Consider the following 144,179-nt stretch of genomic DNA (forward strand, 5'->3'; position numbering starts at 1 on the left):
TTTGTGTGTGTTTTCTTAATCCCTTCACCTTTTTCCTCAGCCCAGCAATCTCCTTCCCTCTGACAGTTGTCAGTCTGTTCTCTGTATCTATGAGTCTGTTTCTAAGTTTATTTTGTTCATCAGATTCCACATATAAGTGAAATCATATGATACTTGTATTTCTCTGACTGATTTATGTCACTTACCATAATATTCTCCAGATTCATCCAAACTTTTGTAAAAGATAAGATTGGTGAAGCCACTGTGGAGAACACTATTGAGTTTCATCAAAAACTTAAAAATGGAACTGCCATATGACCCAGAGACTCCACTTCTGGGAATATATCCAAAGAAACCTAAAATTCTAATTTGAAAAAGTATATGCACCCTTATGTTCATTGCAGCATTATTTACAACTAGAGGCCCGGTGCACAAAATTCGTGCACTGGGGGTCCCTCAGCCCAGCCTGCTCCCTCTCACAGTCCTGGAGCCCTCAGTGAATGTCTTACTGATGACTTAGACCTGCTCCACAGTCTGGCAGCAGAAGCTCGGAGCAGTTGCCCTGTGGCGTGTGTGTGTGTGTGTGTGTCCCTGCTGGTGGCCTGCTCCCAGCCGTGTCAGAGGCTCAGAGCAGGCACCCCGTGTGTGTGTTTGTGTCCACTGAAGGCCTGCCCCCAGCCACATCACAGAGGCTTGGAGCAGGCACCCCTCTGTTTTGATCTCTCAGGCTCCTAGCCGTGCCTGCATGTTGTTCTCTCCCTTGAAGGGCAGCCAGGGAAGATGGGAAGCTTGCCTTCCTCCATCACCAGGGAAAACCCAATCCTCTAGCTCTGTGGCCTCTGCCATCTTTGTTGAGTTAATTTTCATACTCGCCCTGAGTGGCTGGTAGGTGTAGCAGAGTGACATCAATTTGCATGTTTCTCTTTTATTAGTGTAGGTAGCCAAGATTTAGAGACAAGCCAGGTACCCATCAGTAGGTGAATGGATAGAAGAGTGGTGGTACATTTACACAATAGAATACTACTCAGCTGTAAAAAATAAAAAGGAAATCCAATGATGACTCTTATAATAACTATTTTTTATAATTTTAATTAAAATCTAAATTTGAATATACAAAGTCATTTGCTGTTGATTCCAGATGTGATTGGAAAGTTTGATGATTCCCATATTCTGGACTATACATGCTTGTTGATGATGTTTGAATTTTTAAGGCACTAAGAAGACCATGATCATTAGCACACCTAATAAAATAATATTAGAACAGAAACATTAGATAATAGTGTGGTGATGGCCAGTGGGAGGGGGCTGGGTGGAGGTGGATAAAGGGGGGAAATATGGGGAATATCTGTAATAGTGTCAACAATAAAAAAATCTAAAGCACTTAAACTACTCAGGTATTTTGCATGATTCACAATGATTTAGTCAAAAGAACCTTCAAAATGGAATAAATGTTTTAAATCAATCATTTCTCTTTTTATTGTAAAGTAGTAATTGATTATGAAATTGAATTCCAAAGTCTTTCCATTGTGTCTCACTGTCTCTGCTGTTACCTCCCTACCTCTGCCCCAGTTAATTTTCAGTGAAGTTGCTGGAGTAAAATTTTTAAAAGGAAAATTTGGCTGGAATTCTTCAAGGTTTTCCCATTGCACTTGGGGTTAACTCTCAGTTCCTGATTATGGCATGTCAGGTCCCAGGTTGTCGCTACAGCCTGGATCTTGATCGCTTCCACAGCTCAGCTAATAAATCATGGGCTGAACTGGGTGCATTTCCCATGAAGGTATGTGGCTGCCTGTGCTTTTCCATCTGCCTGGAGGACTTCCCCCTCCTCAGGCCATAATTGCCGCCCCCCCCCCCTTTTTATTTAATGTATTAGGGTGACACTGGTTAACTAAATTATACACGTTTCAGGTGCACAATTCTATCACATCATCTACACACTGTATTGTGTGTTCATCATTCCAAGTCAAGTCTCTGTCCATCGCTATTTATTCCCCCTATACCCTCTTCTACTTGCCCTCAACCATCTCCTCCCAGCAATCACTACACTGTTGTCCATGTCAATTAGTTTTTTTCTCTTTTTTTCCCTTTTCTGCTCAATTCTCTACCCCCCAGGACCCTCACAGTTGTCAACCTGGTCTCTATCTCTGAGTCTGTCTCTATTTTGCTTGTTAGTTCCTTTTGTTCATTAGATTCCACATATGACTAAAACTATATGCTACTTTTCTTTCTCTGACTGGCATATTTCACTTAGCATAATAGTTGTCTTTCAAGGCTTAATACAAGTGCCATTTAATTTATGATGTATGTCCTAGAGATCCCAATTAAAATAACTCTTTCTCTTCTTTCAGCCTAACCATTTCTGCCCTAATGCACTGGACATTTATCATTCCACTTCCCCACCTATACACCCTTTCCTCTTTGGGAGACTGTACATTGTTGACACTAGCTGGGGCTAATGGGCACTGGGATTTAGGGCCTTCTCATAGCTTAGGCACGCTTGTCTCATGTGCTGACCAGAAAAATTAGTCCAGTGAATCAGTAGGTGAACCATTGTGTTTAGTGTTATTACTATATTTTTTTCAAATAAAAGCTTGGAATCCAGAGAATCTGGAAAGATGCAGGATGGGTGTGCTGGGAGCCAGGATTTTAGCTTTGTGAATTAAGTAAATGTTAAAGAATGAAACTTCCTGAGGAAAGGAACAGACAAAAGATACCGAGAGAATCACGTTAACTTTTGTTCCTGGCTCTAATATCTATGCCCTTTTCTGTTTTGTCACATGACTCAGTGTAGTATTCCTTTTCCAAATTAAACTAGTTTGAGTTGTGTTTATTTTAAAACAAACAGAATACTCAGGACACCAGTCTGTGTGGACTTTTGTCATGACTATTAAAATATTTTATTAAATACATTTATCTTTATGCTTCGGGCTTTCAGCATTTCAAAGTCTAAAATTAGCTACTTATTTACTTTAAATTAAGGTATTTATTTCTGAAATAAAAATTGAATTAAAGGAACATTAGACTTGCCACACTTATGGCTAGATCAAAGTATGTGATGAATGGTATGACTCTAAGGATGCCCTTGAACACCTGTGATAACATCACCACAATCTCATTAACTGTGAGACATCCCTGGACATGGATACAATCTGGGGTGGTCAACAAAATAAATGTGGACCCATCCAAGTTCTAACCAGGCCTGACCCTGCTTAGCTTCTGAGATCGAGCTGGAGAGCACTATAGTAAGTGAAATAAGTCAGTCAGAGAAAGATAAATATCACATGATCTTACTCATTTGTGGATTATAATGAACAACATAAACTGATGAACAAAAACAGATCTAGAGACAGAGAAGCTTCGATCAGATGCTCAAACCTCAGAGGGAAGGTAGGGGAGGGTGGGGGTAATTGGGAGAGATCAACCAAAGGACTTGTATGCATGCATATAGGCCCAACCAATGGACACAGACAACAGGAAGTGAGGGTGAGGGCAGGACTGAGGGGATGAGGGGACAATGGGGGGATAAAGATACATTTGTAATACCTTATATAAATTTAAAAAATAATGATAAATAAATAAATAATGTGGACCCAGAAAAGTGAGCATTTATACCGTCACATTGTTTCTCTGGCCGGCTGTACTCCCCTGTGCTAAGCCTATGCAGTGGGGAAGTCATTCGAGTTTCTGCAGCAAGACTTGGGCTCCCATCTCTAGTGAAGGCTTGCTAAGGAGGACTAACATGGTGCTTACCTCTTCAGGCTGTTTCTTAATGGGGAAATATGAGACTGCAAACTTTCAGATGGTAGACAGAGGAGCAAAGGGTTACTGCTGAGTTGTCAGCAGGTGCCCAGGGCAGGTGGCGGAAGTCATCACTGCTGTAACCCTTGGTACTCATTAGCCTCCTCCTCATTGATCACATGCAGTTGTCCATGGACCATTGTGTATGTACTCAAGCTTTCAAAGAGCATTCTCCTTTTTTTGCGATGTAATCATAGTGTCATATAACACACAAAATAATACTAAGTATGTGATGGACATGCTTCTTTGCTTCAGAATATGAACACCTTTCTAAACAGGATGGGCGCCTTTTGAAGCAATGAGTTTTCCGTTAAATTTCAGTGGAAATGAGGTTCAGAATGTAGCTCAGGCAAGGGAGGTGGCCAGGTGATGACTGTGAAGAGCTGGGATGTGGTAGCGTTTCCTAATTCAGATTGCTGGTTAAGGCCCCGGTGTGCTCTCACTGCCCATGCCACAAACACATAGCCAGTGACTTCTGATATTGACCGTTGACAAACCTCATTTAGAGCAAAGTCTGAACAGTGTCTGATGAGGAATGATGATTTTGCATACTTAGAGTAAGTGGCTTTATTCAGATCCAGGATGGGTCTCATAGAAAATGTTATTCTGATTTCTGCCCTACAAATGGGTAGCAAGAGAAATAAAGACATTAGGCAGACAAGCCAACATGCACACAGCTGTTTCATGACATGGTTGAAAAAATAAACAACCTACAAGAAACACACTAGCAGCACCTCCTCACACCTCTTTCGGAATCTTGCTGTGTTAATTATCTTCCACTGTCAACATTTTGAGTATTTCCTTTTCTGCTTGAGACTCCTCAGAATTCCCACATATTCAAATGGTTTTTTTTAAAGAACTAACCTTGATCTTATATCCTCCCTCACCAGCTCTATTCTATCAATGTTTGTTCTTACCCCAGTGTTTGCTACATCTACACTGTGCTCATCTTCCTCCACCCTATTCCTCTCACATACACTCAACTCCTAATTCACTGGGTCCAGTCTCCGTCACAGCCCCTGTTACCCCAGTGACCATTATTTAAAAGCCAAGAACATATTTGTACATTCTTTCTGGATCTCTAGATGCCACTGTTGGGACTGCTGATTACATTAATCTTAAAACATTCTTGGTTTCCCATGAGCAATTCTCCTTATGTGTTCTTTGGGAAAGTCTCCTTCAGGTTCTTCACAGAAACCACCTGTCCCTTCCTCTGCATTAAGTACTGGTTTTCCACATCTGTTTTCATTCTTTCTGTCTTCTTGTTGCATTCATTTATCCTGTATTAGGCTTCAACAAACCCAGATTTGTTCTTGGAATCTGGGATACTCTATGCAGTTGCTAATTTGCTGTCTGCACTTGGGCAATATTCACACACACACACACACACACACACACACACACACACACACACACACACACAAACACTATATACAGAGTACCTCAAACACCATAGACAAAAATTAAAGTTGTTATTTTCTCTTATCCTTAAACTCCAAACTATCTTCTGAGTGTAGCGTTGTTTAAACGTATCATTATTTATACATTTACCTAACGTAAGCACCTCCCTCCCATCACCCATTTGTCCCATATTCTGTTTATTATTCCATTGAAATATCTTCTGAATGCTCTCCTTTCAAATTCCACCCCGAGCCACAATTGCTCCCTTACTGCAGACCTTTGTTGTATCTTGACTAAAAATGATCATTACTTCCTAATGATTTCCCTATCTACCACCTTACTTATTATAAAAATAGTCTCTACTACAGAGAGAAAGAGAAATAAAAAAATATGCCCTGTGCCCACATAAAACCTTCAGTTCCAGGTTTTGGGTTCAGGTCAGTCTGTCACTTCAGCAAAACTGAGCTTTGTCATGACGTCAAATCTGAATGCTTACTAAGCTTCCTGTGATTGGAAACATCAGCTCCTTTTCCCCGAATTTCCTGCAGGGAGAATCAACCAGCTGTGTGCCCTGAAGACCACTCATGTGATGATAGTAGTGCACTAGCAACACTTTAGTGCTGGTGTCTGTGTCTCTGTCATCTTTCCTCAGTGTATGGTGCCTTTGATGGCTGGGGCTCTGTGTGTGTGCACATGCATATGTGTGTGTACATGTTTCCCATTTTACAGTGTAACTTTTGTCACACTGTAGGTTTTAAAAAATTGTTTTTGGATGATGATGAATGGATGATTATGTATATCTATACATATGTAAAGACATATTATATTACGTGCATCTATACTAATAAACGGGTAATGTGCAAATTGGTCAGGATGCCCTCATGCAACAATTGAACAACAGGCTGCATGGGGCAACCAGGCCAGCGGGGGGGGGGGGGGGGCAGTGAGGGGTGACCAGGCTGGCAGGGGGGGTCAGTGAGGAGTAACTGGGACAGCAAGGGGGGGTGAGTGAGGGGCGAACAGGCCAGCAAAGCGGTCAGTGAGGGGTGACCAGGCCAGCAGAAGAGGGCAGCGAGGAGCAACCAGGCTGGCAGGAAGAGCAGTGGGGGTGATCAGGCCGTCAGGGGGAGCAAACAGGCTGGCAGCAGGGGGCAGTTGGGGGCAACCAAGCTTGCAGGGGGGGGGGGCAGTGTAGGTGATCAGGCTGGCAGGGAGGGCAGTTAGGGGTGATCAGGCAGGCAAGCAGGTGAGTGGTTAGGAGCCAGTGGTCTCAGATTGTAGAGGGGTGTCCGACTGCTTGTTTAGGCCCAATCCCCAGGCAGTCGGACATCCCCCGAGGAGTCCCAAATTGGAGAGGGTGCAGGCTGAGCTGAGGAGATCCCCCCCATGCACGAATTTCGTGCACTGGGCCTCTAGTATATATATTTTTATTTATCAACTTATACACTATTTGTTCATCTCATCTTGGCCTCTCCCACCTCTCAAATCAGCCATCATACAGACAGCACCTCTGTGGGGATCTGTGTAACTTCCAGCAGTAGCAACCTGCTAAGGCCTTGTCTCGAGGTTGGCTAAGCCCCTCTTATCTCACACTGTGGACATGGGTCTGCTGGGTACCCATGCATAAATAACCTGGAAGTGGGGGTGAGGGCACCTTAGGTCTTCAGAAAGAAAAACCTTTGACCAGTGGGGATGGGATCCCATGGATAAATGTATCCTCTTTCTGTATCTGGGATTCACCTCTATACTTTATTTCATGTGTTTTCTCTGAAGGTAATGTTGGAGCAGAGCACCTGCAGTGGTGGGCACACGTTTAACTCATCCTTATATTGGTTCTCTCTCCATAATTTTCTATTATTACTTCTATTCCTGGGAATTACATTCTCCATCAATAATCAGACCTATGCTATCATCACATGCTCTATTTTGGGGGAAACTTATGCTAAAATAGTAATTAATGGTCACAAGATAGAAAAACAGCTACAGATTTTGTTAGATAAATTCTGTTCTTATTACAATTTTCCAGAAAAACATTTCTGGTTTTATAAAAATATCTATACTAATAAAAGCATAATGTGCTAATTAGACCTGCCAGCTGAACAACCTTCCAGATGTCATTCTGGACATTCTTCTGGACTAAGCCACAGTGGCAGGGGGCAAGGAAGAAGCAGTTAGGGGCAATCAGGAAAGCAGGGGAGCAATTAGGGGCATTGACTACGCAGGCAGAGGCAGTTAGGGGCAATCAGGCAGGCAGACAGAGTGGTTAGGGGTAATCAGGCAGGAAGGCAGGCCAGCAGTTAGGAGCCAGTGGTCCCAGATTGTGAGAGGGTGCAGACTGGGCTGAGGTACTGCCCTATTCCGTGCATGAATTTCATGCACTGGTCCTCTAGTGTATTATAAAAATACTAGAGGCCCGGTGCACAAAAATTTGTGCATGGCGGGGGGGAGGGGTGTCCCTCAGCCTGGCCTGTGCCCTATCACAGTCTGGGACCCCTCAGGGGATGACCACCGGCTGATTTAGGCCTGCTCCCCAGGGGATTGGGCCTAAGCTGGCAATCAGACATCCCTCTGGCAGCCCAGGAGCCCTTGGAGGATGTCCACTTGCCAGCGGGGAGCAGACCTAAGCTGCAGTTAGACATCCTTAGCACTGCTGAGGAGGCAGGAGAGGCTCCTACCACCACCGCTGTACTGGCAGCTGGCAGCCTGGCTTGTGGCTGAGCAGAGCTCCTCCTGTGGGAGCGCACTGACCACCAGGGGGCAGCTCCTGCATTGAGCATCTGCTCCCTGGTGTCAGTGTGTGTCATAGTGACCAGTCATTCTCAGTCTTTCTGCTGTTAGGGTCAGTTTGCATATTACCCTTTTATTATATAGGATAGAGGCCTGGTGCATGGGTGGGGGCCAGCTGGTTTACCCTTCAGGGTGGGAGTCCCCACTGGGGTGCCACTGGGGTGCCTGGCCAGCCTGGATGATGGGTTGATGGCTGCTTGTAGCTGGTCACACTCCCTTCAGGATGGGGGTTCCCACTGGGGTGCCTGGCCAGTCTGGGTGAGGGGCTGAGGGCTGTTTTCAGGCTGGTGGGCGACTGAAGCTCCCAACCCCTACTTTTTTCTTTTTTTTTATTCTGGGATTTATTTACCTTCTATAGCTGTCACTGGAGCTGAGAGTCGGCTCCAGCTCTGAGGCCATTGCCGGCTGAAAGCAGGTATCTGGGTTTGTTTAGATTCTATAATTGAAACTCTGTTGCCATTACTGGCCGCTCTAAGCTCTGAGGCCGCGCTGGCTGAAAGCAAGTACCCAGGGTTTGTTTAGGTTCTATAATTGCAACATTGTTGCATCCAGAGCTCAGAGCTGGGCTGCGGCAGGCGGGGAACCTTGGCTTCTTCCATCACTGGAGCAAGCAAGCCTCATGTTTGCTGCAGCTGCCTGGCTGCTGGCTGCCATCTTGGCTGGCAGTTAATTTGCATATCTCGCTGATTAGCCAATGGGAAGGGTAGCAAAGTTATGGTTAATTACCATGTTTCTCTATTATTAGATAGGATCTTTGTATTTCCCTCTTTAATGGCTTAAGTTTACTGATTGTGATCTCATAGAAGCTGTGGAGTGCTTGATCAGCATAAAATATGTTGCTTTTTTTGTTGTTGTTGTTTTTTTTACTTTCAATTGTGTTGGCTTAACAGACACAAAGTTCTCATCACTTATATCAGCACTTTTATGTCTTCATTTTTTTCCTTTTTTGTTAAGTTATAAGGTAGAATTCAAAATCATTTCCAAAAACAGTCCTGAGCTAACACATGAAAATAACCATCAAATAACCCAATGGACAGCAGAGTACCAATCTGGAATGACATGAAATGTTGATTCACTAACTAATGTACAACAATTTGAATTCAGCATATGCAAGGAATTTGATACTATTCCATTTAAAATGTATGAGACTGTAAGTTAAGTGCACTTCATTCCAGACCTACATATATTTGCTCTAAAACAATGTAGCTACTTTATCTTTACAACAATAATAATTCTAATTCAATTTGATAGCAATTCCACTTATGTAAAGTGTTCCACTTATACTATTAAATGGAGCTTTTTCTTGGATTGATACAAAAAGAGCAATTGTTTTTGTGTGTTGTGTTTTTGATCTAAGTTATTGCTTAATAATATCTTTGAGAATACTACTTCTGACTTAAGTATTTGCCATATTATCTTAGGTATAGCCACTTTGATCCTCAAAGTAATATGCTTTACTAGTTCTTAATCTACTTGAAGCCCTTTACTATCACAGAGTGTTTGGCTCCCAGAGGTTGATGTTTATAGCATATGTTAATGAACAAATATATCACAAATGTTGCATAAACGGTGTGTGACGTCTTTGCTTTGAGCCAAATACACTTTGACACTGCTCAAACATATGCTGTAGAGCTTGTGACTGCCACATGGTTAATTGTGAAAACACTTCTCTACTTCTAAAAAGTGACAACATCATACTCTCCGTATCTCAGCCTACACATTTTGAACCTTCTTTTTTCTTTGTCACTTATACTTACCTTATTAGTTTTGTCATTTCTTTCTTTAAAGGGTCTCAAATTCACCAATTCTTTTATCTCCTTGTAAACTTCTTTATTCAGAGCCTGCATACCTCTTGTTTAGATGGTTCTAAGTATCTACTATAAGCTCTCTTTTCTGCCTTTATTTTTCTTCTCTGTCACTCACCAGAGAAGGGATTTTTCTCATTCATTAACTCTATTGAGAAGCCCATACTGTCTCTAGCCTAAAAATGTCTCCACTTTGTTATTTTTGTTTAAGTTGGTCAGCTACTGAAATGTATGAAGAGTAATATTTGAAACTCCCAAATTTCCAAGACATCCCTCATTATATGGGATTCCATTTCCGAAGGATACCAGTCAGATGCCTCTTGTCACACACCATACTATAGCCTTCCCAAAGCCTGCCTTCCTTGTCAACATTGAAAATTACATTCCTACTGCAATAAATTATTTTCATTAATCTTAACATGACTTTATTCCTCTTGCTTATTTTGATTTCTCTAGATATTTTCCCATTTTTCTCACTCTACATTCTAGTTAGTCCATTAAATCCTATTTATTTATTGAGTCATAACATTAGACCTAATTGTAGCCATTCTAAAGGAGTCAGGTACATCACCGTCATATTTCCTTAGCAGTTTAAAGCTAACACCTTTCATAGACCTTATTATTTGTAATTTTCTCTCCATTTTGGGGGGTTATTTGTTAATACCTCAACTGAGAGGCCTGGGCTTTGCCTGGTTTGCACTCAATCCTTTGCCATAGAAATAAGGCAACAAACCAATCAAAGACTGTCAACTCTTAGAAAGTAAAAGCCATTTCTATCTTTAATTTTTAAAAACAAATTTTAAACCACTGTATTCCAGCAGCTTTTCTAGTCTTCAGCTCAGAAAACACTTAAGGAATGTGAGTTGAATTATTGTGACTGGATTACTGAATATGAGTAATTATTTCAATTTGTATTACATTATGATTTGCGTTTCTCTTACCATGAAAACTCTTGGGAAAAACCAGACACATCTAAATGATATTCAACTGTATAGATATATTTTACTTGTTTATATTATTAAATATCTCACTTGCCTCCATATTTTACTTTAATAAATAATTTTAGGCATATGATTTTATTTGTATTTCTAAATACACCTTTAAATTAGATTCCTGATTTTGAAATTATCAAGTCAATAACATACATTTTTAACACTTAAGTAGTACTTGATTATGCTTTCCTAAAAATGCAAAATTTCTTATATCTTAGCAAACAGCAGATGCAATTGTTTTACCACATCCTTTTTAAAAAGTGTGTATTTTAATTGATTAAAAGATTTTTCATTAAAAAATTAGTTCAAAAAATGCCAAGGGCAAAAGACAAAGAGAGAATATTAAAAGCAGCAAGAGAAAAACAGTTAGTTACCTATAAGGGAGTACCCATATGACTGTCAGCTGATTTCTCAACAAAAACTATGCAGGCCAGAAGGTAGTGGCAAGAAATATTCAAAGTGATAAACAGCAAAAACCTACAACCAAGATTACTCTACCCAGCAAAGCTATCATTTAGAATTGAAGGTCAGAAAAAGAGCTTCACAGATAAGAAAAATCTAAAGGAGTTCATCACTTCCAAACCAGTATTATATGAAATGCTGAAGGGTATTCTTTAAGAAGAGGAAGAAGAAGAAAAAGCTAAAGATAAAAAATTATGAACAATAAAGTGACAACAAATATATATCTATCAACAAGTGAATCTAAAAATCAAGTGAAAAAACATCTGACAAACAGAATAAACTGGTGAATAGAATAGAATCAGGGGCATAGAAAGGGAGTGGACTGACAATTCTGAGTGGAGTGTAGGGGGTGTGGGAAGAAACTGGACAAAAATCGTATACCTATGGACGAGGATAAATCGGTGGGGTAAGGTGGGAAGGTGGGGACAGGGTGAAGGGGAGCTACGGGGTGAAAAAGAAGAACAACTTTAATAATCTGAACAATAAAGATTTATCAAAAAAATTAATTAAAAAATAAATTAAATAAAACAAGATCGTCCATAAGTGAATTGATCCTTGTTGAAGCAGGGTATGGGTACAACTTTGCTGACTTTTCAGTTTTGATCTAAACACATGCTCCCTGGATGTTTTTGTACTTACATCTCCAGGCACCTAGTACTAGATGAGGCCAGCCTTTCTGAAACTCACATGAATAATTGCCAATAATTGATGTACTAAATGAGATTTTTTGGTTGTTTGTTTGTTTTTTGTTTTTTTATCACCAAACCAGGATTGCAAGGAATGTTTAAGAGACTGCTTTAAGAAGAAGAATAAATAGAGAGTGAGAGGAATGCAGGCACAAAGAATAAAAATGGCAATAAATAGTACCTGTCAAAAATAACCTTGAATGTAAATGGATTAAATACTTCAATCAAAAGACATAAGGTAGCTGAATGGATAAGAAAGCATAAGCCATATGTAAGCTGTCTACAAGAGACTCACCTGAGAACAAAAGACTGACATAATCTAAAAATGAAGGTATAGAAAAAGAAATCCATGCAAACAGGAAAAAAAATAAAACTGGGGTAGCCATACTTATATCTGACAAAATTGACTTTAAAACAAAAGCCATAACAAAAGACAGAGAATGTCACTACATGATAAAAGGGATTGATCCAACATATATGCACCCAATATTGGGACACCTAAATATATACAAAAGATTATTGGAGGACTTTCAAATAGAGATCAATAGCAACACAGTCATAGTAAAGTAATTTAATAACACACTGCCATCACTGGATAGATCTTCCGGACCCCTCTCCCCCACCACAAAAAAAGTCACGGAAATAGTGACCATAAATGAAACATGATATCAGATAAATTTAAATGATATTGACACAACATTTTATCCCAAAGCTGAAGAATATACATTCTTTTCAAGTGCACATGGAATATTCTCAAAGATAAACTACATCTTAAGACACATTCAAAAAGATTAAAGGCATGTTAAGTGTCTTCTTGGATTACAATGGCATGAAACTAAAAATTAATTAGAATAAAAAAACTAAAAAAACATTAAGATATATGGAAGCTAAATAGTATATTATTAAACAATCAATGGATTAGCAATGAGATTAAGGAAGAGATAAGAAAAAAACTTCCTAGAAACCAATGAAAATGAACACATAGCAACCCAAGATCTATGTGACACACAGAAAATAGTCCTGAGAGGGGAATTCATGGAATTACCAGCCTACCTCAAGAAACAAGAAAAATCCCACATTTATAATCTAACCCTGTAACTAAAAGAAGTAGGAAAAATACAACAAGAAAAGCCCAGAATAAGTAGAAAGAAGGAAATAATATAGAATAAAATAGAAATAAATGACATAACAACTAAAATGCATACTAAAGATCAATGAATCAAGTATTTATTCTTTGAAAAGATAAACAAGATTGATGAACCTTTAGCCAGACTCACCAAGAAACAAAGAGAGGACCTAAGTAAATATAATCAGAAATGAAAGAGGTCAAGTAACAACCGACAGCACAGAAATACAAATGATTGTAAGAAAATACTATGAACAATTATATGACAAAATTTGGACAACCTGGGTGAAAGGGTAAATTTTCTATAAACATACAATCATCCAAAAGTCAATCAGGAAGAATCAGAAAGCCTGAATAAACCAATAACAACTAATAAAATTGAAACAGTAATCAAGAAACTCCCAACAAACAGAAGTCCTGATTCGGATGGTATACAGAGTAGTTTTACCAAACTTTCTAAGAAGAACTAACACCTGTACTTAAACTATTCCAAAAAAATCAAGAGAAAGGAATACCTCCAAGCTCATTTTATGAGGTCAGCATTATCCTAATTCCAAAACCAGATAAAAATTTTGCAAAGAAAGAAAAAATATAAGCCAATATCCCTGGTGAACATAGATGCTGAAATTCTCAAGAAAATATTAGCAAATCAGATTCAACAATATATTAAAAAGATCATATACCATGACCAAGTGGGATATATTCCAGGGATGCAAGGTAAGCTCAATATTCACAAATCAATAAATGTTATATATCACATAAATAAAGTATAAAAATCACATGACTATATCAATAGATGCAGAGACATCATTTGACAAAATCTAGCACCCATTTTTTATAAAAACTCTCAGATAAGTGGGAATAGAGGTATGATACCTCAACATAATAAAAACCATATATAAAAAACCCTACAGCCAATGTAATACTCAATGGGAAAAAATTAATAGTGTTTCCCTTAAGAACAGAAACAAGATAAGGAGACCTGCATTCTCCACTCTTACTCAACATAGTGCTGGAATTCCTAGACACTTTGATCTGAGAAGAAGAAGAAATGAGTCATCCATACTGGAAAGGAGAAAGTAAACTAATCATTCCAAGGTGACATGATCCACCAAAAAACTACTAGATATAATAAATGAATTTGGCAAAGTAGCAGAATACAAAATTAATATTCAGAAATTGGTGCATTTCTATACATCAATAATGAACTCTCAGAAAGAGAAAGCAAGAAAGCAATTCAATTTATCATTTCAACAACAACAAAAATAAGGTACCTGAGAATAAACTTAACCTAGGAGGTAAGAGACCTACACTCAGAAAACTATAGGTCACTAACAAATGAAATAGAGGAAGATACAAACAAGTGGAGACATATACTGTGCTCACGGATTGGAAGAATTAACATCATTAAGATATCATACTACTCAAAGTAACCTATAGATTCAACATGATCCTTATTAAAATACCAATGGCATATTTCACAGATCTAGAGCAAATATTCCAAAAATTTATATGGGACTAAAAAAGACTGACTAGCCACAGCAATCTTGAGAAAGAACAAAGTTGGAGGGATCACATTACTGGCTATCAAACTATACCACCAACCATTGTAATCAAAACAGCCTGGGACTGGCCAAGAACAGGCATATAGATCAATGGAACAGAACAGAGAGCTTAGAAATCAACCCATGCCTTTATGGCAAATTTATATTTGACAAAGGAAGCAAGAGCATAAAACGGAGTAAAAACAGTCTTTTCAATAAATGGTGATGGGAAAATTGGACAGCAACATGCAAAAAAAATGTAACTAGACTATCAACTTACAGCTTACACAAGAATAAACTCAAACTGGATAAAGGCCTTAAATGGAAGCCACAAAACCATAGAAATCCTAGAAGAAAACATAGAAGTAAAATATCAGACATCTCTTAGAACAATATTTTTGCCAATATGCATCCATAAGAAGGGAAAATACAGGAAAAAAATAAACAAATGGGACTACATACGACTTAAAAGCTTCTGCACAGCAAAAGAAACCATCAACAAAACAAAAAGGGAACCCACCATATGGTAGTATATATTTGCCAATTATTCATCAGATAAAGGGTTAATCGCCAAAATATATAAAGAACATATACAACTCAACATTATGAAGACAAACAATCCTATAAAAAAATGGGCAAAGGGCCTAAATAGATACTTCTCCAAAGAGAACATACAGAAAGGCAATACATATGTGAAAAAAATTCTCAATGTCACTAGTCAGAGAGATGCAAAATACAACTACAATGAGGTATCACCTCATACCTGTCAGAATGCAACTATCAGTAAATCAACAAACAAAATGCTGACAAGGATGTGGAGAAAAGGGAACCCTAGTGCACTGTTGGTGGGAATGCAGATTGGTGCAGCCGCTGTGGAAAACAGTATGGAGTTTCCTAAAAAAATTAAAAAGGTAACTGCCTCTTAACATAGTTATCCCACTTTTGGGTATATATCCAAAGAATCCTGAAGCACCAATCAGAAGGAATATATTCACCCCAATATTCATAGCAGCACTATTTACAGTAGTGAAGATTTGGAGAGAGTCCAAGTGCCTATTAGTAGATGAGTGGACACAAAAGCTGTGGTGGATTTACACAATGGAATACTAAGCAGCTGTAAAAAAGAAGGAACTCTTATCCTTTTAAACGCCATGGATGGAGCTGGAGAGTATTATGCTAAATGAAATAAGCCAGTCAGAGAAAGGCAAATATCATATGATCTCACTTACATGTGGAATTTAAAGAACAAACTAAACTCAAGAGAAAAAAAAAGGAGCAGAGGCATGGAGGCATGGAACAGGCTACTGGCACTCACAGAGGAGGGAGAGGGGGATGGGAAGAGATCAGATAAAGAATATATGCTCAATCCATGGACACAGCGAGGCAAAGGGAGGAGGGAAACGAGGGACATCTGTAATAGAGCCAACAATAAAAAACAGCTTTGTTGACCTAAAAAATGAAGAAATGGAAGCTAAAGAATAGTGTGTATTATATGATGCTATCTCTCTATATAAAAGGCTAATATGCAAAGTGTCCCCTAGGGAGTTCCACTGGGAGACTGGAAGTCTGATTGCTCGCTATGACGAGTGATAACCACCAGGGGGCGGCACAGAATGAAGGAAGGCCTCGGCTGGCAGCCAGAAGGCCCAAATTGGCCCTGATTGCTGGCCAGGCCTAGGGACCCGTGTAAGAATTTCGGGCAGTGGGCTTCTAGTTTCTATATAAAAGAAAACCCTGAATAAAAAGAATTGACATGAAATGGAATATGACAGAACAAATTTAATGATATGAATATCTAAAATTCTCAGTTCATATGTGTGTTTCTCAAAGATGTTTAATGAGATGGGTATCTCTGTGGGAAATCAGATGTGTCCAGGCCCTGTAATGAGATGCTTGTCTGATAAGCCATAATGAGATGCTTGTCTGGGGCTTTAATAAGATGCCTTGCTGGAAGTGTAATTAGACGTTTGACTTGGAGTGTGCAATGAGTGGTGTGACCAGGAGTGTAATTAGTTTGGGTGTTAGGAGAGGGTGATGCCGTGTGTGGCTGGACTGCAAAGAGAAGCTGAGGCAAGCCTGGTGGGAAATGCATGCGGAATGTGATGATGTGCACTCTCAGAGGGAAATGAGTCACACACATGGGGACTGCTCCACTGGGTCTCTTATTAGTATGTAGCTATTCATTGGGAAAAAATAAAATAAAATGCAGGATGTGGCTGTGGGAATAGACTTACCTGTGTGGCATAGAGGCCTGAGCATCGACGCTGTTGCCAAACCACCAAGATAGAACCCTGCTTTATCACTACCAGTACATCCTCAGGCAAATCACTTACATCCTCCCTGTCCCCAATTTTCATCTTTACATTTTGGATTACAAGGCTACTTATTGCTTAGGGCTGCTGTGAGGATTAAATGAGTCCATCTATGAACAGTTTAAAGCAGTGCCTGGAACAAATGCAAGTGCTCTGCCTGAGCTTCAGCTGTTGTGCTCGCCAGGAACTCTGAGTACATTATTGGATTTCATCCTTATTCGGATTCTGTAAGAAAACAGAGGCTCAGAGACCTTCACTCACGTGCCCCAGATCACCCAGGTAGTAATGAGCCAGAAGGGGCCCATGGTGTGGCAGAGATGATTTCTGGCTTAAAGAATATGAGGCTCACTGCTGAAAAGATGGTTGGGAGCCCATAAACCAGATTCTCTGGGGGAGCTATGAGGAGGAAGAGTGAGCAACAAAACTGATCTGATGGGTGTGTGGGGGGGAGTGACTGCACCCTGGGCCTCAGCGTACTATTCTGCATAGTCGGGAATAAGAGCCCCTTGTCTTAAGAGCTTCTAAAAGGTAAAAGTGAAAAATATGTTAAACAGTTTAGAACAGCCCTAGCCAGTTGGGCTCAATGGATAGAGCGTCGGCCTACAGACGGAAGGGTCCCGGGTTTGATTCCAGTCAAGGGCACATGCCCGGGTTGAGGGCTCCATGCCTAGTAGGGGGACATGCAAGAGGCAGCCGATTAATGATTCTCTCATCATTGATGCTTCTCTCTTTCTCATCCTCTCCCTTCCTCTCTGATATCAATTAGCATGTATATATATATAATTTAAAAGTTTAGAACAGTAAGTTACATGCTAAGTTTTGGTCAGTTAGGATAGGTATTTGTCTGTAGGAAACAAATAATATTACCTAAAGTGACTTAAACAAATGAGGGGACAGATTAGTTATTACTCAGCTAGGAATCGGGGTCAGATAAGGTGAGTCAATGGGTATCCCACTGGTGTCCTTGTCACTCGAGTTATTGTGCTTTTCCTGCTCTGCTGTGCTCATCCCATGGACTTCTCTCCACTGGTCTCAGCACAGGGCCCCCTCCTCTAAACACCTCAGCATTTCAGAAAGAAGCGGGAGGGGTGAGGTTTGAAGGGCAATGGGCCTCTATACATATTAGTCTGCCCCATTATAAAGCTTCCTTCAAGTACCAACCAATGCCTCCACTTACTTCTGTTGGCTTGTGGAAGTGTAAAGTGGGTTTCTTTGCTCTCCATTGTATACATGACGAGGCTTCAATGAATTTTGTGGATTGCTAGGTGTATTTATTAAGGATACTACTTTTTTTGTCATTATTTGCTCTGTGAACATTGAGGTACACCTTAATGATGTAATAATTGGCTTCGGTGCTAGTAAACCTTAGCAAATTAACAAAACCTTGGAAAAAAGATAAATCATTCTCAAAGCAGGGGTCCTGTTATTTTATATGATAATCACAGCCCTGTGATCTTCCACATTTCATGCTTTGTATAAGGTTACAAACAGAGCAAAAAATGTTATGACTGTTGTTTTTAAGCCTAAGGCATATTTGACATTTCTCCCTTTACTTCCACTTAAAACTCAAAGAGCTGTGTTTCTATGGTAAAATCCGATAATAGAGATTCAGCTTAAAAATAAGTTATTTCTGTGACTGTAAAGGGTTAAACTCTCTGAGCATTTTACCGGAGGCATTTTATAAATTCAAGGGCTCCGCAGTGCTCATTAGCTCTGTCTCTATGGAGCTATTGGTGGTGTCTTTCCTTTATCTCTTTTTTTAAGCGGTAAAAAGAAATTTATTGCACAGTACAAATTATCTGTCTGAAAAGAATCTTCACCTGAGACTGGGCACTGCTATGAATTTCTCCTTTGATGATGAAAATGTGACGGTGGATAATGTATTATTCAGGTTAGTCTAAGTTATTCTGCCATAAAATGAAACCTCCAAATTTTAGTAGTTTAACAAAATCATAGGATTATTCCTATTCATACTTGGTGTCCTAAAAAGGCACAGGGAAATCTGCTCCCAAATCCTCAGGAATACAAGTAGAAAAAGGCGCTGCCATCCTGTGAGTCATTTTGTCCGTGTCAGGGTCCGGATGCATGGCAGCATCCACAGAGATGGCGGGAGCTTCGAGCACAGGCAAGCGCTTTAGTGTGGTAGTGACATGTGTTATTTTTTCTCATATTTCCTTATCTCAAACGAGGCACATTGTCATGCATCCAGAAGTAAGGAAGTTTATATTTGTTCTCTTCACTTTCTTACTTCCACTCTGGCTGAACTTCCCTGCCTCTCCTGAGAAAGCTCTAATTCAAAGTTCACCAAGAACTGGCATAGTCACACTTCTTTGTCCTTAAAACCATAAAACAATCCTAAAATAAGTAATCTTGCTAAATACTTATTCCTTATAAAATTCTATGCACTGGATATCATTTTTTAAATATTTTTTAAATTAATTTCAGAGAGGAAGGAAAAGTGAGAGAGAGATAGAAACATCAATGGTGAGAGAGAATCATTGATTGGCTGCCTCCTGCATGCTCCCCACTGGGGATCGAGCCCGCAACCTGGGCATGTGCCCTTGACCAGAATCGAATCTGGGACCCTTTAGTCCGCAGGTTGACCCTCTAACCACTGAGACAAACCGGCTAGGGCCTGGATATCATTTTTTTTAAAATAGGTTTGCAAGCTCCTTAGTATTATCTAGTTCCATACTAATCACCTTATTTCCTTATTATCCAGGACTCTTATTATCTTTGCTTCTTCACTCCCTCCCTCCCTTCCATCCTTTCTCATTCCTTTCATGGGATTTCTTTATGTAAAGTATAGCCAAGCCTTTGCTAAATTTTGTTATTGTTTTTGTTGGAGGGGTTATAATTTTTATAGTTATTTAGGATTTCTTAGCAATCATAAATGGATGGTAATGTACGATAAGGTACTTTTTATATTTCAAGTACTTTTCTGGTATTTAACTAAAATAATTCTTTTTGTAATATTTTAACAATTTCCAAGTGTACATTTTAATGACATTAAGTACATTCACATTGTTGTACAGCCATCGCTGCCATCTAATCTACCAAACTTTTCTCCTCTTCTCAAAATGAAGCTCCCTGCTCATAACAAAACAAAACAAAACAAAACAACAGCAAAAAAATCACTCCCCATTCTCCCCTGTCCCCAGCCTCTGAGAACCACCATTCTAATTTTTGTTTCTATGAATTTGGCTGCTGAGGGTTCATCATATACTAGTAAGTGGAATTATACAGTGTTGACCTTTGATGATTGTTTATTATACTTAGCATAATGTCTTCTCATTTCATGTGTTGTAACATGTGCCAGAATTTCTTTTTAAGGCTGACTCATATTCTATTGCATGCATTTATTACATTTCATTTATTTGTTTATTTTGGTTTTAGCAGAAGATGATTTTTAATATATATTTTTATTGATTTTACAGGGAAAGGGGGGGAGAGAGAGGGGAAGAGAGAGAGAGAGAGATCAGCTGACCCCTGCATGCACCCTGACCGGGGATTAAGCCCACAACCTGGGTGAGTGCCCTGACCTGGAATTGATCCTCTGACCTTTCAGAGCACAGGTAGATGCTCAAACAGCTGAGCAACACAGGTCCAGGGCTACATTTGCTTATTTATTCATTTAATATTAGATAGTTGGGTTGCTTCAACCTTTTGGATATTATGAAAAATGCTACTGTGAACATGAGGGTACAGGTATCTGTTTGAGTCTGCTTTAAATTCTTTTGACTATATAAACAAAATGAAATTTCTGGTAATTCTATTGATATTTATTATTATGGCAATTTTAAATTTACTTTTTTGAATAATCACCATACTGTTTTCTAGAGTAGTTGTACCATTTTACATTACAACCAGCAATGAAAAAGGATTCCAAATTCTCCACATCTTCACCCATATTGTTATTTCTGTTTTGATCATTTGATTTGAATTTTTCTAATGATCAGTGATGTTGAGCATTTTTTTTTTGTACTTACCTGCCATTAGTATATTTTCTTTGGAGAAAATCTAAGTTACTTGCCATTTTTTAAATTGTTTGCTTGTTTTTGTTCTTGGGTTATAGTTTCTTATATATTATGAACATTAACTCTTATCATATACATAACTTATAAATATTTTTGTCATTTTATATGTGTTGATAGTGACCTTTGATATACAAATTTTTTTTTTGTAATTTTAATCTAGTCCACATTATCTGTTATTTTTCTTTAATTGCCTGTGTCATATTAATATATATATCCTATCTAATAAAAGAGAAACATGGTAATTAGCATACGACTGCTACCCTTCCCATTGGCTAATCAGGGCCATATGCAAATTAACTGCCAGCCAAGATGGTGGCCGGCAGCCAGGCAGCTTAAAGCGAACATGAGGCTTGCTTGCTTCAGTGACAGAGGACTCCAACATTCCCTGCCTGCCGCTGCTGGCCTCTGAGCTGCAACTCTAAGCAACTATGTTACAAATATAGAAGCTAAACAAAACCCCAGAAACCTGCTTTAGTCTGCTGAGCTTCAGCCAGCACAATCGTAACATTGTTTCAAATACAGAAGGTAAACAAAGGCCAGAAACCTGCTTTCAGCAGTGGAGGCCTAAGAGCTGGAGCCAAGCCTCAAAGCTAAAGCTGGCCCAGAATAAAAAAAAAGAAAAAAAGGAGCAATTGGGAGCTTCAGTCACCCGCCAGCCTGAAAACAGCCCTCAGCCCCTCACACAGACACCCCAGTGGGGACCCCCACCCTGAAGGGTGTGTGACCAGCTGCAAACAGCCATCATCCCCTCACCCAGGCTGGCCAGGCACCCCAGTGTGGACCCCCACCCTGATCCAGGACACCCTTCAGGGCAAACCAGCCGGCCCCACCCATGCACCAGGCCTCTATCCTATATAGTAAAAGGGTAATATGCCTCCCGGCACCGTGATCAGTGTGACAGGGGGCAGCGCCCAAACCCCCTGATCGCCCTGTGGCTCTGTGTGTGACAACCTCCCTATCCGCCCTGCTCTGTTCATGACAGGGGAAGGCGCCCCAACCCCCTGATCAGCCCTGATCTGTGCCTGATCGGGGGAGCTCCCCAACCCCCTGATCGCCCTGTGGCTCTGTGTGTGACAAGGTGTGGTGCCCCAACCCCCTGATCCACCCTGCTCTGTGTGTGATGGGGTAGAGCCATAACCTCCCCATAGGCTCTGCCTTGAGAGTGAGAGTGGCGGCACCCCAACCCCCTGATCGGCCCTGCTCTGTGGGTGATAGAGGGCGGCGCCCCAACCCCCACCCCACGGGCCCTGCTCTGTGTGTGATGGGGTAGAGCCATAACCTCCCCATTGGCCCTACCCTGAGTGTGACAGTGGCGGTGTCCCAACCCCCTGATTGGCCTTGCTCTGTGGGTAACAGGGGGTAGCGCCGCAACCTCCCCATCGACCCTCCCTTGAGTGTGACAGGGGGCGGTGCCCCAACCCCCCAATTGGCCCTACCCTGAGTGTGACTGAGGGTGGCATCGCCACCTCCCAATCCGCCTGCTCTGTGCATGACAGGGGGCAGCGCCCCAACTCCCCATCGGCCCTGCTCTGAGGCCAACCAGGGGCTGCACCTAGGGATTGGGCCTGCCCTCTGCCACCCGGGAGCAGGCCTAAGCCAGCAGGTTGTTATCTCCCGAGGGGTCCCAGACTGGGAGAGGGCACAGGCCGGGCTGAGGGATCCCCCTCCCCCCTGAGTGCACAAATTTTTGTGCACCGGGCTTCTAGTATATATGTATACACATATATTTGCCAAATAATAAAGCTTTTATTTTTTTTTGGAAAGAGCTTTATAGTTGTGGTTTGCACAATTAGATCTTTTATTCATGTTGAGTTAATTGTATATGGTATAAGGTTAAGTTTGACAGCTGGCTAGCAGGCAAAGGCCAGTAGAGGCAAAGCACGGGGAAGCAGGGGAAATTTAATGACCACGCCCTGGGCTCCAAGAAGCTAACAAACTTACTCTAGAGGGCAGATTGGCCCCTTTTGCTTTGAGCAAACACTGTGGAGACAGACACAAGAGTGGATCAGTGGATCACTTGGAGCTTCATGCAGGTTGCTGGAAGCAACAAGACAGTGACTGACAGTGGTTAGGGCCTAAGTACCTAACAGGAAGCCTGGAATCAGTAGACTGAAGAGTGGGGTCCAAAGCCAGCTCCCATAGGGCATTAAACTCAGCTGAAACAAATGCCCCTTCACTTTTTTCTTTTCTTTTTTTCCTCCCTTTTTTCTTATATTTTCTCTTATTTTACTTTTTCTCTTCCCTTTCTTTTTCCCCCTTTTTATACTTACCTTCCTTATCTATCTGCTTTATTTATTTGTTATTATTATAGTCTCTGTTGTTTCATTCGTGTATCTATTTTTCCTCTTTCCTTCTCCTACTTAATTTTTCTTTCTTTTTTTCCCCTCTTTTATTTTTCTCCTGTTTTATCATCTTTTTTCCTTTTCTTTTTTTTTAAGGTCTATCAGCTTTCTCCTCAATTTCCCTTTTTAAATTTTATTTCTTGACTTCTCATTTCTTTTCTTCCTCTTTTATTCTAAACTATTTTCCCCTATTCCCTTAATTCTTATTCTTATTTTCTTTATTTCAGCTCTACATCTACATATTCTGCTCCCATTTTTTTTGTTTTTGTTTGTGCTTTGTTTGTTTTATTTTCCACTTATATATAGTTCTTTTTTAATTTTTATCATTCTTGCTCTCTTTTTTGTTTCCTAATTGTCTCTTCTCTAGTGGTTGCTTTTTTAAGTGCTATAGGACTCTTGTGTATGTTTTTTTTGTTTGTTTGTTTTTTTGTTTCGTGTTTTGTCTCATATTTTGTTATATCCAGTCAGCACCTCCACAACAGCTTGCATAATGTGGCCAAGATGAGGTACATAGTCAGCCAGCCTGAGAGGAGACTCCATCAACATATGGGACAATAACATTCAAGACCCAACTACTACAGGAGAACCCAAATAACCAAGTAAGGGGTTTTCCTAGAACACCCAGCTTAGGAGATCTAAGAGAATGCACCACTGGGTCCATGCATAAGACCATTTCAAAGAATCTGTTTTGGAATTTACAGCAGTTTTATTTAATAAATATAAAGGAATAATTAAATGGTGAGACAAAGAACATCCCTTTAATGAAAGAAAAGGAGGAATTGCCAGAGAAGAAACTAAATTAATGGAGGCAAGTAATTTGTCAGGTAAATAATTCAAAGTAATGGTTATAAGGATGCTCGAACATCTGAGTAGGAATTACAACTAACTTGATGAGAATTATAAAAAGCTGAATGAGAAATACACCAACATGAATAAGAATGAAGAGGAAATGAAAAAACACATAGCTGTAATAGAGAATAACCTGGAAGGATTCAACAGTAGACTAGAAGAAGCTGAGGACAGAATCAGAGAGTTAGAAGACAATGTAGAAAACAAAACAAAACACCCAATTAGAGCAGCAATTTGAAAATGAAATTATAAAGCAGGAGGAGAGTTTAAAGGAGCTTTGGGACAATATGAAATGAAACATCTCATAATAGGTGCCAGAAGAAGAAGAAAATGAACAAGGAATAGAAAATGTGTTTGAGAAATTAATAACAGAAAATTTTCCTCACTTGGAGAAGAAAAAAGTCAAAGAAGTCCAGGAAGCACAGAGAGTTCCAATCAAGATGAACCCTAAAAGACCCATACCTAGACACATCATAATTGACAAAGGTTAAAGACAAAAATGAATCTTAAAGGCTGCCAGAGAGAAAGTTACCTACAAGGGATCTCCAATTAGAATACCAGTTGATTTCTCAATAGAAACACTCAGGGCAGAAGGGAGTGGTATGAAGTACAAAGTAAAGAAAAGCAAGGGACTGACTCCAAAACTACTCTATCCAGCAAGGCTACCATTCAAAATTGAAGGTGAAATTAGAAGCTTCACAGAGAAAGGAAAAGGCTAAAGGAATTTATTACCACCAAACCAGCAATGAAATAAATGCTAAAATGACTTTTTTAAAAAGGATAAATAGAAAGACACGGAGCTTCTGCACAGCAAAAGAAACCATCAACAAAACAACAAGAAAGCCCACTGAATTGGAGAACATATTTGCCAATGTTATCACCGATAAGGGTTTAATCTCCAACATTTATAGGGAACTCATACAACTTAACAAAAGGAAGATAAACAATCCAATCAAAAAATGGGCAAAGGACCGAAATAGACACTTTTCAAAAGAGGACATTCAGAAAGCCAAGAGACATATGAAAACATGCTCAAAGTCACTAATAATCCAAGAAATGCAAATCAAAACAACAATGAGGTACCATCTCACACCTGTCAGAATGGCTATCGTCAACAAATCAACAAACGACAAGTGCTGGAGAGGATGCGGAGAAAAAGGAACACTCGTGCACTGCTGGTGGGAATGCAGACTGGTGCAGCCACTATGGAAGACAGTATGGAGTTTCCTCAAAAAGTTAAAAAAGGAACTCCCATTTGACCCAGTAATCCCACTTCTAGGAATATATCCCAAGAAAACAGAAACACAAATCAGAAAGGATATATGCACCCCTGTGTTCATAGCAACACAATTTACCTTAGCTAAGATCTGGAAACAGCCTAAGTGCCCATCAGTAGATGAATGGATTAGAAAACTGTGGTACATCTACACGATGGAATACTATGCTGCTGTAAAAAAGAAGGAATTCTTACCATTTGCAACAGCATGGATGGAACTGGAGAACATTATGCTAAGTGAAATAAGCCAGTAAATGAGGGAAAAATACCACATGATCTCACTCATTTATGGATAATTAAGACCATTATAAACTTATGAACAAAAATAGATACAGAGGCAGAGCAACATTGAACAGACTGTCAAACTACAGTGGGAAGGCTGGGGAGGGTTAGTGGAGGGGATAAGAGATCAACCGAAGGAATATAAGCATAACCAATGGAAATAAGACACTGGGGGGTTGGGGAGGCCGGGGGAAGGTCAAGGGGAGAAAAAAAAGGAGACATATATAATACTCTTTGTAATACTTTAAGCAATAAAACAAAATTTAAAGAATTAAAAAAAGAACAAAGGAAAAGAAGAAATGGGTGTGTGACTATGGGAGCGAACTTGGTGATAAAAGGAAGCTGTGTTGGTTTCATCTTCTTAGTGAGTCAGGAGGTGAGGTCACCTGCTAAAGATTGTAATTGGCTTGGGACCTTAAGAATACTGGAATTTGGAATATCCACTGAGGATAAAATAAAGGTATAAATTAAAATGTAAAATAAAATTTCTGAGACATAAAAAAAAAGAAAGACAGGGAGGAACACAGGCATGAAGAATAAAAATGGCAACAAACAAGTACCAATCAACAATAACCTTAAACGTAAATGGATTAACTGCTCCAATCAAAAGACATAGGGTAGATGAATGGATAAGAAAATGTGACCCATATATAGGCTGCCTATAAAAGACCATCTCAGAACAAAGGACTCACACAGACTGTAAGTGAAAGAATAGAAAAAAAAATTCTAGACAACTGGAAATGAAAAAAATAAATCTGGGGTTACAATACTCATATCTGAAAAAATAGACCTCAAAGAGAAGGCCATAACAAGAGATAATGAAGGTCAGTTCATAATACTAAAAGGATTGAAACAACAATAGGATATAACTGTGGTAAATATATATACACACAATACAGGAGTATACAAATATATATATTAAAAAAAACATTCTGGAGGTAATCAAGGGAGAGATTGACAGCAATACAATCATAGTAAAGGACTTTAACACACCACTGACATCACTGGATAGATCTTCTAGAGAAAAATCAACAAGGAAACAGTAATTCTAGATGACACACTAGATCAGATGGAATCAATTGACATTTTCAGATCATTTCACTTCAAAGCTACAGAATATACATTCTTCTCAAGTGCACATGTGACATTTTCAAAGATAGACCACATGTTAGGAAACAGGGTAAGTCTCTACAAATTAAAGAAGATTGAAATCACATAAAGCATCTTCGCAGATCACAATGGTATAAAATAAGAAATCAATGATAATAAAAACAATGAAACACATGGAGGCTAAATACCATGCTGGTAAACAATGAATTCGTTATCAAAGAGATCAAAAAGAAATAATAAAACATCCTGGAAACAAATGATAATGAACACAACAATCCAAAACCAATGTGACACAGTGAAAGCAGAAAGCAGTCCTGAGAGGGAAGTTCTTGCACTACAGGCCTACCTCAAAAAATTAGAAAAACTTTCAATAAGTTATCTAACACTGCAACTTAAAGAACTAGAAAGAGAACAACAAGGAAAGCTCAGAGTTAGTAGAAGGAAGGAAATAATAAAGATCAGAGTGGAAATATATGACATAGAGGCCAAAAAAAAAAAAAAATCAATAAAACCAAGAGCTGGTTCTTTGGCTGGTTCTTTGAAAGGATAAACAAGATTGATAAACCTCTAGCCAGATTCATCAATAAAATAAAAAAGAGATGATCCAAATAAACAAAATCAGAAATGAAAGAGGTGAAGTAACAACTGTCCCCACAGAAATACAAAGGATAATTAAAAAAATATATACTGTGAACAACTTTATTCCAACAAACTGGAAAACCTGAATGAAATGGACATTTTCCTAGAAAGATACAATCTTCCAAATCACAATCAGGAATAATCAGAAAACCTGAATAGGCTGATAACTACTGATGGAATTGAGGCAGTAATAAAAAGACTTACAGCAAGCAAAAGCCCAGGTCTGGATGGCTTCACAGGGAAATTACACCCAACTTTCAAAAAATAACTAACACCTATGCTCCTCAAACCATACCAAAACATTCAAGAGCAATGAGCACCTCCAAGGTCTTCCTATGAGGAGAGCACTGACCTAATTCCAAAACCAGATAAAGAAAATACAAAAAATGATAATTATAAACCAATATCCCTGATTAACAGATGCTAAATTTCTCAATAAAATATTAGCAAATTCGAGCCACCAATACATTACGAAGTTCATACAACATGACTAAGTGGGATTTTTTCCAGGTAATCAAAGCTCATACAATATTAATAAATCAACAAATGTAATACATCACATAAACAGATTGCAAGACAAAAGTCACATGATCATATCAATTGATACAGAAAAAGCACTCAATAAAATCCAGCACCCTTTTTTGATAAAAACTCTCAGCAAAGTGGGAATAGAGGGATCATATCTCAACATAATAAAAGCCTTATATGACAAACCTACATCCAACATTGTACTCAATGGGCAAAAACTAAAACCATTTCCCCTAAGAACAGAAAAAAGGCAGGGATGTCCACTTTCATCACTCCTGTTCAACATAGTACTGGAAGTGCTAGACATAGCAATCAGACAAGAAGGAGAAATAAAAGGCATCCAAATTGGAAAAGAGGAAGTAAAACTGTCCTTATTTGCAGATGACATGATATTGTACATTACATAGAAAACCCCAAAGACTCCATAAAAAACTATTAGATTTAATAAATGAAGTTGGCAATGTAGCAGGATACAAAATTAACACCCAGAAATCTATGGCATTTTAATACACCAATAATGAACTCACAGAAAGATAAACTAAAACAAACAAACAAAAAAACCCAAAAAACAAAAAACTATCCCATTTACCATTGAACAATACTTAAGATATTTAAGGAAGGAGATAAAAGACCTATACTTGAAAATCAAAAGGAGGTTGCAAAATGAGATAGAGGAAGATATAAAAAAGTGAAAGAATATGCTGTGTTCATGGATTGGTAGAATCAACATGTTTTAAATGTCCATACTACCCAACACAATCTGTAGATTCAATGCAATCTCTATTAAAATACCAAGAGCATATTTCACAGATCTAGAAAAAAATATTCCAAAAATGTATATGGAACCATAAATGACATGAATAGCTGCAGCAATCTTGAGAAAAAAGAACGAAGTTTGAGGAATCACAATACCAGATATCAAATTACATTACAAAGGCATTGCAATAAAAACATCTTGGTACTGGCACAAGAACAGGTATACAGATCTACAGACCAATGGAACAGAACATAGAACTAAGATATCGACCCAAAACAGTATACTCAATTAATATTTGACAATGGAATCAAGATCATACAATGGAGTAAAGATAGTCTCTTCAATCAATGGTGTTGAGAAAAGCGGGCAGGTACATGCAAAAAAATGAAACAAGACCACCAACTTAACCTATACACAAGAATAAAGTAAAAATGTATAAAAGACTTAAATGTAAGCTGTGAAACCATAAAAATTTTAGAAGAAACCATAGGCGGAAAAATCTAAGTCATCTCTGGTAGAAATGTGCTTACTGATACATCTCCTAGGACAACAGGAACTAAGGGAAAATAAACAAATGGGACTACATCAAAATAAGATGTCTCCGTACAGGCAAAGAAACCAGCAACAAAATGACAAGAGAGTCCACTGAATAGGGCAACATACTTGCCAATGATTCATACACTAAGGGGTAAATCTCCAAAATATTTAGGGAACTCATACAACTTAACAAACAATCCAATTTAAAAATGCCAAAGGATCTAAATAAAAACTTCTCCAAAGTGGACACACAGAAGTCCAAGAGGCATGAGAGAATATGCTCAAAGTCACTAATCATCCGAGAGATGCAAATCAAAATGACAATGAGGTATCACCTCACACCTGTCAGAATGGCTACCATCAACAAATCAACAAATAACAAGTGTAGGCAAGGATGTGGAGAATAAGGAACCCTCTTACATTTCTGGTAAGAATGAGGTCTGGTGCAGTCTCTGTGGAAAACAGTATGGAGTTTCCTTAAAAAGTTAAACATGGAGCTCCCATTTTGACCCAGTAACCCCACTTCTAGAAATATAGCCTATGAAATTGGAAACACCAATCAGAAAGGATATATGCACCCCTATGTTCATAGCAGCACAATTTACAATAGCTAAGATCTGGAAACAGCCTAAGTGCCCATCAGCAGATGAGTGGATCAAAAAGCTGTGGTACATCTACACAATGGAATACTATGCGGCTATAAAAAATAACTGTTACCATTTGTGACTGCATGGATGGACTTGGAGAGTGTTATGCTAAATGAAATAAGCCAGTCAGAGAAAGATAAGTATCACAAGATCTCACTTATATGTGGAATCTAATGGAAAAGATAAACTGATGAAAAAAATAGATCCAGAGACATGGAAACATGCAACAAACTGCTGAACCTTAGAGGGAAGGCAGGAGTTGGAGGGTGTGTGGGAAGAGATCAACCAAGGAACTTGTATGAATATATGTATAACCCACGGACTCAGACAATAGAGTGGTGAAGGTCTGGGCTGGGGGGCAGGGATAGGCTAGAAGAGGTCAATGGGGGTAAAAGGGGGACATATGTAATACTTTCAACAATAAAGATTTTTTAAAAAATAAAACAAACAAAAAACAGAACATGGCATCCATGTTGTTCTTGATCTTAGGGAAAAAGCTTTCACCCTTTTCCATTGGGGATGTTAGCTGTTGGTTTTTCATACATGGACTTTATTATGTTAAGGCACTTTTTTTCTATTCTGAGTTTATTAAGTGTTTTTTTTTTTTTTTTCCCCATGAAAGAGTGCTGAATATTTTCAAACCCTTTTTTCTGAAGCAATGAAGATAATCATGTGTGTGTATTTTCTTCATTTTTAATGTCAATACATCTCAAAGATTTATTTTCATATGTTGAGCTATCCTTGGATTATAGGGATAAAGCCCATTTACTTATTATGTATAATCATTTAATATGCTTTTGAACTACAGAATTTGGTCAATAGTACTTCATTGAGGATTTTTGCATCAATATTCTTAAGGAATAATGGCCTACATTTTATATTTGTGTTGTGTCTTTGTCAGCCTATGGTATCACAGTCATGCTAGCCTCAGATGAGTTTGAACAAGTATTCTCTCCTCTTCCACATTGTGTGAACAATTTAAAAAGACAGTAGTTTTCTTTAAATGTTTGGAAGAATTCAGAAGTGAATTCCTTAAGAGATCAACCAAAGGACTTGTATGCATGCATATAAGCATAACCAATGGACATAAGACACTGGGGTATAGGGGAGGCTAGGGGACTGTCTAAGGCGGAGGGGGGGGGGATGGACACATATGTAATACCCTTTGTAATACTTTAAACAATAAAATAAAATAAAAAAAGAAGTGAATTCTTATTTTCTTTTGGGGGGAGTTTTTGATTACTGAATAAATCTCCTTAAGACTTATAGATCTGTTCAGATTTTCTCTGTCTTTGTGATTCAGTCTTGGTAGGTTGTATGTTTTTAATAATTTTTCCATCTCATCTAAGTTATCCATTTTTTGATTTATAAAGTTTTCATTAAACTCTTCTATAATCCTTTTATTTCTCTAAAATCAATAGTAATGCTCCCACTTTTACTTCTTATTTCATATATTTGACTCTACTCTCATTTTTCTTAATCTAGCTAAATGCTTGTTAATTTTGCTGATCTTTTGAATAAAAGACTTTGCTTTATTGATTTTTCTTTATAGTTTTCTCTTCACAATTTTATTTACCTCTACTTTAATCTTTTTTTCTTCCTTCTGCTAGATTTGTATTTATATTATTCTTTTTACTTCCTTAATGCATAAAATCAGGTTGTTAATTTGAGAGTTATCTTATTTGTTTGGTGTGGGTTTTTTTGTTTGTTTGTTTTTAATTTAAGCATTATAGTTATAATCCCATAAGTTGATGTATATTGTGTTTTTGTTTTCATTTACCTCAAGATATTCTAATTTCACCCCCTAGCTGGTCTGGGTCAGTGGGTAGAGCATCAGCCTGCCGTCTGAAGAGTCTGGATTCTATTCCAGTCAAAGGCACATGCCTGGGATGCAGGCTTGATACCCAGTGGGGGGCATGCAGGAGGCAGCTGATCAATTATTCTCCCTCTCCCTTCCTCTCTGAAATCAATAAAAATATATTTAAAAATATATATTCTAATTTCCCTTGTGATTTTTTTTGTTCCATTCATTATTTGAATGTACTGACCAATTTCAACAGATTTGAATTTTTCAAAATTTTCTTTCTACTGTCCATTTCTATTTTTATTCCATTGGGATGAGAAAAGATACTCTATTATTTCAATCTTTTAAAATTTATTAAACTTTGTTATCTAACATATGGCCAATCTTGAGTAATATTCCAATGTATATTTGAGAAAAAATGTGTGGTTATTAAGTGTTCTGTACATACTTGTGTGGTCCAAGTTGCTTATAGTATTGGTTAAGTCCTTCTTTTCCTTATACAGTGGGTCCTTGACTTACAAGTGTCCCAACTATCGAGTTTTTCGAGATACAAGCCATCTCTCGGCCGATTTTTTGTTTTGAGTTGCAAGCTAAAATTCGGGTTACGAGCCAGCTTCAGATACCCCACCGGTAGTTGGTGCAACAAACGTCACAGTGAATGCCACAACATCAGCCCAGCATCACGTGTCTCACTCGTTCACTGTTGATTTGACATATGAGTAATTTGAGTTACAAGCTCCATCATGGAACAAATTAAACTCATAAGTCAAGGCCCCGCTGTATATATTCTGTCCAGTTGTTCTACACATTATTTAAAGTGAGGTATTAAATTCTCTTACTATTACTGTAGAGCTTTCTATTCCTCCCTTCAATTTTGTCAGTGTTTTCTTTATATACTTAGGACTCCTGGTGTTTGGTGCATACATATTTATAATAGTCATATCTTCTTAGTGTATTGATCCTATTATCATTATATAATGTTCTTCTTTATGTAACAGTTTTTAAAGTGAAATATATATCTTCTGATATCAGTATAGGCACCTCTGCTTTCTTTTGGTTACACTTCATATGGAACATCTTTTTTATACTTTAATTCTATTTATCTATATCCCTATAGATACAGTGAATCTCTTTGTTACTACTAGAGGCCTGGATCCATGAAATTCGTGCATGGGGAGGTGGTCCCCTCAGCCCAGCCGGCACCCTCTCCAATCTGGGACCCCTGAGGGGATGTCCAACTGCTGGTTTAGGCCCAATCCTGGCAGTCGGACATCCCTCTCACAATCCTGACCGCTGGCTCCTAATCGCACACCTGCCTGCCTGCCTGGTCACCCCTCACTGCCCCCCCCCCCCCTGCTGGCCTGGTTGCCCCCAACTTCCCCCCTGCCAGCCTAGTTGCCCCTCACTGTCCCCCCAGCCAACCTAATTGCCCCCAACTGCCTCCCACTGGCCTAGCCACCCCTCACTGTACCCCCAAGCAGCTTAATCACCCCTAACTGCAGCCCCTGCTGGCCTGGTTGCCCCCAACTGCCCCCCTGCCGGCCTGGTCGCCCCTCATGGCCCCCCCCCCCCCCGCCAGCCTGGTCGCCCCATGTAGCCTGCTTGTTCAGTTGTTTAGTCGTCCCTCACTAACCCCCCAGCAAGCCTGGTTGTAGGCAGCTATCTTGTGAGGGCATGTGGGTTAATTTGCATATTAGCTCTTTATTATATAGGATATCTTTTATTAGGGATTTTTTTTAAACGTATTTTTATGTGTATTTTTCCCCATTGATTTTAAAGGGAGAGGAAAGGAAAGAGAAATAGAAACATCAATGAGAGAAACATCAACATCGATCAGCTAGCTGCCTCCTTCATGCCCCATGCTTGGGATCAGAGATCAAACCCTCAACTATGCATGTGCCCCAAACAGGAATGGAACTGGTGACCTCTCACGGAGCCACACTGGCTGGGTAAGATTAGGAATTTTAATCCATGTATATTTAAAGTTATTACTGAGAGGGAAGAGCTTAATTTTAAAATTTTTCTGTATATCTTATACCTTTTTCTTCCTTATTTTCTCCACATTGCCTTCATTTGTGTTTAGTGAATTTTTGTAGTGAGATTTTATATTCCTTCATTCCCCATGTTTACTTTAGTTCTCTTGATGACTTCACTTATTATTTTTCTGTCCTCAGACTCAGTGTTTTTCTATTACTTGTGTTTAAATTTGCAGTTTCTTTTGCTTTTTCAAATCACTTATTGAACTTCTTTACTGATTCCTTTACTTAAATTATTTTAATTATCACCTCCAGAATTTCCGTTTGGTTCTTTTTTTAAAAAGAATTTATTTTATATTTGGTGATTTGATTATTGTGTTTATATATTATTTCTTTCATTTTCTTTCAGTTTTGTTCATGTTGTCCCTTGTTGAGCATGTTTAAGACTATTATTTTAAAGCCTTTGTCTAGTAAGACCAATGCATGTTTTTACTCAAAGACAGTGTTTAATGATTTTTCGTTCTATTTATGGGTCATGTTTTCTTGTTTATTTGCATGTTTTGTGATCTTTAGTTAAAAAAATGGTCATTTTGCCCTGAAAATCTCTGCTCAGTTGTTAGAGCACTGGCCTGTGGACCAAAGGGTTGCGGGTTTGATTCTCAGTCAAGGACACATACCCTGGTTGATTGTAGGTTCCATCTGTGGCCCTGGGTTGGAACTCATGTAAGAGGCAACCGACCAATGTGTCTTTTTCACATCAATGTTTCTCTCTCTCTCTCTCTCTCTCTCTCTCTCTCTCTCTCTCTCTCTCTCTCTCTCCCTTCTTCCACTCTTTAAAAGTAATTGGAAAGAATATATTCAGGCGATGATTAAAAACAAAACACTAAACTAACAAATTGGTCATCTGAAAAAAAAAGCCTCCGATACCAGTCTTTGTAACCTGGTTTAATGCAGAGAGAAGGCCTTCTATCAGGATACAGTTTGAGCCTTGGAAACAGCCCGATATGAAGGCTTGAGATCTTCCCAGCACTTCTTGGGCACATGATGTCTCTGGGCCTCCTTGTGTGTATTTTCTTCTCCTTATACAGTTTGTTTTTTAATGTCTTATTTTCATATAGAGTCTCTCTTATTCCCTTCTCTGAGCCTTAGTTGTGCCATTGGGTTCCTCAATTGATTATCACTTTCCCCGAGCACATGCAAGCATATGATCTACTTGTGTATTCCATGAGCCTTGCCTTCACTTCTTATGGCTCTTACTAGCTGAGATCTAAGCTGTGCTGGTTTAGGTTTTTTAGCCAACAAGTTAGCTGATGGAGAAAGGAATTTCTCAGTCCCCAGACAGGTTACAATGTTGCATTTTAGGTCTGCTTTGCTTTCTCTAGTTCATTAAAGGAAATTAGGGCATAGGATGCTACTTCTCCCAAACCAAGACACACCACATGGTGTTGGGTGTGAGGCAAAAGCAATGACGTTTCCTACCGTTTTGAATGTGGTTTATTTCTCTTTTTTTCAGATCTTTTATTTTATTAATCCACAAGAGCACTCCTGGCCTCTGTTGCTGCCTTCTACAAGATGCCGTGGGTCCATGCTAAAACTGTGCCGGCCTGGGGGCGCCTGTGCAGGTAGCAGGGCTCCCTGTCTAGGAGAGCCTGCTCTGCCAATCCCTGTGACTCCTGCGGTGTCTAACTGTCCCTCACTCCGCCTCAGACACACACCACACGTCCACACGCCCCTCCTGCTCCTTTACTCACTCATACTCTCTTCCTCCCTGTCGTCCTGTTGGCTGCCATGTTTGAATCTCTCTAAAAGAATAACTCTTGGTAATTACATACTTATCTCATTCCATAGCAGTTCAAGATAGATGATAGATGGATGGATGGAAAGATAGATAGATAGATAGATAGATAGATAGATAGATAGATAGATAGGTGATAGATAGATAGATGATAGATAGATAGATAGATAGATAGATAGATAGATAGATAGATAATAGATGATATATAGAATTATAGGCAAAATGATGGGACTGGTGTGAAGGGAAGGGGATGGAAGAGGGTGTGGTTTATTTCTTGCCTGGTTTTTCACTTGGCTGATGAATATTGTTGACTGATATCCAGAGATTCTATGACATTATTTTAGCCAGTATCTGGTTGTTAATTTAATGTTTCCATTGGGACATGAGGGAATGGGGTTTCCTAGTCTGCCATCTTGATGACATTACTCCTAAATATATCCTTAAAATAAGACTAAAGCATAGGTATTATATCTAATGTTCATTTTATCTTACACATAAAAATCACTGATATAAGGAGACTGAGTACATTTGCCAAGGCCACATAGAAAGTAACCATAGAGGGTTTTGAAAAATGTTTCATGATTTCAAGAATTTTTTGGGCTTTGTTTTATTCTAAGATAAAGAAGGGGCCTTGGAGTTCCATTCTAAGATAGAGGTTGTAAGACAAAGATATTATTTTATATTCTAAGTTAGGAATCTATTTGAAGATAGAGAAGAAACCTTGACATCCCCATTCTATTTTCTAATCTTTTATTCTTACCTTAACTTTAGAAATCACAGGGGGAGTGATAAGCTGATATTTAAATGCAAATTCTATGCCATAGCTAAGCAGGATAAATAAAAGTAGAATCAGAAAGAAAAAAATGGTGCATCATTGATATGAATCACACACAATAGGAAAACTAACTTTACTAGTCAGGTGTGCGGATACCTGTGAATAATAGCTTTTATATTTTAGTTCTTCTTTCACTAAATGTTTTGAAATCCAATGAGTAGTAAGGGTCACCTTAAGGCTGTCTTGGTGGAAATTGTAAAACAATAATTTTAAAAAAGTGTTTGGTTTCAATATATATCTTATGCTCCCTGGGAAACTTTTCCTTTTTAGCATTGAGACCACGTCTGGCAGGCAGTTGGCAGGAGGCAAAGGTCTACAGCAAGGGACTACAAAACAAGACAATTACTAGAATTCAGAAAAGCAAAAAGGCTTTCCTCACACAGGGAAGTGAATGCCAAACAGCAGTTTTACCTTAAACTTTGAGTGACACTCATCTGCCTATTTCATTCTAGCTTGTATCTAAATGCCTATAGTGGGAGGTCTACTCTCAGACACTTTATTTTGTTAATATTCCTTTAAAAAGAAAAGGGTTGCCTGAAATAGGCCCAATAGCAATATTTTAGTGGACTTGTATTATAATCAATTGATAAGCATTATCAATTATTAATGGACCATTCTCACAAATTTATTAATGCCACAGAATTCAACTTAACAAATCTTAAATGAATATCTAAAATGGACCCAACACTTCTAGTTTGCTGGAACAAAGTGAAGAATAAGATATTGTTAGTGCAAGGATGTTAATAAGCAAGACTAACAGGAAAACAAATGAATGGAATATGATTTGATTCATTAATTCAGAATGCATTTGCTGAATGTTTGCTTAGTTCTTAACACTAGGATAGATGTTAGGATTAAAAAAAGTTGCATAATACATTACTCCTGCCCTGAAGGATCTCCAAGTAGGTATAGAAGACTCAGACAGAAGTAAATTAATAATCACAGTGCACTCTGGTGCATGCCAAGTTAGGAGTGCATAACAAATGAAGTAGGAGCATAGAGGTGAGGCTCTATTCACAGGAGGACTGAATTGCCTCCTGGAAAACTCAAGCCTTATTTATTGTTGCAGTTCAGCCCTGGGCTGAATATGAACTAGTGAGATAGACAAAGACTATATGGTAGCTTTAAGAAAATAGCTCAAATTAAAAGAAGGAGGCAGCTACTAAAAGATGAATTAGGAACAAAGCTTTAGTCTTTGGAATAATGCTGTACACAGCCTTTTCAGGCCTGTCTTGTGAGATCTGTAGTGAGGAGGTCTGTTACACACTCTGCCTAACTCCATTGCTGTGCATGCAGGAAGAGAGATAACTCTAAAAATGTAGCTGTTGGACTGAAGTGCAAAATACCAGTTAGCAACCATTGATGGTTACCCTAATGAAATAAAATGTGAAAGAGGGTCTTTAAGCCTTGTCCTTAAGCCCCAGTGCACATATGCGCATATATATATGTATACACACACACACACACACACACACACACACACACACATTTGGAGGTATATTATTTAATAAATAATTGAATCCTGCATTTATGATAACATGTGTGAACCTGGAGGTCATTATACCAAGTAAAATAAAGCAGAGAGAAAGACAGACAAATATGGCATGGTCAAACTCACAGAAACAAAGAGTAGAATGGTGGTTGCTAGGGCCATTGGGGTGGGAGAAATGAGGAGACATTGGTTAAAAGTTAAAAGTTTTCAGCTTTAAGTTTAATAAGTCATGTAGGTCTCATTTACAGCATGGAACCTATAGTTGGTAATGCTGCACATATAGCTGAAATTGGCTAAGACAGTCGATTTTAATTGTTCTCAACAAAAAGAAAAAAAGAGAAAGAAAAAGAAAGAAAGAAAATAAATTATTATAGAACAAGGAAAAATATATGAGGTGATGGGTATGTTAATTAATTGTGGAAATCCTTTCACAATTTATGTCAATTCATGTTTTTACATCTATTACCAGTTTAGTTGTCAGTCATACCTCAAGAAAAGCTGGGGGAAAATAAATCAGAAATTGTGAGGGATTTTTTAAGATTATTTTGGCCATTATGCATCTCTGCATCTCTATATGAATTTAAGGATCCACTTGCTAAGTTCTGCAAAAGAGGCAACTAGAATTTTGATATAAAATTTGTTGAATCTTTGGATCAATTCAGGGAGTGGTTTATCTTAACAATATTATGAAAATCCAAGTCCTAGTGGCCACATCTGTCTGAAATAGTTAAAAATTTGCAAGTCAAAGCTGGGGAGAAGGGGGGGGGTCGGTGGTCTTCCCTCCCTGAAGTGAATCTACATAGAGTGACAGCAGGTGTGGATGGGTATGCACGCACGTTCTCTGCCACTGCTCCAGCTCAGGGCTCCCTGCACACAGCTGAGCGGAAACAGAGGTGGCCATGCTACAAGTTCTCTTAAAACATATGCATCTCCGTTGTCTGGATGCTCTGAGGAAGGTTTTCAAAGATGAAATGGTTGTTTTTATTTTGTTTTTTTGTTTTGTCTGTTATGCTTTAAAAATAGTTTTCAGCACTTTTGTGATTATTTCACTGGGAAAACATCCACCAATCTCCTCAAATACTGTCCCTACCTCCAGTTTCTTCAACCGATTCTCCCTTTCCCGATGTCTATCATAAGGAGTCATCGTCGCCTTGCTCTATGGCTGTAAACAGACTAGTAAAATGTGGGCTCATCTGGACTCCAGGCAGAGTTGTGATCTTCTATGTGCACATTCTTGGAAAAACTATTATTAGTGTACTTAATAACTTAATAATATTGAATAATTCTTCTAGAACCTCAAAGCCATGACTGTGTCAAATTCTTCTGTGATATGGTTGTCCAGCACAAGCCTCAGGTGCTGTTCAAGAAGTAGCTATTGAAAGAATAAGTGAATCCATGTATCCATAAATAAGGTTAGCCAATTAAGACCGAGAAGCAATTAGGCCTTTATCGCTATAGTTAATAATATGAATAATGAGAACAATATTATATTGCATATTAGTCATCTAAATATTTTCACTGAGCCCCCTTGCATTCAGAATAAATAAAAATACCAAATCTTAAATGTGATTTCTGAATGTAATTCCTTCTCCAAGAATAACTTGGAGTTGCTGACTAACAGCTAATTAATGGTAAACTGTTTTCTAATATGGGGAATGAAGCCAGGGAGACTTTTCAATAAAGCAACAATGTGCTGTGAGAGGAATCTTAAAATCAGTAAAGTTTTTGAACTGACAAATTAGAAAATATAATTACTATTTTTTACCTCCTGTACTTAATAATTGCCAAGCACTTGCTCTAACGTGCATTAAAGTCTATTAAATCATCTCTGTGCCACCAGCATCTGTTTCTGTTATTGCACTCATCACACAGGACTGTAATTACTGCATTTACTTATGCATTTATTTCTATCATTAACTGGAGCTCCTTGAGAACCATCACAGTACTGAATATCTGTATCCCCCAGATGCATAGCGCATAATCCGTGTTCAATAAAGATTTGTTGAATATATCATTTCATGTATCATCCTGTGTGGCAATGATGTGGTTTTATGTTGATTCTCTCAAGCTCCTCAAAGATAATCTTTTATTTTTATGACAATATAATTGGATCAACAAGTCAATAAATAAATGAGGGAATTAATGACTGAATAAATATACTAAAAACTGTTTTGAATTTCTCAGCTTTGAATACAGAAATGGTTCTATTAACGCATATGCCCAAATCTCAGTGACTCTGATCTGCCTCCCGCTTGACTGTATAGTCTCATTTCTCATGAAGCCTCCAACCTGAATATTCTCAGGAGAACTCTCCAAGCTCATTCAAGGGCACTCATTACTTCCTGGTGAAGCTCCTCTGCAGGGTTCACTGCCCCTCCTACACTGAGCCCTCGATCAGACCTGTTTTAGTAGAGTTGTAATAATCCATAGGGAACTATGACATATGTTTGTTTGTTTGTTTGTTTGTTTACTCAATTTCCAAGTCTTCAAACAGAATGTTTTAAAGAAACCCACAAGTGTCTAGCTTCCATGGGATGCAAATAAACTCTACCACCACAAAACTTTAGAAAAAAGGTCATTTCCTCTATTAGTTTGGCCAGGAAAATTAAAGCTAGATAACATATTTTTACTAATTGTACAATCCTCCCCACAATGTTAAATCAGGATTGAGTGGGGTGAGAGCTGTTTAGATCCATTAAAAAACTTGTGGCATCAATGCCCCTAGGCCTTGGTGCCCAGCTGTGGAAGCTCACTGTCTACAATTCTTAATAAAATGTGCATGTTCAGTTCGCTTCTTCTTAACCATTCAGGCCCTCCATGTTAATTTCCTGCTAGTCAAGACTATTTTCAAGACTCCCATCAATAATGTGAGCTATTGTATCATCTTAATAAATCTCTTGTTTAATGTCATCGGGGTTAGTTTTTCTTACCTGGAACCCAAAATCTTGACTGACACAACATTTAAATTTTAAAGTAAACAAGGATTAAACATTTTACTTTCCAAGAAGTTACTCAGCCGCAATGCAAACTGAGAGATGCAAATTACTTTTTCAGATAAGGATATGATTTAACTCTCTTAGTGGCATGGCTGAGTCACGCTCTTTCTCAGCTGGGATACGGAATAGTGGCTTACTCATACCACCTCTTAAAACTCTTGGACACTGGCATCTTTAAAATTATGTTCACAAAATATTAGTTTCAGGAGAGTTGAGTGAGTGCACTGAGACATGTGGATTCATTGTTACAGAGCTTTGCGGTGTACTGGGAGCCAAGTTGTCCTCTGGGAGATTCACTGTGCGCTGTAGCCTATTTAAGACTCTGAAGAGTCAAAATAAAGGTGCTTGTTCATTTTTCTTTCCTCTGCTCCTGGATTCAACATATAGCGTACACTTTGCAACACACAACGAGGAGCAGCAGCTCCCTGGAATCATTTGACGACACTCATAAGGACGGTTGGTGTTCTTGATTCTCACTGGAGGGAACAGAGGCAAGAGCCTCTGACAAGGCCTTGCCCACAAATCTGCAATGCCTTGGTTGATGTCACTTCCAAACCTGTGTGGCAACATTTCTTGCAAGTCTTACCATATGCCTTCCACTGAGAGTGACCTAAAACTGAAAGGAAGGACTTATTTTAAAACAAACAAATCGTTATTGGGAAAACATGAAAGATCAAATACTCATAGAAATCTAATGCCATTTAGAAGTAGAATAAGCTTATTAATTTCCTAATAGATACTAAATAGAGTATAAATGTATTGTTTCAAATTGGATAAAAATAAAAATATTGCTCATTTCAATATTGGTTATAATAAGAAACCACTGGGGCCCACTTAAATAAAGCAAAATCTAAATATATTAGTCTAAAGGGAATCAGTAGCAAAATGGTATATGTATATGAACATAATTATAACTTTTTTATAGAAAAATAAATGTCAAAAAAGACAAAGAATAAATAGTTTAGATTATATAGTGAAAGACTATGTGTGAGTATTGCCTGTGTCTCTTTGTGTTTATGATTATTACTGTATAAACATATTCATAGAAAAATGTAAAAGCCTGTGGCATAAAATAGAAAAATAGCTGGAAGAAAATATATGTTACACTAGTAAATGACTCCAATTCATTAATTGGAAAAATAAAAAGATTTCACATTTACTTAGAAATTAAAATCAAATATTATACAAGAAAACAGGATTTAAATATTGATGTATGAAAAAGAATTTGACAAAAGAGTTAGCAGTGACAAAAAAGGACACTTTGAAATGCTGTCACAGTGAATATATTAAATCATATTAATATATTATTAATATACACTGAGTGGCCAGATTATTATGGCCACCCTATCAGTACTTTGTTGGGCCACCTTTTGCCTTCAATAGTGCAGCAATTCTTCTTGGCATTGACTCCACGAGATGTTTAAAGGTGATGCGATGGTGCTCGCTTCGGCAGCACATATACTAAGTTGAAACAATACAGAGAAGATTAGCATGGTCGCTGCACAAGGATGACATGCAAATTCGTGAAGTGTTCCATATTAAAAAGAAAAAAATAAAAGAAAGGTGATGCGAGGAATCTGACACCATGCCTGATGAATAGCACTGTCTAGTTCTGTGAGATTTGATGGTTGTGGAACCAGCTACCTGATGGCTCTTTTTTTGTCTCACAAATGCTCAATTGGATTGAGATCTGGTGATCTGTGGGGGCCACCAAAGCAAGGTAAAGTCTCCCTCATGTTCTTGAAACCACTCCTGCACAGCACGAGCACCGTGGCATGGCACATTGTCTTGTTGGAAGAAGCCATCACCATTGGGATACGCCATCAACATGATAGGATGAACTTGATCAGTAACGATACTTAGGTATGTTGTGCTATTCAGACATTGTTCCACACGAATTAAAGGGCCCAAATCATGCCAGGAAAGCATGCTCCAAACCATAACACTGCCCCCACCAGATTGAAGGGTTGTACTCATGCATGCGGGGTGCATGCTTTCATGCTGTTTCCGCCAAATTCTCACTCTGCCATCTGCATGATGCAACTGGAAACATGATTCATCGGACCACATGACTTTTTTCCAATGCTCGACTGTCCAATCCTTGTGTTCCTGTGCGAATTGGAGACGTTTTATCTTGGTAACTGCAGACAGCAAAGGTGTTCGAACAGGCTTTTGGCTGTTTTGCTGATACTCGTTCCATGGCTCCGAGCGCCAACGATCATCCCACGTTCAAAGGCTGTTAAATCGCATTGTTTATCCATATCTTCGGAAAAAAATCACTTCTACTGTCATGGTAAACAACCTGCTTTCCTATTTATAATGATCTGACCCTCTAGCAACTTCAGCGCGAAATTATAGCTAATTTGCCTACAATGTCAGGTGGTCATAATAATCTGGCCACTCAGTGTATATTTCCTCAAAGGTATAAAAGTAACTTTCAGAAATTACAGGAGACCTAAAAATAAACACATAGGTTCATATTAACAATTAATAATAGAATTTAATACACTTTCCTTAAAAAAGTTAGTTCCAAAAGACAAAAGTAATCAGTAAACATATAAAAGACCTAAAAAAACAGAAGAAAATGTCATATCTTTTAGATATACAGAGTAGAACAAAGTAAGTTTATAGTTGTGAGTATGCAAAGCACAGTTTAATCTTGTATTATAATTTACTAATTACTATATATTAATTTAAATAAAACATCCATAAATTCCAAAGAATACACATAAGTAGGATTCTATATCTCTAGCAGTCATCAATAGTACTAATAGGAAATAGTACCGTAGACTGACTACAAGACAATAAACTAGAATATAATGTTATTTTCTTTTTTTCAATTACAGTTGACAATCAATATTATATTAGTTTCCAGTATATAGCATGATGGTTAGGTCAGACATTAACATAACTTACAAAGTTATCCCCCCATAAGCCTAATATCCACCTGGCACCATACATAGTTATTGGAATATTATTGACTATATTTCCTATGTTAAACTTTACATGCCCGTGACTATTTTCTAACTGCCAATTTGTACTTCTAAATCCGTTCACCTTTTTCACCTAAATCCTCTATCATCAGTTTATTTCTTGCATCTATGAGTGTATTTCTGTTTTGTTTGTTCATTTATTTTGTGTTGTTTTTTTTAATTCCACATATAAGGGGAATCATATGTCCTAACTCATCGGCCAACTGGCACTCAGGACCCTTCACCATCTTCATGGAAAAAAAAAGGGGGAATCATGTGATATTTGTCTTTTTCTGACTTACTTCCCTCACTTAGCATAATACTCTCGAGGTCCATCCAAGCATGACACAATTTTCTAAAAGACCACATATCTAGAAATAATGCAACTTAATACTAAATATATGTGGGAGAAAAATCAACAGAATGAAAGTAGATACATTTTGATAATTATGGAAATGATAACACAACATAAAATTGATGGCATAAATCTAAAGCTGTAAGGAAGACTATACATACATAATCAATTAATTAATTAATTTATATGCTGCAGTCATGATAGCATAGTAGGTAAGCACTGTGCTTACCCCCTCCCCACAACCACATCGAAATTACAACTGAATTAAAGAGCAACCACCTTTGAGAGTTACCTTAAGGCTAGCCTAATGGAACTCTTATAACGAGTGATATACAGATGAAGCCATATTAAGAATGGTAGGAGGGGTGGAGATGCTAAGCAGTCTTGTCCCACACCTGATACTGGACAAAGTGGGGGATCCTCTTCTCCACTGGGTGCTACTGTGGGTGGGCTTCTTATGATATACCAAGAAAAAGACCGCTCTGAGACACTCATGGGACAATGAGTGATATTTGTGTGGAATTAAATCCTGTATTTTTAAAGTCCCATTTCCCTTAGTCAAGTCATAAAAGAAGTATAGCTGGGGTTTCAGCAGAGCTATACTTAGAGCCAAAGTCCAGAATTTCCATTCCATATTGGAGCAGGGTCCAATAAATACAGGATCAGGCCATGAGCCACACAGAAGAATGCCAAGAAGCATGAGCTGTGAGCTAAAGATGTCAAGAGAAACCAAGAGAGCTTACGAAAGCACACTTCTTTTTCTAGGGAACTATATACCCCAAATTTTCTGTGCACTTGCTGGTCAACTATTTCCATCCTCAGATATGGTTATGAAGCAAGTACCTTCCCTATGTCACCCCAAAATTACTGGGTATGTGCATGTCTATCTTTCCTTTGTTGGATCCTTCCCTCAGTGTTTTGCAAGGAACATGCCTATAATATCTGGCATTCCTTTTGCTCCTTTTGTATTATTAATAATTAGCTAATTATAATGGTATCACACCCACATGTGGTAGTTAAGAATTAGGAGGGATATATCAGGTGTGGAATTCCCCCCTGAAAAGTAAGGGTTCCAGCTCCATACCAGGCTCCCAGCCCAGGGTATCAGTGCTAGAAAAGGAGTCCCCACAACATCTAGCTGTGAAAATTAGCAGGGCTTCTGTCTCGGTGAGATGGGAGCTGCTATAGACCTACATGTCCTTTTAAAGAGCCCATGTGTAGACTCTGGCTCACAAACACTGCCCTAAGCTCCAACAAAGGAACAGCAGCTCGAAAAGTTACAGGGACCTACAAGGAAGAACTGACTTGGCTGGCTTCAGGGTAAGGAATAGAGGGATAGCTCCCTCCCATACAGAAGTGGTGGCTATTACCATTGTTAATTAGTTGAGCCTTTCCCCATCCAGTTTTCAGGTGAAGGGGAACACTTAATGTGAGTCTCCATCACCCTGCCTAACAGAGCTTGTCTCATCCTAGTTATTCCCTGAGACCCCAACCCAGCCAATGCGTATAACAACTGGAATCTTTTTCAGTAGCTATTCTTCACAAGCAGTGGCCTCAACACACACTGTGGACTTTCCTAAAATCTCTCAAAGATCCTCAAATCCCAGACTAGCAGTAGGTGACCTCAATGTGCCCTGTACCTCTTGCTAAGCAAATCCAAGTCTGGCACTACTGGCAGTCAGCCTCAGTTCACAGCACAGACTCTCCCAGGAACTTCCAAGCCCAGCACAGGCAGCTGCCAATGGCAGATGACTTTGTAGTTTCTGTCAGGTGACCCTGTGCTAGGCACAGGCAGCAGGTGATCTTGGCCTACACTAGAGCCTTTCTCAAGGGCCCAGAACCAACACAACGAGTAGACATCTTCAGACAACTAGAGACCACCACCCAATTAGCTTCACAAATGACACACCCAAAGGATAAACTCAGCAGGCAACAGAGCCCTGCCAAAGCAAATCCTTCTCTAATTGGAGTCAGATTTCACACAACTCATCTTCTATAGTCACAGCCAACACTCACAGCCAGTCAGGCTGAAGGTCAATCTCACCTACTATTGTGCCAATAGCAATCAAGGCTAACTTACAACAGGAGGGCACACACAACCCACACAGGAGACATCCTTAAAGCACCAGGATCAGGTAACCAGGGAGACTTTGCTACTGGGCCTCACAGGAAACCTGCTACATAAGCAATCTTGCCAAGACTGGGAGACATAGAGGATCTACCTAAAACAGAAACAAACACAAATAGGCAGCCAAAATGAGAAAACAGGAAACATGCCCTAAATGAAAGAGTAGGACAAAATTTCATAAATAGCTAAACAAAATTGAGGCAAGTAATGTACCAGATACAGAGTTCAAAACACTGGTTATAAAAATGCTCAGTCAACTTAGGGAAAGAAGAGATGAACTCAGTGAGAACTAACACAAAGAGATAGAAATTATGAAAAAAGTCATAAATGAAGAATATAAAAATGGAAATGAAGAATACTTCAGATGGAATCAATATTGGATTAGATGAAGCAGAGGGTCAAAACAGTGATTTGAAAGACAAGGTAGTGGAAAACACCCAAGGAACAGCAAAAATTGAATTAATGAAAATTGAGTTCAGTTTAATGGACATCTGTGACAATATCAAGTGTAACAACATTCACATCATAAGGGTACCAGAAGCAAAAGAGAGAGTGGAAGGTATTGAGAACCTATTTGAAGAAATGATGACTGACAACTCCCCCTAATTGGTTTCAGGCAATAGATGTATATATAAGATGAGAGAGCACAGAAAGTCCCAATAAGATAGTCCACACTAAAACACATCATAATTCAAATGGCAAAAGTTAAAGACAAAGAGAGAATCTTACAGACAGAAAAAAAAACACCAAAACAAAAACTGCAGTTAGTTACCTACAAGGGTACTCCCATATGAAAATTTTCAGGCCAGAAAGTACTGGCATTAAATATTCACAGAGATAAAAAGCAAGTATCTACAACCAAGATTACTCTACCTGGCAATGCTGTCACTTAGAATGGAAGGAGAGAGAGCTTCTTCCCAGACAAGAAAAAACTAAAGGAGTTTATAACCACCAGACCAGTATTAAGTAGAATGTAAAAATAATTCTTTAGTCAAAACTGGTTTGGCTCAGTGGATAGAGCGTCGATCTGCGGACTGAAAGGTCCCAGGTTCGATTCTGGTCAAGGGCATCTACCTTGGTTGCAGGCATACCCCCAGTAGGAGATGTGCAGGAGGCAGCTGATCGATGTTTCTCTCTCATTGATGTTTCTAACTCTATCTCTCTCCCTTCCTCTCTGTAAAAAAAAAAAATCAATAAAATATATTTAAAAAAAATAATTCTTTAAAGAACAATAAGAAAAAAAGATATACCAACTCACACCATACACAAAAATAAACTCAAAATGGATAAAAGACTTAAACGTAAGACGGGAAACCATAAAAATACTAGAGGCATCCACAGGCAGCGAAATCGCAAACATATGCCGAAGAAATTTCTTCTCTGATAATGCTCCTAGGGCAATGGAAACTAAAGAGAAAATAAACAAATGGGACTACATCAAAATAAAAAGCTTTTGCACAGCAAAGGAAACCATCAACAAAACAACAAGAAGACCCACTACATGGGAGAACATATTTGCCAATGATACCACCGATAAGGGTTTAATTTCCAACATTTACAGGGATCTCATGAAACTTAACAAAAGGAAGATAAACAATCCAATAAAAAAATGGGCAACGGACCTAGATAGACACTTTTCGAAAGAGGACATACAGAAGGCCGAAAGACATATGAAAACCTGCTCAAAGTCACTAATTATATGAGAGATGCAAATCAAAACGACAATGCGTTATCATCTCACACCTGTCAGAATGGCTATCATCAACAAATCAACAAACAACAAGTGTTGGAGAGGATGTGGAGAAAAAGGAACCCTTCTGCACTGCTGGTGGGAATGCAGACTGGTGCAGCCACTGTGGAGAACAGTATGGAGCTACCTCAGAAGACTAAAAATGGAACTCCCATTTGACCCAGTGATCCCACTACTAGGAATATATCCCAAGAAACCAGAAACGCCAATCAGAAAGGATATATGCACCCCTATGTTCATAGCAGCACAATTCACCATAGCTAAGATTTGGAAACAGCCTAAGTGCCCATCAGCAGATGAGTGGATTAGAAAACTGTGGTACATATACACAATGGAATACTATGCTGCGGTAAAAAAAAAGGAACTCTTGCCTTTTGCAACAGCATGGATGGAACTGGAGAGCATTATGCTAAGTGAAATAAGCCAGTCAGAGAAAGATAAATACCACATGATCTCACTCATTTGTGGATTATAGAGAACAACATAGACTGATGAAAAGGGACAGACTCAAAGACTGAGAAACAGCAATCAAGCTATCAATCCCCAGAAGGAAAGTAGGGGAGGGCGGGGGTAAGGGGAAGAGATCAACCGAAGGACTTGTATACATGTATATAAGCCATACCAATGGACATGGACAACAGGGGGATGGGAGCATGAGTGTGTGGGGGGGGAAGGTTGGGGGTTAATGGGGGGGATGAGGACACATTTGTAATACCTTAACTAATAATAAAAAAAAAAAAGATAAAAAAAAAACAAAAAAAAAAAATAAAAAAAAATAATAAAATTTCAGTTGGGATAATAAAAAAAAAATAATAAAAAAAAAAGAAAAAAAGATATAAAAATTATGAATAGCACAATGGTAATATCTGCATACCTATCAAAAATTACTTTAAATGTGGATAGATTAAAGGTTACAATAAAAAGACATAGGGTGACTGAATGGATAAGAAAACAAGACTCATACAAATGCTGCCTACAAGAGACTCACTTTAGATTGAAGAGCACACACAGTCTGAATGTAAATGAATATTAAAGGTATTTACTGTGAATGAAAACAAAAAAAGCTGAAATAGCAATACTTAAAATAAGTAGACTTTAAAACAAGAGACAAAGAAGTGCATTTCATAACTGTAAATGGATCAATCCAAGAAGAGGGTATAACCCTTGCAAACTTTTACACACCAAATTATATAAAGTAATACTGAAGGATATAAAGAGACAGATTGACAGTAATACAGTTGGAGTAAGGGACTTTAACATCCATTGACAATGGCTAAATCATCTAGACCAGCCGTGGGCAAACTACGACCCGCGGGCTGGATCCGGCCCCTTTTAAATGAATAAAACTAAAAAAAAAAAGACCGTACCCTTTTATGTAATGATGTTTACTTTGAATTTATATTAGTTCACACAAACGCTCCATCCATGCTTTTGTTCCGGCCCTCCGGTCCAGTTTAAGAACCCATGTGGCCCTCGAGTCAAAAAGTTTGCCCACCCCTGATCTAGACAGACAAACAACACACACACACACACACACACACACACACACACACACACAAATAAACAACAACAAAAAAAAACCAGAGACTGTAAGTAACACATTAGATCTGATGGTTTTAATTGATATTTATATAACATTTCACCTAAAAGCAACATAATATACATTATTCATAAATGTGCATAGAACATTTTTAAAAACAGACCAAATGTTAGGTCACAAAACAAGCCTCAATCAATTTAAGAAGATTGAAATTATATCAAGCATCTAATATTATCATAGCATATTAGAAATCAATTATAAGAAAAAACAAAACAAAACCTGAAAACACATAAAGACATGAAGGCTAAATAATATGTTACTAAACAATGAATGGATTAACAATGACATCAATAAAGAAATCAAAAATAATTTTTAGGCATATGAAAATGAACACATTGTGGCTAAAATTCTATGAGACATGGCCAAAGCAGTTCTAAGATTTAAAAAAAAAATAGTAGCAATAGAGGCTTACCTCAAGAAATAAGAAAAATCTCAAATAAATAACCTAACATTACTCCTAAAGGAACTAAAAACAGTAGAATAAACAAAACCTAAAGTGAATAGAAAGAAGTAAATAATAAATATTAAAGTAAAAATAAATAACATAAAATCTAAAAACATAATTCAAAGGATCAATAAAAGTAAGAACTTTTTCAAAAAGATAAACAAAATTGATAGACTTTTAACCAAACTCATAAATAAGGTATATATGTAATACTTTGAACAATAGTATAAATTTGAAAAAAAGCAAAAAAGAGAGAGGACCCACATAAATAACATCAAAAACAAAAGACATAAAATGACTACTGACATCACAAAAATACAAAAGATTATTAACAAAATAACACAAAAATTATATGTCAACAAATTGATAATCAGGAAGAACTGGATCAATTCCAAGAAACTTAGAATCTTCCAAGATAGAATCAAGAAGAAACAGTTGACTACCAAAAAATTTGAATCATTAATCCAAAAACTTATTACAAATAAAAGTTAATTTTACCAAATATTCAAAGAAGAACTAATCTTATCTTTCTCAAACTATTCCAAAAGTGTAGAGTGGCTCCCAAACTCATTTTATGAGGCTAGGATTATTCTGAGTTCAAAACCAGACAAAAATATACAAAAACTAGGGCATTATCTCTGATCAACAGAGAGGCAAATATCCTCTCCACAAAGTAGTAGCAAACCAAATTCAGCACTACATTAACAATATCATAGAACAGGATCAAGTGGGATTAATTCCTGAGATGTAATGTTGGCTCAATATTTGCAATGAATTATGAAAAACCACATTCACAAAATGAAGGCTAAAATCATATGATCATATCAAATTATGGCTATATAGTATTAAACCTTTATCAAATGAGGCAAGAGTAAATAATGTAGCAAACACATTTGACAAAATCAGGCATCAGTTTATGATAAAAACTCTCAGCAAAGTTCAAATTCAGGGAATATGCCTCAACATGATAAATGCCATATATGACAAAACCACTGCTAACATCATACTCAACATTGAATAGATAAAAGCATTTTCCATATGATCAGTCACAAGACAAAGATAGTAACTTTCACCACTTTTATTCAGCCCTAGAGGCCTAGTGCATGAAATTTGTGCACAGGGGTGGGTCCCTCAGCCCGGCCTGCACCCTCTCACAATCTGGGACCCCTTGGGGAATGTCCGACTGCTGGTTTAGGCCTAATCCTACTCACCTGCCTGATCACCCCTAACCACTCTGCCTGCCTGCCTCATCACCCCTAACCACTCGCCTGCCTGCCTGATGCCCCTAACCACTCTGCCTGCCTGTTTGATGTCCCTAACTGCTCGCCTGCCTGTCTGATCACCCCTAACTGCTCACCTGCCTGCCTGATGCCCCTAACTGCTCACCTGCCTGCCTGATCGCCACTAACCACCTCTGCCTCGGACCCCGCCACCTAGGCTTCATCCAGAAGGACATCCAGAATGACATCTGGAAGGTCTTTCAGCTGTCCGGTCTAATTAGCATATTATGCTTTTATTATTATAGATTGTATTGAAGGTCTTAGCTAAAGCATTCAGATAAGAAAACAAAACAAAAGTCATCCAAATTGAAAAGAAAGAAGTAAAACTGTCATTGTTTGCAGATGACATGATAGTATACATAGAGAACCCTAAAGATTATATTAAAAAGCTATTATAACTTATAATTAAATCCAGCAAAGTGGAAAAATACTAAATCAATATTCAGAAATCAATTTCATTTTTTTTAAAGTAATTTTTTTTTATATTTTATTGATTTTTTACAGAGAGGAAGGGAGAGAGATAGAGAGTTAGAAACATCAATGAGAGAGAAACACCGATCAGCTGCCTCCTGCACATCTCCCACTGTGGATGTGCCCGCAACCCAGGCACATGCCCTTGACCGGAATCGAACCCGGGACCTTTCAGTCCGTAGGCCGACGCTCCATCCACTGAGCCAAACCGGCTTTGGCATCAATTTCATTTTTATACAACAATAACAAACTATCAGAAAAGGAATTAAGCAAACAATCTTATTTATGATTGTATCAAAAAGAATAAAATACTCAGGAATAAATTTAAATAAGGAGGTACACGGCCTATACTTAGAAAATTGTAAGACATTAACAATGGAATTTGAAGAACATACAAATAATGGAAGCATGGATTGTGCTTCTATATATATATAAAGAATTAACAGACAACAGACAACAAGTGAGGGCATGAGTGGGGGAGGTGGAGGGGTAATGGGGGGGTAAGGACACATATGTAATATCTTAATCAATAAAGAAATTAAAAAAAGAATTAACATAATTAAAATGTCCGTACAATTTAAATAATATACGGATTTAATGTAATTCCTATCAAAATACCAAAGGCATCTGGCCAATGTTGCTCAGTAGTTGAGCATTGACCTATGACCCAGGAGGTCAGAGTTCAATTTCAGGTTAGGGAACATGTCTAGGTGGTGGGTTAGAAGCCATGCAGAGATAGCCAATCAATGATTTTCTCTCATCATTGATGTTTCTATCTCTCTCTCCCTCTCCCTTCCTCTCTGAAATCAATAAAAATATATTGTAGAAAAATTTAAAAATACCAATGGCATTTTCATAGAACTAAGACAAATAATCCTAAAATATGTATGGATCCACAAAAGACCTCAGATAGTCAAAGCAATATTGAGAAAGAAAAACAAAGATCAATGGAACAGAATAGATGGCCAAAAATAAACCTATGGCTATACAGTATTTTAATGTATATTAAAGAAGGCAAGAATATATAAGATAAACAGTCTCTTTCATAAATGGTTTTGGAAAAAATCATACAGATACAGGCAAAAAGTAAAACTAGACCAATTTCTTAAACCATATACAAGAATAAACTCAAAATAAATTAAAGACTTAAATGTAAATCCCAAAAATATAAACCTCCTAGAAGAAAACAAGGTGGTAAACTATTTGACAGTTCTTAGTCATCAACAAACAAAAACAAAAAGATAAATAAGTGGGATTATATCATACTAAAAAATTTTCTGCACAGAAAATGAAACCCTCAACAAAACCAAAATGCAATCTACTGAAAAAAAGATATTCAGTAATGATATACCTAATAAAGAGTTAATATCCAAAATACATAAAGAACACATATAACAACACCCACACACATAACAAAATCCAATTAAATCATAAACAGGGGGGCCTGACCAGTTTGGTTCAGTGGATAGAATGTTAGCTCTCAGACCAGAGGGTCCCAGGTTTGATTCCTGTGGGGCAGTGGTTCTCAACCTTCCTAATGTCGTGACCCTTTAATACAGTTCTTCATGTTGTGGTGACCCCCACTTTCATTGTTACAAATTGAACATAATTAAAGCATAGTGATTAATCACAAAAACAATATATAATTATATATGTGTTTTCCGATGGTCTTAGGCTACCCCTGTGAAAGGGTCGTTCGACCCCCAACGGGGTCGTGACCCACAGGTTGAGAACCGCTGCTATAGGGGCACGTGCCTAGGTTGCAGGCTTGAACCCTGCCCTGGTTGGGGCATGTGCCGGAGGCAGTGAAACGATGTGTCTCTCCCACATCCGTGTTCCTCTTGCTCTGTCTCTCCTCCTCCCTTAAGTCCTCTCTAAAAATCAATGAAAAAAATCCTCAGGTAAGGATTAACAACAACAACAACAACAAAAATGGGCAGGGGACCTGAATAGACATTTCTCCAAAAAGAACATACAGTTGGCCAATAGACAAATAAATAGATGTACAATCTCATTAGAAATGCAAATTTAAACCACAAGAAGATATTACCTCACACCTGTCAGAATGGCTATCATCAATAAATCAACAAACAAAAAGTGTTGACTAGGATGTGGAGAAAGGGAAATCCTTGTGCAGTGTAGGTAGGATTGCAAATCGATGGAACCATTATAGAAAACAATATGGAGATTCCTCGAAAATGAAAAAAAATAGAACTACTATATGACCCAGAAATTCTACTTCTGTGTATTTATTAAAAGAAATTCAAAACACTAATTTGAAAAGATAAAAGCATCTCTATGTTCAATGCAGCATTACAATAGCCCCTATATGAAACCTAAATGTCCATCAATAGATGGTTGTTAAAGAAGTTGAGATACATATATAAAATATAATATTAGTCACAAAAAAGGATGAAATTTTACTGTTTGCAACACCATGATGGACCTAAAGGGTGTTATGCTAATGAAAGTAAATTAGGCAAAGACAAATACCATATGACTTCACCTATATGCAGTATGTCCAAACGAAATAAACATACCAAACAATTACAGGCTATTCTTTCCACTCCTGGCTTCCTTCAAGGATTAAAGTAATTACCACAGGAGTCCTCATACTTAAATAACTTCAATCCTCAAATGAAAAAATGCCACCCAGACAGTGTGCTTCAGTGGTTAAGCATTGACCTATGAACCAGGAGTCAAGGTTCAATTCCTTGTCAAGGTACATGCCTAGGTTTCAGGCTCTATCCCCCAACAGGGGGCAGCAGGAGATGGCCTATAGATGATTCTCTCTCATTGCTGTTGTTTCTATCTCTCCTTTTTCTTTCTTCTCTGAAATCAATAAAAATGTATATTGTTTTAAAAAAAGAAAAAATGCCTAATGGTGGAATTTCAATATCTATGAATGACTGTGAAAGAAATATGTTGGGAAGAAACTATTCTGATTGTCTTTAGATATAATCTGATGGCAGAAACCTCAGAAGCCCAAATTGCATTAAGCATTGCACTATCAAGGGTATTTTCACATGTGGAATTATACTTAATTTGCACACATCATTACAGGAAGTTACATATTTTTAATTGTCACATATTCATTACAAACATTATGAAAAAAACTATTCCTATTAAAATAAAAAACATGATTTCACTACAACAATCTAATAGGTATTAACTATTTTGGTGGTTTTTTTGTAATACTTTTAATATATGTATGATATATTTTATATAATTTACATTATGCTATATATAAATTATAAATCCTATCTTTTTACTTCTTGTGTATTTTAATATCTGTAAAATATTCCATCATATTGCTATTTATAAATGTGTATTTTAATATATTTTAATAGGAAATATACAGGAATCATACAAAACAGAAAGTAGTGACATTTTAGAATTGACTCTGTAATATAATTAACATCAAAGCACTATTTAAATGCTGTCAATGAAACTTGCTTGCTCAGAATACTTGAGGTTTATTTTTAGCTGTCATAAAGCTGAATTTCTGAAATATATTTTCAGAAAGATCCTGATGGTTTTCCTGCTTTATATGCCCATTTTTGTATTTAAAATTTATATGGAAATGAGAATGCCAGGGGAGGAAACCAACTACCCTATAATGGAGTCTACTTCTCTTTGCATTTCTAAACTTATATTGAGACATAATTAGACCTAATGGCAAAACATCTATTGTTCAGAACAAATCAGCAGGAAGGAGTGGATTTTTGTTGGGATGACAGTGACAAGGTGCTCAGCACAATGGAACTCAGGCAGAGTCCTGTGCAAATCATAGAAGCTTTAGGACAATAGCAACATCTCTGAAATGGCCCACATATAGACTGATGTCTTCAGAAGAACCCAACTTATAGGTCTTCTCTGCTGTCTTCAAAGCATCAATACATATTATCTCAATATGAACATTTATTTCAAAGTTCAGAGCAATTTTCTCTGGAAAAAAAAAAGTTTTTTAAAAATTTGATGATTTTGTATAATATATAATTAAATTTAAAAATTGATTGATTGATTGATTTTTCAAGACAGAGAGAGGAAATGAGAGAGAAGAACAATGATTTGCTGTTCCACTCATTTATGCATTCATTGGTTGCTTCCCGTGTGTGCCCTAACTGAAAATCAAACCTGGAACCTTGGCATATCCAGATGATGCTCTAACCAACTGAGTTACCTGGCCAGGGCTCAATTAAAGGCCTAATTAAAGTTTTTATATATCTATTTAGATGTAGATTTTCTGTCTCTGATCCTATATAATAAAAGTCTAATATGCTAAGTGTCCGGTTGTCCATTCAACCAATCAAAATTTAATATGCTAATGATATGCTAAGGCCATTCAACCACTCACTATGACATATACTGACCACCAGGGGGCAGAAGCTCAATGCTGGAGCTGCCCTCTGGTGGTCAGGAGCTCCAACAGGGGGAGTGCTGCTCAGCCAGAAGCTGGGTTCATGGAAGGGAGCGCAGTGGTGGTGGCGGGAGCATCTCTGAGGCAGTGCTAAGGAACAGCAAGCCGAATGGTAAGGAACAGGGAGTAGGCTGGCGGTAAGGGGAGAGAGCTCCCGGACTGTGAGAGGGCACAGGCCAGGCTGAGAGATTCCTCGGAGTGCACAAATTTTCGTGCACCAGGCCTCTAAAATATATTAGAAGGGGGGTTCCCTCAGCCCAGCCTGCATCTTCTCCAATTGGGGACCCCTTGGGGGATGTCCAACTGCCAGTTTAGGCCTGATCCTTCTCGCAATCTGGGACCACTGGCTCCTAACTGCTCACCTACCTGCCTGCCTAATCACCCCTAACTGCCTCTCCCTGCCTGCCTGATCACCCCTAACTGCCCTCCCCTGCAGGCCTGATCTCCCCCCCAACTGCCCTCCTCTGCTGGCCAATTTGGTTCTGATTGGTCGGTTTCTATGCCAGTCAGCGTCAAAAGCTCTGCCTGTTAGGCAGTCATTGGCTCCCCACAGCATCCAGATTTGGTTCTGGTTGGTCAGTTTCTATGCTAATCAGCATCAAAAGTTCCACCTCCTAGGCAGCCATTGGCTCCCACAGCACCCAGATTTAGTTCTGATTGGTTGCTTCCTATGCCAATCAATGTCAAAAGCTCTGCCTCCTAGGCAGCCATTGGTTCTTCACAGCACCCACATTTGGTTCTGATTGGTTGTTTCCTATGCCAGTCAGCTTCTCTGGGCCTATCAATGGGGCCTGATATGAAAGGCGGGGCTGATCAGCAGCCCTAGTGGAGGCCTGGAGAGAAATGGAGGCTAGGCTGCTGGCCACACTGGGGGAGAAAGAGAGAGGCAAGTGCTGATCAAAAGCTGCCACAGAGGCAATGGATCAGTCCCTGCTTCTCTCTTCAGGCCACTTTCTGGCCCTGATTCTCAGCCCCCTCAGCAGTCAGTGTGGGGCACCGTGCCTGCAACCCAGTGCTGACTGTAAGACTGACTTCCGGTTGGTGGAGCCTAGATCCTTACTGATAGTTCAGACCCAGGGTTCTTATATATTAGGATATTCACACTATTTCTGGGTCTCTCCAGTAGGAGTAAATTGTGGATAAAGATTTCAAGAATTTGCTTCCTGTGTGGTTAACAACTTGTTAATTTGTGGTTAACTGCTTAGTTCAATCAATGACAGGCATGATTTCCTGTACATGTGCTCTCTTGGCTTTTGGCTTTTGTTCAGAATGTGAAGAGTGATGGAATGAGAGAGCAGCATTGGTGCTGAATGATCTATTAAAATATAATTAATTCCCCTATAGTTGGATATTTAGGTTATCCTATTCTCTTATGTTATAGATAATGCTCTGGTGATCATATCTGTACCTAAATATTTGTCCACATATCTTATTACTATTCTAGAGTAGATATTATATATATATATATATATATATATATATATATATATATATATACACATATATATATATATATATATATTCCAATTCAAATAATCTGAACATATTTATGTCCAAATAACTTCTCAAGAAAATATAATTTACAGTAATGTATTCATGTACAAACATATTTTTTCACATTTTAGTTATTCTTAGTGACTAAAATGACTTAATGTCCCAAGGGAGATATGATTAAATGGGGGACTTTCAAGTACGTGATAGGTTATAGAAGAAACCTCCTACAGTGAACACTACTGGGGATGTCCTTCAAATGAAATGAAATGAAACTGACTTTCTTGACACTTAATATATACAGTAGTAGGTGTGTTGAAAACATCATTTTATGTAATCTTCACAAAACTCCAGTGGATTAGAGCCTTATCCCCATTCTTTTCGTATTTAGAAACTGTTTAAGAGGTTAATTAGCTTGCCCTTGATCAAATAGCTTGAGCAATGTTGGCCTTTACACAACAGAAGAAAAGTAAGCAGAGCACTGGCCTCTCAAGTCTTACTTAGAGAAGGCCAATAATTGGGATCGTCGGACTCCCTTCTCTGTGGTCTTTAATCTTAAAATTTAATTAAAATGTGGAGTAACAATTTCTAATTCGCCGTATTCATTATTCATACAAAATTACATGAGTCACATAGGAATGAGAATACAATATTGAGAATTTCTATAAAGTCATTTATCAGCAACACTTTTAATCATTTACTTTACCACCATTTAATAAACAGCAGATTACCATCTATTGGCATGATGAGGCAAACACACAGAAAGATAGGAAATACTTTAACAGCATTTAATTAATAGCAAGGGTAGCTACAATTTTTGTGGTCTCATTAAATACAGCTGGGTTTGCATTCAATTCGTAATTTTGAAATACCAGTTAATAGTATTATTGTAATCACAGGATAAATTTGCTTATGAGAGCACTCACATGTGAAAGAGATGGGACTATAAGCCACTAAGAAATGAGGAATTGCTCATTGATTATTGGAAACAGCTGCTTATGTTAAATGCAATCAGGCATTGCCATTGGTTTCAAACCTTGAATAATTTAGAGATGATGAAAATTTCTAATATATGTAAATATTTTTCTCAGCAAAGGAGAAACAACTAAATGAAGTCCATTACTACTTGAAGAGATGTGGTATATAGTAGTTATTTATAGTTACTGAAAATGAGGATGTTGACAAACATTGCTGAAGATTGTCAAAAACATGAACATTACTTGTTTCTATCCAGTCCTTTTGGTTTCTGTGCACATGGACTTGAAAAGTTCTCGGTGATATTGTTTTCTTTTTTTAAATAATAGCTTTATTAAGGTATAATTCACATGCTATACAATCCAGCCACTTAAGCCTATAATTGAATAGTCTTTAGTATATTCAGATTTGTGTAAACATCACTATAATTTTAGAATATCGTCATCACCCTAAAATGAATGCCATGTCCATGGGCAGTCACTCCCGTTCCTCCACACTCCTGCCTGCCCTGGTCCTGGGTGGTCCCATCTTGTGTTTGTGTGGAGTCCTGCGCCTTTATGAAGTTCAACATTCCCTCTAAACTATGAAATCATGAAAGCTCAGAGCTGTGATTGGTAGATGACTTGACAAATTGCGCTACACCTCAAAATTATTATTCCCCTGTTTCTTTTATACTTTTTATTTACTTGATTAATTGCCTACTTAAATTTTTAAGTATAAAATTAAGGAATGAAGCTGTGTTTACTAAATATTAGTAGTCTAGCTCAGTTAGCTTGGAAGCAAGGGGTAAAAGAAATGGACTTTCTCTGAATATTTAGAGAAAGCATGTCCAAATTTACAGAGGAAAGAGAGCAAATTCTCTTTCAATATTCCACCCAAAATAGAAGTACAAATATCATAATCCAGCAGTGCAAGGATGATATGGGAGACATAGAGCAGACCATGGTTGACTAAAGCAGTGCACCATCTGAACAAGTCAAAATCTACCTTTATTGTCTAGCCTATCATAACCATTCTCGAGTCCTAGGAACTCCTTTAATTTAGTAGCTCTTGTCTTTTCTCTGACATTGTTTGCCATCTCTCTTCTTGAATAAGGATCTTTTGCGGGACAGTGATTATTTCTTATTCAGGCAGGAGTAGATAAGGCCAGTTGTTTAGTCCCAGGAGACAATCAGTGCTATGAAACTGATTCTTCACTTGGACAAGATGGGGTTTACATCATAGTTTCAAAGGTTGTTTTCAATTTTCTGTCCATAATTATGTGACACTACCTTGCCTGCATTGCTCAATTTTTGCCTAGAATTAATATGAAAATCAGTGGCATTCACAGCTCATGATCATTGGACCCTTACAAACCACTATCATCACAGAATCAGGAGTGGAAATTTTCCCTGGAAAACAAAGACACCTCCAACCCAGTGATAAGCTGCATTACCTTTTCCCTCTAATCATGTGCAGACTTTGAAAAGAGAAGTTGGCTGATTAAAATATTTGCTTACCTAGTGAAATATCTAATTAAGTGGTTTGATGGAAACAGTTTTCTCCCAAGACAGGCTTTCCATCTTCATCAATCAGTGCTCCTCACTCCCATCACTCACACACGCACATGCAGCCTCACCTCTGAATGTGTACCCTGCTATCCACTCAGATCATGCAGGCCACCTATTCCAGAACCCAGAACTGGCCAGAATTTCCAGTGAATATGGAAAAAGGCAAGGCTGTAAGAGGAGGCTGAGAGCTTGACATCTAAACTCAGGCCAGAAAGTAAGTGGGGGCCAGGGTAAGAAAAGATTTAAAGCAGAGGGAGAAGCAACTGATAAGATCTGAAGCATCGGAGAGTATATCTGTGTTTCTTCAAAGAGTTCAGTGTGTGTGTGTGTGTGTGTGTGTACTTGTGGGAAGGATAATTATGCTGAAGCTAGAGAGGCAAACTGGTCTTTGCGTCAGATTTTATACTTACTGGATTTTAGACACTCATGTTTCTTTACAAACAGATGCTCTCGCTTGATACTCACAACCACATATCTGAGGATAGGGCAAATAAATGTACCTCAAGGTAATGGACGGGCCTCTGAGAGCTTCAAGCAAAGTCATCCATCCCCAGATTGAAATTCTAAAAGATCACACAGGGGGCATTGGTAGAAGATTGCACTGGCAGTTTGGAAGAGAAAGATTAGAAGTTAATGGCTCTCAAAGTTAATACAAATAACAATCACCTGGATTGCATGCTTAAGCTGCAGATTTATTTGTTCCTCTCTGGAGATATGAAAACAATCTTTGGGACTGTGAACAAAACCCATTTTTGTGCAAATAAAGAACCAGAATCTTAGTTGGGAAGATTAAACAAAATTATCTCTATGTAAAGCAGGAAAGTGGCTTCAATATTAACAAAAAGGTAACATTACAAGTAGCTATTTCTTCACCGATGATGATTTTGGTGATTATGATGATGGTATGATAACTAGTTAATTAGGATCTAGGAAGTGGGGTCCCTCAGAAAAAGGTAGATCCCACCCAGTATGAGTTCTCTCCCAGGGGTGCTTAACCTCGCTGTTCTGGTTCTCTGAGGCTCTGCTCTTCAGGCCTGAGTATGCCTTATAAAAAAATGAAGGGCTTTCAAAAATACTACACCAGAAGCAACTGAATTAGAACTTTGTGTGTGGGGACTAAGCATTTGAAATTTAATAAAGGTGTCCAGTGTGTTTTATTTGATTTACTGATTTGAGAGAGAGAGAGAGAGAGCCAGAGAGAGAGAGAGAGACAAACAGAGAAAGAGAGAGAGGAAGAGACAAGGAGAGAGAGAGAGAGAGAGAGAGAGAGAGAGAGAGAGAGAGAGAGAGAGTTGTTATTCTGCTTATTTATGTGTACATTGATTGATTCTTGTATGTGCCGTGAGTGGGGATCTAGCCCACAATATTAGTGTATTGGGATGTCATTGTTACCCACTGAGATACCCAGCCAGGGACACTAGGGCGTTAATTTTATTATGCAGATAGGGGAACTGCATTATCTGGCCTCGGGGTGAGAGCTTGAAGGGCAGCTTTCTCCCACAAATAGTGCTGGAAGAGGCCATTGTTCCTTTCCTGAGCCCTTCCTGGATAGAGCCAGGAGACAGGCACCATATCGGAGTCTCCATCAACCTGGCTAACACTGTTCACTCTGCCCTCGTGATTCCTGGGCCTCAATGTGCCTGTAGCTCTAGATAAGTGGCCCCAGGCCTGGCACCAGTGGCAGGTGGCCTTGGTCCTCAGCTTGGCCTCTCCTGGGAAGCTATAAGGCCAACATAAGTAGCAGCCACCTGCAGCTTGCTTTGTAGCTCATGCTGGCTGGCCCTGGATAGGACACAGGTGATGGCTGACCTTGACTTCCTGGGAGGCCCCATAACCAGCACACTAAGAGGACAGCTTCAAACCACATCAAAACACCACCCAACGACCTCTATAAGAAACACACTCAAGAGGCAGGCTCAGTGGGTACCAGGACCTTGCTAAAGTAAGCCCTGCTCTGTGCGGTCGTCCCTACTCAACTGATTCTCCACTGTGGTCTCAGCCAGTACTTGAATCTGATTGGCCTGAGGGTAAACCCTTCCCATTGATGTGCCAGCAGCAATAAAGGCTTATCTAAAATAGGAGAGTGAGCCCTAGCCACTTTGGCTTAGCAGACAGAGCGTCAGCCTGCAGACCAAAGGGTCCTGGGTTCAATTATGGTTAAGAGCATGTAACTTGGTTGCAGGCTCCTCCCCAGCCCAGGAAGCAATCAATTGATGTGTTTATCTCATATTGATGTTTCTCTCAGTCTTTCCCTGTTTCTTCCACTCTCCCTGAAAAATCAATGGAAAAAATGTCCTCAGGTGAGGATTAACAACAAAATAAATAAATAAATAAATAAATAAATAAATAAATAAAGCAGGAGGGTGTGTACACAGCCCACAAGGGGCAGGCGGGGTGGGGGGGGGGGGAGGTGGAACTCACCTGGAGTACTCAGCTCAGGTGAACATGAAGGCTGTGCCACTGGACCCTACAATACACTTACTATAAAAGGCTCCTCTATCAACCCCAAGAGATGTATCAGTTCCATTTAATACATAGAAAGAACACTGGGAGGCTACAAAATGAGGCAACAAAGAAACATGTTCTAAACTAAAACACACAATAAAACTCCAGAAAGAAACAGACTAAACATAATGGATACAAGCAGTTTACTAGATGCGAAGTTCAATACACTGGCCATAAGGATGCTCAGTGAACTTAGGGACAGAGTAGATAAACTTAATGAGAACTCCAAAAAAAGAGATAGAAAAAAAATAAAAATTGGACTGGAAAACATAAAAGATATAGCCAGAATTGAATAATGCACTAACTGTAATGAAGACTGCATTACAGGGAATCAATAGTGGAGTAAATAAAGCAGAGGATCAAATAAGACAAGTGGAAGATAAGGAAGCAGAAAACTCCCAATCTGAACACCAAACAAACAAGCCAACACAGAAACAAACAAAAAAACACAAATAAGTAAGGATAGTATAAAGGGCCTCTGGGACAACCTCAAGCACACCAACATTCTAAACTTGGGGGTTCTGGAAGGAGAAGAGAGAGAGGGCAAGGGATTGGAACACATATAAAAAAAATAATGATGGAAAGCTTCTCTAAGCTGATAAAGGAAATAGACATACAAGTTGAGGAAATGCAGTGAGTCCCAAACATAAAGGGGACCACACCAAGGCATATCACAATAAAAATGCCAAATGTGAAAGACAAAGATAAAATCTTAAAAGCAGTAAGAAAAAAGTAGTTAGTTATCTATATGGGAGCTCCCATAAGATTGTTAGCTGATTTCTCAACAGAAATGTGGCAGGTCAGAAAGAATGGCAGAAAATATTCAAAGAAATAGAAAGCAGGGGCCTACAACCAAGATCACTCTACCCAGCAAAGCTATATTTAGAATCAAAGGACAGATGAAGAGCTTTCCAGACAAGAAAAACCTAAAGGAGTTCACCACCACCACACAAGTATTAAATGAAATATTAAAGGATCTTCTTTAGGAAGAAGAAGAAAAAAATAAAAAAAGCCTTTAAAATAAAAGCCTAATATGCTAAGTGTCCGGTTGACCAGTTGGCTGTTCAACCAATCAAAGCATAATATGCTAATGATATGCTAAGGTCACCCAACTGCTCGCTATGATATGCACTGACCACCAGGGGGCAGATGCTTCAACCGGTAGGTTAGCTTGCTTCTGGGGTCTGGCAGATTGGGACTGATCAAGATGGGCTGGACATGCCCTGGAGCCCTCCTGCAGTCCCTCCCCCAGCTGACCAACCTCAGCATCTCTCCCCCACCCCAATCGTGCACCAGTGGGGTCCCCCAGCCTGGCCTGTGCCCTCTCGCAATCTGGGACCCCTTGGGAGATATTGGAGAGCTGGTTTTGTCCCAATCTCACAGGAAGAGCGCCACTCAGCCAGAAGCCGGCTCATGGCTGGTGAAAGCCGAGCTCATGGCAGCGATAAGCCATCAGCTGGACATCCCCTGAGGGCTCCTGTACTGTGAGAGGGCGCAGGATGGGCTGCAGGACCTCCCCCACCTTGAGTGCACAAATTTTGTTCATGAGGTCTCTAGTATATAAATAATAAAATGGCAATAAATATATACCTATCAACAATTAAATATTTTAAAAAGCAAACAAAATAAATTAAGAAACAGAACAGAAACAGATTCATAGATTCAGAGAACATTTCAATTGTTTCCAGATGGGAGGGGGATGAGGGAATGGTTGAAAAAGGTGAAAGGATTAAGATGTACAAATTGGTAGTACAGCATAAGGAACATAGTCAGTACACTGTAATGACCGTGTATGGTGTCAGGTGTGTAAGATTTACCAGTGTGATTACTTATTAAGCTATATAACATCTAATAACTGGGTGTGCATCTGAAACTAATATAACATTGTATGCCAACTGTAATTAAAAAATAAGTTATTTAAAGTAAAAAAAAATATATGAAAAAGAAGGGAAAAAAACTTAGTGAATAAAACTGGGAAAAAAATGAGGGAGTAGTGTTTGCAGTGAAGTAAAAATATGAAAATACTGATAGTTCTAAGACAAAGCAGGTAGTTCAGCCCCAACAGCATATCTGAAGGGCAACAGATGCTATGGCAAGCTTTGTAGTTTCCTGAATACAATCCTGAACAGTTAGTGGAGGTAAAACAAAACACAACAAAACAAAAATTAAAACCCTTCCTTTCATTTCACACCAACATGCCAACAATTGACTACTGCCCATACATTTCCACAGATATCTAAAATTAAACTACAGAATTTTTTTGGTGGTCAAATTAAAGATATTAAAATATAACTACTCTACATTATTGATAAGGAGAAGTATATTTTGAGAAATTGATAGAGGAAAAAGGGGCATTTTATTCTTGTAAAAAATATTTTGTATTTACCACCATGACCTTTTGCATTGTAAAATTAGTAAATAAGAAGCATTAGAAAAAATGGTCCAACAATAAACTTCTCATAACTGAATCACATGTGTTGAGAATAGATAAAACTGATAATGTAGTTTTACATTTGACCCAAATAATTCAGTTACTTACCTGTCAGTTGCTTCACATATAAATGAGACAAAATTATGTTCAGGATTAAATTTATTCACTGTGATATCATAAAAGACAAATAGAAATATGATAGGACTAGAGGCCCAGTGCACAAAATTTGTGCACAGGTAGGGTCCCTAGCAGCTGTCTGCTGCTGGCCAGGACCTCCCTTCCCTGGCTGCTGGCCTGGGGTTCCCTTTGTTCCACGCTGCCCCCTGGTGGTCAGTGCATGTCATAGCGAGCGATCAAACTCCCAGTCGGTCGAACTCCAGAGGGGACATTTTGCATATTAGGCTTGTATATATATAGATAGATAGATAGATAGATAGATAGATAGATAGATAGATGATAGATAGATAGATGATAGATGATAGATAGATAGATAGATAGATAGATAGATAGATAGATAGATAGATAGATGATAGAGAAAAAGGAAGTGTGAAGCTCTTCCTTGTTGAGAAAACATGCTGCTAATGTGTTTCCAAAATATCATTTGCCAAGAAATAACCAGCTTAAAAGGCACAGTTGAGGCCTTTAGTTCATTGCTGTTAGTTGATTTCTTGATTGTGGCTGAAAAAGGACAGGATTGGAACACTACCAAGAGTAATTACAACTCTCAATGAGCCTTAGGATTGCAGCATTGGGAAGGGATGTTCTCATCATGGAGTTCAAATATCCATTCATGTCTTCTTATCCATCCGCAAGCATCACTGACCACATGCTGCTAGGGCAGAGACGATCTTGTGTCCTTTGACATAGCAATGAATACACGTTACCTCATATCTAGCAGTCCAATGAGATGTGTTGGGTACTTTCCCAGAGGCTGAACAGAAGAGTAAAGCATTCTGTAGGGCAGTGGCAAAGGAAACAAGAAAAGGAAAGAATTAATGTAAATGTTTATTTTTTTAAAATATACAATAAATTCAGTATACAACATTTCATTCTAGACTTGCTAAAAAGAACTATGCATTATGTACAAATGACATTATTTCAAAAGACATTGCAGACTACTGTTTCCTAAAGTTCACCCTGTACACCTGTGATTGAATTCCAGATTGCACCTTAGTTGACTTCTCTCAATTTTTACAATAAACTCAGCATTTAGTAGCTGCCTGGTTCATTAAAAAGAACCCTGAAATGGCTGCCAAAAATATGTGGTCTTGCCCAGCTGACATGGCTTAGTGATTGAGCTTTGACCCATGCACCAGGAGGTCACGATTTGATTCCTGGTCAGGGCACATGCCTGGTTTGTGGGCTCAATCTCCAGTAGGGGGTGTGCAGGAGGCAGTCAATCAATGATTTTTTCTCATCGTTGATGTTTCTATCTCTCTCCCCTTCTCTCTTCCTCTCTCTGAAACCAATAAAAACATTTTTTTTAAAAAAAATGTGGCTCTAGTTATACTTAATCATGTGGCCTTGGACAAAGCACCTACATTCTGACTCTCCGTTATGTGTCCTAACCACCCCCAGCATACCGGTGTCACAAACAGAAGACAGTGTTTCTGAGCTTACTCTGTGACTGCTGGAGGCTTAATAATCCAACCTCAACACAGTGGGCTGAGCTCAGTTCAGGTGTGATCAAGCTGTGCTACTCCGATAGCTGTTTCCCTCCAGTAACAACCATTAGCATGGGCCTTCTACAGTGTTTTGAGGGAGAATGAAAGTGTATGGAAATTCCAGAATTATCTGAAGGATAAAGTGAGCACACCTTCTGAGCCCCAGGCCAAAGACCAGGTGGTTTAGGTATCCCTCTTCTGGGTTCTCCAAACCCAATTAGACACATTCTGCTTCTCTGCCCTTTGCCCTTAATTTCTCATGAGTCTGTTATTCTGTGAGATTATACTCTCCCTTGTTCATTTAGTGACCCCAATTTCTCTACCTAGGAGCTTTCTCCTGCCTTCATGCCCCATCACCGTCCTGCCTGAATCCTACTCACCTCAATATTGATTTCCAGTTCTTTATTCTGATGCTCTTTGGGCAATGTGGCCACCAATGGATTTCTCCTCTGATCAGTTAGGACACTTACTCACTTGTGGTTTTGCAAACTGATTGTGTATCAGTATGTATTCCTAGTTTTCTGTCATATGCATGCTTTATTCCACAATTAGTATTAATCTCCTTGAAGGAGGAACTGTTTTTTTCGCCCATAGTACCTAGTACAATGTCTTGCTAATAGACATATAGGAAACAGATATTGCTGATTGATGACATACTAGTTAGAAATGTCAGAAATCATGCATGTTTAATATTTCCATTTACAGATGAAACTATTTCCATTTTAGCCACAATACAGAAAGTAAAATAATTATAAAATAAAATTTGTTTAAATTACTCTTTTTTATTGAAATAGAATTATATTAATGCTATCCTATATGTTGCCTTCCAAGAGTCTGTGAAATGTATATGTCTTTCTTTTATTAAAAACTAGAGGCCCAATGCCCAAAATTCGTGAACCCAGGGTGGGGCATCTCTCAGCCCAGCCTGCACCCTCTCGCAGTCTCGGATCCCTCAGGGGATGTCCGCCTGCCAGCTTAGGCCTGATCCTCCCAGCAGTCAGACATCCCTCTCGCAGTCCAGGGCTCTCGCAGTCCAGGATCCCTCATTCCTTACTGCCTGCCTGCAGTGAAGGCAGGAGAGGCTCCCGCCACCGCCACTGCACTTGCCAGCCCTGAGCCCGGCTTTTGGCTGAGTGGTGCTCCCACTTTGGGAGTTCACTGACCACCAGGGAGAAGCACCTGCACTGAGTGTCTGCCCCTTGGTGGTCAGTGCACGTCATAGTGGCTGGTTGTTCCACCTTCTGGTTGATTTGCATATTAGGGTTTTATTAGATAGGATATTTTTGAAAACCTCTATCAGCTCCTGAAAAGATCTTTTTATTTTTTAAAAATATATAAAAGGTCATCCATTTCCCCTATTACTATTGTTTCAGTTAGAAGAGAATCCAGCATGCAGACTTAGAAAGTGCTGCGACTGTTTTCAAAGTATAAAGCCACTTAGGAAGCAGCTTCACAAAGGAAAGACTTTTAGAATTGATGCTTGTTACAGAACTTTAAAGCTGAAGTACATGCTTTCATTTCCAGAGGATAATTAATTGAAATAGGTAAAATGTTATTCTTTTGAATAAATAATTGCCAATCATCAGTTTATTGTAATCATCTTTTTGTTAGTTGTACAAGAGTGATGCATTGTTTCTCTTATGTGAGTAAAACAATTAGCCTCTGTAAATGCAAAGACTGTTCTTGGCACTAACAAATCAGCCTCCATAAGAGCCTTATGAAAAACCCTTTTAATGATAGGGTTTGGCTGAGCATTGTAGATGCAACTAATTGAAAGGGAATATATAGTATCAAGTTCAGCCACTGATCATCTTCATCATCATTATTACTAATAATACAAAGCACATTTCTTTTAAAAATGTACATAGTGAAAGGAATCAGCCAAAAACTACATATTATATGATTCCATTTATGTAAAGTTCTGGAAAGGGCTGGCAAGTGCAGTGGTGGTGGCGGGAACCTCTCCTGCCTTCACTGCAGGCAGGCAGTAAGGAATGAGGGATCCTGGACTGCGAGAGCCCTGGACTGCGAGAGGGATGTCTGACTGCTGGGAGGATCAGGCCTAAGCTGGCAGGCGGACATCCCCTGAGGGATCTGAGACTGCAAGAGGGTGCAGGCTGGGCTGAGAGATGCCCCACCCTGGGTTCACAAATTTTGGGCATTGGGCCTCTAGTTTTTAATAAAAAAAAGACATATACATTTCACAGACTCTTGGAAGGCAACATATAGGATAGCATTAATATCCTTGAAGTAATATCTATACTTCAAGAAAACAGCGCCCCCCAGAGGTGGAGTGAGGCATTCCCAAGGGCATTAGAAAACTCTGTGAGGTGATGCATATGCTCACTACCTTGATTGTGGTGATAATTTCACAGGTGTATACATATGTAAAACACATAAAACTGTACACTAAATGTATGCGCAAATATATTATATACAACTCTGCTCTTAAAATATGTCCGTGGATACCGCATGAGCATTGGGCCAGGCATTGACTCCACGGCTCCAACCCTGCTGCTGAGCAGTGCTCCCTCCAGTCCTCTAACACCCAGAACCCCACTCTGTGCTCAAATCATGTTCCAGCTGTTGGACGTGTATCTTCTCTTTCCTGTTTAAACTTCAGTGCCCTCAGACTCATTTCCTACTAAACCTGTTCTAAAACTAGCACCAACATTATATTTAACACACATACACACACACACACACACACACACACACACACACACACACACAAGAATTCAGAACCCTAATACACACACATGCTCATTATTTTGTTTCAGTAGGTATCAATATAATCAGGGGAGTGGTATTACAAAACTGAACTGGCAGGCATCAGGATTGATGGAATGCCAGTTAGGGTGTGGTATCACATAGGAACGTGTTACATTACACTCAAGATCAGCCTTGCTAAGACGTTTTTCTTACATTTTCACTCACTCACTCATCCATTTACTCATTCTTACAATATACATTTCTGATCACATAGAATGGGTGAAGACTGGAGCTCAGCCCTAAGAATCCAGATAGGCACAAGAGAATCCCCCTGTTTTTCTGCCATCATTAAAAGAAGGCTTAGCAAATAAATCAATACTTATAGTTATAATGACAGTTATTAATAGGGTTCTGACAAAGTTCATATCCTCATTGAAGTGCACCCCTTCCTGTTTTTCATCCACATGTACATTTTTATACATTTTCTGTGATATATATTTAAAGAGAATGTATTATGGCTTTATATTTTTAATATTTTAGAAGAATATGTACATTTCTTGAATATGAAAATATAGTAATACTCAATTTCTTTTTTGTGAGAGTGTATTGAATATTGTTTATAGGTGGGTGGAATTCATAGAGTGCAATTTTAATTTTATTTTTCAACTATAGTTGACAGACTATATTATATTTATTTCAAGTGTACAACATAGTGATAAGACACTTATATGCCAATGAAGTGATCACTCCGATAAGTCTAGCAATCACCATTGCATTGTTATTTTAATATTATTGACTATATTAGTGGCCCAGTGCACGAAATTCATGCATGGGAAGTGTTCCTCAGCCTGACCTGCACCCTCTCCAATCTGGGACCCCTCGAGGGATGTCCGACTGCCAGTCAGACATCCCTCTCGCAATCTGGGACTGCTGGCTTCTAACCGCTCATCTGCCTGCCTGCCTGCCTGATGGCCCCTAACCACTCTGTCTGCTGGCCTGCTCACCCCCAACTCGCCCCCGCCACCCGCCGGCCTTCTTGCCCCCAATTGCCCCCCCTTGCCTGCCTGATTGCTCCCAACTGCCCCCCCCGCCGGCCTGCTCACCCCCAACTGTCCACCTCACTGGCCTGATAGCCCCCAACTGCCCTTCCCAGCCAGCCTCATGGCCCCCTACTGCCCTCCCCTCTGGCCTGGTCTCCCCATGCAGCCTGCTGCTCAGTCGTTTGGACATCCCTGACTAACCTTCCTGCCGGCTTTGTCGCCCCATGCAGCCTGGTGTTCAGTCGTTTTGTTGTCCCACACTAACCCCCCTGCTGGCCTGGTCACCCCGCACAGCCTGGTGTTCAGTCATTTGGTCGTCCCTCAATAACCCCCCCTGCCGGCTTTATCGCCCCACTCAGCCTGTTCAGTCGTCCATTTGGTTGTTTCATATGTGATGGTCGCTTAGGCTGTTATTATATAGAAGATTCCCTACACTGTACTTTACAGCCCCGTGACTAAGTGCTTGCTTCTTTCAGAGAAATTTTTAGAGGCTTTCTGGAAGAAGTGATATTGAATCAGTCATCATCATGAATATTCATCATGACCATCATTAAGCTGTATTTGTGGTTTTGTAACATTTGTTACCCACAAGAGTAAAGGTTCTAATTAAAGTTCTCCACATCAGTATCCTTATCACAAATGAGGATGCCCATATCACCAAATATTTTACATTGATTTGTATTTCTTTACTAACAAACTTCTGGACATCTTAAAGCTAGCAGAGAATTTTGCTGAGTTTAAGGAAATAAAAACAAGAGGCAAAACCAGTAAGTCTGGTAAGGCAGCGGGCTGCAATAACTTTAAGAATAAGGATCAGAAATGGGCATCCACCTTCTTTTAACTTATGTTTGCTAGGGTATGCCCAGTGCTTTTATCATATAACCAGAAAAATACTAGAAGAAGTTTCCTGGGACTTGTCTAACAAGGATACCCAACCTTCTTCCTGAAGACTTCCACTAGGTGGAATCTACTGTGAAAAAAAATAAATCAAAATCAATGTCAAAAAACCTAACTCTATTTATAGCAAATGTTACAAAGAAAGTAAATCTAAACTCAGGAATCTAAATTTTTACCCTAGGAAACAAGAAAAAAATTCACAAAGTCTGAAGAAAAAATATAAAATAGAGTAGAAATTAACAAAATTGAAAACAGAAAATCAATAAAGAATATCAACAAAACCACAATCTGATTCTTGGACAAGATCTATAAAATAGATAAGTCAAGGTAAGAGAGAGAGAGGGAAAGAGAGAAAGAGAGAGAGAGAGAGAGAGAGAGAGAGAGAGAGAGAGAGAGAGAGAGAGAAAGAGAGAGAGAGAAATTATTAATATCAGAAATGAAAAAAGGAACATCTCTATAAATTCCATGCAAATTAAAAGGATAATGAAGGAACACCCACAAATTTGAAAGCCTAGGTGAAATAGACCAATTCCTTGAAAGACACAATATGCCAAAACTCATACATAAAAATTAGGTAATCTGAATAAACTTATATCTATTAAAATTGAATCAAAAGTTAATAACCTTCCATAACAGAAAGTCCCAGTTGAGTATACTGCTTAATGCTATCAAACATTTAAGAAATAGATTATACTAATACTATAATCTCTTCCAGAAGAGAGGGAACACTTCTGGTCTCTGGACTCATTCTATGAGCCCAGCATTATCTTAATATCAAAACAAAACCAAGGTATTACAAGAAAACTACCAACCAATATCTCTCATAAACATAAATGGATAAATCCTCAAAATATTAGCAAATCCAAAAGAACATGAAAATAATTATACACCATGACAAGGTGGCATTTATCCCAGATATGTGAGGTTGATTCAACATTTGAAAATCAATTAAGGTATTTGTCATATCAGCATTGAAAAAGAAAAATCACATAATTATATCAAGAGATGCAGAAAAAAGATTTAAAAAACCTAGCACCCATTCATGATAAACATTCTTGGCATGATAGAAATATAGCGGAACTTTATCAACTTGATAAAGATTACCTCCAAAAGTCTAAAGTTATCATCATACTCAATGTTAATAATCTTGAAGCTTTTCCACTTTGATCAGGTACAAAACAAGAAAGTTTCCTCTCACCATTTATTTATTTTTTTATTGTTTAATGTATTACATATGTCTACCCCCCCACACACCCTCCTCCCTGGCCACTCCCAATCCCCAGGACAAACCCCCACCACCCCAGTGTCTGTGTCCATTGGTTATGCTAATATACATGCATATAAGTCCTTTGGTTGATCTCTTACCCTACCTCCCCTCTCCCTCCCCTGCCTTCCACAATCCAATAAAAAAAATGGGCCAAGGACCTAAATAGACACTTTTTGAAAGAAGATATACAGAAGGCCAAGAGACATATAAAAACATGCTCAAAGTCACTAATCATCCGAGAGATGCAAAGATGCAAATCAAAACAACAACGAGGTGCCATCTCACACCTGTCAGAATGGCTATCATCAACAAATCAACAAAGGACAATTGCTGGCGAGGATGTGGAGAAAAAGGAACCATCTTGCACTGCTGGTGGGAATGCAGACTGGTGTAGCCATTGTGGAAAACAGTATGAAGTTTCCTCAAAAGGTTAAAAATAGAACTCCCATTTAACCCAGTAATCCTACCTCTAGGAATATATCCCATGAAATCAAAACCACCATTCAGAAAGGACATATGCACCCCTATGTTCATAGCAGCACAATTTAAAATAGCGAAATTTGGAAACAGCCTAAGTGTCCATCAGCAGCTGAGTGGATTACAAAAGAATGGTACATCTACACAATTGAATACTACACTGCTATAAAAAAGAAGGAACTCTGCCCATTTGCAACAGCATGGATGGACCTGGAGAGCATTATGTTAAGCAAAATAAGCCAGCTGGAGAAAGATAAATATCACATGATCTCACTCAGTTGTGGAATATAATGCACAACATAAACTGATGAACAAAAATAGTTCCAGAGACAGAGAAATACCGAACAGACCATCAAACATCACCATTTATTTTTTAACATCATAACAGAAGTTCATGCTAACCCAATAAGGCCAGAAAAAGAAGCAAAACATATACATGTTGGGAAGCCAGAAATGAAACTCTCCTTTTTCTCTTAATAGTTCATGTTGAAAATCTGAAAGAATTGATCAGAAGACCACTGGAACTAATAAGTGATTATAGCAATGTTGCAGGATACACAGTTAATATACAAAAGCCAATTGCTTTCCCACTTAGCAACAATGAATAAGTGGAATTTGAAATTAAAAACACAATATCATTTATATTAACATCTCCCAAAATAAAAATATTTATGTATGCATTTAATAAAATATATTCTAGATCTACATGGGAAACATAAAACTAATTAGTAAAATCAAAGAACTAAATAAGCAGAAGAATACTGCATGTTCATGGACAATAAAAGTCAACATTTTCAGTTGTTCCCAGTTTAATCTAGAAATTCAACTCAATTCTGAATTAAAATTCCCACACATTATTTTGTAGATATCAACAAACTTGAGGTCTGACACAACTTGACTTCAAGGTTTGCTATAAAGCTACAGTAATCAAGAGTTTGGTGTTGCCAAAAGAATAGGCAAATAGATCAATGGAACTGAACAGAGGGTACAGAAATAGACCTACATAAATACAGGTAATTAACTTTTGACAAAACAAAACAAAACAAAACAAAGGGAATCCAAATGGAGCAAAAACAGTCTCTTCAATAAAAGATACTGGAACAACTGGACACCTGCATGCAAAAAATGAAGCTAGACACAAATCTTACACCCTTCACAAAAGTTAATTCAAAATTGATCAAGACCTAATTGTAAAATACAAAACTATAAAACTCCTTGAAGATAACATAGGAGTAAACCTAAATGACTTTGGGTATGAATGTATTTTTAGGTAAAACACCAAAGATGTAATCCATGAAATAATTGAGCTGGAATTCATTACAAATTTAAAAATTCTCTTCTCTGTGAAAGACAATTATCAAGGCAATTAGAAGACAAGCCATAGATTGTGATAATATGTATGAAAAATACACATCTGATAGAGGAATATTATCCAAAATATGTAAAGAACTCTTAAAATTCAACAATAATTAGTAACCCAATTATAATATGGACCAAATATCTTAACAAGCTCCTCATGGAATAAGATATACAGAGGGCAAATAAGCACATGAAAAAATGCTTCACATCATATGTCATCAGTGAAATGACAATTAAGTAACATCTGATACTACTACACATTTATTGGAATGGCCAAAAATCTGCCACACTGATAAGGTGAGGACGTGGAGCATCAGGAACTCTCAGACATTGCTGGTGGGAATGCAAGCTGGTCTGGGCACTTTGAAAGACAGTTTGGCATTTCATACTAAGCCAAATATGGAGCTCGGCTACAGTGTTTTGGACAGGTTCGGGCCTTGGATTGAGGAGAGGGCACAGTCCTCTAATTGCCATGTGCAAATCCCAGCTTGGAGGGCAGAGCCTTCCCAGCACAATTAGCCAACAGATATAGCTGTAAGCTTGAGCCTGTGGTCCAAACACGTGGCCCCATGTGCCTGTGTGATAGAGTTCAGGTGCATGTAGTTGAGGAGGGTCGAAACCAATGAGAATGCTATAAATATCTTGATCACACCACTACTTTGCCTGGTGGCATCTGCTATAAAATAAAGACACGGCTTGTGGGCGCTGGCACTGTCTCCCCATCAGGGAGCAGCGTCCCACGGAGACCCAGCTTTCATTCTCTTGTCTGTCTTTTCTCAATCCTTTCACCACCCCCACTCAGGGTCGCTGAACCAGGCTGAGCTGGCATGGCACATAAGGTGCCCTCGGGCTGAGTATGCCATGGCTGTGCCGGCTCCCCACAGCCAAACATGCTTTTACCATACGATCCAGAAATAGTTGTTCCTTGGTATTTTCTTAAAGGCATTGAAAATGTATGTCTATATGTCTCTTGGCCTACTTTATGTCCTCTTTCAAAAAGTATCTATTTAGGTCCATTGACCATTTTTTGATTGGATTGTTTATCTTCCTTTTGTTAAGTTGTATGAGTTCCCTATAAATGTTGGAGATAAACATTATCTGGAGGTAGGGGAGGGTGGGGGTAAGGGGGAGAGATCAACCAAAAGACTTGTATGCATGCATACAGGCCTAACCAATGGACACAGACAACAGGGGGGTGAGGGCATGAGTGGGGGTGTTGAAGGTTAATGGGGGAATAAGGACACATATGTAATACCTTAATCAATAAAGAAATTAAAAAAAAAAACCCTTATTGGAGATAACATTGGCAAATATGTTCTCCCATGCAGTGGGCGTTCTTCTTGTTTTGTGGCTGGTTTCTTTTGTTGTGCAGAAGCTTTTTATTTTGATGCAGTCCCATTTGTTTCTTATCTCATTCATTTCCATTGCCCTAGGACAGTGATGGCGAACCTTTTGAGCTTGGCCTGTCAGCATTTTGAAAAACCCTAACTTAACTCTGGTGCTGTGTCACATATAGAAATTTTTTGATATTTGCAACCATAGTAAAACAAAGACTTATATTTTTGATATTTATTTTATATATTTAAATGCCATTTAACAAAGAAAAATCAACCAAAAAAAATGAGTTCGCGTATCACCTCTGACGCGCATGTCATAGGTTCGCCATCACTGCCCTAGGAGCTGTATCAGTGAAGATATTGCTTCGGCATATTTCTATTTTGCTGCCTGTGGATTCCTCTAAGATTCTTATGGTTTCCCATTTTACGTTTAAGTCCTTTATCCATTTTGAGTTTATTTTTGTGTATGGTGTAAGTTGGTGGTCTAGTTTCATTTTTTGCATGTATCTGTCCAATTTTCCCAACACCATTTATTGAAGAAACTGTCTTGACTCCATTGTATGCTCTTGCCTCCTTTGCCAAATAATAATTGAGCATAGTGGTTTGGGTAGATTTCTGGGTTCTCCATTCTATTCCATTAGTCTATATGTCCCTTCTTGTGCCAGTACCAGGCAGTTATGAGAATAGTGGCTTTGTAATACCACTTGATTTCTGGTATTGAGATCCCTCCAACTTTGTTCTTCTTTCTCAAGATAGTTGTGGCTATTCGGGGTCTTTTTTATTCCAGATGAATTTTTGGAGAGTTCCTTCCAGGTCTGTGAAATATGCCCTTGGTATTTGAATGGGGATTGCATTGAATCTATAAATTGCTTTGGGTAGTATGTCCATTTTAATGATGTTGATTCTACCAATCCATGAACATGGTATGTTCTTCCATTCGTTTATGTCTTCCTCTATCTCTTTTTTCAGCGTCCTGTAGTTTTCTGAGTATAGGTCTTTCACCTCCTTAGTTAAGTTTATTCCTAGGTATCTTAATTTTTTTGGTGCAATGGTAAATGGGATTGCTTTTTTAGTCTCTCTTTCCATAAGTTCACTATTGTTCTATAAAAATGCCATTGATTTCTGGGTGTTAATTTTGTGTCCTGCTACATTGCCAAATTCATTTATTAAGGCTAATAATTTTTTGATGGAGTCTTTAGGGTTTTCTATAAACAGTATTATGTATTCTGTGAATAATGACAGTTTTATTTCTTCTTTTCCAATTTGGATACCTTTTATTTATTCTTTTTGTCTAATTGCTATGGCTAGCACTTCCACTACAATGTCTAACAAGAGTGGTGAAAGTGGGCATCCCTGTCTTGTTCCTGTTCTTAGGTGAAATGGTTTTAGTTTTTGCCCATTGAGTGTTATGTCGGCTGTAGGTTTGTCATATATGGCTTTTATTATGTTGAGGTATGACCCCTCTATTCCCACTTTGTTATGGGTTTTCATCAAGAAAGGGTGTTGGATTTTGTCACATGCTTTTTCCACATCAATTGATATGAAATCATGCTCAAAGTCACTAATTATAAGAGAGATGCAAATCAAAATGACAAAGAGTTACCATCTCACACCTGTCAGAATGCCTATCATCTACAAATCAATAAGTGACAAGTGCTAGAGAGGATACAGAGAAAAGGAACCCTGGTGCACTGCTGGTGGGAATGCAGACTGGTGCAGCCACTGTGGAAAACAGTATAGAGTTTCCTCAAAAAACTAAAAATGGAACTCCCATTTGACCCAGTCATCCTTCTTCTGGGAATATATCCCAAGAAATCAGAAACACCAATCAGAAAGGATATATGCACTCCTATGTTCATAGAAGCACAATTTACAAAAACCAAGATTTGGAAACAGCCTAATTGCCCATCAGCAGGTGAGCGGATTAAAAAATAATGATACATCTACACAATGGAATACTATGCTGCTATAAAAAGGAAGGAACTCCTACCATTTGCAGCAGCATGGATGGAACTGGATAGCATTATGCTAAGTGAAATAAGTCAGTCAAAGAAAGATAAATATCACCTGATCTCACTTCAGTTGTGGAATATAATGAACAACATAAATGGATGAACAAAAACAGATCCAGAGACAGAGAAGCATCAATCAGACAGTCAAACCTCAGAGGGAAGGCAGGGGAGGGTGGGGGAAGGGGGAGCGATCAACCGAAGGACTTGTGTGCATGCATATAAGCATAACCAATGGACACAGACACTAGGGGTGTGTGGGCACGAGCCTGGAACGGGGGGAAATGGGGAGATAAGGACACATTTGTAATTCCTTAGCCAATAATAATTAAAAAAAAACATATTAAAAAAAGAAAAAGAAAAGGTATGTCCATATCACACCCAACATATGGATGTTTATAGAGACTTTACCTTCAATTGCCAAAATTTGGAAGTAACCAAAATGTCCTTCAGTAGATGAATGGGATGTATCCAGACAGTAGAATATTACTCAGTGTTAAAAAGAAATGAGCTATCCAGGCACGATAAAAATGGAGAAACCTTAAATGCATATTTTTAATGAAAAAGGCTGACCTAAGGAGGCTACATAATGTATGATTTCAAGTATGTGACATTCTGGAAAAGGCAACACTATGGAGACAGTACAAAAGCCAGTGGTTGCTAGGGACCAGCTGGCAAGATAGACAGGCAGATCATAGAGGACTTTAGGGCAGTGAAAATATTCTGTATGATATTATAGTGATAAATATGCCATTATACATTTATTCTAAGTCATTAAATGTACAACATCAAGAGTGAACCCTAATGTAAACTACAGACTTTGGGTGATTATGATGCGTCAATGAAGGTCAATCAATTACAACAAATGCACCATCTGGTATAGGATGTGTGGAGTATGGGATAAATGGGAAATCTCTGTTCCTTCCTCTCACTTTTATTTTAAACCTAAAACTGCTTTAAATAAATCTATATCCTAAATATTTGAAAATATGTGTAATTTCAAGCTGTGGCAAATTTCATGTAGATACCAAGGCCTTTCCTTTTACTATTTAGAGGGAGAAAGTTTGTCTCCTATTGACATTGCTGAGAATATTTTAAGGGCACAATGTGAAACCCTTTTCCTTTCCCATGCTTCTGACTCTTATATTTTCTTCTAATAAAAACTAGTATGAAGATTTATTTTATTTTGTATTCCCCTTCTTCCATGGCTGCTGTGGGCGATAGCACTCTAACATTGATCTCATTTCAGAGATACCCTGTCCTAAGGCTTCTAATCAACGTGGAGCTGTCAGTTTAAATTCCCCAGGAAACTCTCCTGTGTTAGGGGCTTGATGTGAGAAGTGGCAGCAGGAAATGGAGAGTTCAGACAGAGAGACATACTGTATTTCAGACTCATCAGGAGTCATTTTCCAGTCCACATCTCTCATCAGGTGGCCTGGTAATTTCTCACGGGGTCTTGGAATGCCCTTCACTCAATGACCCCTTATTTAGGTTTCAGTTTCAATTTGTTTTTTCAGGTGAAACTACAAAGAAAGTCATGGTACAATTTAGAAAGAGTGCAACTAGAGCACTGAGGGGAGGAAAAAACAAACTGGCTTTATGTGTATTTTCTTTACATTTTGCCTTAGTATTCCATTGTTTATTACCTAATTTTTTAAAACAAATACACTAGTTAAGCAAATATTTTCTTGAGAACAATATGGAGATCTGTGCTACACACTGGGTGAAGTGCAAACACTCCCTGCTTTTCTTCTGTGGATGAACGTAAGATCTACTGAGGAGGAAGTGTGGATAGGACCATCACAAAGTCAAAGTGGTGACATGTGGCAGGCACTCTTCAATGGAAACATTTCTGATTAGTTTAGTGGACTGAGTTCATGCAGAATCTCCCTTCTTCCACTTGAAACAATAAAGAGCTAGAAAAATACTTTAAATAGAGAGGCAGGAGGAACAACCTTAGCTTGCCTTTCTGCAGCTGAGCTTTGGGGAAACAGACACAATCATACAAGTTGGATTTGGTAGATACACAAACTGTCATAACCACTATGAGAGAGGATTTGGAAATACTTAAAAAAATGAAAAATAAATTTTACTTTTGACCCAATTCTAGGAATTTAGTTAGAAGATACATCACCAACACATGCATATGCACAAAATTGCTAATTGCTACACTGTCTTAACAACATGTTGGAAATGACATTAAAGGTCATATGTAAGAGGTTGATCTTCAAAATACACTGCTAAATAAAAAAACAAATTAAAAGGTATGCTATTTCATACAAGAGAACATGGAAAGTAAAAATACATGTATATTGAACTTTTTTTCACTAAAAGAAACTGTACAAATAAACCATACATGAATGAGATTGATTACTTATAAGGAGTGGCTATGAATGGAGTAGAAATGTTGTGTGTGGAGGCAGGTCACTTCTTCAATTGTATTTTTTCATAGTTTTGACTTAGGGAACTAGGTTAATGTTTTATGTATTCAAAAATATAAAATCAGTAAGGACTGGGAAGGAAAAAACACCATAAATTTAAATTCAAACAAGAAGCCAAATGACATAATTATGTTCCCAAGAAATACTGTGACTACCCTGAAGCAAAACAGGTATAATTTAGGTAGCTATGCAATGTTTTAACTGTGCACACTCAGACTAAAAATAAAAATAGCTGTAAACGATTAGTGAACTCCAGTTGTAGGCTTCTTTTCTCAATTGCTGTGAGTTAGCAGTCCTGAAACTACTTTCGGTGTATTTTATGATTAAGCAAAAAATTAAATATGAATGTAATGGGAAGTGGATTTCTCAGTAGTAAAGAAATTTGCAAATATAGTTAGAGGAAACAGTAAACTGAACTCTGTGAATTTGGATTGGAATTTGAAGTAACAATATGAAGTCAAGGTTTTAGATAGAGAGAGATAAGGATATGGATACATCAACATATTTATATCTCTTCATTTCCCAGCTCCACTGAGAATGAGCACACACAAAGCCTACCTCTTGGTTTCTAAATACTCTTCTCCATCAGTAGAAACCAGAGCTCCTTGGGAAAGCAGCTGATTTTAGATAAAGAACAAATAGAGTCCAGGATATCCTTTTGGGCCAGAAATATGAAACATCTCAAGAGCTGTCGAGAGACCCAAAAAGGATAGGAGCCAGATTGATGGAGCTCTCAGTGGTCAAACTTGGGCAATTTGACCAGCAAATCAGATAATGATTATCGCAGGTTATAATCCATTCAACACAATGAGAATCCATGTGTTTATTCTGACATATATATTTCCTGACCAAACCACCAATGTATATTGAAATTAATGGATGTTTCATGAGGGACAGGGTATTTACATGGTATGAAAGTATCTCCCTACAGATTGCCCAATAATGACAAAGGGAAAAGTAGTCACTTTACAGTGAAGAGTCCTGTTAAGCATCATCCTGACTAAGAGATTAAAGGTAACCTTACCAGTGGTGGGACACCCTGACATCCTCTACTTTCTGTGGTTATTTACTGAGAAGACAGTGCAGTCTTCATTGGAATTCCTATCAAAATGCATAAACAAGTATAATAATGGGAAAATTTAAGACATCAAAGAAATACAAGTTTATTCTAGGAAATAATTGGGCTGTAAGGTTTAATATATCAAAATTATGACTAAATTTACTATGTTGGCACAGATATAAATCAGATTTTAAAAAATCAGGGAATAAAGGCATGGAAGTGAACATACAGAATAAATTATATTCATGCATGTATCTAATCAGGAACTTGGAAATACTCACTGGATGAAGGTGAAAATTAGAAGGCATTATATTTGGTTTGACTTGATATTGTTACTCCTGAGACAGCTGAGTCTGTTTCTATCTAGGTCTATAAGATTAACAACAAATTACTTGTTTAAAATAACCAGCTAATTAGTCACTTAACTAATCTCTAAAATAGAAAATTAAATGGCATAGACTATGTTACTCAAGTTTTTTCTTTGTTATTCTATGGTAAGAACAGCCATCAGTTCTCAGCGGTTTACTACAGAAAATTTTGGATTTTCATTCATGCCATATGTTTGCCATCATGGATCCCCTCTGGCTCTGCTCTACATGTCTTTTTTCATTTTGAAATCCAGGTTACCCGAGAAGCACCTGTCACGGACTTAGCAGATGAACACACAGCTGAGCCACAGAAAGGCTCTCAGAGGATCTGCTGGCCAGTCACCCATGCCACCTCTGCTCCCACTCCATCAAAGTAGGCGACGTGCATGAGCATGGCATCCATGCATGAATAATTGAAGATTCATATTGCCAAACCATTGACTGTTGGTAATATATATATAATAATTATGGTAGATGATTTGAAAACCGAGAGAACATGTTAAAGAGAAAAACAAGAAAACACAATAATTTTAAGCATTTATAGATCATTGTTGGTAATTCATTGCCTTTCATTTTCTGCCTTCACATATACTTATTCTCTCACACACACTTAACACATACATGTTCCAAAGGGTCAAATTGTGTACAAAAATTTACATCTAACTCTTTGTATGCAAGATTATATTTGTAAAAACCTCCTCAGGTCATCAAATAATTTAAAAACATAATTTTAAATGGATGCACCATAGTCCACTATACTGGTGGACTTTTCACTTAAACTAAATAAAACGTTTGGTATCTAGGCTACTTACAATTTTTGTTTTTATAATAATGACAAGAAAAATGTCTTCTTTGCTTACATTTTAATTTTCATATTTTTTTTTATTGTTAGTTGTACATATGTCTCCTGTTCCCCATTGACCCTCAATTTCTTTCTTTGTCTAATTTATTTTTGTAAATGTTTTCAGTTTTATTGATTTTTTAAAAAAATTCTCAATACTATTCCATATTCTTTCCAGATTTACAGCAAAGTGGTTAGAAAATAATGTACTTTACAGAGAGGCCAACCACTGCTTCAAGTGCCCACCTGGCCCCACACATAGTTACTATGATATTATGGACTATATCCCCTATGCTGTGATCTACATTCCTCTGACTACTCTACAACTACCAATATGTACTTCGTAATCCCTTTGTTTTGTTTTTTTTCACTCAGTCCTCCAAACCCCATTCCTCTGACAGCTGTCAGTCTGTTCTCTGTATCTAGGAGTCTGTTTCTATTTTGTTTGCTAGCTTATTGTGTTCACGAAATTCCACATATAAGTGAAATCATATGGTACTTGTCTTTCTCTGACTGGCTTATTTCACTTAGCATAATACCTTCCAGGTCAGTGGTTTCTAACACGGGACACATGCCTCACACGGGGGCAATTTAATTTTTAAGGGGGCAATTCAAGAATGATTTATTAACAGTGATTTTTTTTTGCATTTCTAATGGTTCTAGGGGCCTCACATATATTATGTAAATATATATTGTGACGTATTTATGCATTTCAGTTCTCTATTATATGTTTTGAAACTTTATTTGCTATTTTTTCATATCACTTCATATTATTATTTTTTTTTAACATTTTCTTAGTGATTTCTTCCTCAGTACTTCAACTGTTCTTTTGTTCTTTTATTTTTCTCTTTCATGGATGCCATGTTCTCTGAACCAAGTTAATGGCCTTTTAGAATTCCTCCACATGAATAGGAGTTTACTTTTTATTAATAAGAATTATATATCAAAGGGGAAGGAGACATTAGGATTTTAGAGATGCTTGGGTGGGGCATGGCCAAATAAAGGTTGGGAACCATTGTTCTAGGTTCATCCATGCTATTACAACAGGTAAGATTTCATATATTATTATTTCTTAAAGATGAAATTCTAAAAGTGAAACTACTAAATAAAACCTTCAAACTATTTGAATATTTTTAAATATATATTTTTATTAATTTGAGAGAGACAAAAGGGAAGGAGAGAGAGAAAGAGAAATGTCAATGTGAGAGAGAAAAATTGATTGGTTGCCTCCTAAAAGCACCCTGACCAGGGACTAAACCCACAGTGTGGGCACATGCCCTGACCTGGAATTGTACATTGCAACTTTTTGTTGCATAGGATGACGCTCAACCAACTGAGCCACACTGGCCAGGGTCTATTTGAATATGTTTGATACACATTGTCAAATTGCTTTCCAGAAAACTACTGTCCAATTTAATGTGTATTGGTTTCCCATTGTCCTAAATTCCATTGTATAGCACTCCCTGTTGAAATACCTAGGAACTCTGAGATGAGACCAGAAGGTGGAGAGATTCAATTCCTCCCCTACTGGGAATGTCCGCCCACACAAACATCAGCACTTTTCCCCTGAAGTGGACTTCAACCTTTTTTCATAATAAGAAGTATCCTATGCTTGTAAAACTTTTGCTTATTCTCACCTAAAATATCAGTTCTGAATTTGATAGGTTGGGTCCCTGCATGCCTCATGCCATTCAATAACAAGAGAAATGTATAAGATATACTGTATATCCAGAAGTCCATTATCATGTTTAATGAGTCCATTAGCATGCGCAATAAATAATGCATCGTTATCTCTATCTAACAGAACCTAGAGGCGCCTGGGACTCAGCATCTTCCCCTGCAGCAACCTGTCTAATCAGCAGCAGAGGAGGAGAGAAGCCAAGAATTTATAATCTCCTTCTCCCAACTCTTTATTCACCTCCCCAAACAGCCTGCCTTATCACTCCCCTTCCTTATGTGATTATTCACCTCACTCATAAAAGAATAAGTTTTGAATGGTGGCAGGCATCGCGTGCTTCTATTCAGTGCAAGGAAGGATTTTCTCCCTGAAACTAACTGTTCGGAATAGGAGGAAGGTGCTCTTTCTCAGGCAAATGGCATATGATAGCTCTAAAACTGAGTACTTGGAGGACTTGGTTCATTAAGGTGTTTGTGTGTGGCTGTTTCCAGGAATCTCATTCTCCATAGGAAGCTTCCAACAAAGTTCAGATTTGATGAGGTTATTATTCCCAGTGGATCTCATCAAAAAACACCAGGTTTCTTTCTTCCTCTGCACCCTGATAACAGCTCCCACTGGGACTGGAGGGAACTCAGAGAAGCCGTCTGGTCTAGAGGGATATGAGCTGTGGTGTAGCTTTCATGAAATAACCACCTTATGAGCAGCTTTTGATCTTATCTGTGGGATATCTGTAGCAATGAGATATTCACATGGGACTGGCTACCATTCTCCTGTCCAATTAAGAAAATATATGTAATACCTATTTCTATCCATAATCACCTAGAGGAAAATAATCCAATTTTGACTTTTGGAGTTAGGATCTATCTATTTTAAGCCTTTAAAAATAATTGAGTTTAGAGAGAGAGAAAAAGGAGAGAGATAGAGAGACAGAGGGACACACGCAGAGAGTGATTGATTTGCTGTTCCACTTATTTAGGCATTCTTTGATTGATTCTTGTATGTGCCCTGACCAGGGATTGAACCCAAGACCTTGGTATATTGAGAGGATGCTATAGCCAATTGAACTACCTGGCCAGGGAAGATCTATTTATTTTAAACTCAGTTAGTATGTGCCCCTCCCTTTCTCCCTTTCACACTTGCATCATCTCTGAAATGCATATTTTTGCCCCTTCAGCTCAGATAATTCCTTCTTCTTCTGAAGTCAGGGTATGCATCGCCTCTGTCCACCCTGTTCATAAATGATCCTTTCCTGTCTTCTGCACTGTCCTATTTGTAATTCTACCACAGCTTTTGTCAGACTGTTCTGGCAAAGATCATGTCCTGCTCATTTATTTATCTTAAACCATTGGTCTGAAATATAGCAGATACACTATGCTAAGAATCAATATGCACCTCATCACTTATTTAAAGACCAAAAACAAATAAGTAAAAGTAAACAGATGCCAACACCCTAACCCTGGACAGTCAGACTTTATATTTGAATGGGACCCCAGTATCTAAATGTCAGTAATTGATTAAGCATCACATGAGACATGCTTTGTGGCCAAATTGGAACAATTACAGAAAGCATCTATCATGTGAAATGACTGATGATGACTGGGTCAGGTACAAACTTGACCCAAGCCTATCTGTCATAGACACCAGTGGGATACTGACTTGGACACAGGCATGCATCTAATTTTTTAAACATATATGTTTTTATTGATTTCAGAGAGAGGAAAATAGAGGGAGAGAGAGATAGAAACACTAATGAGAAACATTGATCAGTTGTCTCCTGCATGGCTCCCACCAGGGGTCTAGGGGTTGAGCTCACAAGCCTGGCAGATGCCTGAACCAGGAATCAAACCATGACCTTCTGGTTCATGGGACAATGTTCAACCAAGCGAACACACACCTGCCAGACAGCCAGAGAGTTTTTAAGGGTACATTGTTTGTAAAGCACATGCTTGTAAACATGTAGGTGACTAAGGTTGAAGTCTAACTCACCCTATCGGCTCATTGCTTGGTACTTGAATGTACATATTTTGTCCAGAGAGAGCATAGCCTAGGCAGAGAAAGCAATCTATAGACAAAGAAGGAACCAAAGAATTTCGTTTTATCTACCTGCAGATCTGTGAAGTCATTCTTATATCCATGGATATATTCTGTGACAACTCTCTTTCAATTGGTCGCCATTAAGTGACAGAAAAATGTTGTGATTTTGTGAATGATTTTTCTCATATTTTGCTCAAAAAAAGAGTTGGAATTAGAAATATCTCCATCATGGTAGAATAGGCATTGTTATGGTGAATGAATCTGCAACTATTGAAATAAAATCCTTTAGCACAAAGCCTTAAAGCTAGATAATATAAAGCAATAAATACCAATTAAAGCCTTAAGGGAAAGACATGACACTCATTCAATCCAGTCCTCAGCAACAGAGGGGGACTGGCAAAATGCAATTGTGGAAGTTATTGGAAAAATAAAACTATTTCACTTTTACCCATCACACATTCTGACTCCTCAATCAAAACACATGTTTCTTCCCCTCTAGATATTTCATATAGGGGCTGTGTATTATTTAGCTTCATATCTTCAGTGCCCATCATAGCCTCACACTGCACAAACCCAATGCTTATTAAATTGAAGTTATAGATATTTTTCCCCAAAATATGGACCCTCATCTAAAAAAAAAACCCTTTAAGTCATTTCATTTATACTGAGTGACCAGGTTGACTGTAATTGGGAAAAAAAGAGTGAGGAATGATATCAAAAATAGCAATAAGTAGAAAAAGGAGAAAGAGTAGAAGGAGATCAAGAGTAGTTGGGAAAAGCAGATCAAATAGGAGTGAGAGGGTGGTGGGGAGAGAAGGTAGAGAGAGGAGAGAGAATAAGACAGGTGAGTAGAGATGTGCAGGGGCACAAAGGAGAGAGATACACTATCTGAGAGGAGGAGAAATACATAAAAAAGCTAAAGCATCATAGGACTCTGTGAAACATGTAAATAATGGCATTTGTTATCATTATCAAAACAGAACCTGTAACAATCGAAGAAAACTTTAATCAGAGGAACACAAAGTAAGGGGCATACCTAATTATGTGGGCATTGAGGAATCACCATCATTTTCCAGCCTGCTCGTTTTGTGAATTTTTCTTTCCCTAATCACTTGGATATCCTCCAGCCCAACTTGGAAAGGAAAGGCTGAGAAAGAGGACTGAATGAACTGCAAGAACATCCTTTTTTGATAATTTACTAAAATTCATAACTAAAATGAGAGAAAATGGTTAGAGGCAAAATATGGAGATTTGTTTCCACGGCCCTCTGAGCATTTTAGCTTGGTGGGTAATCAGCTCACATTCCGGAGGAAACGGTGCTCAGCTATTTAGTTGGCTCTCTGTTGCTTGAAAATCTTGGCTAGTTTGTGTTTTCTTCTTAACATAGACTTCAGGCTGTTCTCATTAAGTAAGAAAAGTTTGCTTTATTATCAGCAAAGAGGCATTAGACCTGAGGTAACTTTGGATTCTGGAGTTGTTTTTCTTAGTTTGGGAAAAGTAAGAGCAGGGCTAGAAGAAAGGCAGAGTTGACATTTTTTAAGACATCAAGAAGACTTTTGATAACACTGCTAAAAGCACCAGGGCTCCGGGAGAACAAAGGCAAGTAGTCGATGTCTTCGTCTACCTGGGTCTATCACCTAATTTCTAAAGTGCACAAAATGCACTCAACTTTAGGGAATCAGCCCATCGACAACATCTGAATCAATGGTTGTCATGGTGAGGATATTCCTGGAATTATTTCCAGGACCTTTTTAGGTTATAACAGCAAAATTGCTTATACAACAGCTAAACATTTCAGCCTGAGCAGCCTTCTAAACTGTTTGGATCATAAAATCCTCCATTTAAAGAGAATTTTTAGAATTATCTCCTCATATCTCCTATAGTACTTTAAAGATGGGAAAATGATGGCCCAGAACAATGGGGGTACTTATCCCAGGTCGAGGAAGGTAGAGGGCTAGGACTACTCATATCTCCCAACCTCCACCCCCAGGCTTTGAGACCAATTTGGAAAAGGAACACAAAGTGGACATACAATGAGAAGCCTTCCAGCATCAAGTGTGTCTGCCAGGAAGCTAGACCGGAAGAGTGCTGACAACACGACAATTTCCTGTTGTATTTCACAAGGCTGAGCCAAATCAGTAAGTCCGGGTCTGCATGGTGCACCCTTGGGTCCCCAACAGGCAGTTACCCCCATTCTTTGAAAATTGTCCTGTATCGTAATATTCTGAATGGCCAATGCACCGAATCTTTACTTTTGTGGAGGTCTATTTTGAAAAGGAATGCCCAAGGCAGCAAAGGATAAATAAATGTCTGAGTAGTAGTCTCTATCTTCCTTTCCACATCTTTTTAAACTTGTTTATTTTTGTTTTTTATTACAAACAACAACCCAAACTTATCTCTCCAACTCTATCAAATGCCATCTTTAAATAGGTCAGATTAGAGTGACAAATTTGAAATTGACTTGTAGAAATCATCTTTTGTAAAATATACTCCAAAAATTGCTAAAAAAAATGAGAAAAGTCGAGGGAATCTGTGTTGTACATCTGGCCCTGTATTAACTTCAATAAATATTAATGAGGGCCCTCTATGTGCCAGGAACTTTCTTAGATGCTAAGAGCACAAACTGGTTCTGCTCATTGGCAGCTGTGTATGTTCTTTGGGATTCAAAACTGAATTTGTAGAATAAATTTAACAATATTTCTCTCGTGTAGTTATGAGGATTATATGTGCTAGTATTGCAATCTATTTCTTTAAGGGAGATTTTGTACTTTCTTGCCATTTAGCTTTGACTTAATGGGTCAGGTTTCAATGCCCATGTTCATGAGTTTTCACCCACCTGCAGAAGCCACCTGGACAACTCAGGCCCTAAGTCAGGGGAAATGCCTGGTTACATGGACAAATGCTCTATGGATGCCCTTTTGTTTGATAGGTCTCTACATGTGAATGTTTCAGCCCCCAAGATGCTGGAGTAGTCTCTCAGGGTAGGGAACTTGCTTATCTTTCTTTCTTAAAGGCTTACTAGTGCATGTATGAAGTCCATAACCTATGCCTTTCAACTACTGATTAATTTACTTTTAAAAACATCACATATATTAATAAAAATATTTCATTTCTGGGTTTGTTTACTTTTAACTTGATTTTAAAGTAAGATTATCCTGTTCAGACATTAGTCACACTGAGCTGTTCACGTGCTGGCCTGCTCATGCCAGGGTGCGGGACACTTGCTTTGCCCAGCCTTGCTTTTGCCCGCTCTAGTGGCATTGCCTTGGTTCTCTTCCACTGCAGCAGAGCTTCCCATTTCTCACCCAAAATTGCCCTTTGAAATTCACATCTGAACAAAAGCCTCTCTAGTAAGGAGGTGGCTTGATATATATTCAATCTCTGTTTCTTTCTACCTCTAATTAATTTGATCACAATGCTTAAAGTACTTCAATAAGTAGCTAGAATAATGCTCACTGTGTTTCTTTGATCTGTGTGACAGACATATAATCTCAATCAAAACTGGGAGATAAAAATTATCAAATTTATTTGGAACTGAGCTTCTAAGATATTAAAGTCTTCAAGTTTGCACAAATATGGGTAGCCAGTTCTAAAGTGTTCAGCCTTGTCATCTTTCTCCTCCCTCAAAACTCAAATATGGCAATACATAATTAATTCATTGCTTAATGACTATTAAACACCAGTTTCTGGGTTAGACATTGAGTAGATAAAACAGAAGACAAGAATCCTTTTCCAGTCCTCATTCTACCTGCTCTTTCTTTAACCTTCTATCCTTTTCACAACTGACTCCTTTTCAAGACATCAAATCCCTTGGACTTCTGTAAACTAGCTTTCCCCTGTTTTCTCTCAAAGATTCTCATTCCTCGTTCACCATTTTTCTTTTGGGTATTAAATGTTTGATTCCTCATGTTGTAATCCCAGGCCCTCTCCTCCTATGCATTCTATAAGAGGCAATATTATACCACACCTACACCTTCAATTACTACCTATTGTGGACTAAATTGTATCCACCACCAAATGTATATGTTGATATACTAACCCCTCCCCCAGTAACTTGGAATTTGACTCTATTTGGAGATAGCATTTTAAAGAGCTAATTAAGATAAAATACAGTCATATGTGTGGACCCGAATCCAGTATGACTGGTGTCTTTTGAGAAGATGAAATTAGGATGCAGACATACAGAGAAGAGAATACCATTTGGAGATATCAGAAAATAGTCATCTATAAGTCAAGGAAAGAAAGTTGCCCTGCCAACACCTTAATTCTGGACTTCTAACCTCTAGAACTCTGAGGAAATAAAATTATATTGCTTAAGCTACTCAGTCTGTGGTAATTTGTTTGGCAGCCCCATCAGACTAATATGCTACTTATGTTTAATTTATTGTGTTTTTTATATAGATTTTTAAAATGTAGTCAAATGATAATGTCTAATGGCCTTTTGAGAGTGGACCAGAGAGAGTAGAGTGGAGGAGCATGAGTCCAACTTCAATATGAACTGTGTCTTTGCCTGCTACCTCATGTAGGGGCAAAATAAGGACATTTCTGCCAAAACAAACATTTTTGACAAAGTAATTATCATTGGGCCCTCACTCTAAGTACCAATAACCTGAAAAGTGTAGCACTGTAATAATATACAGTAATTATAGATGAAAAAATTTATGTTTCTTAACCTGATATCTTCTCTGAGTTCTTGATCTGATTATATCACTGCAAAATATCCCCTTGTGGATATTTCAAAACCACATCTGTAAAACCGAAGGAATGACCACACCCATTCAATATGGGACTATTTCCAGTATTCTCTCTCTCCACCCTTCTAGCTACAATTACGCTTTACACATTCATCATATTACTCCTGTATCTAATGGTCAACTCATATAAATTTTGCCTTTTTCATATCTATTGAATCCATTCACTCCTCTCCATTTCTGCCAAGTTTTTCAAAACTAACATTGTTTCTCATCCTTACTATTATAGGAACCTTCTAACTGGTGGTCACTAAATCTGCTTTTACATTTTCCAGTATATTCTCCTTCTCACAGCTAATTTAACCAACCTCTTAATTAACACCCTTCAATCTGTCCTCCGATTGATTAATCAGAAAGGTACCACTTTAAAATGTTGTACAAAATAGTTATAGTTACTGGAACTAGATTCACCAAAAAGCCATTTGCTAAATTATGAGCATGTCTTTCGTATTTTTGCTTTTCCCTTTGTTGCTGCCCTTATATCTGATCTTGAATCTTTCTCTACTAATTTGTAAGATCTTGTTTATCTTGCTTATAGTCACAAAACAACTGACTCCGGAAACTATACAGAGGCAGAGTAAACACGCAGGGAGGACAAACAGGAAGATGGGGGCAAGACTAAGCATTCCATAGGTGGGAGGTCATTCAGCACATTGATTTAGGACAGTTGAGTCTGGAATTATTGTCTGGAGAACTGTCTTATTCCCTCTGCCCCCTAGTCTCTGATGATATGAGCATCACCACTGTTTTCAAGTTGAGTTAATGCCTATGTCTCCTCACCAGCATGTAAATAACCTTTGAACACAAGAGCCTCATTAAAGCTCTATACAGTGATTCTTAACTGGAGGTGTTAAGCTGCCTTCAAGATGTTTCAAAATGTGGGACTGTTTGCTTGTCATAAGAGGCAGGTAGGTTTGGGCCCCTGCAGTGCACGAAGGCCATAAATAACAAACACTTTGTAGCAGGAAACAATTACCCCCTATAACACATCTGCTGTCAACAGACTTGGCATGCATGAGCCATGCTCCCGTAGCCTTCCCAGTTGGTCCTCCTCCCTCCATTGTGATTCTTTCCGCTCTTTTTGACCAAGGCACCCCTACTTAGTTTTCAGATCTTGGATACTCTTCTACTCTACAGGAAAGCCTTGACCTTTATAAATGCATCAAATTATAAACCCAAAGCATGTGTGCTCAGTTTTATAGTTAGATGTTTATTCATGTGCTCATTTGATAAATGTGAAGAACCACATTCAGTTTGTGCAACAACTGAATTCCCAGCACCTTTGTGAGTATGAGGCATGTGGAGGCACTTGAAAGTATTTGTTGAATGTTCAGATGAACTGACACAATAATGACACAGTCTCTGACCTGAAGGGACCTGCTGTGTGGCTGGAAATATGGAGCAGGGCCTGTGCTGAAGCACCACGGCAGGGTTCATGGGCAAAGAGGTACACCTGCCTCAGACTTGGCACAATGAACCCACTCTGTGCAGAGACACAGGCTAGATGTCAGGGGTCATTTACCTGTCAGTGCCCAGCATCCCTGGGGTCTAAAACTTTGCATTAGAAAGGTGGCCCTGACATGAGCCACTTCAAAGAGGATGGTTGCTTCAACTGTCTGGTAGGCAGCCAAGTCAGCTCACTGGCAACATATGCATCTCTTTCTAGAGAACTTAAAACACGAGAGGATCGTGATATTTCGGTTTTGGCTTCCACAGGAAAAGGCCAGTGGTCTCTTAGAGAACTAAAGAAGAGGTTAGCAAGGGGTCAGGTGCTGATCAGAGCTGGCTTTAGAGTGGAGACCGAAAGGACAGAGAATGAGGCAGGAAGAAACAGAAGCAACTGGAGATGAAGAAGAGCAGGAAATAAAAGCCGTCAGCCTTCAAATGATCCCCCCTGGTTGAAAAGAAAAGTTTGCTTCTCTCATTTGCAAAGAACCCCAGAGCAAACAGATACCTCGGGATAGTCATTATTTCTTTAAAACTTTAATTAGGCACTTAAAATCATCAGAATTAAGGTGTGTGTGTGTTTTTAGATATAAAATTTAAATGGAAAGGAATCCATGGAAACCAACGCTGTTGAATCTTTTGTTCTGACTCCCTGGCCCTATTAAAAACAGGAGGAGGTGATGGTGCAAAGACAAAAGCCAGAGTCACTGGTTGGAGGAAACCTCTGTCTTCCCTGTGTTAGTGGCTAAAAATGAAGAAGGATCGGGAAGACAGGTTATGTTCTGTTCAACAATGGAGACATGCACTCTGAGAGGCAGCACCATCCCAAACACCTGTGAGAACAACAGTCAGAGAAAGGACGGTCCGTGCCTCTGCCTCTTTGCCTGCACACTTCAGTTCTGTCAGTATGTGAATCCTCTGTTTATTTGTGTTAATATAAGAAACATTCAAACCTGTAAAGAATTCTTGTAGTTTATTTGATCCAAACCATCGACAATTACCAGGAAGCAGACACTCAATGATTAAGATAATGCTCTGGAAAATGGTGTTTTTTCACCTGTTTTTATAAATTATTGTAACTGGACAACCAAGGGGTCTGGGCTGCCTGTCACTACTTCAGTCAATTAAGCAGAGGCAGGGTTGCATCATGTATGATTTATTTCAATAATGCCGGCAGTGTGGGAGAGCAGCAGGCCACCCACAAAACACTGCTCTGTACCTCACCACAAACCAGCTGCTTATATTGGGTAAAAAAGATAAGATCATGTGGGAAAATAGAAATTACAGGCATGGGGAAGTGGGCACGGGATAATCATTACAGAATACTAGTCATGCGGGCTGCAGGGAAGGTCCCAGAGGGCAGGTGCCTCAGGGTGCCCTGGGACCAGATTGCAGGCAATAGGGCTGGGGTTATAAAGAGCAGGTGCCTCCAGGACTAGATTGTTTTGGCCACGAGGTTGTAAATCTCTCCATAATGACAGGCAGTTCTCAGAAGAAGCTTGGACTGCATTCCAATGTGAGCTCCCATGTCCCAGGGCTTATAACTCCCAACAAAGTTAGGATGTGCTTCCTAATCAGAACAGAACCATCATGGTTAACAGAGCATGATTAATATTTCTTATAATTGTAGCTGGTCCCCAATACTCTGTTTCTGCCCCTAATATTACCATCAAAGGTGGAGACGTGAGTTAAATGAAATCCATTGGTGGTAGATTAGGAAGGTGGGAGAAAGCAAAGGTGGGGAACCTCTGGGATTGGGTAAAAAGTGAAAGGATAAACACATGTTTCTTTTGCATAGGTGTGTACAGGAGAGTTAACAGTCAACAATTACTAGTAACCCCATATCAGTAACAATGAGGGAATTTGTAGTCTTTGCCCTGGTTCATTGGTTGTGCCCTAGGGCTCTGGAAAAAGGGAAATTATAAGTTACCCTTACAGTCCACAGGTAAGTTATCTTGGATGCAAAAAGACAATAGGCTCAGTAAAAATAGAAAATTGATTTTTGTCAGGGAAGGTATTGCCCTAGAACAGCGGTTCTCAACCTATGGGTCACGACCTCTTTGGGGTTCGAATGACCCTTTCACAGGGGTTGCCTAAGACCATCGGAAAACACATATATAATTTCATATTGTTTTTGTGATTAATCACTATGCTTTGATTATGTTCAATTTGTAACAATGAAAATACATCCTGCATATCAGATATTTACATTATGATTCATAACAGTAGCAAAATTACAGTTAAGAAGTAGCAACGAAAATAATTTTATGGTTGGGGGTCACCACAACATGAGGAACTGTATTAAAATGTCGCGGCATTAGGAATGTTGAGAACCACTGCCCTAGAACATGACTATCCACTATAAACTGCTTTTGTAATTAAAAGGTTTTAATTTCAGACCATCCTTTGTGGTTAATTCAGGTCTATAAGTTTGCAAGGCTGCCACACAGGCCTTCTCTGAGTTAGGTTAGCATGTGGCCCCATTTTGTCCACATTTGTTTCTCCATCCCTGCTTTTAGGAGCTTGACCACTCACACCTAACTCTGGCCATGCATCTCAAGGCCGCAGCTTCCTGAGGTCCTGGTCAGAGCCACCGTGTGCTGGGAGCTCGCCTTACTCCTGGGGGTGTCATGTTGGACTCTGCTCTGATGCTCCCTAACGTGTGGTGGCTTTTTTAGCACCCATCCTTTCTTTCTTCCCTGGGGTCCACTATTTCTCATGGGGAGTATGCACTTTCCTTCTTCTTTATGGAGCTCTGCCCAAACTCGACCAGGCAAAGACATATGAAGCAATTGCAGAGCAGAAACTTAGAATTCATCACTGTCCTTCCTTGCTGTCCACCGTGTGTTTTTTTAAACCCCACCTATGGTGTACTTTTGGCCTTTCCAATGTAGCCAAGCCCACAAGGGGTATTCTACAGCTCTTTCCCAACCCAGTGCTCAAAATAAGCCATGACAGAGGCTCTGTGATGTTGTTACAAGAATTTTCAAGTTCAACTTCCTAATCCTGAACTATACACCCAGAGCTGAGTAAGCATTGCTTTCTCAGAATCATCTTGAACCTTTTCTGAGTGTACACTGTTTTCTGAGGCCAGGGTGGCCTGGCACACAGGTGGCTGACACAGCCTTACTTCGGACCCTTGTTAGACTGCAGCACAGTTTTCTGGGACACCCACTCTCAGAGGCTCCATAAGCCTCTTCTGACCTCACCTACCAATTGCTCTCTTTAGGTGGCTTTTCACCATGCCTGATGCTACTTGAGTATTTTTCTGATTCTTGAGAGACTACTGTCTCTGATCAAAGTCCTGGCGCTTCCTGGGTTCCCGGTGGGTGTTTCTTTTCTACATCCCGGGCTAGGAGACTGCAGGTATAATCTACTTCTAGTCATTGTCGCTGGCTTGTTTCTCCAGTCTCGTTTTATTTCTTTTGACCTGTTGTGGTGCCACATATCAATGCCATTCAGCAAAGCTCACACTTCTGTCATGACCCTAGGGGCCAAGTTGAAAGTAGTGAAGGAATGCACATTTATTGAAAATTTGCCCAAAGCCTTTCATGACTCTTTAGAAATCCCATATTGTGATTATCAGGAAGGAAACAGCTAGGTATCCAACTAATCTACTTTCAAAATCAGTAGGGGTAATGCTTCCTAAGGACCATGCTCTCTAAGGCTCTTCAGTTTTCTCCAGTTACACAACATGAAATGAATGTTTTATTATCAGAAATTGTCCCATAAAGAATGGAGATTAAGAAAGTCAGTTAAGTATAAGATTATCCCTTTTGCTGTTATAAATCTTGGTCTGTTTTGCATAGCTCAGTGTTATAAAAGCATCACTCAGATGATGGTCACTCATGATCTTTGAGATGATCAGTAACTTCAGATGAGAAACCTGAAGAAACTAGAACATGTTTGTCCTTAAAGGCCCATGACAGTGAATCCTTCCTCTGCTCTGGCGCTCTTATTGCTCAGGTGCGGCCTAAGGCCCTACAGAAGTGATCTTTCCTCCTGCCTGGGGCATGGCACACTGGGAATTAGCCTTCCTAGAGATGGAGGACCAAGGACTCTTAATAACTGAGCAGCAATGCTTTCCAATGGTTTATCAGCAATGCTTTCACAGAAAGATCTCAAGTGAGCATGGGGGCATGTGAAAAGTAGACCATAGATGGAACCGTTTAACAGTGGAGCCAGAGCAGCCATTCCAGAGGAACTGCTTGAACATCTTGCTCCTCAACCTTTGAAATGTTTGAACTGGGCAAAATAACCTTCGGACTGAGTCAAGCCTACATTGTCTTCAGATTGGTAAAGCTAACAGGAAAGCAGCCATTCTGACTATAAGGACTGGTCATTTTGGACATTACTTAGAATCAGTAACCAGTCATGCAGAGCTAAATATTAACAGCTTTATAACACCAATAAAAATCAATTTCTTCCATCCATGTGTTGATTCCCTTCCTTTTCCCCATAATAACACTTTGCCTTCACCCCCTAATCAGGACATAGGCTTCCTGCCTGACTCTATGGCTTTGGATTGCAAGTCTATCATTGCAAATAAATTCTTATTACCTCTCACTTTGGCTTTTTTTTTTAGCTTAACAGTAGGTTTTTATTCCAATTTTAAAGTTAAGACATAAAAACTCAGAGCTGGAAAAAACTTCACATACTCTCACACCTAGTTAGGAGCAGATTTGAGGTTTAAATCTAGGTCTAATAACACCCAAAACATGTATTTCCCATAAAATCCAAAAATATTTCCCCTTGCCATGGTCCCATCACTTTGAAATTCATTGTTGGTATTGACTGTATTCTGCTACTAATGGCTTTTACCTTTCAGGTAAATGTCAAAAAGCACTTAGCTGTCACCAAAAGCCAGACGCTGCATAGACAGAGAGGTGAACAACTCTCAGTGTCTGACCTCTAAATATCAGAAAATGAAGCTATAACCATTTCCACAAAGAACCTGGATTACTGGTATGCTGCAAATACATGAACTGATTTCCTAACTGCAGTTTTGTGGGATCCTTTATCTTAGTTACTAGAAAGCAAAGAGATGGAAAAGAGTACAGTTCTTTCTACCAGCCTGTAAAATGGGGTTAAGTATTTTTCTTCATTTATTGATCTCTCAGAAAAAGTGAAGCTCTTAAATATTTTTTAGAAAACTAAAAACTTATGAATATTTTCCTCAAATTATCATTGTGACTTTATAATTGGTGATGAATTCATACACAAACACACACACACACACACACACACATCTCTCCCTCTAAATTGTGAACTCACTAGAGCATAAGCTGTTGTTATTATAATTATAAGCATATAATTATTGTTAAGTGTAATTGTAATATTAATGTACTACTAGCCTGGTGCACGAATTAGTGTACATTGAAAGAAAATTAATTAGAAGAAATGTTTTTAATATAGCTATTCGCCCTTTCTCTGTAATAGAAGTGTCAACCAAATTCACCATCAACAATGACAGATGGAAACACACGCAAGTGATTGGCACCAGAGAGAGTTTTATATGTATCATTCATACACAAGTCAATTTAGCCTTTTATATATACAGAATGAACTTACTTAATTAGACCTGCTTTCTGATTTAGCTAAACTTTTTCCAGCCCAGTGAAGCACCCCAACTTCTCTTTCAGGTAATTGTCAGCAACATAGCAGTAAATATCAGCATGAAGCACATGATTATTATAGATCATGCAGGGAGAACAAAGGGTAAAATATTTAACTGCAGCAGTGTTTGACTATATTCTGTGCAGAGAGAAAACCTGAAGTCGTTTTCAAGGTCCACCATTTCTTCTTTTCAGTTGGGTCAAGTTTCTAAGCTTTCTAAATCTCCATTTTCTGGCTAATGAGAAGAAAATAGGATTCTACCGAGTCTCCTATCTACCTACTCCAGGACTTCTGTGAAGATCCAATGAGATGAAGCATGGGAAAAGGCTTCACAGACATTTGATTACGGTGTAAAGTGTTTCCACCTGGCTATAAAACAAGCCATCATAGAGACCGGTTGGAAGGTGGGAAGGACACTTAGACTTAGCATATTAGCCTTTTGTATCAATAGATTATAAGGTGTCATTATTTAATTATTTACTGTATTATTTTGACTAGAAAAATCAGATTGGTTGTAAAGAATCTTTGAACTTGGAAGCCTCATTAAGACTTTACACTTGCCCAGGAGTACAAATATCTCTGTGCAGTGGGGTCAGGTAACCAGATAAGTGCACGCGCCAGCATTCTGGAGCAAACTGTTGGGTTCTTTGGAACAACAAGTCAGTCTGAACTAAAACAGACTGGTATGTGTTTCAAGCCAAGGTCCTTGGACAGAGAAGTGAGAAACAGAAGAGGCAGAAGCTGAAAACAGACACTCGTTATGAAGACACTTGTGGGCCATTAACTAGGAGACAAAAAACAAGGAAGTGGGCAAGATGGAAGCAAGTGTAGAAAGTCAGTGAGTCAAGCAGAGTGACTCAGGGCAGGAAGGACCAGAGCACACCCCTCATTTGTTGGTGCACCTGCCCTACTGTTTGGGGAAAGTGTGAGGCCAGAGTAAGAGCTCTGATTTACAGATAAGATCACCACTGAAATTCTGTTACAGAGAATGAGACCTCTCTTTACTTGTTCAAAGGCCATTGTAAAATCATTTTCCACCAATGTTCAGTGGGCTTTGGATCTAGTATAGTATCACTATACCCATTTCTCTCTAGAATTCAGTCTGCCATGCCTTGGATGGAATGAAAGAAGTGAGTACCTTTTCAGGAGACTGTAGCTGATATCATAGGTGAATGACAGTAGGAAGAAAGTTCTTTTGGATATTTAAAAATATGTATATTTTTACTCACTACCAATGGGATTCATACCATTGTAATTAGCCAGTTACTAATAATAAGAGAAAAGCAAAGGGAAGTCCAGACATTGCAGGCATGTCATTTGGGCAGCTTCACCAGGAAGCTGTAGCTTTTCACTCCCCAGGGAACCACCAGCTTATTCCTTGCAAAACACTGGAGAAAGGGATCCAACAAAGAGAAGATAGACACATGCCTAGTAAAGTTGGGGTGGCATTGGAAAGGTACTTGCCTATCAGTCTAACCTGAGAATAGAGATGGTAGGCCAGAATGGGAGCGGCTACTGCAAGCACACGGAAATTTAGGAATACATAATTTCCTAAACAAAGGAATTCTCCCTCTTGTGTGCTTGGCTCATGGGGCTCTCTTGCTTTGCCCCTGCCTATGTTTCCTCCATAGCCATGTGGCCCTGCAGACGCAATGGACTGGTGGACTGCAGTGGGGAAACACAGGGTAAGTAGCCTGATGCTGGACTGGACTATGCAGACATGGAATGGAAACTCTGGCCACTGGCTCTGATTTTAGCTCCACCCAAGTCCCAGCTACACATCTTCTATGACTGTACAATGGGAAATGGGACTTTGAAAACTCAGGAATATAATGCCATACAAGTGAAAAACACTCATTCTCCTGTGTGAGTCTCAGAAAATCCCTTTTCTCAGTATATCACAAGAATTCCATCCCCACTAGCAACCGGGGGAGGCAAGGACCTCTCCCCTCTTTTAAAAGGATCACATAAATCAATCACTGGAAAGAATATCAAAGATGAAAACGGTACTTTGAATCTTTAGCATTTGGAGAAGGATTTTTAGCTTCCAAGAATTTTAAATGCCATTTATGTTTGTTTTTTCTATACTGCTGTGCAAATCTAAAAGATCCTTGTTTATGTGTTTAAGGACTTGTGCTAATTTTTCCTAGTCAGAGAAGAAAGCAATGGTATCTGCTTGATTCATGTCAGTGTAGGGGATTATAAGAGTTAATGCCAGCCACACTCACCTTCCCTAAATAAACGGGGACTCTGCACTCAAGGTGGAAGCACATTTTTCTGTCCACACATGCCACAGAATTTATAACTCTTTATAGAATGAATCTGCAATGGGCCTGCAAAAATATGCAATTCATGCTTCTCTTCCCTCAGAAGAAGAAACTGAGGGATCCTGAGTTTGCATCATATAAACTCTGGATCTGGAATCAGAAGATTTGGGGCATAAATCCAACCATGCAAGTCACAAGCTCTTTGATCACAGACAAGTAATTTATTGTTATCTCTGAGCCTCAACTTCAACCCATAAGAAGGGGAAAGTATGTCAAACCTCAGATGACTTTTGTGAGAAAGAAATAAAATGACAGGAATGTCAAATCTCCACTATGGTCTTCAGCACATGGAAGGTACCTTAGTGTCTACTTTATTCCCAAGATGCAGAAGCTTACTTCTTGGAACCTGCCCCATCTTGTCACACCCTTCATAAAGTCTTGCCCTACTTCCCCTGAAAACCATTAAATCATACCCCTCACTTCTAATATTTACTCATTCTGATGTCTAAATGGTAGAATCTTATTTTACATCTTATGCCAGTGTTAGTTTCCCGTGGCTGCCATAACATATTAAATTTAGTGGCCTAATCCGACTCACATTTATTCACTCACAGTTCTGGAGGCCAGAAGTCTCAATCAAGATATGAGCAGGGCTGCCTTCTCTCCAGAGCCTCTGGAGGAGAATGTGTCCCTAGTTTGTTTCAGCTTTTGGTGGCTGCTACGATTCCTTGGCTTGTGACTACATCCCACCATTCTCTTGCCTTTGAGGTCATATTGCCGCCTCCTCTGAGTGCGTGTGCTTAATCCACCACTCTCTCTCACTCAGAAGAACATCAGTGATGGCATTTAGTGCCCACTGGATAATCCAAGGTAGTCTACTCACCTTGGGAATATTTACTTAATTATACATGCCAAGACCCCTTTTCCAAATAAAGTAACATTGACAGGTTCCTGATATTAGGATGCGGACATATCTTTGGCAGCTATTATCAACCTAGCATTGTGTTCTAGGGAGAATTTAAGATTATTTATTTAGTTACTGGGAAAAATTGAGCATTGTGTATGTTTATATTTTAAGCTAAGTTATAGAATAAAAAATAATCTTACTGATGGCCTGGCCGGTGTGGCTCAGTGGTTGAGCGTCAACCTATGAACCAGGAGATCATGGTTTGATTCCCATTCAGGTCACATGCCCGGGTTGCTGACTTGATCCCCAAAGTGGGGCCTGTAGGAGGCAGCCAATCAACGATTCTCTCTCACCCTCTCCCTATCTCTGTCTCCCTCTCCCTTCCTCTTTGAAATCAATACAAATATATTAAAAAAAAATATATTCACTGATGATTTGTCTACCTGCTGTGACTGTACCAACACACTCTTACCTCTGTGTTCTCAACTCCAACTTCAGGTACCAATTTCAGTTATTTTGGATACATTTGTTTCATTCCATTTTGAGTTGAAATAGCTGGAAGTGACTCAGACAGACTCCTTCAAGATAGGATCAAAACTGTTAACTAGAAGGCACTCACAGAAAGGATACAAACTGGATAGGATTGTAACAAGAGTGAAGGCCCTAGATATCAAATCATTTAGGTCAAATGGAGGAGGGTTCCCCTATTGCTGAGAACAAAATATAAATTCCTTAACAATGTTTAATAAGTGTTCCTCCCACAAAAAGTTGAAGATTGCTACATGTGCATACTTTCCTATTAAAGTGCTAGAGAATTATTATAAAGAAACACTGAGCATGTGCTGTTCACTCGCAAAGCCAGCAACTCTAGGACACAATATGTGTAGATACATAGGTAACTGTGAGAAGAGAGAATTTAGCCTGGGTTTTTATGCAACGTTTTAATCATTCAATTTACTGATATATACTCCCGAAGATTTTCCCCAGGGTGAGTGTTTCATTATCCAATGTAGATTACTTCTGTTTAATTGAAACTGTGATTGCCATTGCAGCCAATTAGAAATCCATACTAGAGAGGGATTGCTACTACTGGTCATTTGTACCCAACCATTGTCTGCTTGATTCTGTTGAGTAAACAAACTCTTCCCCACGCCCCAAATAGGAGAAGTGTGGCTGTGGTGTTGGAAGACTGACAGAGGGGCCCTGGAGTTGATCTGACTGGGCATGGGCACAAATTTGTCACTCTGCCATTCCAAATGCAGTCTCAGGTGTCAGAGCTAGGTTTTGGGACTTTGGCCTAAGTCAAAACTGTTTGAGTCTTTGTCCAATTTCTTATTGGCTATGTGACTTTCCTAATATCTCTGAGCCCCAGTTTTAGCATCTATAAAAATAGGACAAAATTGTACTAATACCTTGACTTCATGAAATAATGAGAAAATCCCCAGGGAAAAAAAAATGCCTGTCCATGATTTTCTACCTACTTTCATTGCTGCTTCCTTCTTATTATATCTTTGTGTTGACACATAACCACTGTTTGAAATATAGTGTTTTCTTTATTGCATTTATAACTATTTTCCCCATATTTGAATCCTTTCAATATTGACCTGCCTTCTAAACTCCCCTGTTCCTTCCATGCAATAAGTAATAAACTTCTCAAGACTATTGAGAACATTCTCATATAATGGTATTAAAGAAGAAATAGAATATAAATAAAATCGCTACTAATTATCAAATCCTTACTATGTGCCAAACATTGAGCTGTTTTATCTAATTATCTTATTTAATTTTAATAGACTTAAAAATTGGAATCTAAAGAGATTAGAAAAAATTGCTATGTTAAAATGTATGATGTTATGATTAACAAAATAAAGTATACAATGTTTACTCAGAATTAAAATATGGATAAAATTAAAAAATGAATAAATAAAACTATTATCTTAGATCAGTGATGGTGAACCTATGACACGTGTGTCAGAGGTGACACACGAACTCATCTTTTGGTTGATTTTTCTTTGTTAAATGGCATTTAAATATATAAAATAAATATTGAAAATATAAGACTTTGTTTTACTATGGTTGCAAATATCAAAAATTTTCTATATGTGACATGGCACCAGAGTTAAGTTATGGTTTTTCAAAATGCTGACACGCCGAGCTCAAAAGGTTCGCCATCACTATCTTAGATTATTTTATTGCTACTTCTTGTAAAACCAATTTGACTATTACATTAAAATGTTTTTGTCATAATGCCAGTTAAAATTATTTGTAATTAAAATTACTAGACTGTTTAGAAAAGAGTTTTTAGAATAAACATATTTTGAGAACTCTGGAGAGCTTTTTAAGAGGTAAGTCGCAAATCATGCTGATTGATAAAATAGCATCTGAAATGCCAATTTTGAGTTTATTGTTGAGTCAAGAATAAGGTTACTGAATATTAATAAAAGGAGGAGGGGACATTAAAAATGCTATAAAAAGTAGAAAAAGGGGGCATAATTGAAGGAATCAGCATGTAGAAATTTGCCAAGGTATAGAATCCTGGATATAGAAGATAGTAGAAGATGCATCTATTCAGGTGTGTTTAATTGCTTTGAAATTATGTCAAGGTATGTAGAATCTGGCCCATAATAGAGACTCAGGTACATTTGAAGTAACTGGAAAATGTTGATTAGGAGCCCTTTTCTCAAAGATGGCACCAAAAGTAAACAAGCTGGCCCCCACCCCTCCCAAAGCTTAAGCCAAATAAAAGGTGTTGAGGGCAAAGAAAGCAGGGCTGAAAGGTGTTCACGGCCATAAAAAATAAATAAGTAAAGGAAGAAGATCTGCACGCCTCCCACCTTCCCATGCTGAAGGCACTGCAGCTCCCAAGGCAGCCTAAATATCCTCCGAAGAGCACCCCAGGAGAAACAAACGTGACCACCCCTGACGATGGAGTCAGCCACGAAGAAGACAGAATACAGCAATACCCCTGTGTTCCCTGTGGACAAGCCCTGCAACCACCAGGTCAAATGGGCTTGAAGAAGCGCTGTTACATTGACGTGGCCAAGGTCAATACCCTGATTAGGCCTGATGGAGAGAAGAGGCATATGTTCAACTGGCTCCCAACTATGATGCTTTGGATGTTGCCAACAAAATTGGAATCCTCTAAATTGAGTGGCCTGGATAATTCTAAATATAAAAATTTTACACTGTAAAAAATATATATTGACTAAGAAAAATGGCATTCTATGCTTTACTTCTCTACGGAGTAAATTCCTACTCAGAGGAATTGTTAGAAGGCACTGGCTGTTCAATAAGTAGTCCCAATTATAATGGACAGAAATCTTTCTTAATTGCTAATTTAGATAAAGGGAAACAAAAGATAAAAACTCATTGAAAAGTAAAAATATGTATTGTCATAGTGTCCTTTTTTAAAAAAAATGTATTGTTGAGAGTATTACAGATATCCCCTTTATCCCCCATTATTCTCCCCCTCTTATTATCCACCCTACCCAGGCCTTCACCACCCCATTTTCTGTGTCCATGGGCTATACATTTGTGCATATACGTTTTTTGGTTAATCTCTTCCCTCTGAAATTCATCAATCAGTTCTATTTTATTCATCAGTTTTGTTCATTAGATTCCTCATATAAGTGAGATCATGTGATATCTGTCTTTCTCTGATTGGATTATTTTGCTTTGCATAATAAGTCCTCATGAAACTGTAAAATTTCTAGAAGAAAACATAGGCAGCAAATTCTCAGAAAACTTCACGTAGCAGAATTTTCACCAATACATCACCTAGGGCAAAAGAAACAAAGGAAAACAAACAAACAAACAAACAAAAACCCCCACAAAAATGGAAAGGGAACCCATTGTAATGGAGAACATATTTGCCAATGATACATCTGAGAAGGGGTTATTTTCTATATTATCCTTTTTATTCATAAATGTTCCTAAAAATTCATAAATACAAGTATTTGGAGATTATTACTGATTTTCATACCTGGGAAGTGTCTCAAAGGCACCAAGACAGAGAGGCGAAGTCTTCACAGCACCACTGCCACAGGTGTTGATTAGAAAAAGTTGCTCTCGATGGAACTGGAGAGCATTATGCTAAGTGAAATAAGCCAGTCAATGAAGGAAAAATACCACATGATCTCACTCATTCATGGATAATAGAGACCATTATAAACTTTTGAACAATAATAGATACAGAGGCAGAGCTGCCTCAAACAGATTGTCAAACTGCAGCAGGAAGGCCGGGGAGGGTTGCGGGGCAGGAGGTAGGGGGGTAAGAGATCAACTAAAGGACTTGTATGCATGCATAGAAGCATAACCAGTGGACATAAGACATTGGGGGATAGGGGAGGCTAGGGGACTGTCTAGGGCTGGGGGATAAAATGGACACATATGTAATACCCTTTGTAATACTTTAAGCAATAAAAAAAAAAAAAAAAAAGAAAAAGTTGCTCTCATTGCGCTGCTGAGCTAGATGACCCATCTGCGTGTGCCTGTCTTTTCCCTGCTCAGCTCCCCACAGGACACTCTCCCATTTGTACTTGCTTTTTTAGCCAGTACTGTGGGCAGCACTTGGAATTTGCCAGCTCTTATCTTACTCGGAGACTTGCATATGCTCTTAACTTTGTGTAAAACAACCTTGTCCTGCTAATCCCATGGCTGGTGTAGTTATGCCATTCAAATATTAGTTCAAACATATGTCTTTCCTTGTTATTGGCAAATAGAAACATTAATATTATTCTTGACATTTACCTCAATGTGTAAAAATGTATTTAACATATGGTCATCTGTTTTTCAAAGCTTTATGAGATCTGGAATCTTCTTGCACTCTTTGCCAATAGAGCCACAGCCTGTGATATATGGCCAATTCCTCAATACTGCTACAGAGTACATAAATGATGGGTAGAATACACAAAGTCACTCCTTATAGAAATTCTTAGAAATGTGTAATTCTTAGGACAGATTCCAGAAATTCCAATATAGAAGAGCAAGGCTCACACTACTTGGTGTGACCTGGCCCCGCCCAGCAGCATGCCAGTCTCCTGGGAGTTTGCTAGAAAAATAAAATCTTAGACCCCACCAGATCTACTGAATCTCAGCTTCCATTTCTAAAAGCTTCCTAGGTAATTCCCATGAATATGAACATGTGAAAAACACCAGTCAAGGTGTTTATTAAATAATCTCCAGGTGTTTTTAAACTTCAGCCCTGTTTTAAACCACTGATCAAGAACATGTCCAAATCAATGGAGTGAGAACAAAAATCACCACCACCTCCTTCTGCCTTGTCAGCACAACAAATATTTCAGTAAATATGTATTCATCTATACTAATAAAAAGGTAATGTGATAATTAGACCAGATAGACCTGACATCTTCTGGACATCCTTCCGGACATATTTCTGGACAAAGCTACGGTGGTGGGGGCCGAGACAGAGGCAATTAGGGGTGATCAGGCCAGCAAGAGAGAGCAATTAGGGGCAATCAGGTCAGCAGGGGAGAGTGGTTAGGGGCAATCAGGCAGGCAGGCAGAGTGGTTAGGGGTTATCAGGCAGGCAGGTGAGTGGTTGGGGAGGTCAAGTAGGCAAGCAAGAAGTTAGGGGCAATCAGGCAGACAGGCAGGCAGGCCAGTGGGTAGAAACCAGTGGTCCTAGATTGAAGAGTGATGTCTGACTAAACTGGCAGTCGCACATCCTCCAAGGGGTCTCAGGTTGTGAGAGGGTGCAAGCCAGGCTGAGGGATCCCCCCTATGCACAAATTCTGTGCACCGGGCCACTAGTTTAATATAACATCCATAGTGAGCACCTAATTTAGTTAGAACCATGGTCATCTCAGATAATAATAATAATAAGGAAACATTTTCTCCTCTTAAAAGGATATAAATCTGCAAGTGGAAGAGAGACTTTCAAAGTTGACAACAAAGTGCCAGACATCACACAGATGTGAAAGCTTGACTTAAAAGCAAAGTGAGTTATTTCTGCTTGGAGCCTATGGAACCTTTAGGAAACTAACCTAATGATTAACAAATCTGGACCCATGAGGTGTTCACAGGTCAGGTACAGGCATGAGAGCCACAGTGGCCTGGCATGGCTGAGAACTGTCAACACATGGAAGATCTGGGGGAGGCACATATGAGACTGGAACGGTGATGGCGAACCTATGACACGCGTGTCAAAGGTGACACCCAAACTCGTTTTTTTTGGTTGATTTTTCTTTGTTAAATGGCATTTAAATATATAAAATAAATATCAAAAATATAAGTCTTTGTTATACTATGGTTGCAAATATCAAAAAAGTTTCTTTATGTGACATGGCACCAGAGTTAAGTTAGGGTTTTTCAAAATGCTGACACGCCGAGCTCAAAAGGTTCGCCATCACTGGCCTGGAAAGACCGCCAGGTGCTCACCAACAGTACAGCCTCTACCCATAGTCCAGGGGACTGGAGAGTGAAGGGGCTGTTAAGTCATAGAATGAAAAAGGCACAGACAGGCTTCTTGGGGAGCCAATAACCAACCGGTACACCCTCAACTATGTTCTCAAGGGTCCCTAGATGTCAAGAGGATGAAACAAAAAAGAGGGATAATCTAGGCCAGTGATGGCGAACCTTTTGAGCTTGGAGTGTCAGTGTTTTGAAAAACCCTAACTTAACTCTGGTGTCGTGTCATATATAGAAATTTTTTGATATTTGCAACCATAGTAAAACTAAGATTTATATTTTTGATATTTATTTTATATATTTAAATGCCTTTTAACAAAGAAAAATCAACCAAAAAAATGAGTTTGCATGTCACCTCTGACACGCGTGTCATAGGTTCGCCATCACTGATCTAGGCTGAGATAGCAACACACTTGAAGGTTTAGAGATGAAATAAGATTTCTCTCTCTCTCTCTCTCTCTCTCTCTCTCTCTCTCTCTCTCTCGTTCTTTCTTTTAAGGAAAGCCAGTACTTTCCGGTGTTTCTAGTAGGCTGTGAAGTAGGAGAGGCAGATATGAATCTGCAAGTTAGGAAGCATGCAGAATGCATAGCACCTTAAATATCATGCAGGGGAGCTTAGATTATATTGTTGGTCAGGGCAACACCTCCAAATGACGTTAAGTAGAAAGCCACTGTGATCATATTTGAAATGTCAGTCTTGTTAAGAAAGAAGTGAAGAGTAGCAAGTGCCATGTAGATGTCAGATGGGAGGTGGTCTCAATAGTCCAGGTGGGAGATGAGGAGAATTGAACCATGGAGGTAAGTGTAAGAAGCAGACAAACAAAACTCAATATTGAACTCTCAAAGTCTTTACTTAGAGACGTTTTTTCCTATCTGATATAATTCTCAGGAGGTTGGTTGTCGAATTTCCAGGTTTATGGAATAATTTAGTAGAAGCATAAGTTACAATGTAGTGGGTATGCCTTTGTGGTAAATGAGACTGCTTATTGACAGGCTGGATAAAAAAGCAAGAGGGAAAAGCTAAGAGGAACATCTAATAGGGAGACAGAAAAATCAAATAAACAAGCAGCAGACTCAGGGACTGCAAAGTCATGTCAGTAGTGTCCCAGTTAGTCTGAGGCACATGTCTGCACAGCTCACTCTATCAACATACATGGCACAGGCAAGAATAGCAGATATTCTGAGAACCATAAGAGTGAACTATGTTCACAAAGGCAGAAGAATGACATATTTTCTGCATTAAGTACATTTTCTTTTTAAAAACATTTTTTAAAATATATTTTTATTGATTTCAGAGAAGGGAGAGGGAGAGACAGAAACATCAATAATGAGAGAGAATCATTAATCAATTGCCTCCTGCACGCCCCCTACTGGGGATCAAGCCCACAGCCTGGGCATATGCCCTGACTGGGAATCGGACCATGACCTCCTAGTTCACAGGTCGATGTTCAACCACTGAGTCACACCAACTGGGCTAAGAGCATTTTCATTCAAGAGAATTCAAACTAAAGTTGATATGGACACTATAGGTGCACAGTGAAAGCCAAACAGACCAGTGAGCCCCAGCCTGCTTCACTTCCTTATGACCCTAATTCTAGAAAAGCACGCACAATTTGGGAAGCATTACCCAGAGGTTCTGCTCACTGCTGTCTTTTGATCTCAGGTAATAGTGTTGAGATGCCACAACAGAGACAATATCACCCAGTGACCCGAAGTGATTTGTGATTACAATCATCGTAAATGACAATGCAGACAGAGCAAAGAGGACTGTGTGTCCAGAAAGAGAATGGTCAAATTACAGGTTTTTGGCTTTAGGGTCAGGAAATAAAAATGGTTGCCTCATTTTGTGCTTTCTCACAACACTCAGGGTACAGTGCCGAGTTAATTTCCTAAGTTAGCTGAGTTTTGGGAGGAAGAAAAGGGAAGGTGATTTGGTGGTAAAGCACAAGAACATAGGGGAGGAAGACATTGAGAAAAAGAAATCAAATGTTACAAAAATATTTAAATTGCAATTTTAAAACACTAATCATGAGAGCAAAATGGTAGAGATAAATTTAAAATCCAAGGACTCATTAGAATGTAAGTCTTCCTAAGAGGCAGTCTTGTGAATATGCTGATGGCTGACTAAAAGAATCCCAGAATTATAATAACAGTAACACAAACTAAAAATGTGAGCATCACTGTGTGGGGGAGCACTATTATTGCGTCTGTGAGCTAATTAGCCATCTCTTATAAGGAAAGTCTCCTCAGCACTTTTGAGAGGTGCAGGAACTGTTGTGCTTGGGGTTAATTAACTTCAATGAAGCCACACAGCTGGACAGCGACTGGGCCAGCAGCCTCGCTCCAGAGCACCTTCTCTGAGCAGCTAAGAGATTAGTTTCTAAAAATTAATCACAGCATGTGACAAATGCAAGGGAAAGAAAAGCTCCTGAACCTGATGGCAGAATGTCTATGTGAAGCTGAGAAGCAAATCCAGTAAATCTGATCAAATCTCTGCTGACAAGCAACCATTATTGGATTGAGTCTTCTAAAGAAGATGACTCCAGTCCCACATGGTCCTTCGCCAGCTCAGAACCCCTTAAATAGCTGTGCCTTCTTGCAGGAGTCAGCACACATCCTGGACCCAGCTTGTATTCCCTCCACAACCTGCGGTCTATTCAAACTCAGAAGTCTATGAGCGCATACTTTCCTTCTCTCCCCGCCCTCCTGCGAGCCTCTGCTCTTGCCACAGTGAGCTGCTGTTTCCTCCAGTGCACTGCGTGGGTGCTTCCCAGCCACTGCCATAGGCTGGGAGTGCCCTTCTCATGAAAAACAAATATGAGTTTTTGTTTCCCACAAACATCATACTGAGCTGAAACCAGGGTGGACACAAACGTAATCTAATTTGTAGCATTATTCTAAGAATGGGCTGAGAAGGTGCCTAGCCAACAAGCGGTGGCTAGTTATTAAAATGATACTGTACACAAATCCTGTGTAATAAAATAAGCAGAGAGTTAAGACTAACCATCCTCTTCCTGGGCCTACACGGTTGGGTTTTGTTTTTGCATTGATGACATTCAGCACCTCATCACCCTGACTGATTTTAATTCTGTCACTTGTTCTGGGACAGGGCTGATGGTAGAATTTCTCTAGCTCCTCTAAACACTCTATAACCCATTTCTTGAAGGACTACAATGACCCAGCACAGCACTAAGAACTTCAAGTTTGTAACCTCAGTCAACTTGCTCAAATATCATACTCTGCATTGTTAATTCCACATTTTTACAGACAGGAATAAAAAAACAAAACCACACTAAAGTTGAACTATATTAAGTAACTTCTCCATTGCCACACAATCAGTAAGCAGGAAGGCGAGCCTTCCATTACAGCCTTTCTAACACTAACACCATGTTTTCCCAGCAAGTCAGGTTCCTTCTTTGCCACACTACCTGTCACTCATTGTCTATAGCACCAGTAGACCCGGATCACCCATGTTTGATAATAAGGTTCTTTTGAGAAGACAAACTGATTTATGTTCGAGATTAAACAGAACAGCACCAGGGAAATTATTCCTGATCAAGGCCTAATAGCTCTAGTTATTGTTTGTTTGTTTTTTCCCCTTAAGCCCATCTTCCAAATCCGATTTGCTGAAGAGTCAAACTCTAAAAGCAATGATCTGAGAATAATGCAGTGCAGAGACCCAGGCAAGTGCCAGTTTCCAAGCCTGTCCTCTGTCCATGTTTCTTTCTAGTTCAGCTCCTTCTGTGAACGTCATTCAATCAATATTTTTGGAGGACTCACTCCAGGCCAAACTGAAGCAGAAGTTCCAAAGGTTAACAACACAGAGCGTCACTGACATAGAGTGCACCTAACAGTCCAGTGAGGACCCGATTAAAGAGTCTACCGCAGTGCAAAATCGGACTCGTGAACACCATTTCTGCAGCATGCTTCTCGAAGGAGATTGCCACAGTCCGACAAGTGTGCAGCGTGCTCCATGCTATGAGCTCTGCCTTGATATGTGCTGTGCATATGAGCTCCTTAGATATCCTGCAGGGAGGGACTCTGCTTTACTTTCTTAGGTCTGGTTTTACAAAAAACTATGCCTACAAAAACATTTTTCTCCCTTGCAACACAGTGAAATTCTGTGAGAAGATAGTTCCCTCAAGTTCATTTTAGAAAATAGCAGACTTTACCAGCCTCATAGCCAATATTGCTATCTCTCTCCTCCCTTATCTAAACAGTCTTATAAAATTGTCATCATCTTTCTTAAAGAATTGCCCGATCATATAGGTTATACTCCTTTTTAAAACTTCATGTGAAGTACATACAACAATCAAGGGTTTACCATTTTACAAAAAAAAATGTAGTGCCTATCAGGCCTTTTAGATTATTTTTTCTGTCAAAACTACCTTTCCTGCTTCATGTGTCTGGATGATCCTTTAATCACAAGCTGCGTTGAGTGGTGCTGTCTGCCACTGCAGCACACGCATATCCTGGATGTGGGTCGCCACAATATCCCTTGCCTTTATCTTTGCCGATAGAAACTCCTCTCATGGTGCTGGAAGTCAGGCCAAGAACCTCAATGATGTCATTCTTGAACTTTACAATCCTGAGTGAAGCTCCCTTTCCTGTGTCTCCATAGCACCCTTCTTGGATCTGTCTTCCTAACACAGCATACTCATGCTCTATTCTACCAGGTTGTCGGTACTGGGCACTGGGAAAGGGTGACGGATCGTTGGGCAAGCCAGCTGGTGCCCTAACTCTAGGCCTATCTTGTTAGGGCCCTCCGTCCTTTGCCTATAATGAGTCTTGCCTTAGAGTAATGCAGACCATCTCCTGCCCTGGAGAACATGCAATGTCTGTTTCTTAGTTTAGTTTCCAAATAACACAAATTGCAACCCTTCAACCTATAAAATAAATCTGAGTTATATTAGATTTAACAAATAAAATATGATAATATGGATTTTAGCTTTGATCAAGTTGAGTTCCAGATTGCCCAGTCAGTTCTGTTGCTCTCTCAGGAAGCTTCTCCCTGCCGGGCAATGACCTCCTCTGTTCTGGTCTTTCAGCCAGATAAACACCCAAGGGCAGGTGTCTGCCAGGGAGGCAGTAGGTAAAACTGGTTATGCATGGAAGCAAGTCCAAGAGTGAAAGAGAGACTGTCTTTGTGAGGTTAAGTGAGACTTCTGCTACTTAGCTCTTAGATCTTTCCTTCTCAGTATGTGTAGACCAGGGGTCTTCAAACTATGGCCTGCAGGCCACATGCAAATACAAATGTTGTATTTGTTCCCGTTTTTTGTGTTTTTTTTTTTCTACTTCAAAATAAGATATGTGCAGTGTGCATAGGAATTTTTTCATAGTTTTGTTTTTTTTTAAAACTATAGTCCAGCCCTCCAACAGTCTGAGGGACAGTGAACTGGCCCCCTGTTTAAAAAGTTTGAGGACCTTTAGACCATCAAAAATATTTGGTTAATAGGAAAGTGTAAGAGTTAAAGAATGTTAGCATTTTAATGGTGGGGGGCAAAAGAAGACAGGACTGGAAGTTCTTAGCTCAAAAAGGTTAAACTATTTTCCTAATATCACAGGACTAGTGGGTGCCAACCTGGAGCTTAGAATCCAGGCGTGTCTTTCTGCACCCAGACCTACAGCCCTCCCCGCAGTAATGGCAGGTGAGGGCAGAAGGAAGGAGTGCTCCACAGTGGACTCTATTAGTTACTCCAAAGTAACTTAATCTGAGGAGGCTTTTCGGAGCAAATTGAATATTATTTTCCTGAAAGTTGCTAAATGTAGTTTTTACTGAGTGATTTAGTTACTCAGTAGACATGGTTTTGCTTGAGTTGATGTACATTGTGCTACCAAAAATATAGCTTGGAAATGCCAGTGGCCTGTTTTAATGTAAATTCTCTATATGTGAGAATTTGTGGTGAAACATATTGACTTCCAAGTAATAGTGTACTTTGACTTGATATATATTGACTTACACCTCCTAGGGACTTATTGATTGTTTTCAGTAAATAGTCTGTGGAATGTTTTCTCATTTAGCTAGAAATAAAGCTCATCTTTTAGCAAGATTTCTTTTTTCTTTCTTGTTAACTTTATTTTTATTGCTGACACTGTTATCCACCCCTTACTCTCTCTGTCCCCCTCCACCCAGCTCTCACCCCTGCTTCTCACTGGCCAACACCACTCTGTTGTCTGAGTCTGTGGGTTATACATATATGTTGTTTGGCTAATCCCTTCACCTTCTTTTGTCCTGCCCCCCTCCCACCTCCCCTCTGATAGCTGTCAGTTTGTTCTCATGTATCCATGCCTCTGTTTCCATTTTGTTTATCAGTTTATTTTGTTCATTAGATTCCACATATAAGTGAGATCATATAGTATTTGCCCTTCTCTGAATGGCTTATTTCACTTGAATAAACTCCAGGTCCATTCACGCTGTTGCAAAAGCTAAGATTTATTTCCTTTTTATGGCTGAGTAGTATTCCATTGTATTAATGTACCAGAGCTTTTTTATTCATTTATCTACTGATGGGCACTTGGGCAGTTGGTGCCTATTCTCTAAATTAATCTGAAGCCACTAGTAGTTGTTTTTATTGAATTTTTGTGGTGACATTTGTTAATGAAATTATATAGGTTTTGGGTAGACAATTCTATAGTACATCATCTGCATATTGTATTATGTGTTCAACACCCTACAATAAGACTTATTCCATCACTATGTATCCAATTTGCCTTCTTCTAACTTCCTTCCCCTCCTCCTTCCTTTTGGCAATCACCATATTGTTGTCTGTGTCCATGAGTCTCTTTTTTTACTTGCTTAATCCCTTCACGCTTCTCACCCATCTGACCTTTTGAGACAGCTTGGATAGACCTGGAAAGTATTATGATAAGTGAAGTAAGCTAGTCAAAGAAAGATACTTACCATATAATTTCATGTACCTATGGAATCCAATGATGAAAATAAACTAACAAAGTGGAGACAGACTTGTGGATAGAGAGGAGAGACATCTGTTAAAGGGGAGGAGTTTGGGTGCTGAGTAAAAGCACTAGTTTTAAATGTGTATAATCTGAAGACCTGAGGCAAGAAACAAAACAAAAAACAAAAAACTGTTTAAGAAACAAATAATGCTAATTTAGAAAAGGATACACAATTTTCCCTGCCATCTAATCTAATAAAAGACAAACATGCAAATTGACTGTACCTTCGCTACGCCTTAAGCCACACCCACCAGCCAATCAGAGCGACTATATGCAAATTAACCCAACCAAGATGGCAGCCGGCAGCCATGGAGCTGAAGCGAGCAGGAGGCTTGGTTGCCCCAATGATGGAGGAAGCCAAGCTGCTGCAGATGGCTCTGAGCTCCACGCAAAGCAACAAAGTTTCAATTATAGAAGATAAATAAATCGCAGATACCTGCTTTCAGCTGGCCATGGCCACAGAGCTGGAGCGAGCAGGAGCTGGCTCTGAGCTCCACTGAAGGCAACAAAGTTTCACTTATAGAAGGTAAATAAATCCCAGAATAAAAAGAAAAAAGAAAAAAAAAGGAGAGGCTGGGAGTTTCCGTCCCCAGGGGGCTTGGCCAGCCTGAAAACGGCCCTCAGCCCCTCACCCAGACTGGCCAGGCACCCCAGTGGGGACCCGCCACCATAATGGGGTGTGGCCAGCCTGGAAATAGCCATCAGCCCCTCACCCAGGCTGGCCAAACCTCCATGGGATGAGGGTCCCCACAGGGGGGTGGGCTTGACCAGCCTTCAAACAGCCATCAGCACCTCACTGAGGCTGGTCAGGCACCCCAGTGGGGACCCCCACCCTGAAATGGTTGTGACCAGCTGAAAACAACCATCAACCCCTCACCCACGCTGGCCAGGCACCCCAGTGGGGACCCCCACCCTGAAGGGGGTGTAGCCAGCCTGAAAACACCCATCAGCCCCTCACCCAGGCTGGCCAGGCACCCCAGCGGGACCCCCATCCTAATCCGGGACACCCTTCAGGGCAAACCAACCTGCCCTCACCTGTGAACCAGGCCTCTATTCTATATACTAAAAGGGTAATATGCAAACTGACCCTAACAGCAGAAAGACTGGGAATGACTGGTCACTATGACACATACTGACCACCAGGGGGCAGACGCTCAATGCAGGAGCTGCCCTCTGGTGCTCAGTGTGTTTTCACAAGGGGAGCTCTGCTCAGCCACAAGCCAGGCTGACAGCTGCCAGTACAGCGGTGGTGGTAGGAGCGCCTCCCACCTTCTCAGCTCAGCTAAGGATGTCTGACTGCAGCTTAGGCCTTCTTCCCTCTGGCAAGTGGACATCCCCTGAGGGCTCCCTGGCTGCCAGAGTGATGTCTGACTGCCAGCTTCGGCCTAATTCCCCAGGGAGCAGGCCTAAACCAGCAGGTGATCATCCCCCAAGGGGTCCAGGACTGCGAGAGGGCACAGGCCAGGCTGAGGGACCCCCCTGAGTGCACAAATTTTTGTATACTGGGCCTCTAGTTATAACATAAATAAACAATTATGTTTAACATTATTCCAATTATATAAAATTAGCAAATAAAGTGGATGTAAAAGGATTGGAAAATATAGATCAACCTTTATGCTCATCAGTATTATCCTCTAATTAGTTTTAAATTCATAAAGAAAGATTTAAACCATATTTTAGTATAGTGCCAAGATGTTGCCATCAAGAACATTTGAATCTTTTTTTTTTATCTCATCATGCATGAAACAATCCTTTACTTTTTTTTCACCTTTTATCACTTGCTATAATACTTTATGTCCTAAAGTAAAATGAGGTTTTATTATTTTTCAAATTATCCTATTTTTGACATTGAATAGATAAAAAATATATGGCCAAATATGAACAGGCACATTGGGTATTGATCCAGTGACCATGTCCCCTCGACCCCCCCGCCCAAGAAAAAAGAAAAAGAAAAATTGTGTTCTCATATCCCAGCAAAATTCAAAATCATGTTTCAGAAAAATCACAACTATTAAGTCAGGATGCTTTTGTAATATCAAAATAGCTAACTTTATGTAAATTTGTGAATTTTAAGAATATTCTCTATATTGACACATTAATAGTAACTATCAGTGAGTAGTGGACCCATGGATGATATATTTTTCTTCCTGCTATCATTCTTAACTTTCCAAAATTCCTTAATTATTAGTTGATTTTAAAAGTCATTCGAAAATATATAGTTAAACTAACACCTTACATTTTATTTATTTATTTATTTACTTACTTACTTATTTACTTATTGTCTAAAGTTTTACATATGTCTTCTTTTACCCCAATTGAACTCCCCCCCCCCCCCACAGCCATTCCCACCCCGGGCAAGCCCCCACTGCCCTAGTGTCTGTGTCCATTGGTTATGCTAATATGCATGCATACAAGTCTTTGGTTGCTCTCTAACTCCCCCCTCCCCTACCATTTGTCTCTGGATCTATTCTTGTTCATCAAATTATGTTGATCATTATATCCCACATATGAGTGAGATCATGTGACATTTATCTTTCTCTGACTGGCTTATTTCACTTAGCATAATGCTTTCCAGTTCCATCTATGTGTTGCAAATGGTAAAAATTCCTTACTTTTTATAGTGGCATAGTATTGCATTCTGTAGATGTACCACAGTTTTGTAATCCACTCAGCTGCTGATGGACACTTAGGTTGTTTCCAATTCTTAGCTATTGTAAATTGTGCTACTATGAACATAGGGGTGCATATGTCCTTTCTGATTGGTGTTTCTGGTTTCTTGGGATATATACCTAGAAGTGGGATTAGTGGGTCAAATGGGAGTTCCATTCTTAACTTTTTGAGGAAACTCCACAGTCTTCCACAGTGGCTGCACCAGTCTGCATTCCCACCAGCAGTGCAGGAGGTTTCCTTTTTCTCCACATCCTCCCCAGCACTTGTCGTTTGGTGATTTGTAGATGATAGGCATTCTCACAGGTGTTAGATGGTACCTCATTGTCGTTTGGATTTCTATCTTTCAGATGATTAGTGACTTTGAGCATGTTTTGGTATATCTCTGGGCCTTATGAATGTCCTCTTTGAAAAAGTTTCTATTTAGATCCTTTGCCCATTTTTTGATTGGATTGTTTATCTTTCTTTTGTTAAGTTGTATGAATTCTCTGTAAATTTTGGAGATTAAACCCTTATTGAACATATAATTGGTAAATATGTTCTCCCATGCAGTGGGCTTTCTTGTTGTTTTGTTGATGGTTTCTTTTGCTGTGCAGAAGCTTTTTAGTTTGATGTCTCATTTGTTTATTTTCTCCTTAGTCTCCATTGCCCAAGGAGCTGTGTCTGTAAAAATATTGCTATGGCATATGTCTGCTATTTTGCTGCCTATGGAGTCTTGTAGTATTTTTATGGTTTCCCGTCTTACATTTAAGTCCTTTAGCCATTTTGAGGTTTTTTTGTGTTTCGTGTAAGTTGGTGATCTAGTTTAATTTTTTTGAATATATCTGATCAAATTTCCCAGCACCATTTTTTGAAGGGACTGTCTTGACTTCATTGTATGCTCTTGCCTCCTTTGTCAAATATTAATTGAGCATAATGGCTTGGGTTGATATCTGGGTTCTTTGTTCTCTTCCATTGGTCTATATGTCTGTTCTTGTGCCAGTACCAGGCAGTTTTGAGAACCGTGGGTTGGTAATATAGCCTGATATCTGGTATTGTGATCACCCCAACTTTGTTCTTCTTTCCCAGGATTGCTGTGGCTATTCCGTTTTTTGGGTTTTTTTTTCCAGATGAATTTTTGGTGAGTTTGTTCTGATCTTTGAAATGTGCTGTTAGTATTTTAATGAGAATTGCATTGAATCTATATATTGCTTTGGGTAGTATGGCCATTTTAATGATGTTGATTCTACCAATCCATGAACATGATATGTTCTTCTATTTGTTTATGTCTTCCTTTATCTCTTTTTTCAATGTTCTGTAGTTTTCTGAGTAGAGGTCTTTTACCTCCTTAGTTAAGTTTATCCCTATGTGTCTTAATTTTTTTGGTGTAATGGTAATTGGAACTTTTTTTTTCATCTCTCTTTCTGTGAGTTCATTATTGGTGTATAAAAAGGCCATAGATGTCTGGATGTTAATTTTGTATCCTGCTACAATGCCAAATTCATTTATTAGGTCTACTGGTTTTTTGATGGAGTCTTTGGAGTTTTCTATGTATAGTTTCATGTCATCTGCAAATAAGGACAGTTTTACTTCTTTTCTAATTTGGATGCCTTTTATTTCTTATTCTTGTCTGATCACTATGGCTAGCACTTCCAGTAGTATGTCAAATAGGAGTGGTGAAAGTTGGCATCCCTGTCTTGTTCCTGTTCTTAGGGGAAATGAGTTTAGTTTTTGCCCATTGAGTATGATGTTGGCTGTAGGTTTGTCATATAAGGCTTTTATTATATTGAAGTATGATCCCTCTATTCCCACTTTGCTGAGAGTTTTTTATCAAGAAAGGGTGCTGGGTTTTGTCAGATGCTTTTTCTGCATTGATTGATATGATTGTGTGATTTTTGTTTTTCAGTTTGTTTATGTGATGGATCACATTTATTGATTTATAGATATTGTACCATCCTTGCATCCCCAGAATAAATCCCACTTGGTCATGGTGTATGATCTTTCTAATATAATGCTGAATTTGAGTTGCTAGAATTTTGTTGAGGATTTTAGCATCTATGTTCATCAAGGATATTGGCTTGTAGTTCTCTCTTTTTTTGTGTGTGGTGTCTTTATCTGGTTTTGGAACACCTTACTTTTTAATTAGAAGATAGCTAACAGATTCTTCAATATGGTTATTAGCATCCATATTATTGCATTGTATATAATATTCATATACCACTGCATTAAAAACAAGTTATTTTACCTGTGTAATACAGCATGTTTCCATGGCTGCTATGGAGATAGGATGGCAGCCTGTAAAATGTATGTCCACCTTCTAATGAGCAGGTAGTTAGGATCAGCATCCTTATTCCTATTGAAAGTGGGTGATTTGTGAGGAGACTGCCCTCAGAAACATTCCTTAACTGGTTTCTGCTCAGCCCTTCATCACAAAAACTGCATTTCCCAGAGTGCCTTGCCAACTGGCTTCCCACTGAGTTCAGCCAATGGAAGGCATAGGCCGGATTTGAAGGCTGAGGGAAGAACACATGCTTCATTCTCTCTCTGCCTGGCCAGTATCTTTCTGTAGAAGAGTCTGCAAAGCCACCACTATGGCTTTCAGACGTGCCAGATACCTACACTCTAGTCAGTCTCCACCAAGTTTCAATAATACTGTCTCTGTCCTGATACCTTCATTTTTTAGGGGCAGTGGTTTCCTGTTTTGTTAAAGGTTAGGTTCCTTCTTTATTTTTTCAGGTCTTCCATCACCAATTTTCTGCATTGAAATTTTTCTATTTGAAGTGCTTAGATTAGTTTCTGTTTTCCTGATTATACTCTGACTCATACCGTGGCCATTTGTTTCACATTCTATGGACATGCTAGAAATCCAGCCACCATTACATTCTTCTGAGTTTGTGAAACTGTGGTATCTTGGAAGTTTGTGTTGATTATTTAAGGCTACCAGTTATTGAGAAACCACTATTGGAGTGGATGTCCTCCAGCCCACCTGTCTCTCTACTCTCACCTCCAGACACAGTTGTGCTCAATCTCTTACTCCACCCATGCTGGTTTGCTTCCTGTCACCAAACATACACACATATTTATTTATTACCTCAATGTAATTACACATACTATTCAGTGTCTGGAATGGTTTCCCACTTGACTCCTGAAAACTCATCTTTTATGTCTCAATTATAACATTACTTCTCTGTGAAGCCTTCCCTAACACCAGATCATTAATTTCTCCTTATTGTACATTCCCATTCCACCATGTACTTCCTTCTTGTGGTACATATAAAATTAATTAAATAATTTATGGTAGACTTTGTATGTTGATATCTAGTTATACTTGTTAAAATGTAGGACCAGTGAAGGCTGGGACCAAACCATCTAATTTTAATTGGTATCCCTAATAGGATATTGGCCTGTAGAACCTGGAAAGTTTCATATGTGTGCATAATTGGTGCTTGATAATATTTGTTGAAAAAATTATTTCATTTATTTGTTTCAATATTCCTTAAAGATGGATATTATTTTTCCTATTTTATATAATTTTATTAAATTCAATCTACAATAGACTGAATAGACTGCTACATAGCATGAGGCTTTGTAAATGGCGATGATAAAGCAATGATCAGCACAGACAAAAAAAGTCTTTTCCTTCATAAAACTTACATTCAGTCAGAATATATACAATGACATATGAAATACATCGCATGTCAGATGATGTAACTAATATTGAAAATAGTTCAGGGAAGCAAACTACAGAATGCCATGTAAGGATCATGTACTATTTTGACTAGGAAGTTTGGAAAGGTCTCCTTGATACCAGGATATGTGAGCCCAGAACTGAAGATGAGACAATAAAACAAATGGAAGAAGAGGAAAAATAATTCCAGAAAAGAAAACTTCTAATTTAAGAGGTAGAAAAAATAAAGTTCAAAATATTAAAGCAAATTCCCTAAGTTTATAGGGATTCTAGATCTGTACTGGGCCTGCACAACCTCAGGCCTCTGCTTCTACTCAGTGCATTACAATCTCACACTGGGGAATCTGGGATATTAAAACCATTACAAAAGGCTCATCACAACCTATATCACGTTGAACCATTCGGCCATGATCAATGTATTTGTTCTCAGGGTGCTTACCGTATTTGACAGTCAAGCAGCAGGTGCACACAGCATTAAGGATATAATTCAGCTTCTACTTTTAGGCCATTTCACTTTTTTTAAATTACTTTGTAGGAATTTGTCCACAGTGTGGTTGACACCATCAAGGCCCTGGACAGATAGTGCAGTTGGTTGGAACATCCTCCCTATAGTCCATCGTCCTGAGGTTGCAGGTCCAATCCCAGGTCAGAGCACATGTACAAATCAACCACTAAATGCATACATAAGTGGAACAATAAATCGCGCTCTCTCTCAAATCAATTAATACTTTTTAAAATGAATATATATTTTTAAAACAACACCATCAATGATAAAAAGTAAAGCCAACTGGATTTTGAGCTCCAGAAAAACCACTGAATTCTGCATTGTTTCAGAGCTCTGCTCAGACCCTTCCCAGTTATCATGAAGCAGCAACAGTGTGAAGCATTGCTCTATGCATATCTACAATTTAGTGAAAACAACTTGCACTCCTATGTCACCTTCACACACAGAGCCATTATGAGGCAGCAAAATGATTCCTTTGAAGCCTTGACTAGTGAGAAGTTTGCGTTTAGTTCTCTGCCTTTTAACTGTAGCATTTTAAAAAATCCTTCTGATGTCTAAAAACTGCTAATGAAGACAGATGAATACGATAGTCTTGTAGGCACAAGCTATGACAGTTCATACCAGACTGCCTGATAGTAGAGCTCCTTTGCTCAGCAATATCTTAGTGACTACTTTTCTACATGACCTTTTTTATGTTGTCCTTGAGCCTCAAGATTAAATAACATATCCAACTTGATTATTATAATAATGAGATTGCAGGTGAGATGGAGAATTGGTTTGGTCAGGCTTAAACTTTTAATTCTAGCATGGACTAGATCTAATGTCTTATCCCTCTGGACCTCACCTGTAAAATGTAGAGGCTAGTATTACTGAAATTTAAGAGTAAATATACAACTATTGATGTGGTAATATTATCTGATATTATTAGATCGGGGCAGAGGGTGACTCTGCTATATGTATTTCCTGATTATGATCGATATTATTCATAGAATCAGCTTGCTATAGGAGAAACTGGGACATACTGGGACAAGGAGAGCTAAATAATACCTTTGCTGTTCCGACAAATAGCACTGTGCATAGGTCTCATAATGCTGCCACAGGACTCAGGCATCTATTTTCCTCATTCATTATGAGGCGATTAGAGCAGAAGATTCCAAATTTCCTTCCAGGTTTAAAAAACAACAACAACCATGGTCCTCTAACATATATCCTCCACTTATGTGACAAACAGTATTTATAGGAACCTGCAAGCTGAAGCTCTTAAGTGTAGCATTCCTTCGATCACACAGTGGAATATACTTCAGTTAAAAACCACGTTAGATTTGGGAAAGAGCACTGTTTCCAATCCCAGATAGCATTTGATTCAATCTATAAGATTACCCAGACTAACAAAAAAGATTACTAATACTTCCTCAGGAAACCCAGAGTTTTACCCTCTAATTTTGATAATGCAAGAAATAAAATGTTTATTAATTATTAAGACCAACAAAGTAAGAGCAAGCTTCTTTTAGAATAACGATTAAAAATCTTAGACCTAGATGTGTTATGCCAATTGATGTTAATTAGAAAGAGAAAGACAAGTAACACATGATTTCACTTTTATGTGGACTCACCTACTGTGATAGTTTAACCGGTGGCACGTTATTAGGAGACTTAGTGTTATGATCACATTGTAAGGCATATGACTGCCGAATCACTCTATTGTACCCTTGAAACTAATAAACTATTGTGTGCAAACTATACCTAGTGAAATAAATTTTAAAATAATTAAAAATCTAAATAAATGAATAATAAAAACAAAACAGAAACAGACTCATGGATAGAGAACAAGCTGAGGTTCAACAACTGAAATGGGGTAGGCATAAGGAATTTAAATAAAAGTTATGGGCCTGCCGGAGTGGCTCAGTTTGTTGAGTGTCATTCTGTGTGCTGAAGATTGCCAGTTCAATTCCAGGTCAGGGCACATGCCTGGGCTGAGGGTTTGGTCCCAGGTCAGGGCACATAAGGAAGGCAACCAATCAATGTTTCTCTCTCACATACATGTTCTTTCTCTCTCTCTCTCTCTCTCTCTCTCTCTCTCTCTCTCTCTCTCTCTCTTCCTTTCTCTCTAAAGTCAATAAAAATAGACACTTAAATGGGGCTTTGACTTCCAATTTTCACTCAATATTTCTATCTAACTTAAAAAAAAAAAACACAAAACACCTGTCTGTATTAATGAAATTAGTCATTTCAAGTGCATTTACATCTGTGTGCTTGAGAATAAATGGCATTTTACCTGAAGCTCCATGTGTTTGTGTACTGCTGGTATGCAGGCCATTTGACAGACCTATAGGACATCGGTGCTTTTTCCATTGTTCTCTGTTCTTAAAGAGCTTTACTGCTTCCTCTATTACCCAGTCCACCATAGCTAAGTCTTTCAAAGGAAAGAGAAATGCTACACATTATTTTCTCTTCTTCAGGAACTGCATGAAAAGATAAACTGCAGGAATTTTAATTCCCCTTTTGGAATTTCTATTCTTCTACTGGGAAGATTGCACCTGTCTTGTTTTATAAATTTCAACAATCATAAGGCTTTATATTTACATTTCACTTTTGAACTCTAGTTTAGCTTATGTTTTGGACAATGGGTATTCATTAATATCTGTCTTTCTTTGCTTCTCAGTAGCATTAATAATGGAAATTTAAGTGTGTCAATGAAACTTCATTGTATTTTACAACTTCTATCACTGACAAATATTCCTAATATACAAAAACAATCTTTTTTAAAAAAGTAAAATATGTTAAAAATAGCAACACTTCTATAGAAAAATAGGTTAGAAATATGGAACACCCATTTTGCAGAAAAAGAAGACCATTGCCCTTTATCATATAAAATATTCTAAAACTGGGTAATAATAAGATACATGAAATTTTAAAATAAACTGATATATAATTTCTGATCTAATACATTGACAATATGCTTTGTTGCTGAGACCATGGGGAAATTGTGTTAGTGGAGAAGGTAGCAATAGCTATCAAATTTACATTTTATCCAAATAATCCCTACATTAAGAATATTATGCAGCCCTGGCCAGTGTAGTTCAGTTGGTTGGGTGTCGTCCACTGCACCAAGGGGTCACCAGTTCAATTCCTGGTCAGGGCACATGCCCAGGTTGTGGGTTTAGTCCCCGGTTGGTGCAGCAGGAAGCATGATTGATGTTTCTCTCTCACAATATGTGTGTGTGTGTGTCTCTCTCTCCCTCCCTTTCTTTCCTTCTCTCTCTAGAATCAATGAAAATATCTTTTAAAAAAGAATATAATGTAGTGCACGTGCAAAGGCATGCATGACTGGAAAATTATTTGCTATAGGAAAAGATGAACATATACCAAATGTCCAGTATAAGGGGAAGGTTGAATAAATTCTGATAGATCTACCAAAAAAGGAGCATAGGCAGCTATAGTAAGAAATGAGGAATACCTCTATGTGACACTACTAGAGGCACAGATAGGGTCCCTAGGCCTGACCGGCAATCAGAGCCGATCAGGGCCTCCTGGCTGCCGGCTGGGACCTTCCTTCATTCCGTGCCACCTCCTGATGGTCAGTGCATGTCATAGCGAGTGATCGAACTCCCCATCTCCCAGTTGAACTGCCGAGGGGACACTTTGCATATTAGCCTTTTATATATATAGATGAGTGATGTCTTAAAAATAAGATGGAGGGGCAACAAAGTGATAAAATTTGTATTCCCTATAAATAAATAAAATAATGTACCATTGTTTAAGTAAGTGTGTGTAGTGTCTTATGTATTTATATATACACACATACCCAATTTGCTTACACTTACAAGAAAAAAAATTTAGCCCAAACCATAAAATTAAACAGCAGATTATTTTGTGAGAAGAAGGAAAAAGAGTGGAGATGATAAGAATAAAAGCTAGAGTCCTCTGAATATATTATGTTTTATATATTTAACCTTGTAAGCATGTGAAGATTTTAGACAATTATAAAATAAGATAATATCCAACAAAAGGAAAATGAAACAAATGCATGTGTCTCAAGTTGGTGACATAATTAAATCAAGAAAAATTATTTCTTCTTGTATCTGAAACAGCAATTTTACTGTTATCCCAGTGGATTATACCATAAGGAAAAATGAACTTCCAAACAAAAAATATTAGCTAGTTTATAAGTCATATTTCTTAGGATGATGCAGGTTTTATTATTCCGAGACTGTTGAGTATGCATTGTGAAATAAAGCAAGGGCTCACTGAGGATCAGGGCTCAGAAAGTGAGGTAAGGCCAGCGAGGCTCCGTGAAGACCAAGCAGTCTGGAACTCAGATTGGAAGTACCAGTACAAACTAATAATGCACTTTACTGATAAACAAGAACCAAACAGTGACAATATTAGAACATCTGATTTATAACTCTTAATAAAGTAATGAATCTAGACAGTGATCATTAATAGCTGCCAACATCACTATGAAGATAAGCTACTCAACTGGGTGTGTTTTCTGAAGGAAATATAAAACCCACCTCTAAAGAATTATTGCCAAGAGTTCTATCAGGCCTATGGAATGCAAAAAAGAAATACTGGAAAGAGAGAACACATTACATGAGATCAGGGAAGTGACTATAAAAATTTATAGGAGAAATATCTGGTTTCTTCAATAAGTAATTGCAGAGGAAAGTAAAAAGAAATAGAAAATAAATCAATAATTCAAATGGAACTTAAAAGACACATCTGCCAATTGCCATTGATTTGCAATCCAAATTCAAACAAGCAAACTTAAAAAAAAAATGACAGGGAAATTTTGAATACAAAATCACTGATGAAAATAAAAGCTATTGTTTTAATTAGTACAGGAATGTGTCATTTTTTATTTAAAAAGCTGCCTTACGTTTCAGAAATAGTCATGTGGCTTTTAGATGGAAAGAATGCCAATGTCTTTGAAATGCATGCTGACGTGTTTACAGATGAAATGTTAGGGTCTGATATTTTCTTAGAAATATTCAATGTTGGGATGTGTGATGGCGAAATGAGGCTAGACATGACAGCAATATGGAGTGTTATTTACGAGGTTTAGTATTCACACCATTTTATTGGAAATATTTCATAATATAAAGCTCAAAATTAGCCGCGCGTCACTGTTTACCGCTTGGAGCTATCTCAGGTACGAATGAAACGATTAACTGATTTGGCGAGATGAGGAAAACCCAAATAACCATTGCCAGGCTAAAAGTCTTTCCTTAACAGCTGGCCATGTCCTGCCTATGTTCTTTTTCTTTGGCTGATGTGGGTATGTGGTTGTGACTTTTGTCTCCAGGAGTCCCCTAATCAAAATGAAATTCTCCCCCAAGAGAAACAAAATAACTTATCATTCCAGTTTCAATTTGTGAGAATCATACCATCAGAGTTTGCCAGTCCCAATAGCTCACTGGGAAATAATGGATAAGGTAGAACATTTTGATATGGGAATGGATTTAAAGTCCTCCTTGTAATAGTTCAGTGACAGGGAGCAGATTTTATTCTAGCGAGTTTAAGTTGGAATGATTTACTACGGTGTATGTTGCGGTGTTTGTTAGAAGGCTAGGAAAGTTAAAAACACATTCTAGATTGAGCTTCTAAGTGTTACTTCTTAAATAGCTCTACAAACCGGGGTTGCTGCTGTGTCCTCTAAAATCAGAAAACTTACACCATCAGGATATCCCCACGGTTCAACATGGCCTAATCCACAAGTGGGCTTCAGTACTATGGGCCACCCTGTTACAATCCACATCAGACAAAAAAATAGATGCACGTGCCTCTGATTGACCTAATCTAAATTAAATCTGGAAGGCTAGCTAAAAAACGTCTGTAAGATGTAGTTTTAGCTTCCCAGCCATTTTAATCCTGGAATTCACACTAGACAACAATAGGATGGAAGTAAAACACCAACCAGCCACCTATATCACAAGGATCAACATATTTTTATATGTTATTCATAAATTATCACTCTTTGCATCCTTCTCTTTGTTCCTGTCACCTCCGTCAAGTCTTAACCTGAATCTTCTCTCACAGCGTGACACTTGCAGTTGTGTAAGACAAGCATTTTATCTTAAGCCAAGGACTTGTACAGAATATGCAGAAAGTGTTTCCCTCTCCATTTACTTGAGAAGTTTTATCTTAAATAAGGCGTCCCTTGCCAGGCCTCCCCTGAGGAATGCACCGTCACCTCTGTCAGGAGAGGGCAGGAGTCCCGCTTCCCTCCCCGCCTGCTCAGGCACAGGACTCTTTCACAGGAAGGTGGGTTGGAAGTGGTGCTGACAGTCGTGCAGTCTTTCGGGATAGACAGGAATGTTTCCACTTGTCCTTCTGAAGCTGTCATAGAGAGACCCACGCATTGTTTCCTGTAGGCATTTGCCATTCTCCAGTTCAGATTCTGTCTCAAACTCCTCCTAAGCCTCATTGCCAGTCCACTGGTGAGAAGGTTCCTATTCACAGAGAGTGTGCAGTGCAGAGGTACAGAGGAAAGAAGCAGGCGTGGGGGGGGGGGGGAGGCGAGGAAAACACTGCAGGAAATGTACTGACTCCTGGCACTGATGAGCTGCCGAGAAGCTCTCCCTAAACAGGAAAAGATTTAAAGCATTAGAACAACAGAACACAGCAGTGGAGTGTTCAAGGTCTGGTTTCAAATCAGTAATTCACCAGCGTTAGGACCAGACAATGTCATGCAGGTAAGACATTAATTAAAACTCATAATACTTACCTAATTAGAAAATGTAAAAGTAGAATTGTTCTTTTTTAAATCAGCTGAAGCAGATGATTAGCAGGTATTTTATTATTATTATTTTATTGATTTTTTACAGAGAGGAAGGGAGAGGGATAGAGAGTTAGAAACATCAATGAGAGAGAAACATTGATCAGCTGCCTCCTGCACACCCCCTACCAGGGATGTGCCTACAACCAAGGTACATGCCCTTGACCGGAATCGAACCTGAGACCCTTCAGTCTGCAGGCTGACACTCTATCCACTGAGCTAAACCAGTTAGGGCAGCAGGTATTCATAATGTAGTTGTTTTTTTGTTTTGTTTTGTTTTGTTTTGTTTTGTTTTCCCATTAAATAGAATACCTGGGGAAAAATTGACCAGTAAATAGCAATATTACAATCAATCATTATTAAATATTTTTAGCAGCTGCTGGAGAGGTGGTGTGGAGTTGCTGGCCTCCCTGTCTGGTACATGGCCAACTACATAATTTCTTTCTGCTTACTCCCCTATTCACCGGTAGTTTCAATGGATAAGCTCCTTTATTCAACTTTTTTTCCTGAACTTTCTAGGAGTCCTTATGCCATTGAGTCTCTCTGATCTCAGGTCTAAAAGAAAGAAACCAAGGGCAAGATTTAATTTGGAGCAGAGGAATATAGGGTAAAGACAGGGAACACTGTAGCAGGCACTGAGGAAGTCTGCAGGCTCCTGAGTCTACCTTAGAGGTCCAGGTATGTTCTCATTTCCTGGATGGACTGTGGAGTTCATACAATCCACAGTACCTTCTCAGATCGATGTGCCATCATTCCTGGACCCATACTTCATGTTTATTGTATTATACTAGAAGCCTGGTGCATGAAATTCTTGCACAGGAAGTGGACCCTAGGCCTGACCAGCAATCAAAGCGTGAGTGTCTGGTGTAGAAGGGCAGGTCCCAGCTGACCTCTGGGACCTGGGAAGCACTTGGGCCACCAGGCCCCCATGCGCCCGCCTCTGCCCGAGTCACAGAGCCTGAGTCTGCATGTGGAGATGCGGGCCGGGGTGCAGCGTGGGCCTCTGGGCTGCCCAGCGGCACTGCACAGAAGCTGTGCAGGCAGTGCGCTCTCTGCGGGCCAGCCTCGCAGAATGGCTCCTGCATGAACGCACACACGGGGAGCCTGACCAGCCCCTGTGGTCCTGGTGGCTGTGGCCTGGCTCACCCAGAAGAGGCTGCATGGGTGCAGGGTGGGCTCCCCGTGGGCGCCTGGCAACTGAGGGTGGGGGCTTCCCAGGCGACTGAGCCCAGGCATCCCAGGGGAGGGTAGCATGGGGAGTGAGAGCGAGCTCAGCAGAGACCCTGCATTCTCACTTCACCTCCATCCCTGTCACCCCCACCCCGGGTGCCGGGGGAGGTTGGTCACCACCACCCACCCCCAGTTTCCTGTCCCAGCCCAGGGCCCAGCCCTGATATGGCAATCAGGGCTTGCTGGCCAGGGAGAGGGGTCAACTGCCACCACAGCAGGTGAGCGGTGGGCCTATTGGGGCCTGCCAGCCAGGGGGAGGGGCCGTGGCCACTGCCACCCACTCCCAGTTCCCTGTCCCAGCCCGGGGCCTGGCCGTGATTGATTGGGCAATGGGGCCCTGACAGCCAGTGGGAGAGACCGGGAGGTTGGCCAGCAGGCCCCATCCAGCGATCAGAGCCTACAGGCTGGGGGCAGCTCCTGTGTTGAGCGTCTGCCCCCTAGTAGTCAGTGCACATCATAGCAATGGGTCATTCGGTCTTTCCAATTGTTCTGTTGTAATGGTCGCTTATATATATAATTTCATAAAGTGCCTTTATTTGCTTGCTTATTTCCATCCTATTGGGCAATGATACCTGTCCAAGTGTTAGTTTTTTGTGTTTTAACAACTGTTATATACACATTAACCAAATAAGATTGAACACAAAGTAAATCTTTGGTAAACATTGATAGATGAATAAATGAATGAACTAATGAGTTTGTATAGTGTGTGTATGTGTGTGTGTGCTGCTTCTGGTATTACAGATGTCTTGGGTGACAGATATTGTGTTTTCAACTTTTCATAGAATTAGAGCCTCCAACACTATAGTCAACTATCATACTTTCATATCAATCCTGGATTAAAACTCCATTATCACAGAGAAGTCCTATTAGCCTGAGGCTCATAAAAAGATGGCTAGGCTCAGCCATTTAATCTCTACCCTGTTAGGTCCTACAAACCATGGATGAAGACCACTAGTTCCAAGTGTAGGCCTGGAAGGGCAAGCACAGAGATGGTGAGACTCAGCTTCCGCGTACAGGAGGCAGGAGATAGGGAAGGTATTATGGGAAACAGCACCATTGCGTGCAAAGATACATGGACACAAACACTGAGTAGCACACTTTGCTAAGGCTTACGCATGATCGGGCTGATAGCGGAATGGCTGAGGCATGAACAAAGGCTAGAAAAGGTGGCCTGGTACAGGAGCTAAAAATCCTTGCACGCCTGCCAAGATGTGCAGTTTCTTTTACGCAGCCTCAGAATTAATCAGTGATGAATTTTAATTTAAAAATTGGCTTGTGAAGTTTGGCTGCAGAAGTTTCACTGAGAAATACAGAGAATAAACTAACGAGGGGCAAAGCCATAGGGAGAAAGACCACTGACATTGGGATGGTGAATGGTTCTTTCATTTTTGAATTTATTTCTTTTCAAGTGTCCATTTTAATTATATCAGAAAAACTGCCTCTCTTGTCCTTTTAGCATTTTTCTTTGGGGTTTTTATATTCCAAGCAGAAGTTCTCAGGCCATTGAGACTTTTTTAATAGAAAGTATGAACTGAGGATGAGGAAAGAACCTGAATCTATCAAAATCTGTGATTTCCCTGATGATGCTGTAAAAAGGGTCACCAGCCTTCCCAAGCCTTGGTGGGCTAAGTAAAAGCATTGATGTCTTCACGAGAGAGAAAATATAAAAATGCTACCAAAACGCTTGGGTAGATATAAAGGAAATAAATGACTCCGCTGCTTTGAAATGTTAGGGGCATCAGCACTGAAGCCCTGGGCAACACATGAAGCCATCACTATTAATAAATGGAATGTGATGGCCCGTCTCCGGCAGTACATAAAGGAACAATAGTGTCACTTTCTGGGAAAGGCTGTTTGGCTGCTTGTGGTTGAAGTGGGGCCAGGGGCTGTGGTTGTGTTTTCTCCTCTGTGTCACCGTGTCGCTGGCTTCACCTGCGTCTGTAGCACATGGCAACCATGGCAGAGCTTTCGCCAAAACAGACACCATGGTATCTAAGGGGAGGTCAAAGGTCTTTTAGTACCTCTACCCCACCTATTTTTGGGGAAGCACTTATCCTGTTTGCTGATTCCACTCCAAAAAATGAAGATGCCCGAGGCTAACACATATAGATATGGATCTGTGCTGGCTGCCTGGGGCAGGACAGAGTGGGGGAGGGGTATTTTCAGGTGGGGAAGAGAGAGCATATAGAGTGTCTCATTATTTTTCTTCTCTTCCTTTCGATGTGATAGATGGGTAAGAAGAACCTGGATGTTCCACCTTTGCCTCCAGGAAGAAAGGAGGCCTGGAGCTGGCCAGAGTGACAAACTGCTCAGAGCACACAGAGCAGATCTCCGTGTTCCTGATGTGCACATGGCCCTGCCTCATTTGGCCGTTGTAGTGGAGGTTGAGATGAAGGAGTCGATTGCCCTCGGAGGGGAAAAAATAAAATCTATCCAAGGGGCCACAATATTCTTGTTTTCTTTAGTCAGACCTGAATTATAATTTTCCACTAACTTGATTGACCTTGGTTGATCTTTTATAACCTCTCTGAATCCATTTATTTTCATATACAAGACCAAAAACACCCCACAATATCCAATTCACAGAGGTGGGTGGGCATAAAATGTCCTGGCATATTTAAGTGCTAAGTTTTAACTGTTTCTCATTATTGTTTCACTACTACTCTTACCTTTAGTGTTGTTATTGTTGTTGAGAATAATAAAAGGGCCTTCAGCTTTCTCATGAACACAACAATAAGAGACTTGCTCCAATCACCAAAGGAACATTAGCGAGGAAAGTCTTTTGAGATATTATGTAAACTCACATGCACACACATGCATGCTCATGTATCCATTGGAACCGGCCCCTATACCTGGTGGAGGTTTCAGGGATTTGGGATTAGGCTTCTAGCCACAGTCTATTCTGACATCCACCCAGCACTTCTTACAAAAGTACATGCAGAACAGGATCTCAGAGCCCTATTACATGAAGGAGGGGCTGCTTGCCAGAAGCATACATCCTGCCAGGGGGAGCTTTAGGTCACTGCAATGCCATAACAGCACCTCTGGCTGGGCCGACCCATTTCTAATACACCACCGCTGTTCTATGAACCACAGCTAACTTCAACGATGTTCGCCTCTACTCCCACTTCTATGGCTGTTTTTATTATTAAATAGGTACTGAATTATGTCAAATGTTTTTTGTGCAGCAATTAATATAATCAGGGGATTGTTTTTCTTTGGGTTTTTAATATGATGGATTATATTGATTTTCAAATACTGAACCTGTCTTATAACTTTGGGGAAGAAATCATTTGGACATGGTATATAATTCTTTTTATACATTGATTAATTCTATTTACTAATATTTAATAGTTATCTCCACCTAAATTCATGAAGGACATCTTTCTCTCCCTCCTCTCCCCCATTCTCCCCTCTCCTTTCTTCTTTTCTTCCTTCTTCCTTCTTTTCTCCCTTCCCCACCATCCCTTCCTCTCTCTCTCCTTCTCTTTATCTTTTTATCTCTTTTTATTTTTTTATCCTGTCTTTATCTGGTTTTGATATCAGCAATGTAAATTTTATGAAATAAGGGAAAAGTCTTCCATCCTCTTTTAATTTCTGAAAAACTGTATGTAGAACTAGTGTTAATTTTTCTTTAAACATTTGGTAGTATTTAGCAGAAATATCTATGCCTTGAAATTTCTTTTTTGTGAGTTTTTAAATTATAATCTCAATTTCCTATATAGAGATAGGCTATATAAAACATGTATTTTATATTAGGTGAATTGTAGTCATGTGTGTTTTTTGAAGAATTGGTCTATTTTTATCTAACTTGTCAAATTTATGTGTGAAGAGTTGCTTATATTATTTTTATTATCCTTTTGATGTCTGCAAGGTGTGTAGTTATGTCCCATATTTCATTCCTGATATTGGTAATTTGTGTCTTATCTTTTTCTTTGTCAGTCCTTCTACAGTTATGTCAATTTTCAGAAAAATCAGCTTTTCTTTTATTGATTATATTGTTTCATATTTAATTGCATTGATTTCTGTTCTTTAATATCTTATTTCTATTTTTCTTGGTTAATTTTTTGTTTTGTCTTTTGTTTCTTTGTTTGCTTGTTTTGAATAGCTTTTTTTGTTTTCTTTAGATGTTATTTTGTATTGGTTGCATGTGTACAGCATAGTGGTTAGACAATCATACACTTCACATTGTGGTCACCTCGGTATTTACAGCACACCAACTAGCACCACACATAGTTATCACAATGCTATTCACTATGTTCCCTATGTATTTTACATGACTATTTTGTGACTATGAATTTGTACTTCTTAATCCTATCACCACTGTCACCCAGTTCCCCAATACCCCTCCCCTCTGGCAACAACCAATCTGCTCTCTGTGTCTGAGTCTGTTTTCGTTTTGTTTTGTTCATTTATTTTGTTCTTTTGATTTTACATATAAGTGAAATCACATACCATTTTCATTTGTCTGACTGACTTATTTCAACAAGTTGCAAATGCTAAGAATTCATTATTTTTTTTATGGCCACCAATATGCAAATAAGTTTCAATGTGCATGAATTTGTGCACTGGGCCATTAGTGTTTTATAATGTTCTTTAGTGGTAGACAGCGAATATACCCTGCCTGACCTACAATAATAATCTGCTTCGTGTTGATATTTACTGCCATGTTGCTGACAATTACCTGAAAGAGAAGTTGGGGTGCTTCACTGGGCTGGGAAAAAGTTTAGCTACATCAGAAAGCAGGTCTAATTAAGCACGTTTATTCTATATATATAAAAGGCTTAGTTGACTCGCACATGCACAATACATATAAAGTTCTCGCTGGTGCCAATTGCAAGTGTGTGTTTTGATCTGTCATTGTTGCTCATTAATTTGGTTGACACTCCTATTATAGAGAAAGGGTGAATAGTGACGTTAAAATATTTCTTCCAATTAATTTCCTTTCAATGTGCATGAATTTGTGCACTGGGCCATTAGTGTTTTATAATGTTCTTTAGTGGTAGACAGCTAATATACCCTCAAAGATGTCTATGTCTTAATCTCTGGAAACTGTGAATATGCTAGTTTTATAGACCAAGGGGGCATTTAGGATACAGATGGAATTAAGTTTTAATCAGCTGATGTTGAGATGGTGAAATTATCCTGAATTGTCCCAGTGAACCCAATGTAATCATCAGGGCCCTTATCAATAGAAAACAAATAAACAATAGAAGAGTGAGAGTTTGGGTGATGTAGCAGGAGAATGACTTAACAGTGATTCCTGGCTTTGGTGATGAAAGTGGGGTATAAGCCAAGGAGTGCCAGCATCCTCTAGAACAGTGATAGTGAACCTATGACACGCGTGTCAGAGGTGACACGCGAACTCATTTTTTTGGTTGATTTTTTTTGTTAAATGGCATTTAAATATATAAAATAAATATCAAAAACATAAGTCTTTGTTCTACTATGGTTGCAAATATCAAAAAATTTCTATATGTGACACGGCACCAGAGTTAAGTTAGGGTTTTTCAAAATGCTGACATGCCGAGCTCAAAAGGTTCACCATACTGCTCTAGAAGCTGGAAAAGGAAAATAATTATTTTGTCCTAGAGCATTCAGAAGAAATGAAGCTTTGTCCACATCTTTATGTTAGCCTAGTAAGAGCCATTTTGGTGTCTGTACTTTATAACTATAATGAAATAAGTTGTTTTAAGCCACTAGGTTTATGATGATTTGTTATTGTGGAAATATGAAATATACAACCTATTGAATGCTCCTTTTATTCCAGTTGAGATTTCCCTAGTTCTTGACATATAAGTGATTTTAATTTGGAATGTGGACATCAAGAATATTATGTTAGGAGATTTTGAATCATACTTGCTTTTTTTGTACTGGCCTTTTGTGATGTCACTCTGACAGGGGAAGGGTTTGTGTTGCCTTGGTATTGCTGTGTGTGGATAGAAGTCCAGGTTTTCCACTCAGCCTCCATTGACACCTGAGGATGGAGGGTGCATGCCTAATTACTTCTGGGTGCAGGTGGGATTTCCAGCTCCACACCAAGACTCTGCTGATATCAATTTGGCTGGCAGGGAAAGAAGTATCTCCTTGCTGTTCCTCATTTGGCTTTCACTGGCACATGGGAGTTGGTCTCCTCACCACCAACCAGGCTTTGGTGAAACTCTTGACCCTCCACTAGTTCTGAAATGTCATATGCTGACATCTCTTGAGAATTCTTAATGCGGATGAAAGTTCAGGTTTCCTACATGGTCCCCATTAACAGCAAATTTGGGGTGGCACATTACCACCAGCAGGGATGGAAAGTCTTGCTCCTTTCTCAACCTTCTTTAGCACCATCTGTCTGGGCTCCAGTTCAGCTTCTGAGGTGTGAGTGGAGGGGTGGCCACTGTGTGTTCCCAGTATTTGGCTGGAGTGAAACAGTTATTGTCTAAATCTTTTCTCTCCCTGGACTTCCCTTTGCTTGTTCTTTGGCTCTAGAGAGCAGAGTTGTACTGGGCTTTTTTGCTTGCGCCCAGATACTTTCACTCCATGCCTGGGACACATGAAGCAAAAAGAAGGCCCAGAGGACTCAGTGCTGTGCTATGAGTTCCCTAGGTGATCTGTCTTCTCTCTGTCTCAGTTTTCTTATTTTGTTGTTGTTGTTTCTTCATTTCTTTTTGTGTAATGCCCAGGTTTGTTTTGTTCTTGACAAGAGGAATAAGGGAACATACATCTACTCCATCTTCCTGGATGCAGAAACTCAACTATAACTTTTTAATTAAAAACCTGGTGAGGTTCAGAGATGTTAAACAACTTGCTAAAGCTTACCCAACTCTGCATTCAGTACAGGTGATTGAATTCAAGGTACCCTTACACCCTGTGTTTCTCCCAACTCCAATACTTGAAATGACACTTTAATGTTAAATAAATCAATGTTTTAAATACTAGCTTAAATAATGCAGATTTTAGCCCTGGCTGGTGACTTGGTTGGTTGGAACAGGGTCACATACACCAAAAGGTTGCAGGTTCAATTCCTGGTCAGGGCACATATGGAGGTTGTGGGTTCAATCCCCAGTCATGGAAAGTATAAGAGGCAACAGATTGAGGTTTCTCTGGCACATTCATGTTTCTCTCTCTCTCCCTGTTTCTCTCTCTCTCTCTCTTTTTCTCTCTCTCTCTCTCTCTCTCTCTCTCTCTCTCTCTTCATCTCTCTCTAATATCAATATAACATATCCTTGGGTGAGGATTAAAAAAAGAAGAAAAGAAATACAGACTTTATTCTAGAAGTAACACAGAAACTTGAAAAAAAATTAGAAGAACTGGAAAGAGCATATATTTAAATGACATTATTATTTATAATTATACTTATATGTAGAGCCTAATGAAGAAAATAAACTGACAAACAAAATAGATCCAGAAACATGGAAGCATGGAACAGACTGATGAATCTCAGAAGGAAGGGGGGTTAACCAAAAAACTTATATGCATATATGCAAATAAGTTTCAATGTGCATGAATTTGTGCACTGGGCCATTAGTGTGTTATAATGTTCTTTAGTGGTAGACAGAGAATATAACCTCAAAGATGTCTATGTCAGTGATGGCAAACCTATGACATGCGTGTCATAGACATAGACAATAGCGCATTAGGCCCGAGATAGTCCTGCATTATGTGGATGTAGGGGAGAAAACAAAAAGAGACACTTCTACTAATCCTTGCAACAATAAAGGTAATTTTTTTTTTTTTTAAAAAGTATATGTCTATGGTATTTTTTTCTCCACTTTCCCTGTATAATCTCTTTAAAACACTGGCTATCTTTTCAGTCAAATACCTATTTTGGGTGTTGAGGTTATAATTCTCAATGACATTTCTCAAAACTCAAAATAGACAGCCTGGGAGAAGAAGGTTTCAGTTTCTCAGGTACTGTCTCAGGCACAGGGTGGGTGAGGAGGATGTTAAGAGGTATTTTGACAGAAGTGCCACATTAAACAATTTTAAAATATGTGTTTATCCAGCACATCTGAGTTCAGCAGCTGCAAGCAACACCCGGAAAAAGCCAGCATGCATCCATCTCACGGAAGCCAGCGTCTGTGCATATCGATTTGAATAGAAAACACATGTGCATGTATTAGTATACAAAACACACATTTTATAAAGAGCTGAAACAACTGCATATCAGGTACAGCAGGACAAGCTGCAAAATCTTAGATTTCATTTTGAAATAAAATCTTAGATTTTTCCAAAGGTTCTGATGAAATGTTTTTTTTGTCTAAAAATTAAAAATGATAGATTAAATAAATAATCAATAATTTATTGAACTCTTATTATACATTTATCTGTATAGAGGGGCAATGATTTTATACCTCAGAAACTGTTTAAGTCTCACTGGCCCTTTAATACAATCCTACCTCCTCATTTTCAGCAGATAACTTCACTGCCTATTCACTGAGTAGATCCTGGGCAACTGAACAAAATTCTTCTAACTTCTCTTTTCTTCATTTGAAAAGGTTAATGTGCATGTTCTGATTCCATTTACCTCTCTCTAAGAATAAGGTACATCCCTTCACTATTCCACAGTTAGCTTCCCCATCCATTTCCATCATAGGGCGGATGTTTCTACACTCCCACGTTCACGCTGCGGGCTGGGTCTCTGCACTCCCAGGCCCAAAGAATTATTTAAAGACTCCACTTAATGATGTTAGTCCATATAATTAATAAACATTTATGGGCCAGTAGCTTTGCATCTACTAGAAAAAGTAATATACATCAGTTAAAAAAAATCTTTTTATTGTTCAAACCACAATTACTTACTATTGAAACGTGTGCTTGTTGGGCACTGCACAGCATCTCAAATAACGAAGAGCAGCCTGGAAGCCACAGCTCTCAGACCACGTTTCACAGCCATTTTCAGCTGTGCTTGCTTTCAATGGCAGCAACGCTGAGAGCACGGCTTCACATGGGCAGTCTAAATGGGAGTGTCCACTGCCTTGTCCCAGTGTTTCACAGGATGCTTTGCGGTTGCCAGGTATCGTTGCATTTATCGCAAAGAACTGATGGGACAAAGCTCAAGTAAATTAGCAAAGTATTCCCAGTCTATATGCTTCCTCTGGGGCATGTTTGGACTCCTCAGCTGTTCCATGGGTAATTAACTCAAATGTTTTTAACCTTGAACAATTTAGAGTCCCATGCTAATAATGCTGGTTTCCCCAGATACACATATCCTCAGATTGATAGATGCACTTCACGGAATAAGTTTACCACCTCTCTAGATTTCTAGATAGCCTGTGGATACACCCTATGCACACCCAATTGTTTTTATCATCTCTGAAGTAAACTATACTTTTAGCTCTAGAATGGTGACACATCTTAAAATTAAATGCTGCTGTTATTCATTTTCCAATTAAATCATTGGAACTATGATTTGCCCCTGATGTCTATAGCACTTACAAGTTTCTCCAAGAATTTGGCTTGAAAGAGAGAGAGAGAGGAACTAACTCACATTGGGAAAAATTGTTAATGTGAAATCCATAAATGTTTCTTGTTTCTTAATATGAAACATCCCACCCATTTGTATGCATGCCATCTTTCTGCACCTGTTGCCCAAATCCTGAATTAAGGGATTTCAACCATGAAAAAGCATGTCAGGAAAAGCCTCATCAGCAGTTGAGTTTCTGTTCCTTTATGCTGCCTGCCACTATTGTTAACTATAAACTAGGTTCAGTACTTGTCTAGAGCAAATAAACAAGCTCACTCAACCCATTCCTGCGGCAAACAGGCAGCAACCAAAAAAACCATGATTCACATTTTGCATTTCTTCCCTCCAACATGTCTAGAGACAACACTTTATGTGCTTCTCAACTTGATTGTACCTGAGAATACGGTTTGCCCCCCTCAAACAAAATGTTAGAAAGGCTTCCATTGTATGCTTGCTCCTGAAAAACTGATGGAATCTATCACTAATGTGGCGAGCAGTTTGATGGATGTGTAAGAAGATAGCTGGTTAATAGAATGCTTGCTTGTGAAAGAAGGAAAGCTATGGAATCTTTTTGCTCAGTAAATACACCATAGAGGAGAGATTATAAATTAATCCAAATTGAAATCAACATTAAAAGTAAGAGGCACAGCCTCCAGAGTAGCAGTCCCCAAAATGCCCTTTCCTCATTCCATCACACTCTGGGCCTCTCAGCTCCTTCCAAATCAATCCAGGGGCCTGCCGGGCTGTCCCACTTTAGATGACTCCCGCGCCCATGACAAGCAATGCCACATTCTCCATCTTCTGCTGCAGTGAAAGCCATGGGACTGTAAGTGCCTTCCCTGTGTCCCCAGAAGGAGCCTGGTGCTGCTATTTTGTCCATCAGAGCACCCAGATTAAACCCAGTGTCACTTTATTGTTCATTTTCCTTAAGGCTCTCCCTCAATGAACGTTCCCCAGATTCCCAGGCTCTTATACACATTTTTTTGTTTCAACTGCCTTTTGTTCATAACATTCTTCCCGTGCTTATCCCATTGCAATGGACTAATTTGTGTGTGAGTTCACTCCCAATGTTCATGGAATGAATCATCTGATCAGTGAAGGTGTGAAGGTGAGCAGTAATGAGGCCAATGGGACTGGGACAATAATGTAGTGGGTATTTTTACCTTAATTCTTTTTTGGAAGCTAACCATATCCCCACCCAAACCCCATAAAACACAATTTCAAAGCAATCAGTGCCTTTTCACTGTTGGCTGGAAAATGCCACTATAGCTTCAAGTCAAACTGTGCAGGAGCCTGCTCTTTGGAAATTGGTTTTTGTAAAGATAATATAAGGTAAAGTTCAATTGGCTTGGTACTTAATACTTCCAGATCTATGGATAACAACAGAATCAGTGAGATAAAAGAATATCTTTTAGGGGGTGTCTTCATTCTCATGGCTTACAATAGACTACGGCACATCATATTATCAATACACATATGTTGAGTGAATGAATGAATTTCTGAATTGATGAGCCTAAATAGTTATTCTAAAAATTAACACACTACCACCTTCTTCATTACCCCTGACAGAACCATTTTATTGTGTGTGATTTTTTATTTCTTCCTGTAGACCCAAAGAACTGAGACTAAGGAAATTTTGCTTCACTTTTGGTTTATAAGCATACATGTTGGTAAGATTATGAAGCAAAAAAATATAAAACTAAACTTCCAAGTAGATAAAGTTGGCAGAGTTTGAATTGAGTAGTAGATGAAGGGAAATCCTACCATCTTAAAGGGAAACACACACATACACACACCTTACTTCTCATTAACCTGCTTATAGCACTAGAAGTTTACATTAAATGTCCAGTGATTTGGCTTTAGGGTCTTTATTTTTTTAACATGAATTAAATGATATATTCTTTTCAATGATGGGATGGGACACAAGATTTCTGATGATGGGAAGGGAGTGCAGTGGCCTTTTGAGCATGTGGCTCCCCAGAGAAGACACATGCACAGCCCCCACACACCCTAACACCTAGACTAGATTGAGCAACTCTCTCCAAATACGGTGCTAAGCTCTGAAGTGTTAACATATTGGATTCCCTCAGCAACACCACAAGGGAGACATTTTTATCATGTACACATCATAAAGAAGGGAACTGAGACCAAAGGAGGTCAGTTCCCAACAAAGCTACTAAGTGAAACTCCTGGGGCTGAACCCAGGCAATCAGCACCCACACTTCACCAGAATAAATGCTGAGACAGGAACTTCTGCCACACCCTTGTCAGCAAGAAGATAGCCTATCCCTGATTCCAAGGATAGATTCAGAAAACCCACAAATAAATCGGAAATACCTCAATACATGCATGCATACATGCATACACATGCAGATTTTCCACTAGATCCTCTCCTTCCAACATAGTTTTCTCTGTTTATACCAACCTCCTACCCTGCAGACAACTCTCCAATTTCAGGGTTTAGATTATCAAAGTACAAAGAGGCATACACAATAGAAAGGTTAGTTAATGTATATTCTAATGAGTAGAGAATGACAGGAACCCCAGAGCTCTCTAGCTCTGGTTCTGGGAGGTTTCATTTAGTCAGGAAACCACTAGGCTATTCTTTAGGAGCTCTGAGCCTAGTTAAAGCTCTTTCAATCACTAACCATTTAAATTTCATTTTCATAATACATAAAGTGAACTGCTGAGTAAGTTTCTTCATTTTCCTAAAATCCTCAATTTGTATATTTTAAATTAAAATTAAGTGAAAATGAGATGAAATGCTGAATGATAAAATGATAGTTGTAATATATTTTAATAATCATCAAGTTATTGTGATTTATCAAAAGACAATGTATGTTCATGCCTGGCCAGCATAGCTCTGATTGAGCATGAACCTATGAACCAGGAGGTCACAGTTCAATTCCTGGTCAGGGCACATTACTGGGTTGTGGGTTTCATCCCTAGTGTGGGGCATGCAGAAAGCAGCCAATCAATTATTCCCTCTCATCATTGATGTTTCTATCTTTCACTCCATCTCCCTTCTTCTCTGAAATCAATCTATAATAATAAAGCACAATATGCTAATTAGACCACACAGCCAAAAGACCTTCCGGACATCCTTCCAGATGACCTTCTGGACTAAGTCAGGGCTGCCAGGGCCAAGCCCCTTGCATGAATTTCATGTTTAATCCAGTAACTAATATTTGGAAATATGTGAAGATATAGGAACTTACCATTAAAGATAGTTTATTATCTTAAGACTACATCTTCATACAGATATAAGAAGAGAGTACTAAATCTTTATATAAATTGCTTGTCACTCATAGCTTGATTGACATTCGGGGATTTCTCATCTCCAGTTGGCCTCTCTCTGTCTTCTTCCTCCTCCATAGCCTCTTTAGTTTATTGTCCTCTGGCTTTTCAGAAATGGAATTCAACTAGTTTGTCTCATCTAATGTTCTCCTTCATAAAAAAGGGAAAAATATTCTTTCAAGGGTGAAAATCTGAATCTTCTTCGAAGACACAAAAGTTCTCTAGAAATGACAGCAACTTTTTTATTTTTTTATTATTTATTTATTTATTTATTTATTTATTTATTTATTTATTTATTTACTAGAGGCCCGGTGCACAAAATTTGTACATGGTGCGTGTGTGTGTGTGTGTGTGTGTGTGTGTGTGTGTGTGTGTGTGTGTCTCAGCCCAGCTTGCACCCTCTCCAATCTGGGATCCCTCGAGGGATGTCTGACTGCTCATTTAGGCCCGGTCCTGGTGGAATCAGGCTTAAACGGGCAGTGGGACATCCCTCTCATAATCCAGGACTGCTGACTCCGAAGCATTCGCCTGACTGCCTGACTGATTGCCCCTAATCGCTTCTGCCTGCCAGCCTGATCACTCCCTAACCAGTCCCCTGCCAGCCTGATTGATGTCTAACTGCTCCCCTGCTGGCCCAATTGCTCCTAATTGCCCTCCCCTGCCGGCCTGGTCACCCCCAATTGCCCTCCCCTGCAGGCCTGATTGCACACAACTGCCTTCCTTTGCAGGCCTGGCTCCTCCCAAGTTCCCTCCCCTGCTGGCCATCTTGTGGTGGCCATCTTGTGTCCACATGGGGGCAGCCATCTTGTGTGTTGGAGTGATGGCTATTTTGCATATTACCTCTTTATTATATAGGATGTATGTATTTAATTATTTTTCTTTATTGATTAAGGTATTACATATGTGTCCTTATCCCCCTTATTGTCCCCCACGCCCCCACTCATGCCCTCACACCCCTGGCGTCTGTGTCCATTGGTTAGGCCTATATGCATGCATACAAGTCCTTTGGTTGATCTCTCCCCCTTACCACACCCTCCCCTACCTTCCCACTGATGTTTGATGTTCTGATCGATGCTTCTCTGTCTCTGGATCTGTTTTTGTTCATCAGTTTATGTTGTTCATTATATTCCACAAATTAGTGAGATAATGTGATATTTATCTTTCTCTGACTGGCTTATTTCACTTAGCATTATGCTCTCCAGTTCCATCCATGCTATTGCAAATGGTAAGAATTCCTTCTTTTTTACTGCAGCATAGTATTCCATAGTGTAGATGTACCACAGTTTTTAATCCACTCATCTGCTGATGGGCACTTAGGCTGTTTCCAAATCTTAGCTATGGTAAATTGTGTTTCTATGAACATAGGGGTGCATATATCCTTTCTGATTGGTGTTTCTTGTTTCTTGGGATATATTCCTAGAAGTGGGATCACTTGGTCAAATGGAAGTTCCATTTTTAGTTTTTTGAGGGAATTTTTGTTATTTTTTTATTTATTTTGTATTTTTCCACCACCATTTACTCCCCCCCACTTATATCCCTCTTATAACTCCACCCACCCCCGCCCCCTTCAATCACCACACACTTTTATTTTATGGAATACTGTGTACGATTCTATGGTGTACCATAAGTGCATGCGTAAACAGTTGATATTCTAGGATGTATTGAGGGATAAGGAGAAATACTGATAATTTCTCAGAAACATCAAGAAATGGTGTATTGAGTCTTTGACCTTATTTCTAGTGACCATCTGTGCTTACAATGAAAACACCATAAGACTTACTGCTAAAGGCTTACTACCAATGAGGGTCTTGCTGTGAACCTGGTCCCATGGTGGTGCTCTCAGGTTCCTAGATTTAG

General features: G+C 39.0%; 1 non-coding gene across 1 annotated transcript; it reads left to right on the plus strand.

The window, feature by feature from the left end:
* Positions 1 to 42,231: 42,231 nt before the first annotated feature.
* LOC118662283 lies at positions 42,232 to 42,337 on the plus strand. The gene has a single exon (XR_004969674.1). It is a non-coding gene; the product is annotated as a U6 spliceosomal RNA (small nuclear RNA).
* Positions 42,338 to 144,179: the final 101,842 nt, after the last annotated feature.

The sequence above is a fragment of the Myotis myotis genome, unplaced genomic scaffold (genome assembly GCF_014108235.1).
Source record: "Myotis myotis isolate mMyoMyo1 unplaced genomic scaffold, mMyoMyo1.p scaffold_m19_p_8, whole genome shotgun sequence".
NCBI lineage: Eukaryota > Metazoa > Chordata > Mammalia > Chiroptera > Vespertilionidae > Myotis > Myotis myotis.